Source organism: Dipteris shenzhenensis, chromosome 29 (genome assembly GCF_047967505.1).
Source record: "Dipteris shenzhenensis isolate YYH24624 ecotype China chromosome 29, Dip_SZ_1.0, whole genome shotgun sequence".
Taxonomy (NCBI): domain Eukaryota; kingdom Viridiplantae; phylum Streptophyta; class Polypodiopsida; order Gleicheniales; family Dipteridaceae; genus Dipteris; species Dipteris shenzhenensis.
The window spans coordinates 22,592,697-22,736,875 of NC_141624.1; the positions used below are offsets into that span (position 1 = coordinate 22,592,697).

Below are 144,179 nucleotides of genomic sequence, written 5' to 3' on the forward strand. Positions count from 1 at the left end.
CGGTTCCACTGACTACATTGATCTAACTACTACCCTCATAGCTATAAAGAGGAGACCTCCCAGTCCATTGTACTAGATCAGATCTTCCAGCTAGTAGCTTTTCACCTAGTATCTGTCTAGATCACCATCTAAGCTCCACACGGCCCACAAAATTGAGTTGTTACTACTATTATAAGGATAATGTAGTGACGATTGATAATGAAGTGATGCATGACAATGTGACGACTGACTCAATCAGCTACTATATGGCTAACGCAATGACACCACCCGCTATGCTAAAATTAACATGAGTCGCTGCTATATTAACTCCCCCCACTGCATTTTAATGCCCCTAATTCTAATGCAGCGACATACTATCTTGCCAATGCCAACCGTTGCTATAATAATGCTAACCCATTGATTTATTAACATTGAGTAGGTGCTTTATTCCACTGCTAATGCCATTCACTGCTTTATTAACACCAGTCATTGTGCTAATGCTAAAGTTGACCTACTACTTTACCTGGTCCCCTATATAAATAGCCAGCCTCATTCTATAGGATCTCACTTGGCATTGTATTGAAACTTTGTCAAAATTTCTAACTAATTTTCATGCCTTCAAATTCTCTCAAATCATCCTAGTTCCCGATCCCTGTACATATCCACCACCTCCTCGCACTCCATCAATGCCACCCATGACCTCTTCTCCATAAAAGAACTCACAAACAAAGCATCTTTTGCATTCCCCCACTTTGCCATGCCCTCTCCTTCACACACCATCTCCATTCCACTCCCTGGCCAAATGGAATAGGAACCTTCTACATAACAAGCCACCCACAAGCTAGAATCTTTGGCTCAATAGTCTACCACCCGCACACTCTACAAAAGATGTATTCTGGATATCACAGACGTGAAAACTTCTCAGAACATGTGGTGCAGGTTACAAGATTCTCACCACTCAAATAGGAGTAGATCGAGGGGGTGGCCATCCATACCCATGTTTATGTGGACGTAGAGGATTTTTAGAGAGCCATGGTCAAATTCTATGCAATGAGAGAAGAAGGAAAGAGAAATTCCCTCTTTGCATTCAACTTTAGTTCTTCTATCCTTATTTTATTTCTTTTTCATTATATAGATGCCAAGCTAGTATTTGTTATAAAAATGGATGAAGCTCAGTTGGTAAAATAGCACAAGCTAGAGAGGGTGAGCATTTGTATTATGAAAGATGCCTTGTGTTTGCTCAAGGGAATGAGAAGCTGAGTAGGGTTTCTTGTGAAGATTGTGGGAGAGAGGGAAGGAGTCTCACTTGCGGCTTTCTCACATGCACAATGGGGGAATACACACAAAGGTGGAGGCTAAAAACAGTTTTCCTCTTCTTAGTTGTGAAAGCCAAAAGAACTCAAGTACAAAGAAATAGAAGAACCCTATATGTGGGTCTCAAAACCAAACTCAACTAACTAAGGTGGCATACTAACTGAGCCACGAACTAGTGTAGATAAGGATAGCTGTCATCCAGCTATTATTCATGGGCGGTGTACCAACCGCATCTCCAGCTAACAGGTCGGTGACATAAATGCACAACAGTCACCCTGGCATATTGCGAGTGGAGCTCGATATCTCAACACTCCCCCTCGAGCTCAATCCCAATTCCTGCACACCAAGCAGGTCTCTGAACTTGCGCAGCTTCTCTGCGCCCAATGCTTTCGTGAAGATGTCAGCTACCTGATCCTCTGTGCTGACATAAACTAGATCAATGAGACCTAGTAAAACCTTCTCCCGCACATAGTGATAATGCACCTCAATGTGCTTTGTTCTGGCATGAAAGACTGGGTTCTTTGCCAAATGTATACTACTCATGTTGTCACAATAAATGACAACTGGCCCATTTGTAGACTGATGCATATCATAGAGTAGCTTATGCAACCAAGCTACCTCACATGCAGCCATTGCTGCACCCCTGTACTCAGCCTCTGTGCTCGACAAGGCAACTGTAGGCTGTTTATTGCTACTCCAAGTGACTGCAGCACTCCCAAAAGAGAACACATATCCACTGGTAGATCGTCTATAAAAAAAGCTACCAGCCCAATTAGCATCAGTGTATCCATGCAACTGTATCTGAACCCCAGCCTCATAAAATAGTCCATACTACAATGTGGACTTCACATACCTGAGTATGCGTCTAGCCGCATCCAAATGCGGTTTCCTTGGAGCCTGCATAAACTGACTTACCAACCCAACAGCATAGCTCAAATCTGGCCTGGTAATAGTCATGTAAATCAAACTTCCTACTATGCGTCTGTACATAGTATGGTCTTCCAGAAGCTCACCTGCATCTGTGCTCAGCTTCACATTCTGCTCCAAAGGAACTGAAATAGGCTTACAGCCTGTCATCCCATATTTGGACAGCATGTCCAATCCATACTGCCTCTGCAAGAGCTGTATCCCACTTGGTGATCTAATCACCTCAATGCCCAAGAAATAACGCAGCTCTCCCAAATCCTTCATCTCAAACTTCTGCCTCAATAGCATTTTCACATGAAGGATATCTTCATCACTATCACCTGTGATGATCAAATCATCAACATAAATGACCAGCAGCATAATCCCTTTCTCTGTTTTTCTCACATAGAGTGAGAAATCTGCCTTGGAAATCTGAAAGCTAATAGTGACAAGATACTGTCCTATCTTGTCAGACCATGCTCTAGGTGCTTGCTTCAAGCCATACAAGGCTTTCTTCAACCTACTCAGGATGAGTAGCATGAACATAACCTGCTGGCTGCTCCATAAAGACCTCTTCTTGCAAATCACCATGCAAGAAGGCATTCTTTACATCCATCTGATGTAAAGACCATCCCTTTGATGCAGCCATAGCAATGGCTGCTCTTACGGTTGCCATCCTTGCAACCGGGCTGAAAGTTTCTTCATAATCAATGCCATATGTCTGTGCATACCCCTTGACAACTAATCTTGCCTTGTATCTATTCACAGAACCATTTGCATTGTGCTTGATCTTATAAACCCACTTACAGCCAATTGCATTCTTGTCTTTAGGCAAAGGCACCAATTCCCATGTAGCATATGCATCCAAGGCATCCATTTCTTCATCCATGGCTTTCTCCCATTTTTCATTTCCCATGGCTTGCTCAAAAGAAGTGGGTTTTGGTTCCTGTATCACTTTGACCATGTAGGCATAGTGAATGGCTGTAAATCCATCATATTTCAGCCTATCCACAGGATACCTTACCCTGGTAGACCTGCGCAAAATAGGCTCACTTGCAGGTGCTCTCAAAACATCCCTGGTCTTCCTTACTCCAGGTGTAACAACAGAAGGAATACCCAACTCATCATCAATGCTCTGTTTTGAGCCACTGGATTCACCATCCACACAAGAGTGACCTACATTCACATCAAACATGGGCTGATCTACCTTCTCTTTTCCTTTTCGTGATACCTGCGTACCACTCTCTGCATTGCTTTGAGGGGATTCTCCTGATCTCAATCTGCCTGTCCATGGCGAAGTATGTGAACCACTAGTAGAGGACACTCCAGGTCCACTGATATTTTGTGATTGCTGCTGTGCAATCTGTGCAGCATTACCATTTTGTGCATCTACATCAATCATCACATTTACTGGTTTATACCAGCTGCTCATCTCATCAAAAACAACATCTCTGCTCACTGTGAACTTGCGTGTAGAAGGGTTATAGCATCTATACCCTTTCTGCTGCAGAGAATAACCAATAAAGATGCACTTCTCAGCTTTTGGATCCAACTTGGACCTCAACTCATCTGGCACATGGACATAGGCAATGCAACCAAAAATCTTCAAATGAGAAATATCTGGTTTCCTACCAGTATACATCTCCTCTGGCGTCATGCCATGTATTGCTGTAGTGGGAGTCCTGTTCATTATATAGACTGCTGTAGCAACTGCTTCAGCCCAATAATAATCTGGTAGATCTTTTTCATTTAGCATAGCCTGAGATACCTCTCTAATATGCCTATTTTTTCTTTCTGCAATTCCATTTTGCTGTGGGGTATGACTGCATGAATATTGCTGCTTTATACCATGCTCCTACAAGAACCTTGCAAACTCATTTGAGAGGTACTCTCCCCCTCCATCTGACCTTAGGCATTTTATTTGCACGCCTGTTTCTTTTTCAACCATAGCTTTGAAAGCTTTGAAGTGTCCAAACACTTCACTTTTCTTTTTCATAAAATACACCCACAGTTTTCTACTGAAATCATCAATAAATGTGACAAAATAGTGACAGCCTCCAATAGATGCAGCTTTTGTAGTCCACACATCAAAGTGGATTAATTCCAATGGTTTTTTACTCTCTCGAACAAGCCTAGGAAAAGGTTTCCTTGCCTGTTTCCCAAATTGACAGGCTTCACAAACCTTGTGCATTTCTGCAACCTTGAATTTAGGCAATCCTGCAACAATATTTTGGGCTTGCATCGATTTAAGTCGCTGTATATTAACGTGACCAATGCGTTTGTGCCAGATATCAATATCTGCAACTACACCGGTCCCATGTGCAAACATTGCTGCACTCAATTCAGGCATGTCTACATCCAACGTAAACATCCTGCCCTTCTTCTTTCCTTTTGCTATCAAGCGACCATTATTTTTCATATCCTCAACAAAGCATCCATGAGGATTAAATCTGACCTGCAAGCCCTGCTCAACCATCTGACCAACAGAAACTAGGTTCTTGGTGATGTTCGGGACATGAAATACATCAGACAAGTATTTCTTTTTCCCATCCTGCATAGACAAAGGAATTTTGCCAATCTGCACAATAGGATGTGCAGTATCATCACCAGTCTCCACAAATCCTGGCTTTTCCATCTTCCTTGCATCTTGCATCCATTCTGCATGAGCTGTCATGTGGTTTGACGCACCTGAGTCAACATACTACACATCATTTTGTTCTTCTGCACTTGTCACAGAATTAGTCATATGCTGCACCATAAATAGATGCTCATTTCTGTCATCACCCTGCCTGCTAGAAGATGCATAATTGCCTTGCTGCAATTTTCCACTCATAATGTCATTCTGCTTTTTATAGCAGTCCTTAGCCATATGACCCATTTTGCCACAATAGTAGCATTCAACATTGCTGTTTGCATTTTGGCTTCTCTGCCATCCACCACGGCCTCTTTGGCTCCCCCTGCCTCTAGAGTTACCACGTCCTCCTGCATAGGACTGGTTTTCTTGCGTTTGCTACATATTCTGATTTCTACCACGGCCTGCAGATTGGCCTCCTCTACCTCTGCCTCTACCTCTGCCAGCATTTGAGTAGAAGATAGTTTCTTTTGAAGTTCCTGCTGAAGAAGATGCACCACCATTTCTCTGCTCTTCAGAAATTAGAAGAGCAGTCAGCTCCTCAAAATTAGGAATTTTTTCACGGACGGCAATGGATGTCCGGAACTGTGCATAATCCTTTCCTAGACCATTCAAGGTCACAGAAACCAAATCGTCATCATCCATTGGCGACCCAATGGAAGCAAGTGCATCCGCAATTTTCTTCACCTTCATGTGGTAGTCATTGATGTTCATGTTTTCTCTCTGCACATTATGCAACTCCTGTTTGAGTTGCATTTTCCTGGCTTGCGTATTTGTGCTATACATTTTTGCCAAAGTATCCCATGCCTCCTTTGGCGTATTTGCATCCTGAATATGCACAATCATGGAGTCCAAAATACTGATAGATAGCCAGTACATAACTTTCCTAGCTCTCTCATGCCATCCTTTGAATGCCTGCATTTCCTGTTGATTGGGAACATTAGGAAGAATAGGTTCTTCTTCATTTCCTGTAATGAATTCCCAATAGCCTTTTCCCATCAAGAAATTCGTCATTCTAAACTTCCATGCCTGGAAGTTGTTCTTGTTAAGCTTTTCAGTGACAATCTATGAAAGAGAATCAGATGCCATTACAGAACACTGCAAAATATTCTGTCACTGCAAAAAACATAGCTTTTGCCTCACACGGGTAGATCTGCAAAACTGACGAAAGTGGTATTTTACCACACAGTCACTTCCTAGTGACGATTTTGCATCAACAGGCAACAGGCATGAATTTGCAACTCCCAATATCTCTGCACACAGGCATACGATGCAATTTCTGTGGCACCTTTCCACCGACTAGCCGCGCAGTGGTCGCACAGCAAAAAACAGGGCCTTTTTCTGAGTGCCTGCGAAGAACTTCCGCCTTCAAAACAGGCCCCGAAACGGCCTCAAATCAGAAAAATAAAGTCACTGAGGGCTTCGCCTTCACCCGCAGCATATACTACGCTCTCGCCACACCACGAAGGGCGTCTCAATCTGAAACAGTGCACTCCTGCACTTCTGGCTGTGCTACCTGCAGAGATTTGCTCCCAAACTCGAAATAGGAAAGCAACACTGGTCCTCTTACCAGGACACCACGAACTTGGCTTGCTTTCTTGAGCTCCTTACCATGAACAAGGCTCTGATACCATGTGAAGATTGTGGGAGAGAGGGAAGGAGTCTCACTTGCGGCTTTCTCACATCCACAATGGGGGAATACACACAAAGGTGGAGGCTGAAAACAGTTTTCCTCTTCTTAGTTGTGAAAGCCAAAAGAACTCAAGTACAAAGAAATAGAAGAACCCTATATGTGGGTCTCAAAACCAAACTCAACTAACTAAGGTGGCATACTAACTGAGCCACGAACTAGTGTAGATAAGGATAGCTGTCATCCAGCTATTATTCGTGGGCGGTGTACCAACCGCATCTCCAGCTAACAGGTTGGTGACATAAATGCACAACAGTCACCCTGGCATATCGCGAGTGGAGCTCGATATCTCAACATTTCTTAGTCCAATTTGAGGACATATGGTGGCTTGCAGCATTTGAGACCCCAAACCACGAGACATTGAAGTGGGTTTTGGAGAGAACCAGCATCCCATAGATTATTCAAAGACAAGAAGTAAGGCAAACATTGATAGTGGATGGGCATGGAATGTTTCAAGCTGAATGGCATCTAGCTAATGATTTGAAGACCCTCAAGTGCTTGTATGTTGTGATACAGGTGCAGATGCAAAATGGACATGCTTGTATTGCACCCACTTTCAAAATGCAAAAGGAAAGCCTACAATGGGGAAATGGCATCCTGTCTTGCAACCAAAGTGCAGTCCCTGATTGTCACAAAAATAACCCTAAGTGGAATCCCATTTCGCTAATTCCATTAGAGCGGGTACACGTGTGTACTTTGCATGCTGAATTGCATATACTTGACAAGTTACTCTACCTCCATCTAGTTTTTTCTTGGAATTTGAGGCCATGGCAGGTCTCTACACAATGCATTGTAAAAGTTGAAGAACTACTCTCACTGATGGGACTTCACAAAGGCAATGTGAAGCTTAAGTAGGATGAGAAATAGTCAGAAAAGACACAAAATCTTCCTGCTAAAGTGTCCATGGATGGAGGAAAGTTAAGGAGGCTCTTGTCCAACCATAATGTTGATAAAGAAAAACATACATTGGTTCAAAGCACCCTAGGTTGGGAGTACTAGAAAGCTTTGTGTGAGTGTGTTATGAATCAAGCTTCACATTCGCGAATTGCTATGTTGAGAGTAAAAGTCTTGATATCAATGCATACCCTGTATGCTCAATCTCATAAATGAACCCTGCGTCAATTTGATTTTGTATCTCCTCTCAGACAATCATCACATACTTTGGTTTCATCGGATAGGGTCACTACCGGGTCTAATGTCATTTGTCATAGGGATGGTATGATGTACAACTTCGAGCAATATGCCCTTCATGTCCGTATATTTCCAGGCAAAACACTCTTGAAACTCATGCAACAAAGAAGCAAGGCCTATTCTTAAGATCATTGACTATGTAAACCGGTTTTGTGGCCTCGCCTTCATTAGCAAGGTCCTCCTCCTTGACCTTAGGAGGGCTGCTATACCCATATTGGTCTCCTTGCTTGGCTGTTGGCTCTTTCCTACTGCTTCCGTAGGAAGAGCTGGGTTCTCTATGTTGCAGTGTTCCGAGGCTTTTTGTCACCTACAGATATATTGGGATTGTCGTTGTAGTATATGTGTAGCTTAGGACCTCGAGTCGTGTTCCGGTGAGAGACGTAGGCTTAAGTGTGGTGAGTAAACATAATGCAAGCATGTGTAAAAGGCACGTAAACCATTGTTGTTGGGGTAATGAAGGCTTTCGCCTTCATTGGGGGTTGTAGGGTTTAGGAGGAGTTTAAGGGTTCAGAAGGAGGTTCCAGGGTTTAGAAAGAGTTCAGGGTTAGAAAGAGTTCCAGGGTTCAGAAGGAGGTTCCAAGGTTTAGAAGGAGTTCAGGGTTAGGAGGAGGATCCAAGGTTCAGAGTAAAATACATGGTGGAGAACTCGTCTCCCTCATAGATCATTAAGTTTAAGGGTTTAGGAAAGCATAGGAGTGGGAGAGGAAGAAGGTGTAAGAGCATGGGTGAAGTAAGAGAGAGAGGAGGAAGGAGGAGGATTAGATAACTGTAGTACTAACCTAACTGTAGTTAGATACTAACTGTAGTTAGATACTAACTGTAGTTAGTACTAACCTAACTGTGGTTAAACTAACCCTAACTAAGATTAAACGACTAACCTAACCTAACCTAACCTAACCGTAGTTAGGACTAACTGGAGGTTAGTTTAGGTTAGGTGTAGTTAATTTTTTTTTTTGCTGGTGCCTGTGGGGGGGGGGGGCGTTTCGACGGCGGCGCTGGGGGGGGGGGGGGGGGTTTCGCAGGGGGGAAGGTTCGCGCGGGGGGGTGAAGGGCGGGGGAAAACGGGGGTGAGGGGCGAGGGGGAACGGGGGGTGAGGGGCAGGGGGTGATGGTAGAGGGTGAGGGGAGAGAGGGGGCGGGGTTGGGCAGCGAGGGGGAGAGGGGCGGGGTTTGGCGGCGGGGAGCGGGGCGGGGTTGGGCGGCGGGGAGCGGCGGGGTAGGCGGGGAGCGGCGGGGTAGGCGGGGGCGCGGGCGGGGGGCGGTTCGCCGCCGCGGGGCGGCGCTGCGCGGGGCGGCGGCGCTGCGTGCGCCGCCGCGGGGCGGGGGGGAGCGGGGTGACGTGGGCGGGGGGGAGCGGGTGACGTGGGCGGGCAGGAAGACCACCCGCGTGACAGGCGGGAATACTTACCGCATGCTTTTGGACGTGCAGTGCAAGGAAGCATGGACACTTGAGACAAATGCTTGGAATACCAATGTAGACTCAACACAATGCCCCAAGAGTGTGGGCTTCATTCCATTATGGGGTATTTATACAAGTTGGAGAGCTTCCCTCTCTGCATGTAACACAAAGTCGTATCACAAAGTTGTAACACAAAGTTGTGTCACAAAGTCGTAACACATTCTCTCTCTTCATGTAGAAGATGTAACACAAAGTTGTTACACAAAGTTGTTACACAAAGTTGTTACACAAAGTCGTAACATAAACTTGTAACACAAACTTGCAACACAAAGTTGTTACACAAAGTCGTAACATAAAGTTGTGTCTAGAAGTTGTAACACAAAGTTGTAACACCTTCTCTTTCTTCATAAGTTCATGTTGGCACAGAGTCAACATTGGCTGACCTTTTAGCCTACTCTAGGACTATCTTGTGGTCTTGTACCGTGTAAGCCTTGAAATGCTTCGTGAGATTCATAGTGGGTTTGAAGGCTCCTTGCTCCATGAGCAATCAACCTTTTACAATACCCTAACAAACCATTCTCACCCTTACAAAGAAAATTTATTAAGTTGGTTAGCCCATGGAATTGAGGAGCTTGACAAGTTTGTGGATCTAATTTGATATATCTTCCCATCTAACCACAAATCCATATGGTTTTTTCCTTGATTTAAAGAGCTACCAAATCACTTTCACTTGCTAAGGAGGATTTGTTTCTCTTTAAAAATGGTGCATTTTTTGCATCAATTTGAAAATGGATGTCCACCTTTTTCTTTTTGTTAAGGGCCTCAATGGTTTCATACACTTTACACCTAGCATAATAAAATATTGACATTAGCAAACAACATATATATTGAACACACAAAACTAATACCACATACACAGATCACATAAATAATAAAGAAAACATAGCAAGACACTTAAATTAGTAGATTACATAAAACAACACATAGTATAATTCAATATCACAAACATAGTTAAATAACTCAATAAATCAGAATTTAAAACAAATTATATCAAACATGCTTTAAAAATAATGAATAGCGATAACATCAGCACATATACATGGTAAAATCATAGAAAACAAAACTAATATCACATACAAAGATATCACACAAACAATAAATAAATTTACTTGCATTTAGCAAATTTAGAGGCATACTTGACTTCACAAATCATAAATAAACAACATAAACCACATCTAAAATACTACAAACATTGTTAACTATCAAATAAATAAATTTATTTTTTTGAATGAATAGTGCCTGATTCTTGAAACAAGGACTTTGGAGAAAAAATGTGATCAAAATTGTTCTTCTCAGTGGCCCCTCTTGTATTCCAGGAGGCTAAAGTTGATGGATCTTGTTTCAAAGCAAAGCAGATGCTCCCAAACATCTCCAAATCTATTTCAAACAATCTTTTGTAGAAAACTATACATAGTAAGAGTGTAGTGACTGCTCTTTTACTATTGCACTATTTTTTCTTTTAAGAAAGCCTTCACGAGCTCACTTTTCATGAAGTGTCTTTCAAAACAAACAAACCTTTCAACATTTTCAAACAATGAAACAACACAACTACACAAAACAAAATACAAAGTAATAGTTTCATCAAAGTTGCATCATTAAATTTAAAATCTTGTCATTTCCACTATCTTGCATTGTTCCAAGGGATATCTCACCTCATCCTCCATGAAATTTTTTTGGATAGATCCCAAAACTTTATAGGCTCTTCAAAATCATGCTGCTCAAACCTAAAAGCCACTTGGATAGATCCCACAACTTTACAAGCTCTTTAAAATTTAAAATCTCATCATTTCCACTGTCTAGCATTATTCCAAAGGATATCTCACCTCAACCTCCATGAAAGCTCCTTGGATAGATTCCAAAACTTCACTAGATCTTCAAAATCATGCCCCCTTACAGACGTGTTGAGACATGGGAAAAATAAAGATTGATTTTCATGCATAAGCAAGTCTAATGCCTGAAATCCAATCTTCTTTCATCCTTTCTCAAAGGATCTTGTCTAGCAGCTCCTTCTAAGCTTGAAACACCTTGCATCATTCATGGTTCATCCAAAACATTGATTGCCTCGAGTTTTTGCATGAAAAGGATTTGAGTTCGCAAGAGAATCTTAGATGAGAGAAGAAGTGGTAGGATTTGAACAAAAGCAAGAAGGCAGGGTCAATCTCGTTTGAAAATCTTAAAGGTTAATGGGAGGGAAATGCAAGTAAAGAAGGAAAATGATGAGATTTTGGTGTGGGATTCCATCCCTTGATAGAAAGATACAGAGAAAGAAGCTTCCCACTTAAAAGAAAGGCAAAGATTTGAAAATAGGTTTGGAGCAAGAAAAATTCAAAATGGAGCAATTGGATGGGAGGATTTGGTTTGAGAACAAATGGTGCAAGTTTGGTTGAGAAACTAGGTTTTCTAGTTTGGTTACAATTCAAAAACGTGATGCGAGAGTTGGAGTAGCAAGTGGGAGGTCTACATCAATCTTTGGTCCATTAAATAAAGAAATAGAAAAGTCAGGCCATTTTCAATATTCTATTGCCCTACACTAGCCAGTATTTTACTCAGTTTTATTCACCCCATCCTTCCATGTCACTAGCCCAAGGGCTCTCTTACAGGGCCCTATTTGAGTCCAATTTTTTTGTAATGAATTCAAATCGTCCTGAACTTTTATTTTTTAAGTTCAAATTTGAATCCCTTATGCAAATCTTCTCCCACTCACTTTTTAAATTTGAATCTACTCTTTTCTCTTTTCCTTTTCTTTCCTTTCCAGTCTTGTTGGTAAGCCTCCGACTCTCCCATTTTCTTTTACTAATCTACATCTTTCTATATTCTATAAGAAAACAATACAACGTCTATGCTCAACAGATAACAAGATTTTGTACGCAAAAGAGAAAAGTAGATAGTATGGAGAATCAAAAAATTTGATTACTATAGAACTGATACAATAGATGGCATTGCCTCCCAACCGTGCGCTCCTGTGAAAGAAGATGGTGTGCTGGAAATAGTAGAGGATGGAGGCTGGATGCTAAGGAATCAGGGTTGCTGTAGCCCGGATGATGAAATGGGCTTCACTTGCTGTCGTAGTCAGTTAGACCCAATTGGGTGACCAACCTAGTCCACCCAAAACGATCGAGTGGGGGTCGGTCTCGAAATAGGCCACTGACCACATGATAGAACCAGTGCATAAAATAGAGCAACTGACCTATGGTTGCCATTTGGCCCACCATCCGAGATCATCTGGGGCTCCAAACAGGCCCTGCAACCCAAGAGTGGGCTGCCCCAGGAAATGCTCCATCTACCCTCAGTGCGGTCAATCATGGGATGCCTTCCCACACTTGCATGTAGCCTCGCTGGCAGTGTGCCAACTCTATCCAGCCATCAAGCCACACATGGCCCCCATCTCGTGTCCAAACCAGGACCTACTGGATAATCAAGCTACTCAAATGCCTTCTCCTCATATGGGGGGGCTTACAAGTAGAGTTAGCTAGTTCCCGCATAGTTACATGAGAGTGGAGCATTGATATCTAGCACCCCCCCCTCAATGTCCACCCGCAAGTGAACTTACTTTTTTGGCCCAATGCCAAGTTGATGAAGATGCCTCTCCAGCATGTCTCTTCCAAGAGCCTTTGTGAAGATGTCCGCAGCATTCTCTGTAGTTGGATAGTACACTAAGTCGGCCTCTCCATCCATGATGAGCTCGCGTACAAAGTGATATTGAATCTCAATGTGTTTTGTGCGAGCATGGAACACAGGGTTCTTTGCAATCGCCATGCAACTCTGATTGTGACATGATAACTGTGTAGGCTTGTTCTGCACTACACCCATGTCCCCTAAAATCCTCCTCAACCACACACAAGAAGCAAAGCATGCTGATTTGTACTCAGCCTCGGTAGAAGAAATAGCAACTGTGGGTTGCTTCTTGCTGACCCATGACACAGCTCCAGATTTAAGTGAGAAACAGTAACCTGTCACTGATCTCCTACTGTCCACGTCTCCTGCCCAATCCGAGTCACAGAATCCAATCAAGATGTTGCCCTTGGTATAGGTGATGCCATAATCTTTGATGTATTTCAGCACCTACATCCCTGCCCTCCAATGGTTCTCCCGGGGCTTATTGAAAAACCTGCTTAGTACACCAGTCGCAAAGCTGATGTTCGACCACGTGTTGCACAAATAAATCAAGCTACCCACAAGCCTTCTGTTCTTCGCTTCATCCACTAGTGATGATGAATCCTCGTTTGAGAGCTTCACATCAACCTCCATAGGGGTACCAACTATCTTGCACTCAGCCATGCCAAATGCCTTTAGTATCTCTCCAGCATACTTTAGCTATGAAATGAAGATCTGTTTTGGCTCTTGCCAAACTTCAATCCCCAAATAGAAATGCATTAGTCTAAGGTCTGTCATTTCAAACTCTCTTCCTAGCAAATGCTTTGTCTGTGAGATCTTCTCTTCATGGTTCCCTGTTATGACAAGGTCGTCTACATAAAGGACCACGATCATACACTTGCCTCCTTCTCTGAAGATATAAAAATTTGCTTCAGATGGGCTCCTTTTGAACCCGGTTTGCAGAAAGTAGGCATCAATTCGCTAGTACCACACTCGTGGGGCCTGTTTCATCCCCTAAAGTGCCTTCTTCAATTTACAGACTTTACCTTCTGAATCGGGGATCAAAAAACCTAGTGGTTGTTCCACGTATACCTCCTCCTTGAGATCTCCATTCAAAAAGGCAGATTTTACATCCATCTAAAACACGGGCCAACTTCCTTGGGCAGCTAAAGCCAAAACACTGTGAATTGTGGTTAGTTGAGCTATGGGAGCAAAAGTATCTTGATAATCAAAACCATGTACCTGTGCGATTCCTTTTGCCATGAGCCGAGCCTTGTACTTATCTAACGTGCCGTCGGCGGACTTGTACTTGGTCTTGTACACCCACTTGGTGCCGATTACCTTGCATTTTGGTGGTCGATTCACAAGGTCCCAAGTGTTGTTCTTCATTATGGAGCCATGCTCCGACTGCATAGCCTCCATCCACCTATCATCACCCGGTGCCTCCTCAAGACACTTGGGTTCATCAGCATGGATCACCTCTGTCATCAACATGTAGTTGACCAAGTGTTCCTGCGCCCTTCTTTGCTCCTCTAATCTCTTGGACCGGCAGTGTTCGGATGGTTCCTCCTCAATGGCTGGAGGTCCTCTACCATCCAAAAGCTACTTTACCCACTTCGGGAATGGCCGTTGTCATTGTGGTTCTACAGGATCTTCTTCCTCTTCTTTATCTTGAATCCTCCCAAGCACCGTTGGGGGAGTTCGGTCTGCTATTGGTGGTTGTACTGGATGGATATCTTGGTCCTGATTGTCTGGGAAGGAAGCATCCTCCTCCAATTGATGCGGCTATTCTGAGAAGACCACATTGCGACTTACTATTACCTTCTTGGTAACAGGGTTATAGAGACAGTAACCCTTCGCGTCTTCACTGTAGCCTAACGGTGCTTCGGTTCCCATTTGGTCCTGTTAGCATCAAGGACATGCATAAAACAGTCACATCCAAAAACTCTGAAATGTGCAGCTAAAGATTTCTTACTAGAAAAAGCTTGCAGTGGAGTCATCCCGTTCACAGCCTTTGTGTAGCTACGATTCAAAATGTAAACTGCCGTGTTACATGCTTCAGCCCAAAAAGCCTTTGGCAAATCTTTCCCTTTCATCATACTCCTGCCCATTCCGCAGATGACGTGCATCTTGCATTCTGCTACTCCATTTTGCTATGATGTATGTGGCAGGGGTTTTTGCCTCTTGACCCCGTGACTTTTGCAGTAACTTTCGAATTCATTTGATGTGAACTCTCCACCTCTGTCTGATCTCAACTTCTTCCCCTTCCTCCCTGATTCTTTCTCGACCATTACATGCCATTCCTTGAACTTACTAAAAGCCTCGTCTTTAGTCTTCAGGAAGTATATCCATATCCTTCTATTGTAGTCATCGATCAACATCATGAAGTAGTAGGAACCACCCAAACCTTTCGTGTCCATCTTTCTGCAGAGGTCCATGTGAACGAGCTCTAGAGGAGCCTTTGCCCTGCTGGCCTCTTTAGGAAAGGGATGCCGATGCTGCTTGCCCATCATGCAAGCTTCACATACATCGGGCATGTCTGTAATTTCTTGTAGGTCTGCAATCATTCCACTTTTATGCATCTCCTTTAAAGAACTAAGGTTTAGATGACCAAACCTCTCATGCCACAGCTTAGTATTCTTCACATCAGCTCGAGCATTGAAAGCTGAGAGTTCATAGATGTTGTTGCACCATGTAACTTTACCAATGACCTTCCCTTGAAGATCCAAAATCTGTGCACCATTCTTATTAAATTGAACTTTGATGTCCCGATCCGTGATCACAGAAATGGACAACAAGTTTCTCTTGATATCTGGCACATAAAGAACATCGGACAACTATTTTACAACTCCATTTGACTAGAGCAATCGTACCTTTTCCTTTTGCTGGACATTTTGCATCATTGCTGACTGCTACAAGGATGTCATTCCCTACCGGCTATAGAGAGGTATACCAATCCTTCCGACTGGTCATATGGCGTGATGCACCACTGTCAATAATCCATAGTTCATCCGCAGGTACATGGACTGCCTTCGTGCAAATCTCCTCAATTGCTACGAACAGCTCTACTAGTACTACCTGCGCGCTGTTGCTGGACTCTTTCTTTACTCCGTTCTTCGCATCTGCAATCTTCTTCCGGCACTCATTCTGCTTGTGCTCTACCTTGTTGCAATAGAAGCACTTGATCTTCTTCTTTCTCTTTTTATCATCAAAAGAAGATGGGTTACCAGAGTCCTTACCCTTACCTTTCTTTGATCCAGCGTAGAAAGCCGAATCTTCTCCAGTCCTCGTCTTTTGATGCATCTCCTCCTCCAGAAGCATTGCGCTGAAATCCTCAAAGTTGAGGGACGGATTTCTGTTCTACGTATTCAGCACCGTAACAAGACCATCGTACTTTGGTGGGAGAATCCGTATGCACCTCCGTGCTAGATTCTCGTTTGGTGATGCCAATCGCAGTCATCTGATCACGCAGATTCTTCACCCTGGTGATGGACTTCTCTACCATTTCAGACTCAGACAGTTTCTCGTTCGTGAGTTAAGTCTCTAGATTCTGAATCTATGTCTGATTCATGGTCTCGTACTGATTTTTTAAGACCGTCCATGCCTCCTCGTCCATGCCTCCTCTGCTGTGGTGACATGTTGAATTAATGCCATGACAGAGTCACTTACACTGCAGATAATAGAACACAGCGCATCTGCATTTCTTCTTGTCCACGCGAGAATCTCATCCGCAGTTGGTACTATCTGTTGTGCTACATTGGTTGGATTCGATCTCGAGACCCGGCTTCATGTCCACCCCAGTAGCAGTATCCCAAAGCTCGTATGCACTTAGGATGGTCTTCATCTTGAACTTCCAAAGTGGATAGTTAGCACCGTCCAACTTTTTGCTTTCGTCGAACGGTGGGATTCGCAGTCTTGCGGGCTAGGCCATCTCTCACAATCTGCTCGCAAATAGAAACACACTACCAAATCTTCTTGCTAGAGTCTAGGCTCTGATACCATGTAAGAAAACAATACAATGTCTATGCTCAATAGATAACAGGATCTCGTATGCAAGAGAGAAAAGCAGATAATATGGAGAATCAAAAAATTTGATTACTATAGAACTGATACAATAGATGGCGCTCCCTCCCAACCGTGTGCTCCTGTGAAAGAAGCTTTGATGGCGTGCTGGAAACAGTAGAGGACGGAGGCTGGATGCTAAGGAATCAGGGTTGCTGTAGCCAGATGATGAAATGGGCTTCATGGGCTTGCTCTTATATAGCCACCAGTCATAGTCGGTTAGACCCAATCGGGTGACCAACCCAGTCCACCCAAAACGGTCGACTAGGGGTCAGTCCCGAAATAGGCCACCGACCACACGATAGAATCGATGCGCAAAATAGAGCAACTGGCCTATGGTCACCGTTCGGCCTAGAGCCATCCGGGATCATCTGGGGCTCCAAATGGGCCCCGCAACCCGAGAGTGGGCTGCCCTGGGAAATGCTCCGTCTACCCTCAGTGCGGTCAGTCATCGGATGCCTTCCCGCACTTGCATGTAGCCTCGTCGGCAGTGTGCCAACTCTGTCCAGCCATCAAGCCACACATGGTCCCCATTTGGTGTCCAAACCAGGACCTACCGGATAACCGAGCTACTCAAATGCCTTCTCCTCATATGGGGGGGCTTACAAGTAGAGTTAGCTGGTTCCTGCATAGTTACACGAGAGTGGAGCATTGATATCTAACATATTCTACCTCACAAATCCATCTCTTCCTTCTCATCTAGTTTCTCTTTTGACTCTTCCTTCCATGTGAAACCCACTCCTTCACACGAAATTGACGAAAGGAGATCCTCATTTCTCTTTTGACTCTTCTTTCCATATGGAATGACATGATGTGAACTGGTCATTCACATGGATCAAAAAGTCCTCCTACCTTATACTTAGTGACCACCAAGAGACTAGTGAGTGTTCCACTAGAACCTTCATTTTTAGGAAAACCCCCTTATGGGGGTTCTCACCCCTCCCCTTACACCCCTATAGCCGCGAGGGGTGTAAGGGGAGGGGGGAGAACCCCCTTTCCCTTACCCTCTAGCAGCCACGATCGTCAGGGGGTAAGGGGAGGAGGGGGAACCCCCTCCCCTTACCCCTCGGTGGCCACAGCCACCAGGGGGTATGGGGAGAACCCCCTCCCCTTACCCCTTGGTGGTCACGGCCACCAGGGGGTAAGGGGACGCGGGAGAACCCCTTTTCCCTTACCCTCAGGCAACTGTGGCTGCCAAGCTCCCCCTCCCTCATCTCTCTCCACCTCCCACCCTTGTCCCCCTCCTCCTCCCTCCCTCCCTCTCCCTCGCCGTCTCCCTCTCCCTCTCCCTCTCCCTTGCCCTCTCCCTCTCCCTTGCCCTCTCCCTCTCCATCCCTCCCCCTCCTCCTCCCTCTCCTTCCCTCCTCCTTTCCCCTCCTCCTTCTTGATCCTCCTCATCCCCTCCTCCCCCCTCTTCTTGGTCCTTCTGGCTCCTCTTCCTCCCTCCTTCTCCAACTGCCCTACTCCCTCTTCCCTCCTCCAGATACCCTACTCCCCCTCCCTCCTTCCTCTCCTCTCCTCCTCCCTCTTGTAGCAGCTCTCCCCTCCTCCCTCGTGGAATAGCTCCTTCTCTCCCTTCTGTAGCAGCCGCCCTACTCTCCTCCCCCTCTTCCTCTTGTCGTGACCTACTTCTCCTCCTCCCTCTTCCTTGCTAGTCCATCCCTCTCACTGCTCCCTCTTTGCCAACTTCTCCTTTTCCTACTCTCAAGTGGATGCTATGAAATAGGAAGGAAAAATGCGCAACAGACATTGACATCCGTATATCCCACCGTTGGATCAGTACCAAACTTTGCAAGGGTCTTCAAACAAGTTGTTTTAATGTCCTTGCAAAGTGTTAGGCACATCAGATGCTGGATGCAACGCTGGATGCAACACCGGAAAGCAAGAATGCTCATGTTTGTATGTGGATGCTATGTATATGAAAGAAACATGCGCAACAGACATCGACATCTGTATGCCACCCCATCAGATCAGCACCAAACTTTGCAAGGGTCTTATAATAAGTTTTTTTAATGTCCTTGCAACCTACATTTCAGCCTACAGCAGTGATACCTATCTTTGAGTACTCATGGCAACATTCAAGGACATATTCATCAAGTACCATGTGAACTTACAACTGGAGGCTGAATATGCACGCACATGCCATTTGGAGTTTAGGAGAGCTATTGAAAGTGTGCTACACAGTCTTTGATTACAAGTGAAGAAGCATCTTGACCTTTAGGTGGATGGAAACTTGTATCCTTTAGACCCTACCACCCAAAAGAGTTTTCCTTTTCATACAGTACATGATGTTGTTCGGTTTGTTGGTGATAGACATGGTGGATTGCTTGATTATTGCAATCGATTGAACCATGGTCAGACATTGGCTATGCAAGCAAGCGAGGTGCAGAGAGCCCAAGTAAAAGAACTAGCACATTTGGGAAATATTACTATTGTGACAATGCATAGTAGTATGTAGGTTCTCCAATTGCAAAACAATGAACTCGGTGACAAAGCCCATGAACTAGACTTGGAGCGACAAGAATTGGAAGAATCAATCCATAAGATTGGTGAAAGAAAACAAGATTTGAAAAGGTCTATCTATGGCCAAGTTCAACGTGCTATGGAGAACGAATGGGAGAAGTCGATAGAAGGAGTACGAAAGTTGAAGGGAACACCTTTGGGACTGAAGGAGAGGAAAAGACAATTGCAATCTGTGGATGCATTGTCGGCCAATAATGGTGCCTAAAAGAGGAGAGTACGGGCTGCAAGATTAGTTCCCCAATGTTTCAATGAAATTTCTTACTCCAAAATATTCATGGTGTTGCATTTTTTCCACTAAGACTCATTTGTACTCTACGTTAGGAAATTCATGGAGGATGTGATGGGAACAATGGAAGTGGATGATATTAACCCTTCATATGTTCTAAGAAGTTTAATAAAACCAAGTGATGTCATTGAATTGTTGAAGGACCCTAGACAAAACGGGCTGCATGAACAAGCTACTAGAGAGGTGATGAAGGACTTCAAGGGCCTCGTGCAAGCAAAGGAGGTGCTTGGAGCTTGTGATGCTACTGGTGTAAGTCATGAAGTTTACAACTCTATTTTTAAAAATTTCAAGTCTGCTATGGAGGAAAAGTATAAGATATCTACAATGTCATTGCCAACACCCTGGTCTGTAAGGCTTGCATGTCAAGAAACAAACCAATGTGCTAGAGAAAATCTTGGAGAAAACAATTTTGTAAGTGGCACATTGACTTGGAAGAGTAAAAATAAATCTGGCATCCAAACGTTTGAGATGAATGCTCTCAATAAACATAGATGCAACACAAAAGACTATAAGTTGTACAACCACAACGCCTCCTCCTATCAGCCCCTCTAGCATCTCGAAGTAGTACCATTCCTCTAGGTAGTTAGGCTACAAATGGTCGCCAGAAGATTTCCCTACCACCTTAATCTCCACCGGGCTTTTGAGATTCACAGTTACTTTTTTTAAAAGTAAATATTATTAATTTTAGTAAAAAACAACCTTGGACTTCAAAGGGTTATTTATGTTGACATGACTATCTTAGTCTATTAAAACCTAAAAGCTTTGCCCTATTCCTCAGTTTTTACGATGCCGCAGGTCTGACATCTTCCCCTTCTACCACCCAAACTCTCGCATCCATCCAAGACTTCTGTGTAGGGTATCTAGATTGCAAGGTTGGTCCTCTAAGGCGGATGGCTTAATAACTTCTAGTAGGAGAGTAGCCATCGTGGACTCTAAGGAATCCTACAACACTCTAGTCCATGCCATAAAATTTTTAAGCATAAGGTATGTGAAGCCTACCAATTTGGAAAACAGGCAAGGAAACCATTTCCTAGACATCCAAGGCATTCTCTCCTCCTGGACAAGGCATGTTGCTCTTGATCTAGAGTCTATTGCCGTGCTATAAGGCCTTGTAGTCTGTCTAAGGGTGTCATCTCTAGAGCGCTTATTGGCCAGGGCGTCTTGGGTTTCTTTCTGGCGAGCTGCTTCTGTTTGTTGGAACTTGTTGGTTTGGAATAGTGCCATATTCTCTCCATGAAAATTTCATGCCACCTTTGAAGAATGTTCTGTGCAATGACTATTAATGCCGTGATGGACTCTGAGAAGGCCACCTCCTTCTGACCAGCCTAGGTGTCTTCAATCAATAAATTTTGGTACCTGTGATATAGATTGGGGAAGAACGGGGGTTGGAGAGGCTATTCGACCCATCTAGTTGTTGTTGTCAAGGTGGGTTGGGCTCCTGTGGCTCTTGGGTCATGTTGATTATTTCTTCCCCTAGATCGATGGCCGTTTCAGCTGATGCTCGCATCGGAGGCGTTCAGCACTGTCGGTTGCTTTCTTTGTGCTTCCTCTACCCGGAGCCGTTCCAATTCTTATTGTTACTAGAGGAGGTCTTGGTGTTTTTTTGGGCCGTTGCTTCTCCCCTATGTTGTCGTGCCTTTGCCTCTTCCTGTAGTTTTTGTGCGGCTTCTCAATCTTGCTGCCTCTTAGTAGCTGCTTCCTCTTGGGCCTATTGGCTCTACTCCTCTCTTCTACATTTAGGTGAGGGCTTCGTTGGCATAGACTTTGTGGAGAGGTATGTGGGTAAATCGACTTCCCTCACCTCATCACCATAACCTTTCGGAATAGGGTCGTTGGATAGGTGATGGATGATGGCATTAGGAGCATGGGGTTACCAATTTTCTCGCCATGTGTGTAGATGCCAATGATTTCTTGGTAAAAGAATTCTGCCCAGTTCGTCTCTTTGGGTTTGTGGAGGCGGGCTAGGAAGTTGGGCAGCACTTGGTCACACTATGATGCTCTATGAGTTGTATTTGAGCGAACAAGGTGACAACCTCAGCTACTTTGGCCAGTGCCACATTCTGGATGCAGTCTCTTCTCCATGGTATGCAGCTTAGTACATGGTTGGGAGATGGTAGGGAGATTGAATGCCCGTTGAACTGTATCTATTGTGAATTGTACTCCGTGTCTGCGTGTATCTAGCTGGTCATGCCTGTAGCTTGATTGAACTTGTCAATGAACTCCATCAAAAGCCCATTCTTTGCTTAGTTTAGTGCTTTTTGGATTCCATTTTTAGAGTTGGGTGAGGATGCACATTTTCTACCCTCTATTTGTCATGCCTCTATGAACCCAAGACTTCTTTATGTGCACTTCATTCTTGTGGGTGTACCTAGTTCCTCTTTGTGTATGCATTGATATTTAGGATGTCGGTCTTAGTCTCAACTTGTGAATGGCATTTCTTGCTCGATGACAACTCCTAGTGTAAGCCTCACCTCCCTCCAATCACAAGAGATCAAGCTCCACATATGACACCCCTTGAATGAATTTGAAGCATCCCACAAATATGATCTCTCTTGGGGTCTGCTCCTTTGTTTAGATTTAGCTATTTTCTCCCCCCACTTTTTGAATTAAGGGTTGTAGGCCCTCCTACTCTTTTCCCTCTTGCGCTTTTCCCCTCCTACACTTTTCAAATCAAGGGTTGCAAGCCCTTTTGCTCTTTCCCCTCTTGCTCTTCCCCCTCTTGCTCAAACTCCTTTGCCTTTGTTTATCGCTCATAGCCTGTGCTGAGGAGAGCTTGAGCTAGAAGATAGCACGTCTCGTGAGTGCAACCCTTCAATATCATAGTATAATCCAAAGAATAGTTGTGAGGATGTATCTGTCTCTTTAAATATTAGCATGCTAGGGGATCTTTTGATGTCCTCATATGAACCTAAATCTTTCTTAAGAATTCACTTAGAAAGGCTACCAATGACACATGAATTTGAAGCTAAAAGGGCAGGTCTAATGTGCAATCTACTTTCAATTGGGCTATGAATGGAGCATTGTTGCATGATTGCTTTGATTGCACAAGTGCCTTCACCTCCTAGGATCATAGAGGTAATAGCAAATGAATTGAGTAAATGTATCAAAGTTGTATACAATGTCTATACTTAGTCCAAGAACCTAAAAAAGTAAAGGTTACATATTGATAAAAGATTCATGAGTTATGGGAGGAGGATGATGCAAATCTTGATATTAGAGGCTTAGCTAAGAGGAAGATGCACTACCATGTATTGTGTGTGATTGTTTAGGTATACTATGGGTGAGAAAGTTGAGAGCGATGAGGAGATACTATCCTGGTTTGAATAAGAATATTACTTGAATGTAGCAATCACACCTGTGAAGAATGAGCAAGAAGAGTATCGTTTGGGGAGTATGCAGATTTTTAGGTTTTAAAAATGCTCATAGCTTGTGGAACACAAGCTAGCACATGTGTAAATTCAGACAAGGTGTTTTAGAAATCCACGTCTTATAGTGCATATGGTCATATCATGGATGGAAAGCTACTTTGCTATGAATGCAGAAGTGATGCCATGGTAGGAAAACTACATTTAATGGATAATTACACAAGATTTGAGATTTACTCGTTATATAAGGAGGAGTTGTCCAAATTTATATGATGATCCAAGTCTATCAATTTCACATTAACTCGGTAGAAATTCAAAAGTCTGTGCAACGGCAAATGACTAATTCAGGAACATATTTCCCTTTCAATGGATTAGCATGTGTAGTCCTAAACCATTGCACAAGCATGCCCAAAAAAGAAAAGGGCATGAAGGAGTATAAAAAACCAACCACAATTGAGGGTTCTTGATCTTGAAGGAGTAGACATACTTCTTTATTATTTTAGCTTACAAATGATGGACGCCTAAGGAAGAAGGCAATAGACATTCTCTTTGAGAAAGTTCCATCTTATGCTACATAACTTGTTGTCTCCTCTAGGCTCATGTAGTTGAAAATGGAAGGAGCACTAGGTCTTCACAATAGATGAAGAGAATGTTCATGCTGATAGTATCAAGGAGGATGCATCATCCACTTTGTTATCCAATGATGGCAATGATCTTGGTCATTCATGAAACTATTGGTGTTGATACCAAAGAGGATGCACTCGTACAGTGACAGAAAGTATGAAAGCTTTTTGGTTGTGTAGCAATACCACAAGGTGAACCATAAGGACTATATATTGTGTTTACAATTTTCAAAATTGCTATGAAAAGCACTCTTAAATCTAGGCCTCTTTTTGTTGGCATGCTTTTCCACAACGATATTGTGCAATGGTGTTTTTAATTATAATAAAAATAATCTCAAATCTTTACTTAAAAAAAAGAATATTCTAATAAGTTATCATTTGTGTGCAAGGTTACCGGTTGTATATGTAATTGCGTGCGTGTGCGCACGCGTGTGTGTGTGTGTGTGTGTGTGTGTGTGTGTGTGTGTGTGTAGAGAAAATTCTAGAACTACACTAGCACTTAAAGAAAGACATGTTTGGAAGTGTGGCCATATGTATTGTCTTATATGGAGTGGAGGAAGAAAAACGATTGACTAGAATGTTGAGAAGATACAAAAACATTATATCACTAGTTTCTTGGGACTGAAAAGGATCACCCCCTACTCCATTCTATTCATCAAAACAATATCCTTCCTTTGGAAATTTTAGGCATGGCATGACTAGCACAAGACTAGATAGAAGAGAGCATGGTGTAAGAAAACAAGATGAATAAAATATTGTCTAAACCAAAAGAGAAATTGCCATATATTTTGAAGGACTTTTCACCCTGGTTATTCATGGAGAACAAAACAAGCTCGATAATGAAATAAATCTGGATAGATCACTTCATTCCATTTCATCTCTCTCTCTCTCTCTCTCTCTAACTCACTCATTCACTAATGCGTTACAAATTTCCTATGTTCTATCCACAATTTGTGTTTCAAGGTTGAAGCAGTTTGTGGGCACCTTCCACTCTTCCACATATAGTTGTGTATATCATATATGCATTCAAAGGAGGTCAACGCAATACAACTAAAGCATATATATATGTTTTTGGGATGCAATTTTCTTGGTGAAGATGCCACCACACATGACCCGAGAAGGCACGTAATGCTTTTTGCATTGGCCTCCTTCGAATATATATATATATATATATTCGAAGGAGGCCAATGCAATAAGCATTATATATATGCCACATATGACTATATATATTCGAAGGAGGCCAATGCAATAAGCATTATATATATGCCACATATGACCCGAGAAGGAGGCCAATGCAATAAGCATTACATATATGCCACATATGACCCGAGAAGGAGGCCAATGGAATAAGCATCATATATATGCCACAATAAGCATTACGTGCTTATTGCATTGGCCTCCTTCGAATATATATACTCGGAGAAGAGGAAGTTATGGGTTTTGGGAGGGAGTAAGGGCACTTAGCAATGACATGTTACCAACTCCACCAAATTGAGTTCTACTACTCACGAATTGTCAATACTGAGAAATATTTTATCAAGATAAGAAGCCCCAAATTTTAGTTGACTTGGTCAACCCTCAAAACCACAAGACTCCAAAATTTAAATCCAGAAACAAGCAAAGATTGGCAGCTGAAATTCACCTGCAGAGAATAAACTTTGAGAGGGATTTTTGCAACAGAAATTAAGCTCTTGTACCAAAAAACTTCCACCGGAGAGGAATTGCGCCAATTTGCATCAGGTCGTCTGAGAGAATTGCACCTTTTTCAACTGGTTTTTTCATGTCTTCTCCTCAAGTACTAGAGCATTGGTGCTTACTTCAATAGCAGACTCCTAATAGGGTTGCCTAACTATAGCTAAGAGAAATTAGAGAGATTCGACGTGCTGAGGGAGAACTCGTAGAAACTTCGTCGAGCAATCATCTTGTCGGCACGGGACGTGTCCATAATTTTTAAAATTCCTCCTAGCCAGAGGTTTGCCCTAGCATGAAGATGCTTGGGCTCAAAGGGAATCAACAATGGTTCAAAGAGGGAAGAGAACAAGCTTAAGCAAATTCTAATACATTCGAAGGAGGCCAATGCAATAAGCATCACGTGCCTTCTCGGGTCATATGTGGTGGCATCTTCACCAAAAAAATTGCATCCCAAAAACTTTCCATCGAAAATCAAGAATCCGACAACTTTGCAATTCAAGGTCTCAAAACACGCACTCCGTCAACAGCGCCAGTCGCAGGAGGGAGAGTAAACCTCGACCGTTGGATCGGCAACCTTTTGTAATGATAATAGCCTAACCACATTTGAGCACCTACCAGCTATACAGAGACCACGCGCGCGCAATCACCCGAAAAAGTGCCATGAGTCACACGGGCTACAAAAAAAAAAAGCACACTGCTTCTCAAAAAATTGCCACGCGTCATGTCATGTCTAGCTGCTGCCGTTTCGCCACTCCGGGATCCATTTACGGTTGGGAATCGGCACCACGTAGCCGTTAAGGGTCCTAGCGGCAGTGAAGGCCACCCGGCGCCAATGCCCGACTCCTCAAGAAGTTCAGGATGCAACCAAGAAAACTGTGTTCTGCCGTTCTATGACAACTGTGTACGTCCACTTTCTAAAAAGAGTAAGAAAACAAGCAAATAACGGGTGGTATGACAGCATTTGTAAGAAAAAATGTAAAAGACAGTAGACTGTATTTTTACGTTGGTGATACAGAGGATTGCCGAGAGGCTAAGTCAGAGACTTTTAGACAGGAAACTGAGGGGTACATTCTGCAGATGATAGCGAATATCATCATGTATGGAGCACCTTTTATTGGGCTGCAGCAATGCATTGAAATGCCCAACATACATTGGCTACAGCTACACATTCACATCTGGCCTTCTTCAGACTTCTGCTCAGACACGACCCAACAAAAATGAACCCACTTACAAGCTGCATGCATGCAGGAAATCTGAAGACATGATCAATATGCATCTGGGTTTCACGCCAGACTAGAGTTAACCGTTCTGCTTGCTATGGCAGAGGAAAAATTTCCAGCAGGAACAGCAGCAGCTGTGGGAGTAGATGTATCATCCCCATTGCTTGAACATTTTTTGTTAAGCCCATTCGCTTGGCTCTTTGAACTTAAACTAAGGAGCTCGGATCTTGCATCTACAAAAGACAGTGGAGGTCGGGGCAAAATTGTCCATGAAACTTCATCAGTTTTGGGGATCCACGACGCTGAATCTTCTGGTTTTGAGGTGGAGTCTGTCTTCTCAAGGCCTGATGCTACCTCACCAGGAGCACTAGCCCCGCTCATATTTTCACTGGACATGGTCTTCGGTATTAGATGTGTAGCTGGCTTCTGTACTACCTTCACCGTCCCAGAGCCCAGGCGCAAAGGTAGTGTGATATTGCCGGCTGGCCTTGTCGCTGATTTGGAGATCAATGTTGAAATATTACCATTGCTTGTACTGCTACCTGTTGACTTGGAATGAATAGACTGCCCAAAGGGAGAGCTTGATCGCAGCATGCTTTTGTATGTCGTACAAGACAGGGCTCCATTCAAGCTGCCTGATCCTGAAATGGATGGTCCAACATAATTCGAGGTTCCTTTGCCAGCAGAATCTGAGCCTGACAGAAAAGATAGGCTTGGCCTGAACATATAGCGAGAGGAAACACTGGCACTTCCAAATCTGCCCAATTGAGCTTCGGTCAACTGCTGATTTAACCACCTGCAATTATGCACATTCAGTTAAATCTTAACCATAAACCTACACCACAAATTTGCAGTTCAAAAAAAGCATTCATCAAAGTTGTTGCGCTCACTGGATCATCTGTTGATTAGACTTCTGAAGCTCCTGGGCCTCATCTAGCTTTGTTTTGAACTCTTCGGCCTGAAGAAAACATCCATTAGCCTTGTCTGCTACTTTTTATTTTAGTCTTTTTTCACATCGAAAGGAACTTAACAATTTCCACAAGCGTGTGATTAGTTGTTGGAGTTTCTATGGAACAAGCGTCATAGTAGGAAAGTGAAAATCATAAATGATGTACATCAAGTACATCCAAAAATTCAGAGTTTACCTTCTTCTTCAGCAAATCGTTATCATCCTTCACCACTGTGATCTCATGTTTCAATGCGTTGTTCTCTTGCAATGTTCTGTCAATGACTGTCTGCCGCTCAAGAAGAAGATTGTCTTGCTGAGATGCCACTTGCCCTTTCAATTTCACTTTGGCCTTGCAAGTCCGAAGCTCAGCCTGCATTACAGTGTCTACCTACTTTGATGTGTGCGGGAATCTAGATTCTAGTTCTCAAGGTAAAGAGAAGGAATTAACAGTAATGTTAACAGAGAAAAAATCTTTTTATCGCCATAAAGGATGTGCCTGGAGCTTGTCCATCGATTGTTGGCATTTGCTAAGTTCAGTTTGAGAAGCTTTATGTTTTTCTTCAGCACGATCTGCAGCAGCTCGTGCATCTTTCAAAGACGATTCCAAGGCAGCTCTGCAATTGAAGCAGCACAGAAATGGCGAAGCAACAACGTTCAGCAAGCGAAGGCTTCCACAGACAGCTATGTGATAGGATTTGGATGCTCATGTTATTGTACCTTTGAGAAGTGTGGGTCTCCAGTTGCTTTGTTAAGCTTGAGATCAACTCATTTTTCTCTTGAATCTGGTAATAGAAATTCAAGGATGAATCAATCCATGATTGGAACGGTACTTGTATAATATCAAGGGGCCAAGCAATTTTGATGATGGATGGTGCATGCTAATCAATCGCTTACTTCTTGATCCAATGCACCAAGACGAACAAGATGCTGATTTAACATCTTCGTAGAATCATGTTTATTAATGTCCAACTTCTGGTTCTCCATTCGGAATCTCTCACATTCCTGTGATTTAGCTGCAAAGATCAGAGACAAATTACTTCCTACTACGTAATAGTGCTCCAAAATGAACTGCCAATATACCTGATTTTTTTCATCTAGATCCTTTTCAGCAGTTGCCAGACGAGTTCCAACTTCTGCAATCTTCACCTCTAAAGCATGATTGCTATCCCGCAATGCCTGTACCTGCATATGACCGACCAAAAACCTTGTAGTCGCTATGTCTGCATGAAAGTCACCGCAACACGTAAGGGTTGAAAGAGCACAAAACCTTGCAAGGAAATTAACAGTACTACATCCCCTCATCACCATTAGATAGAGTCCGATACAGTCCTGGTCATGGAAATGGATCAATCGTGACAAAGGACCGAGAAGCCAGTCCCCTCTAGGTAGAGACAGTGGTAGTGTCCTCAAATCTCGTAGTAGGCTGGGCAAACACAAAGAAAGTGCTCCTCTGTCTCAACCGCCCCCAGCGTACATAGCGTGCAGATCTGCTGCTCTCTAGGTATACCCGCTGCTCTCCCTGCCTCAATCCTCAGCTGATGGGATGAAACCCGCATCTAACCAATGGCAATCCTCAGTGCATGAGATACTCCTCTATCCTTTGATATTGGGGTTTGATGATGAATCCCTCCTCTAGGAAGTGGTGGTGATAGAACTGGGTATTGGTAGGGAGTTCTTGGTCCTCCCCCCAAGTCCGGGATGTGTGAAGATGGAGGAGGTCTAACTGTATAATACGGTGCATCCATGATGTATTGAAAGGTGGGAAGCCTATCCATCTGGATACCGTGCTTGGCAAGCCATGTAGATATGCGTGCATACCATGTGTCTACCCCGCTCTCTGCGAGTCGTCTGGATGACTCTAGGGCCAACCTCGGAAGTGTCCAATGGGGTAAGTCCCACACCCAGTGGATGAAAGTCACTGTCTGAAAGATGGCATCAACCTGGAGAGGTGTCATGGCGAACTCTCCCTGTACTATCTCATGTGGAACTGAGAGCTTACATCGGATCATCCTAGATCCCATCGTCACCTGTAGCCGCTCAAAGCTCCTCCAATCTGTCCTTGAAAGATCGCACCCCCAAAAAGGTGCTGCATACATGACAGTCGGCCGCACTAGTGTGTCGAAAAGCCAGCCTTTCGTTGGTGGATCCTGGAAGTGCGCCTGGAAGCACTGCCGCTCTAGTCTAGCCAAAGCACTACGCCCTCGTGTGAGTCGTGCTTGGGCTGCATGTTTCATCATGAAGATGGGTCTTGTGAAGACTGCTCCCAAATATGTGTATGACTGCACACTCTCCACTGGTTCACCACGATAGGTGAAAGTGAGTCGGTTAGTCACTGCTCGTGAGGTGTTGAAGATCCTAACCTTAGTTTTCCCAAGGTTGACCGTCAGATCTCTCTCTCTGCAAAACACCTCTAAAGACTCCAGATCTCTCTGTAGTCCCTCCATTGAAGAGGATATAAGTACTATATCATCAGCATATAGCAGTATATGTATGAGGAGATCCCCTAGTAATGAGCCCTCGCCACCTAGGCGATTTATGAAAGATGTGATCTCATAAATGTAGAGTCCAAAAAGAGTCGGTGAGAGAGGGCAGCCCTGCTTCACCCTAATGGTGCTCTCGACCCAATCCGATAGGCCGCCTGGGGCACGGACCCTGCCTCTGACTGACTCATATAAGCTCATCACACCCCAAATCAGCATCTTTGGGATTTGCATCTCCTGTAGTCTCCTGATCATGCGGGATCGTGGAACAGTGTCGAAGGCCTTTCGAAAGTCTACGAAGCATGTGTAGACTTTCTGATGGCTAGACCTCGCCTCCTCAATGATAGCCCTCAAAGTAAAAATGTGGTCTAGAGTAGAGTGCTACCTCCTGAATCCTGCCTGCCCTAGTGCTCGTTGCCCCCGTGCCTCTGTATGACTGTTGATCTCTCTCTCTAGTACCGATCCATAGATCTTGGCTAGTGTGTGGCCAATCATGAGGGTACGATAGTTCCCGGTGTCCATGGGGTCTCCTGCTTTGTGTATCGGTACGATAGTAGTGGTGCTCCACGCTAGTGGGAAGCCGTGGCAAACTCCAAGGTTAAACATATGTGTAAGGATCGGTGCTAGGACCTCCTGCCCATGTGCGAAGTGCTCTGTCCGAAGGCCTTTGTGATCCTATGCTTTCTGGTTGTGGAGCAGGCGAAGTGCCACATTCTGCGTAGTGAATAGATGACAAGTAGTGGGCCTGGGCATAGTGGACATGTCTAGCAGTGTCTGCCTCGGGACATCATATAAGGAGCATGCATAAGTGTGCCACACGTCCGGATCGGTGATGGGGATGGGTGGCTTTCCCTCCACGAGGAATCCCCACGCAGTGGTTGGGTCTCCTCCGTGAAATGATCTAATGATCTCATCCATCCTATGTGTGAGGAAGGCTCGTCTCTTGCGGCGTGTTAGCCGCTGAAAGATCTTGTGTGCCTCGTGTGGCATCAACCGACCCAAGGATCACTCCCGTGTGAGGATCGCATTTCTCTGCACTCATCATCAAACCAGGGGTTTTGAGGCATCTTCCCATCTCGTACCCGTGAAGATTGGGTTGTAGGAAAGGATCTAGTGGCAGCATTATGTATCACTGTGACAAGGGTAGCTAAGGCGTGGGCGAGGTCTAGATCAGCCTCCAATAAGGCCGGAAGCTCTCTGGCTAAGTGACACACATACACTGGATCCAGGGTACGGTCAAAGTGGATCTCGGTACGAGTAGCGATAGGGACTCTCCCTGTGCCTCGTGTAGTAGCAAGAACATCGAAGGCCAGATATGAGTGGTCGGCTCCAAGTGGGAGGGGGTATGGTGAGGTCATGTATCCGTGAGACAAAAGCCACTGGGCCCAATAGGTAGTCCACTGTGCTAGTCCCGCCTCCATGTGGGAAGCATGTGAATCCCTCAGATGATGGCCATCTCTGAAGGCCATTGTAGATGATGAGGTCTTTCCTAGACGTAGAACTCATGAAAACTAGTAACTATGCTCTCCTCTACTGGATGTTAGTAGTCTTCGTTGAATAACTCCTTAGATGAGAGGTGGAGGAACTAAGTGAAGGATGCACAACCCCTTGGACACTCTTGCTCTCTTCAAGTAATGAAGAGGGATGAAAATGATATGATGGAGAGTGCAAATGGAACTCCCACTTATATAGCCCATGAGATGGGCAGGGCACAAGTAGCTCAACCGACCAAATGGCCCACTTGTAGCTGACCCACCATGTGGCAGGCCGACTTGCCATGACTGCCATATCTCCAAGTATCCCAAGCTTTCTTGAAAGTCTTGGAGGAATGGATATGAGGTATACTTAACCTCTTAACATGCAAGGAAATACAAGGCACAACATTTTGGCATACATCTCTTGGATCTTGAGTAGGAGCAATAAGTGCAGCTGGCCTCTTACACCAGCAAGGAGGTAATACACGTGAGAGACAGCAAACTCTGATAACTGCATTTGCTAGGTGGACCTCGTCACCTCTGACAAAGCTCCAAAGACTCTTTCCAACAAGCAGATTCTTCATCATAAGACTATATAAGGAATAATAGGTGCTATCCAATTTATCCTCCTAGGTCAAAATGCCAAACACATCTCCCTGATTCTAATTCTGAGTCATCTTAGATGTATGCACAAGCTGCCTACTAATTCAGGTGTTATGAATGGTATTGCACCAACAAAATCACACTACCATTTTGTCATCTCGAAAGAACTAAAACTGGCTAGTTTGCTAAGAGAAATTATACTTAGTACATATATATATTTCCAAAGCAGATCTTCTTTTAATAGACAACCTATGCTAGGTTGACCCAAAAGGAAATGACAAGTATTGCTGCTAAGTTGGCAAAGAAAATTGAGATTAATATTTATAAGACTTAGTAAATATCAGAATGCCTTGTATTTTAGGTACTTCCCTTAAAAGGGTAGGAACAAGGGTGACAATTGTATACCTTGTGGACAGCTCTGTCTACGGCAAAGGTTATAGAGTCTATAGCTAGTCATCGATGAATAGATGAATGCATGAATAGTACAACATGGGCTCTTGCATTTCGGTAAACCAAGAATATGGAAGCCATAACATAATTTAAAAGAAAGGAGAGATGAAAAGTCAAAAGATTGAATGGGCTAAATTAGATTTGACTACGAGATCTCATAATAAGAGAGTCTAAGAAAAATAGCAAATTCGTAAAGACTAAATATATGGGGTGAAATAGTAAAGCTTTAACCAAAATTTATTCTTCTTAGATCCACGTTGAAGCTCTCCTTCCTAGCTAAAATTTTCGTATTCAAGCATCTTCTTGGTATACATGATAATGTGCTTCTTCGAAGAGGGAGTGATAATGCATGATGATGTAATCTTTAAGAATCAAGTCAAACTTGTCATACTAATGGAGGGGTATGCTCATCATGGATAGGATGATGGAATCAAATTGCAAAATCTAACTAGTATCATGGGGATGAGATAGTATGCTTTTCAAATCCCAAATAACATACACATCAATAACCACCCCTTTATATCCCAATTTCTGAAGACCCATCCGAAGATGTCAATATGATAGTTTGTCTTGCTCTACCTTGAGCACTTTCTTAAGTTATGCAAGAATAACTGGTTTGCATACTATTTTATTTATGCTTATAGTCTAAGCATTTCCAAGCTATGGCCAATAGCGGTACCTGCTTAGTATAATCATGTGCGTCATTGTTGGGATGCACCTATCCTAATTTCTGAAGACCCATCCGAAGATGTCAATATGATAGTTTGTCTTGCCCTACCTTGAGCACTTTCTTAAGCTATGCAAGAATAACTGGTTTGCATACTATTTTATTTATGCTTACAGTCTAAGCATTTCCAAGCTATGGCCAATAGCGGTACCTGCTTAGTATAATCATGTGCATGATTGTTGTAATGCACCTATTTTAATCTAGTGATAATCTTGAGACATATGCCCTCAACATATTCTCCAACATGTTCGAGGATGCGCATTTCGTTTCCTTCCTAAGAAACTGCTTGTCAGAGGTGTTCCGTCAACTTCGGGCTTTAGTCACCAACTATGTCACTCGTCAATCTTTAATATTAATAAAGTAAGGCCTATGAATCTCATCCAAATTGTCTCCTATCTTCTCTTTATCTTGTCTTGGATAACCTTGCTACAATTACCTTGGAGAGACTCCTCACCTTCCCTAAGAAAATCATTAGAGGATATAGCAAGTCAAATTAGTCCCCGAGTATTCCACTAAAAAATAATTGACTTGATAAACACTTAATGACATAGTACTAGACATATCCTATTCATTTTATATTTCAATCAAACAGTAGGATTGTAGATACCAAGATGATTTGTGCGATGGCTAGCATTCATTGTAATAGAAGATCTTCATTTTTCAAATCCATCTTGACCTACTAAACAAATCCTATGTTTACAAAACACCAATCCTTATTGGATTGGACATTATCTTATCATACTTAAAAGTCATATTCTTTATGATCTTGCATGGCCCTCTAGGATCTAACCCTAAACATAATCAACACAACATAAGGATAATCAGTAGGCGACTCACCTCGCAGGTTATTTGGGATTTGAAAAGTATATACTGTCATCCCTCTTATACTACTTAGGTTTTGCTATTTGATCCCATCATCCTATCCATGATGAACTAAGCCCCCATATCACAAAATAGTAGTACGAGTCTGACTTGATTCTAAAAGATTACATCATCATGCATTATCACTCCCTCTTTGAAACACATTATCGTGTATACCAAGGAGATGCTTGCATAGGAAAAATTTAGCCAAGAAGGAGAGCTTCAATGTGGAAAGTATTACATCACCTCTAGTATCTAACCCTAAACATAGTCCAAACACAATCAGCAAAACATAAGGATGATCAGTAGGCGACTCACTTTGCAGCCACCCTTGAGCATGTGGGCTAGTGATCAAACTCCACAAACCCATGCCTATAGGTCTGGCGTCCCATATCACTAGAAACAGTTCCCAAGGAAACATCGGCACAACATCTCGTGATCCAACATGTAGAAGGCAGGACTCTAGGCTCAAGATCTAGATTAGACCATCCCGTGGTGTGTACACACTGAATACCCACACAATATCCTTGGCCACTCTTATATAGAAGAGCATACGCTTATAGAAAGTCAAGCTTATGTGAAAAAGAGGTCAAATCCTCAACTTGGAGTTCTTGGGGCAAAAAGAGACTATCTCCAACCCCCAGCACCTCTTTCATTCTGTTAACATGAAAGACCGGATGAACTTTTACATGTGGAGGCCATTCTATTTTATATACGCTCTCATTAATCGTTTTCAAGATTAAGAAGGGTCGACAGTACCTAGGGGATAACTTTTCTACCAACCCCATCCGTAACGTCTTTGAATCCTTTGGTATTTGCAAGTATCCACACATTACCTTAGAAAACTCTCTCGGCAAATGCCATCTGTCAGCATACAACCGTGCTTTATCTTGAGCACTCATGATAGATTCTTGTGTAGTCACTAACATCTCTTGCATGTCCTGCAAGAAATCTTTAGCTGCATCCAATTGAATACCCTTCAATCCAACCACACAAGCACCCTGGGTTGATTTTCGTATAAGCATAAACGGATTGTAGCCGGTTGCCATATGCTCAGCACTATTATTTCACCATTGTGATGTAATTCTCCCAATCAGATGGCCTCTTGGAGACATTCTCAAAGCATATCTTTCAAGATCTGATTCACCCATTCTTTTTTCCCATCAGACTCAAAATGATCAATGGAACTCATATTCAAAGTGGTTTCTAACTTCTTAAATACTTCCTAAGAATATCAGCAATGACTATGTCACAAGGCAACCCATATAATCTAAATAATTGCTACCCAAATAGTATCATGCCCTTGTTGGGTTTGTGGTAATCCCACAATGAACTCTATGGAAATACTCTCCCATTTACTTCCAGGGATGTCTGAAGATGCAACAACCCTCTAGTTCTAAGGTGTTATGAATTATTCACTTGAAACTGATGGCACTTTACAACATTGTTAGTAACCTTGGCCTTCATCTTAGACCAATTAAAAGTCCATTTTACTAAGTCATAGGTTCACTGAATTTTTGGATTACCTACACAGGTTGGAGCGTCAAGACATTCATATAAAGTTTTCATACTAGCCTCTACATCATTAGGAATGCAAGCCTTTCCATTTCAAAACACTAAGCCATTCCAAATGTAGAACTGACCACCTGCCACTTGAACAGATCGTATTATCCCCAAGTCTTGGTCTATTTGTGTAGAACTCCCTGTCTAGAGCTGCTGCCAATATTGACGGAAATGACCGTCGGTCCTAAATAGACCTCTCAGCGAATCATAAAGGTCAACTCCTATCTCGGTAAAACTCAAAGAGTTCACCTCAATAATGCCCTCAAAGCATTGGCAATCTTATTCAAGCTACCCTATCAATATCTAATATCCATATTAAAATCTTGCAGCAATTCAGCCCAGCACGTCTTCTTTCCCCTCAACTCAGGCCTATCACATATATTTGATAGACTCGGAATCTGTCAGTAAGGAAACTTGGCTCCATATAGATAGTGTCTCCAAGTTTTCTGATGGCTTTTGAAGCAATACACAATTCAGCCAAAGAACCTCTCACATAAAATATAAGATACACACATAAATGGAGACTAACTCTCTTTCCTCTCTCTGCGCAATAAAATCTGTTAATCACAATTATTCTGGAATGAAATCCGATTCAGAACATCCTATAAATCCTTGACTGAAATGAGCCTCAACCCTATGGGGTTTGTGGGCTATTACAAATCCTCTAAACTACTTCTATGCCTAAGCCTAAGAGCAGCGCGACTCCTACAGGCTTGAGAGCCTCGACAAAAAGAAGGAACTAATCGGCTTCATAGCCCATATACTGCAGCACCTGAGAAGAAAGTCGGTTGCCACCTCAAACTTACGTAAACCTCCAGAACTTGCTCGCTGCTGCCAACCAATGAACAGACATGCGCGTCGCGTACACCATGCATTGGCTGGTCTCCAAATACTTGCATGGTCCAATAAGCTCTTAGCAACCAAAGCTATAGGATAAATCTCCTGAAATAAGGTTGTGCCTACCACGAAATCAATAGAACCTTGACCACAAATGGTTGGCTGGAATTCAACAAGTGGTTCTTTGACCTTAACTCATTAAGCTTATCATTGCAGGAGATAGGACTACTGGACGAAAGTCCACATCCCTTTAAAAAGGTTCATCAAAGGAATGGCTAGCTTTGAATAATCCCTCATTGAATTCCTGAGAAAGGTAGTGAATCCTAGGAATGCACAAAGTTGCCTTATTGTATGAGCAACACGTCAATCTAACACCTTTTTTACCTTCTCATGATCAATGCTCATGACCTCTCGGAAAGTCTCATGTCCAAGATACAAGAGTACTTTATGAAAGAACTCTCTCTCATAAGTTTACGCATATAGCTTCTCATGCCTTAGTGTCACTAACACAATGCAAAAGTGCTCAACTTGGTCATCAAGACACCATAATATCATCTAAGAGTACGACTACGAATTCTCCCAGATATTCAAGAAAGATATCGTTCACCATGCAAGAAGATAGCAGGAGCATTCGTGAGTCCAAAAGAGAGTACTAAGAACTCATAATGCCCATAACTAGTTCGAAAACACATCTCATAGAGATCTTTCTCAGCTATGTGTATCTGGTGATAACCAGTACACCATATTTCTACTGACAAAGAACCTTTGTGTCAAAGAATTGTAGAGGCGGTAACCTTTACTTTCATTGGTAAAGCCAACAAAAATGCACTGGGCAACTTTATCGTCCAGAACATGTGCATCTATTCAGAACATGTGCAGCACACATGATTGTTTGCATCCAGAACTTGTGTAGCAACCCCTTTGCTTTGATCATGCATCTCGCCATCTCCATCAAAGACATGTTCCTTCTCTCAGCAATACCATTTTGTGCAAGTATCTGAAAATGTACTAAGCTGCATACCGGTGTGTGGTCCTAGGGCTGTGCATATACATGCTCAGCTGTGACATCCCAAACTGAATGTCAAGATGTGTGTTACATAGGTAAACGGCCACCCAACAGCCTGGCTGTATAGAGTGGCATCAAAAAGACTCACCGCCATCATACATTGACAGCATATGCCCAGGTTTGACTGGAGTTGCAGTTGGCTTACAGTTCTGCATTTTCAACTTATGTAGCAGCCCTTACATACATGAATTGTTTCATGACAATCTCCTCTTCTGAATGTAAAAACCAAGTAAAAAAGCAACAGTCTCAAATCTGAAATTTCAAATGAGGCTTCAAGATCTCTCTTGAATTCTGTAATTCTGTCCTCATTGGTGGCTGTGAGCAGCATATCATCCACTAAAAGGATGATTATAATCTAATTCCCTTTTTCTCTCTTGACATAGAGGGTGCTTTCAATTGGACCGTTCTTAAACCGTGATTTTCTCATACCAAGCCTGTGGAGCTTGTTTGAGACCATACAATGCTTTACTGAACTTACACACTTTCACCTTCTTGTCCAAGTATCACAAATCAATGGGCTGACTCTCATAGACTTCCTTATGCAAGCCCCCATTAAGGAAGGCACTATTAATGCCCAACTGATACTGAAATGAGTGGCTACTGCTATGCAATGCTATAACACACTCGATGGATGTCATCCTAGAAGTGGAGGCAAGCTTTCCCTATCAATGGTAGCATCACATTAGGTTTCCCTATCAATGGCACCATCTGCTTTCCCTATCAAAGGTATCATTTCCTTTCCCTATCAATGGTACTATCACATTTTCTTTTCACCTTATAAACCTAATTTGTCCCAATAGCTATTTTGATTGTGGGCAACTCCATCTGATCCCATGTGTTGTTTTTATGGATTGAAAGTGATTCAGCCCGCACAGATTTCATCCAATGCTCACTCTCTTGAGGATCCTCAAAGCTGTCAGGTTCATCCTCATCACAGAGGTTGCTCATCCAAGTAGCATCCAAAAAATGTGGATCACCAGGAACCATCCCTTCTCTTGCTAGTGAGAGGAGCTGTAAGCTAATCTCCAAAAGAGTTTCTAGGGACTGATCTAGTCTTGAGTTGCTGTTCTCTCTTCCATGATGATTTGTTCCACATCATCCTGACCTGATCTGGTGCATCCACGTGCTGCTGTTCAAGCTGCATTTGCTGATTTCCCACTGGCTGTTCTGAACTTCTGCCCACTGTTAGAGGGAGCAACTCGTCAAACACACCATGTGAACCTGTCTGCAACTGTGTTTTCAAAATCAGGCATGGACAGAACTGAGTTTTCAGCAAACACCACATCTCTACTGACAAAAAAAAAATTGTGTCAAAGGATTGTAGAGGTAGTAGCCTTTACTCTCATTGCTATAGCCAAAAAAAATGCACTTTATCATCCAATTTTCCTCTCATCTGCCGAAGCAGTGTGCATAGGCTAAGCAACCAAACACCCTAAAGTAGTCCAATTTGGGTTTCCTGTCATACCATGCCTCAAAAGGCTTTATGTTATTTAAAGCTTTTGTGGGGCATCTATTCAGAACATATGCAGCACACACGGTTGCTTGCATCCAACCTATGTGGCAACCCCTTTGATTTGATCATGTATCTGGCATCTCCATCAAAGAACTCTGCTTTCTCTCAGTAATACCAACTTCTGGAGGTATGAACGGCATTGTACACCGTTAATGCCTTCCTCATCCAAGTATGCCTCCAAAAAAGTAAACATATACCCCCCCCCTTCCAAGTATGCCTTAAAAAAAGCAGACATATATTCCCCCCCCCTCTATCTGTATGGAGGGTTTGCCCTTTGCAAACTATATCATTTTCAACCCTTGCGACAAATAGCTGAAAACACATATTTTGTTTTTGAAGGTTACACCCAAGCAAATCGAGAGTAGCAGACCTCACCGTTGGCTATAGAGAGTGTATGGCATCATCCGGTTTCTATATTGACACTTAGATAAAATACCCAGCTAAATCTTTTTTTTCCCCTTATTATGTATTTCGGCATTACATGGCCCCCTGAAGTACTCTTCTAAAATGAAACCTGACCATCCTATTCCCTACACAAATTCAGCCCCATATGTATATGGCCTGCCGAAGGGTTACAACCTTTAGCCAATGGAACGGGTCCTTCCAACTTTTTCCTGGAACCACAAGCTAGCAATATCAGGAATGAGCCTAAAACCACATGCGTGCTTTCAGGGAGGTTGAAAAATAAGTCTAATAAAGGTAAAAGCCAGTTGTTCTTTCAGAATCTTACCATCAGAGGGGATAAGCATTTGTGTCATTAAGCATGGTCAAGAGTTATATGTCACCTGCTTATCGAGTTCCAGAAGGCGGTCTTGGTGTGCTTCAGCCTGCAACCGCAGACGACTCTCTAGATCTGCCCGCTCCTTTTCAATTCTATCTCTAGCCTGATTGTATTCCAGAATAGCCTGTAAACACACGACTACCTGTATCAGCACATTAGGACTCAAGGTCAACATAAGAGAAAGCCCAAACATGTCCACTCTGGCAATTACTGTGATGAAGTTTATTATCAGGAGCTGTCACTCTGCAACTTAAGATTAGTGTTAATGAGGTGTATTTTTATGAGCTAATAATATCAGACAGTCACGTTTATATTATCTCTTGAGCTATGCTTTTTTGCCAATACAGCAAACCTTCTCTTTTTCATGTGCAATCTCCAAAGTGTATTCTGTTTTTATTTGGCTGATGGTCTGAGAGTTCTTCTCCCTGAGCTCAGCAAGTTCACTGCGATTTGAACCAAGAAGTCAACATCTTAACTTAGGACCTGCGTATTGTGAGACAAAACATCTCAAGGGTATGGACTCTGTGAATGCAGTATGAACAAAACCAACAATAATGCTAAACCTTGTCTATTTCCTTCGTATTTATGCATGAAAATCCTGAAAGCTGTATTACAATCACAAATTCTGAAAGCAGTATCAATGCACATCCGTACATTAATCAGTCATCAAAGTAGGAAGAATCCTCATGGTTCTGATTGAACTGATACACTTCATGAGCATCGTTGCGGGTAGCATTCAGTGCACGTGGTTTGAACTATATTAAACAATTACCTGCTCAGGTTACCATTATCTCGTAGAGCCATTTCTAATGATGTTAATGTCCTCTTCAGCTTGTCATGTAAATCAGCATTGACAGTCTGTCATTGTTCATGTGCAAAGTCAAGATGTCTTCTAAATGGACGGAATTCCCCAAAAGTAACCCTTGAAACAATTCAAAATTGCACCTAAGCTCCACATCATGCAGGAATCCTCCTCCCCCCCCCCCCCCCCCCCAAAAAAAGGGGGAAAATAGAGGAGAAAACTTGGTCAGGTTTGATAAAATCCACTATTTAATTTCCAATTCCGATGAAGCTGGAATCTTCCATCTAAAAAAGTGTCTGTCTTGATCAATCTTTTTTATGTTATCAAATCAGCATTTGGAATATGCAACACTATCATGATATAAAATGGTAATTCCACCATGTCCATTTGATCAAAACACAGTTACAGCAATTCGATGAAGGAAACTAACCTTAAATTCTGCCAAGTGGGCGGCGAGATAGGTTTTGATAGTGGAATCATTCCCCTGTCTGAAGCACAGGGAAAGATGACTCAGGTGCTTGAACTGATTGGCTTCAACAACACTAAATGTTGAGTCACCTGTCCGCACATGTAAGATTGCCTGAAACCTGTACCTCAGTCAAAATATAAAACAATTTCAAAATAAGCCCTGTTTCAAAAGCAAGTGAAGTCAGGTCTTTAAATTAAGTATGTTGACATAGTTAACCATAACCCGAGAAAAGGAAAGCAACCAACTCGAGAAAACTAACAAGGATTGATCTTATTGGAAAGGTCTCAGAAATTTGAGCCTATTGCCAACAACTAACAAAAAAAATCATGTGCATGTGAAAACTTGTGGATCAGAGTCATTGAAGATGGGAACAAGAGTATTGATATATAAGACATGCATACTTTGCATAGACTATCCATTGAACCGACCTTCCATATCCAAGGTTTTAATATAACCAATTTCCCTAGCCAACCAGCCTAATCTCAGAGAACAACCTGTCTTCCAGCTACAACAATCCCAATAGCAGCCTGTATCACTAGAAACATTGGGGTTATAGCTTTGATGATATATACTGTTCTCATTGCCTTTGAGCTAGAGGCCATTCACTGGATTGGGAGGCCGAAGCCTCCTCTTTGTCCAATGCTCTCTACAGAACAGGCCTTCTCTCATTCTAACGGAACACAGTCAGCTTTGTCCCCTGCAGAGCAAGGGTCATATATAAAGAGGGTGGCAAATAGTCCTGGTGTCAAATGACGAACTCTTGCACTAGTTTACCTGATGGAGCTGCAAAGGCCAGGAAGGAATACAGGAGGACACTGAAGGGGGCAAACAGTTTTATTCCATGACTATCCAAAAAAGTTATAGCAGAAACTGCTAGTGAGGAAGGAAAAGGAAAATACACGCTGAGAAAGTCTTTTCCTCACCTTAAGGAAAATAATGTGACCTTGTCGACTTGCCTCAGGGTACTTGTTGACTTGCCTCACCCTGAGGTAAGTCAACAAGCACTGTGACCTTGAACAAAAGGACCCATCCCGATTCCCTACTTGGGCAGGGCATTGAGCAATTGTGACTGTATTAGACAATCTGATTTCTGAGCCATCCTTATGCACCGCTAGCATCCTCAAGCCTGCTTGCAACCTTGTATGACCGATTGTATTGCTAAAAACGGGTATTTCTGAATGTCCAAATGTTGGAGAAAGTAGATGCTCTGACTACGCCTGACTATGCCCAGATTAACAATAAGTTGGATGAAACAGAGATACAACGTGACAAGCCCACCTGCTGCAGCCATTGATTCACTCTCCCCCATAACTGAACAACTCAGTCTCATCCTCCATGTGAATTTTACACAAATTACATTTCATACCAACCCATCCGCTTACTTTAGACTTAACTGCATTCAATTGGTGCAAGTTTTCCAACCAACACACTGCAGTCTTGGGAGGGACAAGACAGTTCTACAACTCCCTACAACCTGAAATCCGCACATAGGGGTGGCCTATTCTACAGACTACAACACACCCTATTCGTCCTGACCATCATAACTACATTTTCTATAAAAATATCAGAACTAGCATCAACCCTCCCAGGGCTAATAGGGATTCCATTCTTCCACCGGACTGTCGACAAGATGCCGTTTCTGGGCCACAAATCAGCACTCTCTCCGGTCATTCCTCAGTGTAAATATGACCTCCCATGTAACCCTACTAGAAGCACCCAGTTTTAGGCCCTTGCAAAGTTCCATGCCCATCAAATATTATTTGCATGGTCAGGGATGCATTTTTCCTTGTTTCTCATCATGCATCATGCACAAAGGATAAAAGACATGCATCTCGATGCTTGATTCAATTGTGCTTATCTTTGATGGGTATGGTATTTTTCTTGGGCATGATACTTTGCACAAGACTTAATGGAAGTAAGGTTGAGGCATGTACAAAGTATCATACTCATTGGATATCTTTTGTATGGTTGTATATGCATATGTCCTTCTTTCTTACCATGAATCATGATATTTGTTTAAAAAATTGCATCGGTGTACTTGTATGTATGTATCTTTTGTGGACATGATAATCTGCAAAAGCCTTAACCTTTGTAAGATTGAGGCCTAAGGAAAGTATCATTCCCATTGGATATCATTTGCATGATTGGGGGTATGCACATTTTCCTCATTTCTAACCATACATCATGCATGAGTATTAAAAACATATGCATCAAGCATGCTTCTAGCCGATGTATGTGTCTTGGATGGGCTTAATACTTTGCATAAGACTCAATGTAAGAAATATTAAGGGTTGTGCAAAGTATCATACCCTTCTAATATCATTTGCATGGCTGGACATGTAGACATTTCCTTATTTTCTCACCTAAATCCTAAACACTAAACCATAAACCGTAAACCCTACATCTTAAACGCTAAATCATAAATCCTAAAAGCTAAAACCTAAACCGTAAATTCTAAAATAGATTACTTCGTTATCATTAAACCCTAACTTTATGGTATAAAATTAGAAAAAAGTTCAAACTGTAAAGTATTTTTTTAAAAACCTTTTGTTTTTTGTATCGATTTCATAAAAAAATCAAACTGTGAAGAAATAGTTTAGAAAACCAACATTTTAAGGTATAAAACAAGAAAAAATTTCCAAATGTGAAATCACATTTTTAGGGAAAAAATTCAATATCTAGAAACATTTTTTGCTATTAATTTGGAAAAAATCAAATAAAATGTTAAGACATCCCTTTGAAAACTCTAATTTTTGGTATAGATTTGATAAAAAATGGAAGTGAGCTACAAAACCATTACGATTGGCCATCATGAGCTAAGTCTGGAGGACAACAAATGAAATTCCTCCCTTTATTGTCTACGATATGTTAAACACCATGAGTTTGGGTACATTCAAAATACCCCTAAACCTAACCCTAAGGGGTAAAGTTGTAGGTGTTAAGAAGTGGATGATCATAGCACCCATACTTAGTGATTGTATGTGGTGATTCTATGTGGCTGGTACGTTCGAGTGAGTGTCTAAGGTTCTAGTCATATGCTACACATGTGAGTGCTATGGGCAAGTAATTGTAAGTACTTCCTTGCATGTGAGACACTTGGAGGTGGTATGCTTAGTGACGGACAAGTGGACTTCTCTAGTTGCCTATTTAAGGTCTTGTACATGAGTGCGTAAGACAACTACGTGACTTGTATTCTCATCGTGAACAATAGAAACTTAGTGTTGCTTTCTGACATCTTGCCTCCATCTTTCATTCCACGTTGCTCTTCATCTCTCGTCCTAAATGCTTTGACATGGTATCAGAGCTTGCTTCCATTTAGATGAGAGCTTGAGAGAGAAAGATGTATTAACATTTGCGAGAGGCCTCGTGGGCCTATGGGACAAATTCAAAGCCAAAAGGTAACTCATACAAGCCACTAAGGGCTGAAGCAAAGGGCTCACTAAGGCCCTTGCTGAAAGCTAAAGTGCTAAGCTAGTGAACAAAGTAGTAGAAGTAGCAAAATATCACGAGAGTATCAGGTGCCCACAGCTAATGCTCCTAGTACATGCCCAGGTTCCATATATCTAGGTAACCCAGTGGCTCTCTGATGAGATGTGAGAAGCTCTCATATCTGTGTCTATCGAGCTGTCTCTCGATGTGGTGGAGGGTGTGGTCTCCTCGATCTCTATATCCAAAGGGCTACATCAAGGGTGACTCCTCGTCTCTGGCGGTCACCTCTGAGGAGGGTTGAGATGGACCCGACCTCGATCGTGTTAGGCGATCGACAAAAGAATTGATCTCGTCAATATAGAGCCCGAAAAGAGTCAGTGAGAGGGGGCAGCCTTGTTTCACTCCGATAGCGCTCTCAACCCAATCTGATAGGCCTCTTGGGGCACGTACCTTCCCTCTGGTGGACTCATATAGACTCATGACCCCCCAAATCATGATCTCTGGGAGCTACAGCTCCTGTAACCTCCTGATCAGGAAAGAACATGGGACAGTATCAAAAATACCTTTGTAAGACTAGAATATATCCAATCATACAAATGCCTTATCAAAGTCTACGAAACAAGTATAGACTTTCTGATGCCTCGACTTCGCCTCCTCAATAATAGCCCTTGAGGTGAAAATGTGGTCCAAGGTGGAGTGCAATCTCCAAAAACTTGCCTACCCAAGAGCTGCTGCCCGTGACCCTCTGTGTGGCTGATCTCTGGGAGCTACAGATCCTGTAACCTCCTGATCAAGCGAGAGCATGGGACAGTATCAAATATACCTTTGTAAGTACAAAAGTCTACTAAGTAGGTGTAGACTTTCTCGCCTCCTCAATAATAGCCCTCAAGGTGAAAATGTGGTTTAGGGTGGAGTGCTGTCTCCCCCTGCGAAAAGTGTGGGTTATGTGGGCTAGAAGTCAGGAGCCCCCTAATTTTCTTTGTGTGGCCTTCCCAGGAGGTGGAGTCTTCCATCAACGAGTTTGCTTTGGGCCCTATCCAGACGCTTGCTACATTTGCAAGGAGACGAGCATTTTGCAAGAGAATGCCCCAGGAAGGAAGACAATACAAAACTAGCCAAAGGCCCAGTGGACGGGAAAGCAAGAGATGCTGCTGGATCCCAACATTTTAAGAGTGGAAAGCCTTCCTCTGAGTTTTTGATGGAATAGTCACTGGAAGAGGCTCAAAGAAAGGTGGGAGGTCAATGGGGATAGTTTGGGGAAACTCCTCGGAGGAGTTTGGGGTGCTAGGGACACTTTTCCCAAGAGCCCGATGCCCGTGACCCTCTGTATGGCTGTTGATCTCATATATCTTAGTTCCCATATATCTTAGCCAAAGTGTGGCCAATCATAAGAGTGTAGTAGTTCCCAATGTCCATGGGATCACCTCCCTTGTGTATCGGTACTACTATGGTGGTTGTGCTCCAGGTAGGCACGAAGCCATCGCATACGGCATGGTTAAACAGCTGTGCTAGGATCAGGGTCAAGATCTCCTGTCCATGTGCAAATTGCTCAGTACGTAGTCCCTCATGATCTCGTGATCTCCGGTTATGAAGACGAAGAAGGGCAGCCCGTACGTTATGCGCAATAAACATATGACACATAGTGGGTCTGGGCATAAAGGACATATCAGGTGGTGCCTAGCCTGGGACATTATATAGAGAGCACGCATATATATGCCAGATTGCTGGATCTGTGATGGGGATGGGCAACTTCCCCTCCGACAAGAGCCCCCATCCCGTAGTAGGATCTCCTCCGCGAAAGGAACTGATCACCTCATCCATTCTATGTACGAGGAAAGCTCGCTTCTTACGCCATGTCACTCAACGTGAGATCCGTTGTGCCTCCGGTCACTGAGACAAGGGTATCTGATGCATGTGCGAGGTCCATCCCCTCTCCAAGTAATACTGGAAGCTTAGAAGCCAGGTGGCTCACGTACACCGGGTCAAGAACACAGACTGAACGCGAATGGGTGGCCCTCCTCATGGTTGGCATGGCAACCGATATACAAAAGGCAAGGTATGAGTGGTCGGCTCTAAGTGGAGGCTCTAAGTGGAGGAGGAGGCACAATAAAATCATGTATCTGTGGGACAAAGGCTAGTAGACCGATGATGGCCAATAGACCGAGTGGAGGAGGCATAGTAGACCGAGTGGAGGAGGCATAGTAAAATCATGTATCCGTGGGTGAAGCTAGTAGTCCACAATACTTCTCCCCCCACCATGTGGGAAACAAGTGAGCCCACCAAATGATGGCCATCTCTGGAGACCGCTATACATGATCAAGTCATGGATAGTCCCCAACTCGAGTAGATGCCTCCCATATGCTGTCATTGCTGCATCTGCATCTGCCGACATCCTCATGATCCCCAGCTCTGCTGCATTCATCTCCGGTACTATGAGGGAATCCTCATCGAAATCTAATAGGCCAACCTGTCTGTTCCCAGTACGTGCATTGAAGTCACCATGGAGGAGAGTTTTCCCTTGTCTAGAGAACTCTATGATGTCATCATGGATAGTCTCATATGGGTTGTGTCCATCAGTGGTGACCTCCCGTGCATAAGATGATGTGTCTGAGGAAAGTAATACACTGCAATGAAGATCGGCCGTGCCTCTGATAGCTGAACTCAAATCCACATGTGTTGTACATGCTCCTCCCCTTACCCTTATATCATAGAGAGGAGTGGCTCAGATGTGATTTGAAGAGAACAGCCACAACTCTAGAGCCTCGTACCCCACTATCCCTCCTCAATTCCCTCCTACGAGCGGACTCCCATGTGTATCCTATCACTGTGGGTAGCCCTCTCTCTGGACTCTCATGTGTCTCGGTGTAGAAGATCATGTCTTTGTTAGTGTATGTCTTCAAGAAACCCCCCGGATCAGACCACCAAAGGATGCCATTACAATTCCACATTGCCATCTTCATTTTGTTTTGCATTCTTCTCCCACTGTTCAGACACCATCATGTGCTGTCCCCTTCTCCTTCATCTCGTACTTCTCTTTTTGCCCTCTCTCAGATGATCACCTTGCCATCTTTGTAAACTGTCCGTTTTCCCTCTTCTCTTGTAGCCATCACCTGCACCATCCCTTCCCTTCTATGCTCTTGCTGTAGGAGTGTGAGATCTTTCATAAAGATTCTAGTTCCCTTCAGTGTTGCCCACGTACTCATGAGGGTGGATCTATCTGTGGCTGTTCGTAGCTTTACTACCAAGGGCCTCGTCGGTGCATCTGCTTTACCAACTCTCCAAGTTGATTCACATGTAAGGTTGATTCCCATCTTGTCAAAATGGGTTTTGGCATCTGACATGGGGCGATCACCTACCGTTAGGCCTCTAACCAGCACATTTAGAGCCTTGCTGCCCCACCGTTTTTCTTCTTCAAGTGTTTCAGAGATGAGCTCCTTTTCTTTAGTGTTGTCGTGTCCTTCTTTAGTACATCTTTCCATGCAAGCATATCTGCCTTCCCCTTCGTGATTTGATGTATGAACTCAGCATGTTTCCCTTGTACCGTTGTTTGCAAAGCTGCCTTTTCCTTTTTGAGCTGTTCATTCTTTGATTTCAGCACATCAATGATCTTGCATCCTTCCTCTAACGTCCCCTTTGCATCTTTGATCTGTTTCATTTGTTCTGTAATGGCGTTCAGCTCCTCGTTTTTAAACATGGCTGAAGCTCCCCTTCCTCCCAATGTGCACTTGCCTTCAATTTCTCATTCTCATCTTTAAGGGTAGCAAATGGACTTTCAATATCTCAATGTGAGAGGCCATGTTAGAAACATGGTGAAGAGAGAGAGAGAGAGAGAGAGAGAGAGAGAGAGAGAGAGAGAGAGAAGGTTAGGGTGTGAGGAAATAATGCTCAAATAAAGACATGAAGAAGGCTTTCATTCATTCATCAAGTATGACAAGACAAGTGAAGTACAAGCCTTATATAGGCTACTCACGCACACACTAGCACCTAGTGCATATGGGATAAGTCCCATGATAAAACGTGGCACTCACATAAGACTCACACACATAGACTAGTACTAGATCACCTGGTACTACACACCAACACTTCACACCAACCCACTCTTTGACTATGATATCTCCAACACCCCCCTTCAGAGCAAAGAGTGTGAGACCCAACACGCAAAGAGTAGACCGATCCCCCCTCCACCACAATACTGCAAAGAGAAAGTCTAACTATTCAACACCTCCCATGTGATAGTGACTTCTCAGTCAGCTTGCAATCGGCAAGAGCAAACCATCACTCGTCATCCCCCCTTACTCTGAACTGGGTGGTCAATACCATCAACCAAAGTAAAAGACAATACAGTCAATTTACCAATACGAAGCAAGATTACACCTCGAAATGAAGTAGGACAGTTCCAAAAATACTTCGAAGTGCAACAACAGCCTTCAAATAACCAAGGCGGCTGGAATATGGTCCAAACAACAACAAAGATACTCTGAAATAGTGAGGCGGTTGCAGCAGATGCTCCTGAATGCAGTGAAACTCCCACGTGTGAAAGCGGCTGCAACAAATGAACGATAACAATTTCGAACTAGCTTGTGAAGGCTGTATGAAGCCAAAAAAACAATAGAAGCAGATGGTCTCTAAGGAGTCACCAATGGAGAAGGAGCCCAAGAGAACGAATATCTGGCGAGGGGATGGTTTCGAAATGCCTCAGGTACCTGCAACTCGGGCTGGAGCCTTGGGATGTGAGCCGACCAACAAGCAGGGAGGTTGCCAAGAGCCTAGTTACAGCTCCAAGAGGGCTTAGATGAAGGTGGCTTATGAAGACAGCAAGGAATGAAGAGGCGGTTGGCTATGGAAGAGGTAAAAACAGAAGCTAATGGTTGCAAGAGGAGGCGGAAATGAGGCGGCTGTAGGAAGGAGGAAGCTGAGTAGAGTTAGGGTTAGGTTAGGGCAGGGAGATGATGATGTGGCAGGGCGCCTAGGGCAAGATTGGCCTGCTCTAATACCATGTTAAAAACATGGTGAAGAGAGAGAGAGAGAGAGAGAGAGAGAGAGAGAGAGAGACTCACACACTAGCACCTAGTGCATATGGGATAAGTCCCATGATGACACGTGGCACTCACACAAGACTCACACACATAGACTAGTACTAGATCACCTAGTACTACACACCAACACACTCTTTGACTATGATATCTCCAACAAGCCGAATGACCGGTATTCTCATCTAGAACACGAGTCATGTCTTGCAGCATTTTACTTTTTTCACATGTCCATTTGATTTGCATCTCCCCTTGCCATTCCTTCATTTCGTCTTGAATTTGAGCACAAAGGTTTGAGAGCTCGTCTTCTCTAGTCTCTCTCAGCTTCTTGTATAGGCATTCAATTCCAGTTTTGTATCTTACATACTTCCTTGAGTGTTGATATGCAAACCTTGACATTCAGGTCTTCTATCTTCTTCGCCTTTGTCCAAATGAGGCTATACTTACGGCCCCTTGTTTTCTTGTCTAGTGAGCTCTCTCGTCCCCATATTGGTAGCGCGGGACATTGAGGAGGTCTAGAGGGTGCCGGGGCTAGTAACAACCCCCCTATGTCGGTTCTTGTAGGTCTATGCGGGGGCTAGCAGGCCCCCCGGTGCCTGTTCTTGTAGGCGCTTGTGCGCCAAGAGAGGTCATGTGCCTCATAGGCCTTTTTTATGGCAGCAGTAGCAACCAGAGCAGGGCCAAGCAGGAGGTCACGACAAAGGCCAAGGTGACCAAGAGGGCCCGCGACGGGGTTGGCGGCAGAGGAGGTTGGCGAAGAGGCTACGTGAGGCTGGTGGAGAGGCTATGAGCGGCTTACGTGAGGTTGATGGCACATCAGCAGCTCGGTGGCTCGGTGACAGGTGACAGGTGAGAGAGAGAGAGAGAGAGAGAGAGAGAGAGAGAGAGAGAGAGAGAGAGAGAGAGAGAGAGAGAGCATCCTTTGCTGGGCTCTTTTGGGTGGGAGACTTATTCACAACAGTCCGTGGCGGCTCATCTTTGTGTGAACTTGCGAGGGTTGGTCAACAATTGGATCTATTTTTGCGTGGAAGCAGCATCCGTGAAGCGTTTTGCCTCCATACTGAGCTTACTTAAGCACGGTCCAAAATAGTGAGTGGCGGCATGTTTGCTCAATTCCACAATATTTCTTCATCACTCTATGGCACTCCTTCAACAATCAAATTATGCTGAGCGGCTTACTTTGTGGCTATTCATGTTATTCCTCTATATCTCTATGGTGATTGGAACAACATTCTCAATTCATGCGAGATACGTGGTGCCTATGTCTCTAGAAACCAGTTTCCAGGCATTTGTTACAATACAACGTGGAAGATTCACTGTGTGATTACAATATAAGAGAGCTTTTCTTCGAGATATTTATGTACGAGTCTACAACTACACAATTGTCTGCTGAGGGCGCAACCTTCTATGTATTCAAATACTTGACATTGCTTTCTTTGTGATATTGCTGAATGGAGACCCACTTGCTCAGAATTGAGCTATTTACTCATGCTGTTATTCCCGTTCAGAGTTTGGGTGAACCTGATCCAGTCTTTGTGAAAGATGCAACAAGATTCCTGTGCAGAATGACTTTGCTCGTCTTCTCCTCTGCAATATTTTGTTGTCTTAGTGAGAACATACACGATCGGTGGCGAATCAGAATTTGCAGGGGTGTTCAGTGGCATATTACATATTTGATTGATATATTGTTTTCGCTGTGTGACAACGGGAGTCCGACAGGAGACAGTCAGCGAATATTTGTGATCACTTTGTGGTTAATACTAATGAGAAACATGATTGGTTCAATACATGAAGGCTGGAATCTGGAAGAGTCTTTCTCATTTTCCAAGTGATCCTGAAAGTTATTCTAAATCAAGTTCAGAGGCAGTTTGTGTAGGCCATTCTACGGGCTGTCCATAGATGCCACTTATTCCTTGGTATGTGCCTTGTAGGCCTAGCTAAAGTCAATTAGGACTATTCGTATAGTTAGTACATGTACCACCTAGGTTAGTTAAGACACTTAGTCCAGTTAGGGCAGTTAGCCCTAGGGTTTTGTTATGTTGGCTCACCCTTAGCCTCCACAGTAGTGATTGCAACATTTTCAAAACAACATCTCGTTTTTCCCCTTCCATCACTCTTTTTTGAGCTTCCATTGCTTGCCATAGCCATCAATGGTATCAGAGCAGGTCAGGGATCTACCCTCTAGCCATTTCCAACCACCCGGAGTCCTCCTAAAGCCATTTGGAGCTGTTTGGCAGCCCGTTTTCCTGTTGGTTGGATTTTTTCTCAGGTTCCTTCCACACGTGTGAGCATTCAGTGCTTCTCCAAGCTTTTCTGTCGCCAAAAACATCTTCCAGGATCTCCCGGTGTGTAGATAACTTGATTTTGGAGCATCCAAGCCCTGCTACAAATTTGTACGGATTTTTTCTTTGCAAGCGGCTCCACACGTGTGAGCCGTACAGTCCGTACAGACTGTACGGACATTGACAAAAGCACATTAAATGTTGTATGGAATTCTGCAGGTGGATTTAGGGCTGTTTTGAGCTTGTACGGTATCTTTACGGACTATCGGCAACATTTACTGCAGTACGAACTTGACAGTGCATTTACTGCGGTACGACATTTGTACAGAGCTGTCAGAGTTGTACGAAATTATGCAAGTGGATTTAGGGCTGTTCGAGCTTGTACGGAATCCGTACGGACTGTCAGCAGCATTTACTGCAGTACGGCCGCCATACGTACCTGACAATGCATTTACTACAGTACGTCATCCATACAAAGCTGTCAAAGCTGTACGGATTGCATTTACTGCATCTCGCTTCTCAGGTCTGTGGTCCATACGGACCTGTACGGAAATTGCAGCACGTTTTTCAAGCGTTTCAGTCTGCCTCGTGAAGCATGCCAGCTTTTGGAGAAGTTTGGAGCTTGCTACAGCATTTTGGGTGATTATTTCCACTGATTTTGGAGATTGGGCCTTGCTGCTACACTTTGGAGCATTGAAGGTCACCATTCTTTGCATTTGGGACTGGTTCTTGCACTCTTGAAGCCACATACTTGCTGTTCATTCAGATTCTTTGTTGGGACAGCAAGTTATTTTTGCAGTTGAAAGCCTTGAGGCTTGTGCAGTTGAGAGTAGTATCTCTCCTTCTTGCCTTTGTCCATTGTGCTATTGCTTCTCTATTTGCATCAATGGCTAGCAACAAAGATGATCTTTTTGGAATGCTTGGGGCTGATGACAAGCTTGATGCCACCAATTGTTAGAAATTAACCCAACAGAGGGTACACACAGCGGAAGACTTATAGTAATGCCCAGGAGCTCACACAGTGTGTGTGTGGGGTGTGGAATCACAAAATTCTTTACTTAATGTTTATACAATAGATGTGCAAACTCATCAATAGACAATGAACCAGCCAGATAGAGAAACTACCAAAATATATATTTCCGTCCTAAACTATGGACACAATACAAAAGAGATAGATCCACAGTCCCACCAATGGTGTGGTCCTCTGATCTTACCACAAGGTCCTTCTCCTATCTGCTGGCTATCTCTAGACTCGAGCCCGCGTGCTCCACCTCGAGCTTATGTGGACTCTCCATCCTTTGACCTCAGCTCCTTGCTGCCCTAGAAGACAGCCAAAGTCTCAGCCTCACACTTGAGCTAAGTCTGCAGCAACACTAGCACTCCTTCAGCTTCTGGATGTAGGCCCCAAGGGTTGTGTTCTACTCCTCCTTTCTGCTCTGCTGGAAGCTGCACTGCTGGATGCTGAAACGAGGCAAGTGCCTCTCCTTTTATAGGCCTAGGGGGCCTGTCAAAAAACCGACCAGCCTGCCCTAATCTGGCCGACCAGACTGTGGCTGGTCCAGCCCTTTAAGGGCTCACAACCCAGGGCCCTTTTGGCCCACACTTCTAGGGCCTTTGGCCCTCCAATCTAGGCAAGGGCCCAGCCTATATAAAGCATGCCACTGCCCACTAGCAGCCTCATTTTCTGCTCCACCAGACCCCAGCCATGTCAACGCCTGTTCACCCTGCTGCTGCTGGTTCGGCCCTCTACCAGGCTCTTCTCCAGCCACGTGTGCAGCGCCGTACTGAACCGTACTGCTGCTGATGTCATCACGCCCTGCCAGGTCAGATCTAGGGCTTGCTGTCCCCGCCTTCTGCCCCTTCCACAGGTTCCGTCCTTTGCAGCCATGCTTGTCTCTGTGAGGTGCTCCATGTGGCAGCCCCCTCTCTTCTCTCTTGGGCACATCCTGCCCTAGGTCTCCCTCCCCCACGCTCTCCTCATTTGAGGACAGCCTTGCTGTCCCCGCCTTCTGCCCCTTCCACAAGTTCCGTCCTTTGCAGCCATGCTTGTCTCTGTGAGGTGCACCATGTGGCAGCCCCCTCTCTTCTCTCTTGGGCACATCCTGCCCTAGGTCTCCCTCCCCCACGCTCTCCTCATTTGAGGACAGATGGGGAGGTGACCTTTCCAACACCAACTACCCCATGTGGTCATACATGATGGGACATGTTTTGGTTGCCAAGAGTTTATGGCATATTGTTTCAAGTTCTGAGACCAGGCCTACAAGTAATGTCACTTCTGGTGCTACACCTACTGCATTTGGTTCTACTTCTGGTGATGGGTCTTCCGGTGATGATTCTAATGCTACTTCTAGAACACCCGCAGCTACTGTTACAGGTACTTTTCCTCCTACACAAGAGCAGATTCAGTGGGATGGTCGTGATGCCAAAGCACATGCCTTCTTCACGGGATAATAAAAAGAAGAAGAGATGTAACTATTGCAAGAAACCTGGGCATGATATTTCTGAATGCAGGAAACGCATGGCATCTGAAAAGGAGGAGTTTGGTCTTGCAGTATCTGGTTCTTCTAGTGTAGAAGATCGACATGAGTCCGCTAATTTTGCACAAGACCAGCATTGGGCTTTCTTGGTTACATGTACGTATAATCCTGATGTTCATGATGCTTGCATGGCGGTTTCAAATGTTCATGATGCATTAAAGGTGCTAACAAGCACATCAATTCTTGCCGAAAGTTATCCAGCTCATTAGAGCATACATTTCAGGGGGGTAGTGTCACATGTGCCAATAATGCATCATATACCGTGAAAGGTATTGGGCAAGTTGCTCTTACTTTTGTCTCTACTAGTGGTATTGTTACTCTAGAGAATGTGCTTTATGTTCCAGGCATTCGTAAGAACCCCATTTCTATTTCAGCCATAGCTACATGTGGCTTTCAGGTTCTCTTTTATGGTGTTAGGTGTGCACTGTAGGATGCTACACATGCCTTTACCATGGTCTTGACTAGCACATTGACTAGAGGTCTTTATAGACTTGATGCTTATGACAGATGTTTGGATGATGATGCTGCATTTGCAAATGCAGATGCACATGCCTTTGCTCTTGAATCTACCATGGCAGATACCCATTTATGGCATAAGAGGTTTGGATACACCCACGAGGGTTGCATCTCTTGGGGGCTTCTATTATTTTGTCACTTTTATTGATGACTTTACCAGGTACACTTGGATTTTCGCCTTGAAATCCAAATCTGAAGTTTCTTCATGCTTCAAGCACTTTATTGCCTTGGCTGAGAATGAGAGTGGGTTGTACATTGCTCACCTTAATACAGACAGGGGGGTTGAATACATGTCAAAGGAGTTTGCTGTTTTTTTAGCTTCCCGTGGAATACATCATCGATGCACGGTGTCTTATACTCCTCAATAGAATCCCGTGGCTGAGCGAAAAAATAGGTCAATGATGGAGATGGCCAAGTGCATGTTGAAAGGCAAACATTTGCCTAACAAGTTGTGGTTGGATGCGGTCATGTGTGCTAATTACATCTTGAACAGATGTCCCACCAAGGCATTGCAGACTATCACACCTTATGAGGCTTGGACGGGTCGTAAGCCTTGCATTTCTCACATGAGGACTTTTGGATTCTTAGTGTGACTGCACAGACACGCACTAAGTTGGATGATAAAGCTGTCAAGTGCATTTTTATTGGGAATAGCTCAGAGAGCAAGGGCTATAAGCTCTACCAGCCCTGCACGGACAAGTGTTTTGTCAGTCGGGATATTGTGTTTGATGAATCTACATCTATGCCTTTGCTGGACTGTCAAAAACAGCCCGTTGTTGATGCCCCATCAACAATGATCGATGCCAACGTGAGGTCGAACTAAACTGATCATTGGGCTGTTTTTGATGCCCCATATATTTTTGACAGCTTGATGCCTTTGTTTCCATCCGATGCTCAAGATGATGTTCCATCTGAGGTTGTACCTCCTATATTTGTTGTTTTTGATATTTTTGATAGCTTGATGCCTTTGTTTCCATCCAATGCTCAGGATGATGTTCCATTTGAGGTTACACCTCCTCCATCTGTTGGTCATTTGCAGCCACATGTGCATCCAAATATTCAGCCTGATATGCCTCTCATGTGCAGCCAAATATTCAGCCTCATTGATTAGGACCATTGCACAGGGCTCTTGACTAGAAAAGAGCTGAAATCCAAGAGCCTAAAAAGGTCCCCATTGGCTCCTTGACACATTAAAAGACAGAAAACAAGATACTCCTCTACCAACCCGTACTAGAGCAGCTGTCCGGAAAGAACATGCTAGTTTTGTTGCTTATGCTTTGGTTGCTACCGCATGCAATGAAGAGCCTTTATGTCATTAAGATGCCTTTCAGAATGATTGTCCGTTGAAGGCTATGCAAGCTGAATTGGATTCTATCCATTAGAATAACACTTGGGAGTCGTGTGATTTGCCTCTTGGCAAGAATGCCATTGGAACTAAGTGGGTTTATAAAATCAAACAGAAAGCTGATGGTTCAGTGGACCGTTACAAAGCCCGTCTTGTTGCTAAGGGCTATGCTTAGCAGCATGGCATTGATTTTGAGGAGACTTTTGCTCCCACTTCCAGGATCACTACTATTCACAATGTTATTGCCTTTGCTGCCCACTTTCATTGGGAGGTACATCAGCTTGATATCAAGACAGCTTTCCTTCATGGGCATTTGCAGGAAGAGGTCTATGTTTCCCAACCTCTTGGCTTTGAGGTTGAAGGTTTTGAAAGCAAGGTATGCCGCTTGAAAAAAGGCCTCTATGGATTGAAGCAGGCACCTCGGGCTTGGTATTCCTGGATTCATACTCATTTGCTCACACTTGGCTTTCTAAACAGCCCTACAGAGGCTACCCTTTACATCCGCAAGCGTGGGACAGATTTGCTGATTTTATTCCTTTATGTGGATGACATGCTTGTGACTGGGACACATGCTCAGCAAATTGCAGATTTTAAGCTTGATTTGCAGAAGACATTTGCTATGTTTGATCTTGGTCTTTTGCACTACTATTTGGGCATCCAATTTGCTAGCATGAGGGGGGCATTTTGATGCCACAATCCAAGTATATTGAACAACTTTTGCAGCGTTTTCAGTTTGAGGATTGCTGTCTCACAGTTGAGCACATATATGCACATCCCATCTATGCACCATTGGCATGCCATGAAGCGTGTTTTCAAGTATTTCACAGGCACTCAGCATTTAGGTCTTCTTTATGGGGATGATAGTTCACTTGTCATGCATGGATTCACTGATAGTGATTGGGCTGGTTGTTCGGACACTCGTGTGTCACATAGTGGCAACTGTTTTATGCTTGGTACTTCATGTGTTTCTTGGTTCAGCAAGAAGCAAAGTACAGTGTTTGGCTTCGGAAGCTACTTGCAGATCTTTATGCATGTCAGACTGCTCCTACCGTCATCTTCACTGATAGTCAGAGTGCTTTGGCTGTTGCACGGAATCATGTTTTCCATGCTCGCACAAAGCATATTGAGGTTCACTATCACTATGTTAGAGAGCGATTATCAGCAAGTGATATTCAGTTTTCCTATGTTCCCACTGAAGGCAACTTTGGGAGATCTTTTTACAAAGGCTCTACCTAGACCTAAGTTTGAGGCTTTTCGACAAGCTTTAAACTTAGTATCTTTTGTAACTTGATCTGTTGTACTCTGTACAATCATAAGTTGCTATATCCCTACAGGATGAGCAGTGCAACCATGACATTAGATATTCAAGTATCCTGAGCCATGTCCAAGATACTTCAGCCCATACCATGCAGGGGGGTTTGTAGGCCATTTTATGGGGCTATCCATAGGTGCCACTTATTCCTTGGTATGTGCCTTGTAGGCCTAGTTATAGTCAGTTAGAACTATTGGTACAGTTACTACATGTACCACCTAGGTCAGTTAGGACACTTAGTCCAGTTAGGGCAATTAGCCCTAGGGTTTTGTTATGTTGGCTCACCCTTGAGCCTCCATGCTAGTGATTGCAGCATTTTCAATACAACATCTCGTTTTTGCTCTTCCATCACTCTTTTTTGAGCTTCCATTGCTTGCCATAGCCATTAGTTTACGAATCTTCAACTACTGTCTCGAATGTATATCCTAGATTTTCAGCTCTGTGAACATGATAACAGAGACATCTTTATATTTTCTTTGAAATACTCTAGTGTCATACGGTATTTTTTGAGTGAATAATTTCAAATTGAATTTCTGAATCTGGGTGGAGGACCAGCTGTGTTTAGAGAATCCTTTGTGGGTAACTCTCTTAAGGAGTTTCTTAGTAACTGCAATCACAAAAGATCTGAAACACATTCCAGCATTCTTGCAAACATGTCTATGAGGATGAGACCAAGGCCATTATATTTGCATGCCATAACATCAGTTTGAGTATCCCTATCAACAATACGTTGCTTCAGAGCTACAACACTCTCGTTAGTGCTTTCAACAAATGCTATTGTACAGCAAGTTCCAAGCATGAAAAGCTTGGAGTAAGTTCTCATATTGGAGTTCCACCAAAATCTCAATTACAAGCAGAGTATTAACCACTCTCCTTGGTGTTTAACCAGTGTTCGGCCATAGTCATGTACATTAGATCATGCTAGTGCTTTCACCAAGGATGGAACAACTCGGACGCTAGGAGAAAACTTTCTTCATGCAATATTAGATATAACACACCACTGGCCTTCAAAGATCTTCTCCTCGCTAACCAAGTGTTTGGCCACGTATCAATTCACTACATTATGCTAACTTTCGGACAACTTAGACGATTGGTCAATAATTTCCTCCGAGCAGGATCAAATAACACATGCATGCTAGTACTTTCACAAAGCGTGCATGAGACACTGAAATGATTGGTGGATAGTTGTATCTTTAAACTCGTTCTTTCACAAAGGGTGCATGAAACAACTCTAATGACTTGTGAGTAACTTCCTTTGGGAAGATCAAATAACACAAGCTAGTGCTTTCAGAAGTCAGTACTCCCAACAAGCGCATCCAAATAACAAATTTGTTATGGCTGGTCATCATGAACAACCTGTGGAGGACAATAGATGAATTGCCTCCATGTACTTATACCTAGATGAATCCGGGAACATTCCCAAACTCATCCTCTAAAAGGACAACATAGTGCAGTTTCAATCTCACGATAATCACTCATAAGATTGAAAACCATAAACTCCATCACGCATAGCAGGGACTAGCTACTGTAACATCCCCATTGACGTCATCAACGCCCAACAGTGGGTGTAGACCATAGTATAAAACTATGCTCTCACACATACAAATCCACACACCCACACATACTTGAGCATCCATTTATACTAAGTCTTCGTACTGAGTTTCTGTCGGCACTCCGGAGGTGAAGGGCCGACTTAGGCATGACGAAGGCTAGCACTAAAGGAGAAGGCTAATCAAAAAGTAGTCCAAAATCTCTTCATTAAAGCTACAACTGCTTGTAAAGTCTAAATGATTTCATTTTAGTCTCTCCCAAACGAGCATCTAAATCTAGCTGATAGGACAAATTGCAATGCACCATGTACTAACTATGATACATCGAATACCATGACTTTGGTGTTTTGTAGACTCACTGAGGGTTTCCTGCAATCAAAAAGATCTTAAATGCATTCAAGCATTCTTCACGTCTTCTCATTTTGCATTACTTGAGTATTTATATGATGCTTGGCCTTTGGGAAGATCAAAATAAATATGTGAAACAACAAAAACAAACAATGAACCTCACAGTAGCAACCCACAAGGTTGGAAACTATAAACTCCATCATATCTAGCAAAGGCCTAGCTAAAATGATAGTAAGTCGTGACTCATGTAGCATGCATTAACATCTATGATTCTATGATATATCATTCATGAAAAATGATTCAACTGTCAACTAGCAACAGTCTGAAACAGATTATAATTTACAATAGCACAAGTTACAAGCACCCATAGTATCTACTATTATCCTGATTCATGAACCATGTGAGATATTAGAAGATAAAAGCACCCATAGTAGTATCCATGATCATGAATCATGTCAATATAAAAGCAACTAGCTGCCAAAGTATACTCAATACTGTATCATCAAAAAAGAAATAACACAGTCTAGGACACATCTGAAGTCTCCCAAGAGCCTAATCTGGTAGAGTACTAGGCTAGCATTGTCCAACTCAAGGTACAGTACTAGTACCATTTGCATCACCCGTTGACTCGTCATCCTTTGGCTCCTCATTGGGTGTCACTGTTTGAAGAGGAATCAGTGGCATCCGATGCAACTCAAGTACTAGCACCATCTCTAGATGGATGCGATCATGTGTGGTACGCTGGCACTGACAGCTCCTCGCATAACATAGAGTATATGCCCAGCTCCTCATCTTCTCCACGTTCACCTTATCTACGTTCACTTGGCAAGGTTTGGGGAAGCTGGCGGAGTATTCAAGGAGACGGAGGTTGCAATGACAAAACACCAACCGCTCTAATTAAACCATGGTCAATCTATTCCTCTGCTTTCCGTGGAAGAGGGTCCAATTGCTCCAAGTTCCTCTCACAAGGACCCGAACTATAGTTCTGTGAGAGAACTCCTATAGCAAGGTGTTTCTGCCATAATCCATTCAAGCAAAGATAGGTATCAATAACTTATTATTAATACAACTTCAAATTGCTTAACTAGTGAGGTTGTCTCTTACCAAAGTAGGAGCACAATTGCCATACAAGATTATCCTCAAATCTTCGTTGCATCTCCACATCACCACTTATCCAATTTTGTATGTATTATTGCATCTCCTCCTAAAACTCCTCATTTTCATTCCACCACTATGCAAGCCATGCGGCTAGCGGTTTCAATAGCTCGAGGTCACTGTAGCCTTGATAGATGCTTAGGATTTTAGGTCTCTTCGTCACAAATCCAAGCTACTCCCTAGGTTCTCAATCAAAATATCAAGGCAATGTGAGACGGAGGTTGCAATGACAGAATACCAACTGCTCTAATTGAGCCATGGTCAATCTATTCCTCTTCTTTCCGTGAAAGAGGGTCCAATTGCTCACTATACCTATGGTGGAAGCATCTATGGCTCTCAAGAACATGGTCCCCTTGCAACAAGAAGACACCAAAATAACGTACACACTCCTCCTGTGTACATCCGACCATCCATTGCAAAAGAGTGTTGCACCCATACTTTGCCCAAGTCTCTTCCAAAGGTTCAATTTGTGCTTCCACACATGCCCTCTCTCTTATTAGGTCTCTTGGCCAAAAGGCTTCATATGTAGTCCCTTCCCATTTATAGCCAATGTGGCTAATAGCTCTCATGTCTTCTATCGCGCAGTCTTCTACACATTAGAGGGTATCACATATTGCATGAAGAGCTTCATGAGCTCAGTAGTGGCGTCCTTAACTGCTTGCTTTTGCATGTGAGCTTGAATGCTAGACCTTTGCAATGAGCCTCTTTCTCCCACACTAGCATCCACACTACATGATCCATGTGGCAAGGGCAGCCTCGTAGCACTTGGACCCAATGTTGTTGATGCCCATCTACTTCTATTTGAACTCAATGTGCTAGCATCATTCAATGGCTCTATGGCCTCAGCCTCTTCTTCCCCTTCATTTGTCAGGGCCATAAATAGCATGCTATCTTTCACATCCGCAGGCACAAACTCCCAAGGTCCTATATCCTTGTTGGGAACACCCGCTGGATGGTCTTTCACCCATGTGATAGACCCTATTTTGACTATGCTGCAATCGTTGCATCTCTTTTTCTTGGATCCACCACTGCCCCAATAACTATCCATGGGGAGGAGGAGTAGGTAATAGATTATAGAAGGAAAAGGAGGAGGAGGCCGAGGGAGATTATGAGGAGGAGGAGGGAGAGTAGGAGGAGTTACGAGTGGGAGGAGGAGAGTATGGGGAGGAGGAGGAGAAAAAGTAAGAGAATGAGGAGAGGAGTAGGAGGATGATGGGAAGGCTGGAATAGGAGCGGAGTAGGAGGATGGAGAGGCTAGAGAGAGGAACAACAAACAGGTTGCGGTGGCCAAAAAACCTATTCGGGTTTTTTGAGAAAAGTGCATGCTTTTGAAACGCCATTTTGCCGTTTTGAACGAGTGCCATTTCAGTGATTCCATTTCTGTGAGAAGTGCAGCAGCGCAGAGCAACAACGCAGAGCAACAACGGAGAGAAAACAGCAAACTCACAAGAAAAATAAGAGAGACTTGCATAGGATCTCAAGAAAACCTCCTCAACTGCAGGAGAAAACCTTCAACTGATGTGTGTATAACTGTGAGCTGAGATGCTCAAATGGGGGGAGAGGAGCTCTATATATAGGGGGGGCACCATGCCCTGAACTGGCCGACCAGATGGGCCGACCCATGGAGGGCCAGATCGACTGGCTGGTCGGTGGGAATGCGTGGGGTTGGGGACCCAACTGACCGCGCCACCTAGGCACCATGTAGGCCGGAATCTGCGGAAGTGCTTGCAAACAAAGAACTCATCAATCTTCTGATTCCATGCTCGAGGAGCCTGCTTATGCTCATACAAGGCTTTCTGTAATCTGTAAACCATACCAGCTAACTTGGTAAATCCACGCGGTTGCTCCACATAGATTTCTTGCTTCAAATCACCATTGAGAATTACAGATTTAACATCCATATGATAAATGGGCCACTGCTCATGAGCTGCAACTATTAGTACTGTCCAAAGAGTGGCCATCCTGGCGGTAGAAGAGAACGCATCATGATAATCAATTCCAAGGCATTGAGAGTAGCCTTTGGCCACAAGTCGGGCTTTGTACTTATCCACAGTCCCATTGGAGGAATACTTGGTCTTGTAAACCCATTTGATACCAATGACGGAACGACGCTTGGGGCGCGGTACTAACTCCCAGGTCCCATTCCACTCAATAGAATCCAACTCCAGCTTCATGGTCTGCTTCCAATGTGTCTGAGAGAGGGCTTCCCGAACATTTGAAGGCTCCTTGTCTTTGAGGATGCGGGACATCAAGAAGTAGTTGACCTCAAGTGGAACTACCTCCAGAACCTTTTCCTTATTGTGATGGGATTGCCGGGGTCCATCCTCCTCCCAAAGCCATGAGGAAGGAATGTCGGTGACACCAGAGTCGCAAAGAGTCTCAATCAAACAACGAGGTACCTTCTGAGAGCCTGACTCGAAAATTTCCGTATAGCGTCCTAGAGAGGTGAGGAATCATCTGGATCATTGTCGTTCTCACCCTCTGAAGAAGAAAGGGTGAGGTAGCACAAACTCGTCAATACTATCATCATCAACGGGCTCTGAAAGAAAGGGTGAGATAGCATCAATGACGAAAGACGGAAGCTGCTCATCAAAGATAACACCCCTGCTGAGGATAATCTCCTTCTTGGAAGGGTCACACAGTTGATAACCTATAGATTGGGAATCGTATCCAACAAAGATCGTCTGGGTGGACTTCACACCTAACTTCCCCCTCTGCTTCTTGGGAATGTGTACAAAGGTGTCACATCCAAACATGTGGAAATACGAAACATCAAGCTTCTTGCCAAAATAGGCTTCAAAAGGAGTTGCCTTGGGGACAGTAGATGTCAGAGAGCGATTCAGGATATGAATTGCCATGGCAGTGCCTTCCGTCCAAAGGAACCGAGGAACTTCCCAGTGAGTGAGCATGGTCCGAGACATCTCAACCACGGTACAATTCTTGCGCTCAACAACTCCTGCTTCAGAGGCATTCCTGTGTTGGCAAACTCCCGTCAAATGCCTTTTGTCACACAAAACTCCTCAAATGGATAAGAATAGAGTTCACCACCTTTGTCACACCGAAGAGCTTTTACATGATTCATTCTCAACTAAGGCACACCACACCATAGATTCTTGAGCCAAAAAGTATATCCACATAAACCTGCTGAAGTCATCAACCAGTAGCATGAAGTAGAGAGTCCTGCCAAGACTGGCAACAGTCACTGGTCCACAGAGATCAACATGGACCAACTCTAACGGAAAGGAAGCCCGCCGTGAAGCCTGCTTTGGGAACACATCTCGGTGTTGCTTGCCTTGAAAACATGACCGGCACTGACCGTGCTTGTTGCCCACATCCTTGAAGAGATGATGTGATTGTGGAAAGTGCTGACAAAGTGTAAATGCCATGACTAACTGTACCAGTCTATACCACCTGACCAGTAACCTTATCTCAAACTTCCACAAAGTTTTCATCAAACAATATTGGGGTTCCAAGTCGGCAAGTCTCATAAACAGACAATAGATAGAGAGGGAACGAACAGAACTCGAGAGGAGTGCATCCCTCCTTTTCCATTGGGAATGATGTCAAGGCTGCCTTCACCACGAACTTTGATAGTTGTGCTATCGCCGATACAGACATCACCACCGGAGATCACAAAATCCTTCAACTCAGCTGAAGAAGGACTCATATTTAGGGATGCCCCACTATCAATGATCCAGGTTTGGACCTTTGTTGTTAACTCGATAGGGGCACTTCCTCCACTAATGACCTTTCTCGCCGTAGTGATTACATGACCGTTCCACCTTCAATGCCTCCAATTCCTCCCAAGTGAGACTACTCATCCTGCCAGTGGTAAAAAGCATAGTACTAGGAAGTGAGATGAGACAATAAAAAGCACAAAGTGAGATGAGACAACAAAGTAATGGTCATATCTTCAGATGAGATCTCCTTTCCTGCCTGAAGTATCTCTTGTTGAAATTCCTAAAGCTTATTGATATATTCCCTTGTAGAAGATGACTTAGCAGGATCTAATATCCGCATATGAACCTCAACAGAGACCCTCTTCATTGGAGTACTCCGGTTATAGAGGGAAGCCAAATGCTCCAAGATACTCTTTGCGGCCGACATGTGCTTTATATGGTTAATAATCTGAGGAGTACAGTTCAAGAAAATGAACGAACGGAGCCTTGCATTGACATGGTCCCAGATTTGGGCCAGATTCTTGGCCACCTTCTGGTCCAGAATGCCCAAACTTTCATCAAGGGGATCTGTCCTTGTGACACCTACAAGGATGAAGTTTTCTAGGTCGTAAGACTGCAATACTGACTCCATCATAACAAGCCACACACCGTAATTGTTCCTATCCAATTGTCGGTCGACAGTGAACGTGGGTAAGACAGGGATCTTCACCTTGTTTTCTGCCATAACCCCGGTTAGGAAGACCTGGGTTAGGCCAAGATGGTTAACTACAATTAACCAAAGAACCAAAGGGCTGACTTTGGTCAGAGAGTGTTGACTTGCGTAAAGGAGAATTGGCTTACGCCAAGAGGGTTAACTTCGGTTAACCAAGATGTGCCAACTTTGGTTGGAGAGACTTTAAGGCGCTTCAACTGTCGGTCAAGCCCTTTAATTATGATCAAGAGGGTTGACTTCGGTCGACCAAAGAAATTGTTTTATGATATGTGCACATGTTTGTTTGGTGGGGACACCCCCAGAGACCAACATCAGTCTAGAATTTATTTGCATGTAAAAGCGCTAATGATTAATGGGTGCCATGGCTATGTGCGCTTTAATTAATTGTTGCAGGTACTAAGAGGGGTTGAACGCCCGAGCCATATGGAGCTTAGCAAGCGACCAGGAGTGGTTCACGTGACCCAATGCTACGAAGACCCTAGAGTTTTGCCCTTTGTGGCATGTAACTAAAATTTAGTTAGTTGGTTGACAAGTGGCATGTTGCCAAAGAATGAGCCTGAGAGCTCTTTGTAATTTGCGATTTCACGTACGTTTGGTATCTCAGCTTGGAGCTGAAGCTTGTAATCTTTTTCTCTGATCAATAAAGATCCTCCAGGGGGTTCCAGCCCGACATGTTGTCCTAGGCCCTAGTGGTGCTTGCACACGCACACACACACACACACACACAGAGCTGTGAGTAAAGAATATGCACAGAAACCCAGGTAGCCTAAAAGAATTCAGGCAACAAAGTAGCTGATTGGGTGATGTCTCTCATTAGCCCATTATGGTTCATGATGGACAGCTGCAGGTGGTGTTCACGATAGGGACTTCTGGTTTCTAATATAGATATTACTATTACTTCTGTTACAAACTGCCTTTCACAAATCTAAGCAGCGTGCATACAATGAAACATGCGCAGGTGTATCTTATCATAGGACTAATTTTCTCACATTTCTACCAAAGGGAAGTACTGTGTAATGATTGTCCTTAGTATGAATTTGGGGACTAGGAAAACTTGTTGGTTTTCAGTGGAGGCATGCCTATAGAATCCAGAATACCTTTAGCTTGGCTCTTCAAAGAAACTTTGCAGCTAGTTTCTTAAAACAGCTACATACAATCGTACAACCATAGCAAAGAGAGATGAGAAAAACTACACTATATCCTTGGAAGACTCACTATTACGGAAGCTGGAAGTTGCAGGACATTGATCAGGAATATGTCAATCGCATGTGTATTCACAAAAGGAAGGGTAACATTTGAAATTATATTTCCAACAAACACCTTGGAGTATCATGGCTGCCAGCATCAACGCAGTGCTCCAAAAGCTCAATAAATTTGTAGGGGAACGTTGAAAAATCCACGAGTATGCACTGTTCCACTTTCAAAGTCTGAAAATCATCCTCACTGACTTCCAAGAAATAAAGGAAGAAGGGATCTGCTTCATTTGTGAGCTGCATTCTTAGAAGCTGCACATGCCAAAGACAAATCATTTGGTCTTTTCCACAACATTTCTCTCATGCAATGTACAAACCTGTACGGACAGGAGATAGACATACTGAAAGCCTACAACAATATTATCATACCACCTACCTTAGTAGACCTGTGAAGCTTGCTAATGCCCATCATTATTCTTACAGTGAGCTCCATGAGCCGATCTTCAGACCCTGGCAGTTTGGTTACTCTGACCGGAATTGGTTTTTCAAAAAGTATGGAACTGCTCTCCATGTAATTCACCTTCACTATATCATCCATTACAGAGATACGTCTCACCAGATTATGTGTAATTGCCCAAATTCTTTATAGGCCTCTTTTTTAATCAGATTGAAAATGTCCATGTGACCATGGAATCCAGCTAGAAAAAGCTACATTTCTCATCACCATCGCTTGGAAATACATTGGCCCATTTAAAGAGTTGCTATTGTTGGAGTAAAGCAGAAGATGAAAACCATCCCCTGCATTTAAAAACAGAAGAGAAAAACTCAGTTTCTTGAACTGCAGAGGCTGGAGCTAACAAATTATGTTCTTCACAAAGGAAAAAACAAATAACACCTTAGACATGGCAAGTTCTTCATGACTAGTGCAGAAAATCGTGCCTAGTATTTATTGGCTTTGCTGAAATGTTGCAGGCTAAAAGATCGAGATACTAAACAACTGTCTGAGTATCAACCGTATAACAAGTTCAAAGTGCTGCTCACTCTTACATGGACTTTCTGCCAATCATATCAATGCTAAACAATCTGAACAGTCAACAGGAAGTTTAGGGGAAAATTATATGCAAATGCCAATAGCAAGGATCAAACATCATCCATTAGACTTGTTACTCTAACAATTGGAACAGTCAACAAGGTCCCTAAGCCTTACAAAAATGCAAAGTCCTTAACACAATTATAAGCAAATAAGAAGAACAATTGAGGATGAGACGTCTTCAGGTTGAAGGTTTACTATGTGTGGATAAACCCCTTCCATTCATGAAAACTGAAGACACGTGACACAAAGGTAATCCTACTTTAGAATGAAGACACAATAGGCATTTCCCTGCCCTACCCTGTTTTGTAATCTCTGCTTCTTATCTTAAGGTGTTGTGAGAGATGTCACCATGCATGCACATCAGCAAGAGCAATCTTTAACCAAGAACAGTGAGAGAGAGAAAGAAAGAAAGATGTATTAACGCCTGCGGGAGGCATCACGGGCCTATAGGACAAACTGCGCAAAAAAGTAGACTCACACAAGCCTTAGTGGGCTGGAGCAAAGGGCGCTCTAGGGCCCTTGCTGAGTACTAATTTACGCTAGCAAAATCATAATCAGTCAAGCACAGGCAGAATCAAGTCAATCTCGGAGCTGGGACTCAGAAATCGAAACCTGGCACAGAGATGGCTCTCTGGTGAGCTGTCAAAATATCTCGTATCTGCATCTATTGAGCTGTCTCGTGCTGTGGCGGGGGACGTGGTCTCACAGAGAGAGAGAGAGAGAGAGAGAGGTCTTTGGAAGACTGATGGGTCTATGAGACTGATACAAATCCAGCTAGAGGGGTGGAGCTACTAACCGAGCATCCACACCCATACAAAAGCAGAAAAACAGTATCCTACATAATCAAACAACATAATCAAACAGTAATAATAATCATCTACAGCATAATCATCCTCCACTGCCACCATAATACAGAATGAATGCTCCAGGACAATGTGGCCCCTCCCCTCGTCAAGTGTGAGGGATCGATAGCATGAAATAAGATATGGAGTGCTGTCAGCAGTGGGTGCAGTCCTATGCTATCTCCTGGTCATGACTCTGCATCTGACGAGGGCGACCGTCACACCTATCGGTCTAGCCAGCAGATGCACATGACATCTACAGCAAGAGCATGAATGAGCATGTTGAGTATCTAGGAAAGATCATGGAAGTTCTAAGGATACATAAGATTTTTGCAAAGATGGCCAAGTCAAATTTGCTCAAGAGGTAAGTACCTAGGATATGTGGTCACAAAGGATGGCATTATGGTGGACCAAAAGAAGATTGGAGTGGCGAAGGGTTGGAAAGTACCTACGAATATAGGGCAGCTAAGGAGTTTTTTAGGGTTTGCTCCTTATTACCAAAGGTTTGTCTACCACTTTTCTGAGAATCTCCTCAATAAAGACAAGTTTCAATGGAATGCAGAAGCTCAAAGCAGGTTTGAGAAACTGCCCGTTCCAATTACATTCCTAAGATTATATATTACACTCATCTCCTATGTCAGGACATTGCCGTATTTGGAACACTTACCAAAAAGTGAGAAATTTGCTCAAGTGGGAGGGTTTGAAAAAGGACCTTTACTCCTATGTGCAACGTTGTGATTCATGAAAAAGACACAAGAATATGAGAAACAGATTGGTTTGCTACCTCCCTATCCATTCCTTCTCAAAAGTGGGAGACCATTCGTATGGATTTTATACCTTTATTACCAATAGCTAGGGGGGGATATGAGATGGAATCTGCTTTTAGTAGTATAGGACACCTATTTCAAAAATTACAAATTATTGCAATGACCCTGCGTCAATCATGTGCCAGTGTCACTCCCGTCAGTCTTGCTTCCGATCTGATGAGGATGGAGGGAAGGTCTTCTAGTCTGATCTATGTCTCAACCCAGCCTCAACCCGCTAGCGAGCCTTCCGGGTCTCTCACTCTAGTCCTGGGATCCTCGTCTCCCTGAGCCCTACTGGAAAGTGCAGCTTGGCTGAAAAAACTCGGGGATCATACTCTGAGTGGAGTTTGGCTATATACTTTTTTGTTTCCCTAGAAAAAGGAAACTTCTATTAATGCTTGAAAAGCACCATACAAATCAGCTTCCAAAGGGAACAAAGGATGGTAAGTACAAAGAGAAAAACGTAAAGACCAGCCTCTACCAGAGAACAAGCTCACTGCCTAAGGAATCTTTGGAACAGGGGCTAACAAGCAAGGTGGGGGTCTATACATCCAATGGATATCTCTTGTGGAAAGGGTGTAAAAGATTCTTTTAGGCCAAGCCTTGTAGAACGCTCCCACCTCTCGACAGTCGCTCTCAATCCTAGAGTACCGTGCTCCCAAATGGCATGCAGAGTAAAGATTATCACTTGCCAAATAGTGAATAGGTAGCCGTCGGAGGGACCTGCTAGCATCACATGACTGTACCGTGTCACCCAGATGTTCTAGGCTGTAATGCTTGACATCGTCTCCCAAACAATGTACTCTAGCAAGGATTCCGGCTGTACACGGGAAGGCGATGCGTCATATACATCTATCTGTGACCTGTTGACCATGAACCCTGTATGCTGGCGAAATTGGATCAATCGAGAAGGCATGCCCCCCCTCTGTGAGCCATGCAACCATCCCCTGAGTGAAGCCCCTCTACATCCACTACATGTGTGCCACAATCTTGAAGCTCGCTAGCCATATCCTCTAAGCCACATGACAGCCCACAAGCAGTGAGGGATCGTCTCCAAAACTCCCTCTGTGCAATAGAAGCACCTGCCATCTATCGGCATCTGCTCTAACTAGGGGCCGATAGGCAATCTCCCATGAGCCAATAACCATAAGAAACAAGAAATCTCACTGGTCTCATGCTGGTCTCAAGACGAGGCCAAAAATGTGAGAGGACCTCTCGAGGAACATCCTGCTCAACCCAATGGCACTCTCTTGAGGGTGTCCAAGCGAGTACCTCTAGCTGAGGCATCCCCGAGGCGAGTCGTGTACGAGAAACCGTCTCTACCCTGTCCGAGTGTCCTATCCGAACATGCCATAACAACTCTCTAGGGTCCCACTGAACGTCACAGAGAGGCATTTGGCTAGATACTTTGATCAAGCCTCTGTGTCTTGAGCAAATGCTCCCTGTGCCGGACAGCCTCATGAATGAAGGTTGCCACACATCTCTGATTTAGGTAGGACAAGAAGCTAGATAGGGGCCCAATACCATCCCTGAAAAGACAGTGATAGTGACCTTGAATCTCATAGTGTATGGGGCATCTAAAAGCAAAGTGCTCCTCCGTCTTGATCTCCTACTAATCACATAAAGTGTAGATGCAACCCATCCCCGAAACCATCCTAGAAGAGACAGTGATAGCAACCTCGAATCTCATAGTAGATGGGGCATCTAAAAGCTAAGTGCTCCTTCGACTCGATCTCCTACTGATCACATAAAGTGCAGATGTGACTCTCTCTGGGGATGCCCGTTTGCTCTCAATGCTAAGGCGATGTGATGAAACGCAAAACTACCTAATCGATATCCTCAAGGAGTAGGGGAGATGGATGTGTGTATCATGATGGGTGAATGAAGCCCTCAGCTGAAATCCACAAGCAGTGGTCTCTGTAGAAGTTGAGCTTCACAGGAAGCTCACTAGGTGCCAACTAGGTCCTAAAGGTGTTTAGCTGTAAGATATCCTCCAAGATAACCTAGCGCAACCTCATGATGTGTGAGCAAGACACAAATAGCCTCAATGCTGTATTGAAAGAGGGACAATCTGCCTATGTAAGCCCTAGAATTTCAAACCATTTGCATGTATGTGCATACCAACACCATTGAACACTATGCTACCAAGGCCATGGATGAAGATAGGACCAACCATGATAGCCTGCATCCCCCTAGAGAACAAGAGCCATACTCCCTAACGTGGTAGAGGTGCGTCAAGCTATAGTGGAGATGCCCAAACTCACCAAGACTATCTTATGTGGGATTGAAGGCTTATTGCGGATCATCCAAAAAAGCAATAGAGCTTGAAGCCTCTCCACTTGAGCACAATCTACCTCCGATAGGTCTAGCCCCCAACAAGGGCTGCCATACATACCCACAAGGCGGACCAAAGAGTCCACGAGAAGAGACTTGGTCCAAGGATCCTGGAAGTGAGAGTGAAAGCATTTTCGCTCAAGCTCTAGCAAGCACTTTGTATCCCCTCCTCAGTCAAGCTACAACGCTGGTCACACTGCAAAAGTCGAGCCTGCAATGCTGGTCACATCATGAAAATCCGGCCAAAGAAAAGAAACGCAAGTATGTATAGGATGCAGCAATCTCCACTAGCAAACCAATCCAGTGTGAAGTGCTCTCTGTGCATGGCTGCCCAGGATATATTGAAGATCAATTACCTTGGTTTTACCAAGGTTTTGACACTCGAGTCATGTGTCCCATTGAAAGTATGAAGTGCATCCAAGTGTCGTTGGAGGCCTTCTACTGAGGATGAGAGTAGAACCATGTCATCTACATATAAGAGGATTTGGAGCAAGGATCCAGTTGGGGAGTAGCCAGCCCCCCCTAGAGTCCCAATGAAATTCTTAAGCTCGTCTATATAGAAGCTAAAAAAGGTTGGCGATAATGGACAATCTTGTTTGACCCCATAATGCTCATAATCTCCTCCGTCCACCCTGCATCTATCCGAACCTTGCCTAAGACGCTCTCTTTAAGTTCCAGGATTGCCTCGATGATCTCCTGATCAGATACCCAAACTCCTACAAACAATTGAAGAGGCGAGCTCTCGACACTGTGTCAAAAGCTTTGCAAAAGTCCCCAAAGCATCAATAAACCCTCTACCTCCATGCCTTGGCCTCCTCAATGACTCCTTTGAGTGTGAGTATGTGAACTAGGGTCTCGTGATCTCTCCGAAAGCCTCCTTGTCCAATGGCTCTAAGTCCCTGAAGCTCTGCAAACCAGCTAGCCTTTGTGTCGAGCACTAATGCATAGATCTTGGACAGGACATATCCAATCATAATGGTTTTGTAGTTTTCCGAGCTCATGGGATCCCCTGCCTTGTGAATGGGAGTGATGGAGTTAAGGGTCCAGGTGTGAGGGAAACCGGTGCAAACCGCTTCATTAAAAAGCTTTGCTAAGACCGAGGCCAAAGTATCTATCCCATATTGAATAAAATCAGCGCGTAGGCCCTCGTGATATTGTGCTCAGCCATTGTGAAGTTTCAGGCTACGTGTTTGACCCCACTAGCAGTGAAAAGTATGTAGGACGCAGGGTGTGGTAAGTGCGGGAGATTGGGTGCTAGCTGGTTTGGTACATCATATAGTGTGCGTGCATAAAAGTGCCAAATTGTGGCATCCGTAGCAGATGGAGCTCATCGCTCAAGAAACTTTCACCAAAAGTGTTGTGACTAAACAAAATGTTTAATAACTCCTCCTCGTTTGGCAAATGAAAGCATGCTTTTTCTGACGTAACAGACGACGATACTCGCATATCGTCTCGGCCTCACTCGGAAGAAGAAACTTAGTCTCGAATCTGAGTTTCCGGTGTAAAGCCTTACACCGGAAACTCAGAGTTGCTACTCAGAGGTGTGATGTCCTTAGAGTTGTTACTAAACAAAATTTTATTAACTCCTCGTTTTGGAAAATGAAAGCATGCTTCTTCTGGCATACCAGACAACGATATTGCATATCATCTCAGCCTCACTCAAAAGATGATACTCAGTCTTGAATCTGAGTTTCCTGTGTAAAGCCTTCAATTATCATTGTACCAGCTATTTGCAGGGTACCGAGCCAAGAGACGATGGGTGAATGGAGTAGGTGGTGCGTACGAAAGTGTGTAGGGCAGCTTCATGAGAGAGCGGGTGATCCAAGCGGCTCGATTGTCCGAAGTCTTAACAGCTCTAAGCTTTCCATTTCAGCTTTAAGCTTTCAAAAACACACAAAAAACCATAGATATGTACATTGATGAAGACGTTTGCACTGTGCATGATGCCAAAGAGGTGCATAATCTAGATGCTCAAATACTCTAGGTTAGAGAGCATAGAAATATGCAAAATACAAGAAAAGGAGGCTCACACTAGCAGCCTTGGTACTAAAGCTCTCAATGCGAATAGGGAAAATTGACTCAATAGTCAAGTAAGAGAGAGTCAGGCAATCGGTCCTAAATGTCTAAAGGTGGCACAGTGATAGAGGCCTTCCTTCCTCCTAAGCCTCATCATCATGGTGCTGGGCCTGGTCTTGGGCCTCATCATCATCCTCCACTGCATCACTGTCATCATCCTCATAAGGTCAAAATCCAATATATGGTCCAAGAGTGCACTCTACCCTAAACTTGTTAAGGAAACGCAAGTTTGCATTAACAAATACACGATCATTTGCCTTCTGAAACCCAAGCCTATTCCTCTTTGTAGATGCAATGTTTCCAAAATAGCTTCACGAGCGCTCAACAAGCAAAGAGGTAGCACACTAGCTCAGTATGCAAATGGCCAAACTCTGCAACAATGGAGCATCTGTCCCATGGTCCTCCCACCAACAAATGGAGGAAATCTTAAACTTGTCATTTGTGCATCCTCCAAAACCAAACAAGCCTTTTCTTTGCCTTAATATGACAGCTTCTCCCGCACTTTCCTTTTTATCATTTGCATTTGAGACGAGTCATCTCAATACTATCACCCATCCTTGCATCACCTCTGCAGTATCCGTTTCTTGCCCTCCCTTGAAATTCTAGATCCAAAACAAAGGCTGCAGTGCTTGCTGCCTTGTTGGTATTCTCACAATCATTAAGAAACTGAATGACATTGTTTGTCCCCATATACTCAGTGGCCTCTGTCCAAATGCCTGCTAACCTCTTGGCTGACTTTCCCTCCTCTAAATTGTCAAGATCTTTAATGAAAAAGATGGCTCCTCTAGAGTACGCAATGATGCCCTCAATAAAGCGGTTCCTAGTGTCACTCCCGTCACTATGACACCTCATTGATAGGACTCAAAGCCTGCTCTATGGCAGATTTCTCTCCAAAACTGTGGTACGAAGGGTCTCACATAAAAGAGAAGTGTGACGGTCCAGGGCTGCAATCTCCTCACCATGTCAATGAAGTAAGGATTGCGAGCTTTTACTGTGGGCGCATCTGCTCCCTAAAAGAAACTTATAACTTTGTAAGACTAGAATATATCTTATCGTACAAATTTAGATTTTTGTTGTTCTAAACTCCAAAATTCACATAAAAGAGAAAACGAAAGAGAAGAAAAATCAGCCAACAAAAATAATTTGAAAAAAAAAAGGTAGACATACCTAGCAAGCAAAGCAATGCTTATGTTGTCATCAATCCCTAAAAGAAACGGGCCCACTGTTGCATCTACCTATGCCGTCCTCCCTGGATGCCATGAGGCTGTTGGAAAGGTCACCTCCCCATCTGTAAGCCCCCAAATGAGGAGAGCGTGGGGGAGGGAGACCTAGGGCAGAAGATGCCCAGAGAAGAGAAAGGGAGGGGGACTGCCACATGGGCAGCACCTCACACAAAGCAAGAAGGGTACCTGGCAAGTCGTGGAGCTCCTGATGTACAGGGCAAACACGTGGACATCAGGGACCTGCAGCAGCCTGATTGCATAGGGATTTCCAGCAAGGACAGACGGCGCTTCAGTACGGAGAAGGTATGGGATGCATACGTGACTGTACGGAGCTGGTATAGACCTGGCAGGAGGCAGGGATGCTGCAGCAGAGAGGCGCAACCATGGCGCTGCAAACAGGGCAGGCTGGAGCCTGCAGGAAGGCCCGCAATAGGGCGCATAGGGCCTGGACCAGTGGCGCAATGCCACGTGGCAAGGCGTGTACAGATGGGCCTGCAAGTAGGCAGATCAGAGTGGCGCAGCAGAGGCGGGACAGACCAGCACATGGGTCGGCCAGGAGAGAGGCTGGTTGGGCTGCTTTGAGGCAGCCAACCAGGCCTTATATAGGGCTGACCTAGGGGCTGGGCCCTTGCCTAGGTTGGAGGGCCAAAAGCCCTAAAAGTGTGGGCCATAAAGGCCTAGCTTTGTGAGCCCTTAAAGGGCTGGACCAGCAGCAGACTGGTCGGCCGGTGTGGTCGGCCAGTATGAAGCTGGCTGGTCGGTTTTCTACAGCAGGCCTTAGGGCCTATAAAAGGAGAGGCTAGCCTCATTTTATCATCCAGCCTAGCAGCACTTCAGGGAGCAGGAAGGAGCAGCAGAGCAGCAGCAGTTGGGCCTATGACCAGGAGGTGAACTGTGCTGAGGTGCTGCAGACTTAGCTCAGGGAGAGGCTGAACCTAGACTGTCTTCTAGGGCAGAAGGTTGCTGAGATCATCATCTTTTGGAGCAGCCATTCACAAGCAGGTTGGAGCAGTGGAACAGGGATCTGTGTGCTGCAGACAAAGCTTGGCAGGGGCTGCCCACCTAGGCTGATTCACAGACAGCAAGGTGGAGAAGATCATTCTAGACGGAAAGTCTACTCACGCTCGAGGTGGAGCACGTGGACTCTAGTCTAGAGATAGCCAGCAGATAGGAGAAGGACTTTTGTGGTAAGATCAGAGGACCACACCATTGGTGGGACTCTGGATCTGTCTCTTTTGTATTGTGTCCATAGTTGTGGACGGAAATATATTATTTGGTGCTTTCTCTATCTGATTGGTTCATTGTCTATTGATGAGGCTGCACACCTATTGAATGCACATAAGTAAAGAAGTTTGTGATTCCACACCCACACCGCACACTGTGTGAGCTCCTGGGCATTACTATAAGTCTTCCGCTGCGTGTACCCTCTGTTGGGTATTTTCTAACATGGTATCAGAGCCCAAGTAGGAGGCTCACAGGTGTGGGAGCCTGAAGGCAGGGACCTTGCTGAAGGACGACCCTGATTCAGAAGCTCTAGGGAATCGACTTCCACGACTGGAGGATTGTGCCCTTGCGAGAAGGAGGGTGACTCAGGTTCAGTCAGGTGCGTTTAAAGTTCGCAGTCCAGGTTATCTGGAGATGTACTTTTGTTGCAGACCTTGCCAGAGGAAGGACGGGTTGAAACAGACCCTCAGAGCATGGTGCCTGGAAGACTCCAGGTTGTTCACTCATTATGAGGGGGACGACTGGAAGATCGTGACGGATGGATTGCTCGAGTTCAAAGGCAGAAATGTGACGGAAGATGGTGGTGCCAGGAGGTGCTACCAGAGTTGGACCTGTGTACCAGGATGGTGTGCGGAAGCGGAACCGGACCTGGTGGAGCAGGAGCCACTGGATGAAAAGCCAAGAAAAGATTTCGACACCGAAAGGTTCCAGAGGACTACGACCAGGGAGTTACTGGAGCATCTTCATCGACGTGTTGGCATTGGGCCGAGATGTGTCGGTGAGAGGGGGTGTTGGAAAGGTCACCTCCCCATCTGTAAGCCCCCAAATGAGGAGAGCGTGGGGGAGGGAGACCTAGGGCAGAAGATGCCCAGAGAAGAGAAAGGGAGGGGGACTGCCACATGGGCAGCACCTCACACAAAGCAAGAAGGGTACCTGGCAAGTCGTGGAGCTCCTGATGTACGGGGCAGACACGTGGACATCAGGGACCTGTAGCAGCCTGATTGCATAGGGATTTCCAGCAAGGACAGACGGCGCTTCAGTACGGAGAAGGTATGGGATGCATACGTGACTGTACGGAGCTGGTATAGACCTGGCAGGAGGCAGGGATGCTGCAGCAGAGAGGCGCAACCATGGCGCTGCAAACAGGGCAGGCTGGAGCCTGCAGGAAGGCCCGCAATAGGGCGCATAGGGCCTGGACCAGTGGCGCAATGCCACGTGGCAAGGCGTGTACAGATGGGCCTGCAAGTAGGCAGATCAGAGTGGCGCAGCAGAGGCGGGACAGACCAGCACATGGGCCGGCCAGGAGAGAGGCTGGTTGGGCTGCTTTGAGGCAGCCAACCAGGCCTTATATAGGGCTGACCTAGGGGCTGGGCCCTTGCCTAGGTTGGAGGGCCAAAAGCCCTAAAAGTGTGGGCCATAAATGCCTAGTTTTGTGAGCCCTTAAAGGGCTGGACCAGCAGCAGACTGGTCGGCCAGTGTGGTCGGCCAGTATGAAGCTGGCAGGTCGGTTTTCTACAGCAGGCCTTAGGGCCTATAAAAGGAGAGGCTCAGGCCTCATTTTATCATCCAGCCTAGCAGCACTTCAGGGAGCAGGAAGGAGCAGCAGAGCAGCAGCAGTTGGGCCTATGACCAGGAGGTGAACTGTGCTGAGGTGCTGCAGACTTAGCTCAGGGAGAGGCTGAACCTAGACTGTCTTCTAGGGCAGAAGGTTGCTGAGATCATCATCTTCTGGAGCAGCCATTCACAAGCAGGTTGGAGCAGTGGAACAGGGATCTGTGTGCTGCAGACAAAGCTTGGCAGGGGCTGCCCACCTAGGCTGATTCACAGACAGCAAGGTGGAGAAGATCATTCTAGACGGAAAGTCTACTCACGCTCGAGGTGGAGCACGTGGACTCTAGTCTAGAGATAGCCAGCAAATAGGAGAAGGACTTTTGTGGTAAGATCAGAGGACCACACCATTGGTGGGACTCTGGATCTGTCTCTTTTGTATTGTGTCCATAGTTGTGGACGGAAATATATTATTTGGTGGTTTCTCTATCTGATTGGTTCATTGTCTATTGATGAGTCTGCACACCTATTGAATGCACATAAGTAAAGAAGTTTGTGATTCCACACCCACACCGCACACTGTGTGAGCTCCTGGGCATTACTATAAGTCTTCCGCTGCGTGTACCCTCTGTTGGGTATTTTCTAACATGGTATCAGAGCCCAAGTAGGAGGCTCACAGGTGTGGGACCCTGAAGGCAGGGACCTTGCTGAAGGACGACCCTGATTCAGAAGCTCTAGGGAATCAACTTCCACGACTGGAGGATTGTGCCCTTGCGAGAAGGAGGGTGACTCAGGTTCAGTCAGGTGCGTTTAAAGTTCGCAGTCCAGGTTATCTGGAGATGTACTTTTGTTGCAGACCTTGCCAGAGGAAGGACGGGTTGAAACAGACCCTCAGAGCATGGTGCCTGGAAGACTCCAGGTTGTTCACTCATTATGAGGGGGACGACTGGAAGATCGTGACGGATGGATTGCTCGAGTTCAAAGGCAGGAATGTGACGGAAGATGGTGGTGCCAGGAGGTGCTACCAGAGTTGGACCTGTGTACCAGGATGGTGTGCGGAAGCGGAACCGGACCTGGTGGAGCAGGAGCCACTGGATGAAAAGCCAAGAAAAGATTTCGACACCGAAAGGTTCCAGAGGACTACGACCAGGGAGTTACTGGAGCATCTTCATCGACGTGTTGGCATTGGGCCGAGATGTGTCGGTGAGAGGGGGTGTTGGAAAGGTCACCTCCCCATCTGTAAGCCCCCAAATGAGGAGAGCGTGGGGGAGGGAGACCTAGGGCAGAAGATGCCCAGAGAAGAGAAAGGGAGGGGGACTGCCACATGGGCAGCACCTCACACAAAGCAAGAAGGGTACCTGGCAAGTCGTGGAGCTCCTGATGTACGGGGCAGACACGTGGACATCAGGGACCTGTACCAGCCTGATTGCATAGGGATTTCCAGCAAGGACAGACGGCGCTTCAGTACGGAGAAGGTATGGGATGCATACGTGACTGTACGGAGCTGGTATAGACCTGGCAGGAGGCAGGGATGCTGCAGCAGAGAGGCGCAACCATGGCGCTGCAAACAGGGCAGGCTGGAGCCTGCAGGAAGGCCCGCAATAGGGCGCATAGGGCCTGGACCAGTGGCGCAATGCCACGTGGCAAGGCGTGTACAGATGGGCCTGCAAGTAGGCAGATCAGAGTGGCGCAGCAGAGGCGGGACAGACCAGCACATGGGTCGGCCAGGAGAGAGGCTGGTTGGGCTGCTTTGAGGCAGCCAACCAGGCCTTATATAGGGCTGACCTAGGGGCTGGGCCCTTGCCTAGGTTGGAGGGCCAAAAGCCCTAAAAGTGTGGGCCATAAAGGCCTAGTTTTGTGAGCCCTTAAAGGGCTGGACCAGCAGCAGACTGGTCGGCCAGTGTGGTCGGCCAGTATGAAGCTGGCAGGTCGGTTTTCTACAGCAGGCCTTAGGGCCTATAAAAGGAGAGGCTCAGGCCTCATTTTATCATCCAGCCTAGCAGCACTTCAGGGAGCAGGAAGGAGCAGCAGAGCAGCAGCAGTTGGGCCTATGACCAGGAGGTGAACTGTGCTGAGGTGCTGCAGACTTAGCTCAGGGAGAGGCTGAACCTAGGCTGTCTTCTAGGGCAGAAGGTTGCTGAGATCATCATCTTCTGGAGCAGCCATTCACAAGCAGGTTGGAGCAGTGGAACAGGGATCTGTGTGCTGCAGACAAAGCTTGGCAGGGGCTGCCCACCTAGGCTGATTCACAGACAGCAAGGTGGAGAAGATCGTTCTAGACGGAAAGTCTACTCACGCTCGAGGTGGAGCACGCGGACTCTAGTCTAAAGATAGCCAGCAGATAGGAGAAGGACTTTTGTGGTAAGATCAGAGGACCACACCATTGGTGGGACTCTCGATCTGTCTCTTTTGTATTGTGTCCATAGTTGTGGACGGAAATATATTATTTGGTGCTTTCTCTATCTGATTGGTTCATTGTCTATTGATGAGTCTGCACACCTATTGAATGCACATAAGTAAAGAAGTTTGTGATTCCACACCCACACCGCACACTGTGTGAGCTCCTGGGCATTACTATAAGTCTTCCGCTGCGTGTACCCTCTGTTGGGTATTTTCTAACATGGTATCAGAGCCCAAGTAGGAGGCTCACAGGTGTGGGAGCCTGAAGGCAGGGACCTTGCTGAAGGACGACCCTGATTCAGAAGCTCTAGGGAATCGACTTCCACGACTGGAGGATTGTGCCCTTGCGAGAAGGAGGGTGAGTCAGGTTCAGTCAGGTGCGTTTAAAGTTCGCAGTCCAGGTTATCTGGAGATGTACTTTTGTTGCAGACCTTGCCAGAGGAAGGACGGGTTGAAACAGACCCTCAGAGCATGGTGCCTGGAAGACTCCAGGTTGTTCACTCATTATGAGGGGGACGACTGGAAGATCGTGACGGATGGATTGCTCGAGTTCAAAGGCAGGAATGTGACGGAAGATGGTGGTGCCAGGAGGTGCTACCAGAGTTGGACCTGTGTACCAGGATGGTGTGCGGAAGCGGAACCGGACCTGGTGGAGCAGGAGCCACTGGATGAAAAGCCAAGAAAAGATTTCGACACCGAAAGGTTCCAGAGGACTACGACCAGGGAGTTACTGGAGCATCTTCATCGACGTGTTGGCATTGCGCCAAGATGTGTCGGTGAGAGGGGGTGTTGGAAAGGTCACCTCCCCATCTGTAAGCCCCCAAATGAGGAGAGTGTGGGGGAGGGAGACCTAGGGCAGAAGATGCCCAGAGAAGAGAAAGGGAGGGGGACTGCCACATGGGCAGCACCTCACACAAAGCAAGAAGGGTACCTGGCAAGTCGTGGAGCTCCTGATGTACGGGGCAGACACGTGGACATCAGGGACCTGCAGCAGCCTGATTGCATAGGGATTTCCAGCAAGGACAGACGGCGCTTCAGTACGGAGAAGGTATGGGATGCATACGTGACTGTACGGAGCTGGTATAGACCTGGCAGGAGGCAGGGATGCTGCAGCAGAGAGGCGCAACCATGGCGCTGCAAACAGGGCAGGCTGGAGCCTGCAGGAAGGCCCGCAATAGGGCGCATAGGGCCTAGACCAGTGGCGCAATGCCACGTGGCAAGGCGTGTACAGATGGGCCTGCAAGTAGGCAGATCAGAGTGGCGCAGCAGAGGCGGGACAGACCAGCACATGGGTCGGCCAGGAGAGAGGCTGGTTGGGCTGCTTTGAGGCAGCCAACCAGGCCTTATATAGGGCTGACCTAGGGGCTGCTGGGCCCTTGCCTAGGTTGGAGGGCCAAAAGCCCTAAAAGTGTGGGCCATAAAGGCCTAGTTTTGTGAGCCCTTAAAGGGCTGGACCAGCAGCAGACTGATCGGCCAGTGTGGTCGGCCAGTATGAAGCTGGCAGGTCGGTTTTCTAGAGCAGGCCTTAGGACCTATAAAAGGAGAGGCTCAGGCCTCATTTTATCATCCAGCCTAGCAGCACTTCAGGGAGCAGGAAGGAGCAGCAGAGCAGCAGCAGTTGGGCCTATGACCAGGAGGTGAACTGTGCTGAGGTGCTGCAGACTTAGCTCAGGGAGAGGCTGAACCTAGACTGTCTTCTAGGGCAGAAGGTTGCTGAGATCATCATCTTCTGGAGCAGCCATTCACAAGCAGGTTGGAGCAGTGGAACAGGGATCTGTGTGCTGCAGACAAAGCTTGGCAGGGGCTGCCCACCTAGGCTGATTCACAGACAGCAAGGTGGAGAAGATCATTCTAGACGGAAAGTCTACTCACGCTCGAGGTGGAGCACGTGGACTCTAGTCTAGAGATAGCCAGCAAATAGGAGAAGGACTTTTGTGGTAAGATCAGAGGACCACACCATTGGTGGGACTCTGGATCTGTCTCTTTTGTATTGTGTCCATAGTTGTGGACGGAAATATATTATTTGGTGGTTTCTCTATCTGATTGGTTCATTGTCTATTGATGAGTCTGCACACCTATTGAATGCACATAAGTAAAGAAGTTTGTGATTCCACACCCACACCGCACACTGTGTGAGCTCCTGGGCATTACTATAAGTCTTCCGCTGCGTGTACCCTCTGTTGGGTATTTTCTAACATGGTATCAGAGCCCAAGTAGGAGGCTCACAGGTGTGGGACCCTGAAGGCAGGGACCTTGCTGAAGGACGACCCTGATTCAGAAGCTCTAGGGAATCAACTTCCACGACTGGAGGATTGTGCCCTTGCGAGAAGGAGGGTGACTCAGGTTCAGTCAGGTGCGTTTAAAGTTCGCAGTCCAGGTTATCTGGAGATGTACTTTTGTTGCAGACCTTGCCAGAGGAAGGACGGGTTGAAACAGACCCTCAGAGCATGGTGCCTGGAAGACTCCAGGTTGTTCACTCATTATGAGGGGGACGACTGGAAGATCGTGACGGATGGATTGCTCGAGTTCAAAGGCAGGAATGTGACGGAAGATGGTGGTGCCAGGAGGTGCTACCAGAGTTGGACCTGTGTACCAGGATGGTGTGCGGAAGCGGAACCGGACCTGGTGGAGCAAGAGCCACTGGATGAAAAGCCAAGAAAAGATTTCGACACCGAAAGGTTCCAGAGGACTACGACCAGGGAGTTACTGGAGCATCTTCATCGACGTGTTGGCATTGGGCCGAGATGTGTCGGTGAGAGGGGGTGTTGGAAAGGTCACCTCCCCATCTGTAAGCCCCCAAATGAGGAGAGCGTGGGGGAGGGAGACCTAGGGCAGAAGATGCCCAGAGAAGAGAAAGGGAGGGGGACTGCCACATGGGCAGCACCTCACACAAAGCAAGAAGGGTACCTGGCAAGTCGTGGAGCTCCTGATGTACGGGGCAGACACGTGGACATCAGGGAACTGCAGCAGCCTGATTGCATAGGGATTTCCAGCAAGGACAGACGGCGCTTCAGTACGGAGAAGGTATGGGATGCATACGTGACTGTACGGAGCTGGTATAGACCTGGCAGGAGGCAGGGATGCTGCAGCAGAGAGGCGCAACCATGGCGCTGCAAACAGGGCAGGCTGGAGCCTGCAGGAAGGCCCGCAATAGGGCGCATAGAGGTTGGGCTGCTTTGAGGCAGCCAACCAGGCCTTATATAGGGCTGACCTAGGGGCTGGGCCCTTGCCTAGGTTGGAGGGCCAAAAGCCCTAAAAGTGTGGGCCATAAAGGCCTAGTTTTGTGAGCCCTTAAAGGGCTGGACCTGCAGCAGACTGGTCGGCCAGTGTGGTCGGCCAGTATGAAGCTGGCTGGTCGGTTTTCTACAGCAGGCCTTAGGGCCTATAAAAGGAGAGGCTCAGGCCTCATTTTATCATCCAGCCTAGCAGCACTTCAGGGAGCAGGAAGGAGCAGCAGAGCAGCAGCAGTTGGGCCTATGACCAGGAGGTGAACTGTGCTGAGGTGCTGCAGACTTAGCTCAGGGAGAGGCTGAACCTAGACTGTCTTCTAGGGCAGAAGGTTGCTGAGATCATCATCTTCTGGAGCAGCCATTCACAAGCAGGTTGGAGCAGTGGAACAGGGATCTGTGTGCTGCAGACAAAGCTTGGCAGGGGCTGCCCACCTAGGCTGATTCACAGACAGCAAGGTGGAGAAGATCATTCTAGACGGAAAATCTACTCACGCTCGAGGTGGAGCACGCGGACTCTAGTCTAGAGATAGCCAGCAGATAGGAGAAGGACTTTTGTGGTAAGATCAGAGGACCACACCATTGGTGGGACTCTGGATCTGTCTCTTTTGTATTGTGTCCATAGTTGTGGACGGAAATATATTATTTGGTGGTTTCTCTATCTGATTGGTTCATTGTCTATTGATGAGTCTGCACACCTACTGAATGCACATAAGTAAAGAAGTTTGTGATTCCACACCCACACCGCACACTGTGTGAGCTCCTGGGCATTACTATAAGTCTTCCGCTGCGTGTACCCTCTGTTGGGTATTTTCTAACAGAGGCCACAAGGCTAGCCTGTACAGCTCTTAGGACAAAGTGGTAGCCCGACCTGTATTTATGGATGAAGCTCTACTCCCAAACAAGGAGGCAGAAATAGAAGCAGCAGCAGCAGGTGTGCTAGCACACATGGAAGAACCTACTGCACCATGGGTTGGCGATGCTGAACCTCCATAGGTCATGATCCAATATCATCCGTCTCTCCCAATAGTCCGCACTAGGTTTTTGCCTTCACTTTTTGTTGCTTTACAAAAGCAAAAATTCCAATTGTATGCTGCTCCTTTCACTTCATCGTACTTGGCAAGGGGATCCACATCCAACCACGAAGGAGACTTATTGTCTGTCTCAACACCTGGAGGAGCCATTGAAAGATAGGATGAGATTTGAAAGAGAGGGAGAGAAGAGGGATAGGGACTCCTGCGAAAGCCATCTGGCATTTCATGTCAAGTTAAGCGTGCTGCTGATGATGAAGAAGCTTCTGTTCCAGCTACTCGAAAAAGAGTGTATGCTCGTTGCTATGTACCAGCCTGGAAATTGCTTTATCCTTGGTCGTATTCTATATTTGATGAGGAAGGCAAAGAGAGGATAAAGTGTTTAGTTTGCATGGAGCTGAAAATGTCCAATCCATTTGGAGGACTTGGGAGCACAACCATACAGAGCAAAAGAGCTGCAAATTTGCAGCAAAGGGGAGGTGAGCACTTGGAAGAAAAGGGCCTGTGCTTTTGAAGGTTGATAGTAGAGGGCCAGGGCTGTGAGTTGAGGCTGATAAAAGGATGGGGCTGAAGGGGGACTAAGAGACGTAAGGGTGGGTGGAGAGCCTGAGAGGAAGGGGCTGAGAGGAGGGGAGGGGACTGAACAGCGAGAAGAGGAGGGGGCTGAGAGAAAGAGTCAGCTGCGCTGTGAAATGTGATTGCTAGTAGGACTGTAGGATGGTTAGATAAGAGAGAGTGGAGGACTGAGCAGCGAGGCAACATGACGCCGCGAAAACAGTTTAGTTTTTGCACTGTTTTCATGATTTTACTATGTCTGTATGGCACTAGACGGGGAAGGGCGAATACGTTTTGGGAACAGGGGAATGGGTTTCCTGGCGTTTTGGACCCTGTAAACGTTTCGGGAACATGAAATCCGTGTTTTGCTACAATTATGAACGGTATTCCCCCTGTTCCAGAAGCGGGAACAGCGTTCCCTGGTAGCTATGATGTGGCCCTAACAATGTTCATAAATGGAGTCACATGAGAGTCTCAAGCATGACGATTAATTTGTTCTTGCTCACGCTATAAATGGAGTCACATGAAAGTCTCAAGCATGACGATTAATTTGTTTTTGCTCACGTTATAAGGATTGCATATCTTCTATCTTGTATTCAGCTGAATACCTGTACTGCATGTCGCATTTTTGGCTGTGCTATCATTGGAGGATGCAAGTACAAGCATCCTGAATTACTGCATGCAACTGATAGTAACTCATCACAACTAAAGAGCTGAGAAGACTATCCTAACTAGACTGAGAAAGGATCTCAAAATCTCAGTTCTGACCTATGCTATTCTGCCGTATCATAAGAACAGATATGTCTTACAAATAAGATATCCCTCATCAGAATCTCAGATCTGTCATACCCATGTTCTGTTAGCACTAATTTAAAAGCATAAACTGAAACATCATACGTTTGCCTAGCTGGCAATTCACAGCTTCCCCTATCCCGCATGTGGAACAGCTGAGATTGTTTTCAGATGCACTCTGATCCAGTAGTACCGTCATGATGTTTTACTTAAGCATGTTAAAGGCATCAAATCCAGGAGTGATAAATTCACACCTACAGCCGATTTCATATTCGTACAAAAGCTTGCTTCTATTTTACCACTAACCAAAACAGGTTTGCATTCCATCAACAGAATAATCCACCTGTACACTGTCATCATCATTCAAATAACCATCAAGATATCAAACGTCTTCTGCAATAGAAAATCATGAAATTAATACTTCATTAATTTTCTATGTCAATGCATATAGGCACAGCAACGGTTTTGGATACAGGAGGTGGAAATCGGTTTGGGGAGGAACTCCCTCCTACAACACCCTGACTGGCCTCTAGCTCTTCTTGCTTGCTGTAACGACACGACCTGGGTAGGGGGGAACGAACAAGACCTTGCAGATGACATTGACAAAATGCTGATGAAGCTTCTGCAGTCCACCCAATGTTTCAAACCTCTGCACAACAGACTAACGTTGCACAGCGGAAACCCAAATTTAAAATTCAGCACTGCCACCACAGCCCATGTTCTAGCATTTGTGCTTTTTGAATATTAACGAAAGACATCGTATCGCAAAAGAGTAAGTCTGTGAAGCGCTAATTATCATATTTACTTCCAAGGGATTGTTGCAAAGCTCCCCGACGCTTACAAGCCTCTTCTTTGAGAGGGGATCCAGAAGTGGACCCGGGCAATGAGGAGGAGCTCCGAGAAGGAGAGGGAGAGGATTTCAAGCACAAGGCAAAGCTCTACTGAAGGCCGACATTTGAAAACGGCCAGCACAGTGAGCAAGAGTTTCCCCTTAGTGCTGGAAACGACATTGTTGCATATTAATCAGGCCAAACGCGCAATGGAAAATCCCAGTCGCCCACAGAAGACGCGCAACGCGTTGGAAAACACATCACCATATTCAAAGAAAAGCAAGAAAGTTTCAGAACACGGAGGCGCGAATTACTTGAATACGTCGCTTTTTCTCCACGACAGATACTGCTGTCGATACGTCGCTTAGAGATACTGCTGGCTATACGTTGCTTTTTCTCTACTACAGATACTGCTGTCTACATTCCTCTTCAAGCCCGCCCTCAAACCAGTTTCCATACAGATACTGCTGTGTCTATATTCCTCTTCAAGCCCTCCCTCAAACCAGTTTCCACTGATGGGTAATGGATTCCTCACAGGTTCTCGAAATCTGGCGATGGTAGAAGTTACCTGAAGAGTGAAGTGCTCGAAGTGAAGGTGGGCGAGACGATCCACATTTGAATGAAGTTGGTCTCGTTGGAAAAATCTGGTCGCCAAGAGCCACATTTGAGGTCAAAGGTGAAAGATTACAATGAAGCCACACGAAATCAGAAGAGGAAGAGTGAGACGCAGAGACGGGGAGAAGAAGAACGGTCAGCTTCGTGTGAAATGGAAGTGCTTTTCAAGAAATGCAAGATCCACAAACTAACAATACTTTCCCACAAAAGAAAATAAAAAGAAAAAAGAAAAACACCTCCTTTTGTCACATTGTCATTTTATGCTTTGAAAAATCTTTAACCTATTCACCATGGACACATTGAAAAAAAAAAGGCAAGGACACGTGGCAGCTTGGAAGAGAAGAGCTTGCCACATGTCACAAAGAAGAAGCTCTTGGAAGGAGGTTGGGAGAGGCGAAGAGGTGGAAAGACAAGAGGCAAGCTTTGAGTCAAGAGGAGGTGGAAAGACAAGAGGCAACTTTGGGAGGAAGGAGGAGATTGAAGTTCACCTTTGGGAGGAAGGAGGACATGGAAGGTCAATGGAATTAAAGGAGGAGATAGATAAAGCCATGGGTTAAGACTTGCCAAAATTTCAAAAGCCAATCCAAGTATGTAAGGTTAATTGATTAGCAATTTAAGAACCGATCAATGCATGTGCCAAAAGGAGCTCTCTCTCTCTCTCTCTCTCTCTCTCTCTCTCTCTCTCTCTCTCGCAGCAACACGCGGGTTCCACACTAGTTACAAGTATACATCTACTCTCATGGCCGTTGTTGGGTTGAGCTTACAAGGTAGCCTCTCCTCATCTTCCTCACTCAGCTCATAGGCTCAGAGTCCACCACTGGTCTCAGGATCCCAGAAAGGGAAAAAAAGAAAACAAGTTGAATGACTTTTGTCATTCATAAGGCCTGCCCAAAAAGAGTTGGAGCAAGGGTGCAGCTTCTTGGTTACATCACGATAATGTGGGCTTGGAGATCGAGAGTGGGGGGGAAACTTGAGAGAGAGAGAGAGAGAGAGAGAGAGAGAGAGAGAGAGAGAGAGAGAGAGAGTTGAAATAGAAATCAGAAGATGTGGGAGAAAATGGTGGAGCTGCCAACTATTCGCGAAAAAAATAAAAGAAATACAAAAATAAGCAATTTCGCTTTGGTGTGCGTTGCCTCAACTTAGGCCTCCCCATGGCAAGCCAAAAAAAATCACCACCAATGTTTACCTCGCAAATTGTCATTTATGTACTTGGGTCCACAAAAATTAGAAGTATTGGCCTCTACTACAAGGACTATCTTCCACAGGGAGTGGAGAGGCTCCCCTTTTTTCTTGGAGTCCACCACAAGTTTAAGGAGGCATTCTCAGCCTCAACCTGGGAGGTTTAGTGGCTCTTCCTTATGAGCGGGCTTTTGACCCACTCATGATACTTTGTTTTTCATGCTATGCATGATTTACTCTTGCCATGAGCATTTGCTCTTGGGGCTTTTTCCCTACTTAATAGAAGTCTTTTCATTGAAAAAACAAAGTTTTTTATAATGTTATTTACGTGGTTTGAGGGGCAAGCTCACAATAAGTAATTGATACTTTGGTGCTATTCAATATCAACCTTAGCAACTCTAACTGTATTGGCTCACAATGAAAATACTTGGGTAGTTAATGGCATAGATTCGCACACAACTCTCTCAAAAGTGTATGAACAAGAAGGGCCTCGGGCTTTGATAGCAAACGTGATGAGAGGATATATGGGTTGTCTATAGCCTTGATTCATGAAATTTGCTACTAATAAAAGTGAGCTAGAGAAGGCGTGTGCACAAGTGAGTTTAGTCAAATATATCTATAAACAATAGTGTCAGCCTGTCTCAATTGTTGATAAGAGTTGAACCACTCATGACAAAGAGATGAAACTCTTTTTCTTGTGGACATGCTTAGGGCATGACATTCCTCATAGAGCCATAAATTATATTGTAAGAACCTTTCACGATGCAATCCAAATCACCCAATGCATCAAATCAAATGTTGCATTAGGAAATGGATAATCAATCCAATTTTCGATCCCAAACAAGAGCTACTGATTTGTGATGCTCATAGATGGCCACAATATTTCAATTGTGACTGATATGGGCACACACCTAAATACTATTTTGACACCAAACCTAGAATGTTAAATTGATAGCCACTAATTCATCTTCATCATCCTTGGCCCAGCTTCTAAAAACAATGAAGTGCATGCATTTTGAGAGGCTGTCATCTGCAATGTCAAGCCTCTTTCTCTCTAACCGTGATCAATTTGTCATGATTGTCACAATCCAAATCCTAGTAATCTCACAATGGTAGATTCTTCTGTCAACTTTCATCTAGCCCTTAAACACAATTTTAGGCCTCATATAGCAAAACCAATTGAAGTCATTTCTAGAGATCACATGCCAAAAAGCACATCAAACCATTCCTTTTGTATAAAATTCACTCACAATTTCTACATTCTTCCTAAATGATTGTTCCTAGTGACCATAGGTTGTGACTAGTTAGGATACCACAAGTACTTTTCAGTCTACACTTGAAAAATCGAGGAAATTTTTCAAGTATACAGTTTTGTGCACATGCGTTTATTGTACACTTTAATGCTTGTTTGAGCATCCCTAAATCTTTGAAGTCTTGTGGGAAACTTGCTCAACACTTTGGAGCACTCTTGCAAGTTTGGAGAAGGCTCAAATTGTTAAGTTGAAAATTCTTGCACTGAGTTTTACAAAAGTGTATTTTATCATCATTGGGAGGTCGATTTTGGGTGTTGTTTGTCTCTAAAGATTATTTGGAGTGTATGCTACCTTTTTATAGAGTCAAAACATAGGTTTGAAGGTATACATTAACTCTAGGAAGTCAAACAAAGTGGCTATTGTAACAGTATTAGAATTTATTGCAATTTAATTTGGGATACCATCTACTTCATTGAAAGAACCATACAGCTTTGGTGTGAGTGAAAGTGCTCTCAACGGAAGCAGAACAAAAGAGGGTGAGAGAGAGAGAGCCAGAAGACAGCCACACACAAGTTTTTGGTGGGTGCAAAACCTTCTTTGTCATTCATTTATATATGTGTTTGAGTATTGTACATAACCGAGGTTAAGGCATAGTGGCCTTTAACCCCCACAACCTCCCACTTAAAGGCCAATGTGCCTTTAAGGGAGAACAACTAGTGAGCATACTATCCAATGCCCATCAATACATGAGAATACTCAAACCGCTGACTAGGTAGTCTCTTCATCAGCATATCTATAGGGTTATCGTTTGTATGAACCTTGACAAGCTCTATGCGCTTCTCCTCAAGTACCCCCTGATAAAATGGTACCTAACCTCAATGTGTTTGATCTTGGCATGAAAGACTGGATTTCGTGCTAGCTGAATAGCACTCACGGAATCACTATGCAATGTCAGTACACCTGTATGGATCCCCAAATCTCCCACTAGCCGATCAAGCCATATAGCCTCCTTGAAACCCTTTGTGGCTGCAACATACTCGGCCTCTTTGGTGGACAAAGCAATGCACTTCTGGGCACAAGACATCACTGCAACACCTGCAAAGGTGAACACATAACCAGAAGTGGATCTCCTACTATCCACATGCCCTGCATAGTCTAAATCTATGTACCCAAGTATACGCATCTCTCCTCTACCAAAGTAGATACACATCTCCTTGGTACCCTTCATATACCTCATGATGCACTTAACTGCCTCCTTATGCCTCTTTCCTGGATTAGCCATATACCGGCTAACAACTACCACCGCAAATGCAATGTCCGGTCTAGTAGCTATCATAGCATACATAAGACTCCCAACTGCTAATACATAAGGAACCTTGGCCATCATGGCCCTCTCCTCATCTGATTTGGGACTATCTGCTTGGCTTAGTTTCACTTATGGAGTCAATGGAGTACTTATTGCCTTGCCCCCCTCCATATTGCAACGTTGTAATGTTTTGTAACATAGTCGTTTTGTGAAAGCCAAAAGGAGTTTGCTACTTCAGTCACGTGTGATATGCATACCAAGAATATGACCTGCAGGTCCCAAATCATTCATGTGAAAGGCCTCATGCAACTTGGCCTTCAATGCATCCAACTCATAAGCGCTTTTGCTACCCAATAGCATATCATCCACATAAAGTGCCTGGAGTATTAGGCTATTATCCTTAGCCATTTTAGTGTAGAGGCAGTGATCAATCTCACTTCTTTTGAAAACCTGGGACTGGATGAAAGCATCAAACTTCTGATACCATTCTCTAGGCACTTGGTTAAGGCCATAGAGACTCTTTTTCATCTTGCAAACCAAATGTTCTTTGGCCTTTTCTTCAAAGCCTTCCGACTGTACCATGTAAATGTCCTCATGCAGCAGATCCCCATTCAAGAAAGCTGTCTTAACATCCATCTGCATAAGCTCCATATCCTCTATTGCCACAAGTCCAAGTACGCATCTAAATGTGGTCATCTTCACAATCGGAGAGAAGATCTCATCAAAGTCCACACCCTTCTCTTGCTTGAATTCTTTAGCAACCAAACGAGCCTTGTACTTCGGAACATCATCACTTGTGACCTTCATCTTGTAGACCCATTTACATGGCAATGCTTTCTTTCCATGTGGCAAAGAAACCAGGTCCCAAGTCTTGTTCTTCATGAGTGAGCTCATCTCTGATTGCATAGCATACTCCCACTTACACTGATCCTCGCGCATCATAGCGTCCCTGCAGCAAGAAGGCTCCCCACAATCAGTAAGCATCACATAGTCTACCCTTGGAACAAATCTCTCAAGTGGTCTAGACACTCTAGCTGATCTTCTCAAGGGAATTTCAGCTTGCTGTCCCATTTGCATATCAGCCACATTTGGATCATCATTTCCACTAACAAATGATCTATCATCTGCCCTTGATTGTGTACCTGTGGGAGTACCTGGTGGCAGCATTTCCTACATATTTGGTGCATGGATAGCTTGATGTCTATCAACACATGTTGGTGGATTCACATCTTGGAAAGTGATTCTCGTCATTTCCATATCCCTCATGGGTGTCTTATACATCTTCTTCTCATTGAAGGCCATATCATGGCTTCGTATGATCTTCTTTGCTTTTGGATCTTAGAGACGATAGCCCATCTCTCCACTTTCACCATAACCTAGAAAGATGCATTTTCTAGACTTAGAATCTAGCTTCTTCTCAAGCTCTTTTGGCACATGTGCATATGCCTCACACCCAAATATACGCAAATGGAAAAAACGGCTTCCTCTAGTGATGGCTACCCTAGCGATGGCAGCCCTAGCAATGGCGGCTCAGATAAGGTTTCTCTGTCTTCTTCTCCTGAAGCCCTCATGGCCAATCCCCCCAATCCCCATCCCATCAGTCTTGTTCTTGTCAATTTGGAGTCTAATCAAATAGACATCAGCAGTGCTTCAGATACCGTCATGCAAGATCTAGCTCATGATAAGCACGATACCCCTCTTCCCCCCTTCACCCTTCACCTGGATGAAAGCGACATTCTACAACTCAAACAAGGTGGCAGAGAGATGGACGCTCTTCGTAAGCTGCTCTCCAAGTTCAAAACCTCTCCGAACAGTAACTTTTTCAGTAATAGCCAGAGCAAAGACAAGCCTCTCTTCGCCTCCTTCGTTGTGCAAAGGATCCTCATCCCAATGGAGCCCCCAAGTCCGCAGTGCATCAGGTCCTGAAAGGGAACCCCATGCCAGAGCTATTGAAGAGCACCTATGTTGCTGTCAGTTGAGGAGGCACAAGTCTTTTCAAGGCTCCGTTGATGCCGAGATAGGTCTGCTTGGGAGAATCGCCTCTCCACTAGCTCTTATTGTCGCTCCAACAGTTCCTAATGCCTCTCTGTCAGATCCCGTCAAAGTCAAAGAAGAACTGGCCTAGATGTTTATCTTATGAGGAAATATTTCCAGATTAGATCATGTTCTATTACCTTCCTGAGGTCTACATGTGCGCAGTCACGTTTCCTTGCACTGATAGTGTGTATGATGCCTATCAAAGAAAGTTTTTCTACTGATAATGCACAGTTGTATATAATCTTTTTGATATTATAATATAACCCTCGTTTTTGAAAAAAAAATGCAAATGAGAGTAAGAGGGCTTCTTGCCACTCCATGCCTCTTCAAGAATACCACCATCCAAACTCTTACTAGGTGATCTATTGATCACATGCATTGCAGTCTTCATTGCCTCTGCCCAAAAACCACCAGCAAGACTTGCATTGGAAAGCATACATTGCAACCTTTCTTGAATGGTGTGGTTCATCTATTCTGCAACTGGATTTCTCTTTGGAATATGAGGGGACGTGACCTTCCTCTTGATCCCACGTGTATCACAGAAATGCTAAAATTCATGAGAGAGATACTCTCCACCATTGTCAGTCCGTAGGCATTTAAGCATTCTACCTGACTGATTTTCAACCAAAGCCATCCATTTCTGAAATACCTCAAACACATTGCTCTTTTGAGCTATAATATGAGCCCATACTTTCCTAGTTGTATCATCAATGAATGTCACATAGTTTTCAGCCCCGCCTAATGACCGTGTAGGCATGGGACCACATACATTCGAATGCACCATATCAAGCTTTCCAAGCTCTTTCTTTCCCCTTCTTTTATGGGCTGATTTAGTCTGCTCCCCATAGAGACAATGTTCACAAAATTCACAGTTAGAAAAACTCAATTGCGGTACATAATGCAAACATCATAAGAGTTTCAGGCCCATGTGCCCCAACTGATAATGCCACAAAGAAGTACTTGGCTACTTGGTTATTGCAACAACATGATTAAGACACCCCTGATACATGTAAGGCATACAATGTCCCACACTTGGCACCCCTTGCCAAAACCATAGAGCCCTTCTGAATTTTCAACTCCCAAAACCAAAGGTGGTTTGATAACCAGCATCATCTAGCTAACCCGCGCTGAAATGAGACTCTAGGTCAGCTAAGGAACATGTCTCACCATTTTCAAAACAAAAGTAGACCCATTTGCAAAAGAAAACTTTATGTCACCTGCTCCCACTATGTCACATGCATAGTTATTTCCAAGATGTACACAAGCTATCTTTCCACTGTCATAAGTGGACAACCATTCCCTATGAGGAGTAACATGGAATGAAGCACCAAAATCCAAAATACAATCCTGGGAATATGCATCATCTAAAATGGTAAGCAACTCTGCAGCAGTAGGTAGACCACATGAAGAGAATGTCATTGTCACTATCATCAGTGATGCATTGATCTCCTCGATCTTCACTTTTCATTTGTCCTCCCTTGGACTCTATTCCTTCTTATTTGCACCTGAATTTGCATTCTTTTTCTTATCCTTTTTCTCCCTTTTTAGCTTGTAGCAATCCTTTTTCATGTGGCCTTTCTTGCCATAGTGGTAACACTCAATGTTCCGAGCCCTGGATTTGTTATAAGATTTCCCTCTTTCTTGGGACTTCCCCGTGAACTGTGATCTGCCCCTTTGCACATTTAAGGCTACATCATACTTGTTGCCATCCATAGAATCCCGTCTAATCTCATCGGCCAACAAGCTACCCCCCAAACTTCAGTACTCCACCAGGTGCAGAGTTACTGATAGTTGTACAAAAGGTATCCCAAGAGGATAACAATGATCATAAGAGGAATATCGCCTTTGTCTCCATATCAAAATTCAACTTTTGAGCCTGAAGTTGGCTGAAAATAATTTTGAATTCATTCAAGTGAGAAGCATTGGAAACCCCTTCAACTGCAGCTCAAACAACCTCTTCATGAGGTAAACTTAATTAGAGACAATTTCCTTCTCATAAGTGGCACATAATTTCTTCCACAAGTCTTCTATAGTCTTCTCATCTACTACTGTGAAATAAACTGACTCTGCAAGATGAATTCTAACAGTAGACTTTTCTAATGCATCCAACTCATTCCAATCATTTGTAGACATAGCTTTGCAAGCTTAGTTGAAATCCCTTCCAAGGGTTTAATTTGCTTCTTTTGAATCAGCACATCCCTTACTGTTCTTTCCACAAAGAAAAGTTTGTCCCATCAAAATTTTTAATGTTAAAAAACTTTTTTTCAGACATGGAAGAGGATGCCATGATGCAAACAAAGAAAAATCACAAATGCTAGTGCTTGCAAGAAAGAATCACACCAAATACTAGGTGCACCCAAATATGTATGCCACAATGGAAGGCAATATCACCAAACCTCAAAGGATCAAAGCATCAAAGTGCAACTAACTCATGTGCATATACTATGCATCCATATAAGTAAATAGGGCCAAAAGAATGATAAAACAATGGCAAACCCAATGCTAATAAGGGCCAAATGCCTCAATTATAAACACCATCCATGGGCATAAGCATCAATAAAGTCTCTCTAAGAGAGCATAGCACACCATCCCACAAGGCAATCTGGGCCTATCAACGCATCCAACAAGGACTGCAATGCATCCAAATGGCCTGTAAGGTATCCACTACAACTCAATGCAAATCACGAATGAGCTCACACAACTTAGGCTGCAACCAAAATGATCTGCTTCTTAAGGTATATCCCAAAAATCATGGCCCCACCGCAATGACCACTAGTGAAAATAGAACCTGGGATGCCTCAAAACATGGGCGTCACTACATAATTGGACTCAGTGGGACAATCTACAAATATCTCTCTTTTGCTAGAACTCTGAAATCCCAACTGATGGATGTGAAACCGAGAGTCAACCCTTGTAGTTGACCAATAAACAAAACCTTAGGAAACTTAGACCTTAGCCAAAATGCCACGTGGCACTTGTGTGAAAACCATTAAGAAATCTCAAACAGAGAGACAAAATGGCAACATAGAGTTTTAGATCTCCATGAATTCTCCACCATATTGTGTAAGACTTTGCATATAGCAGTTTTGGCCCATCCTCGACCCACTGGAATAGATAGATTAAAAAATGGTAGACCGAGCGAGTGGGTCCAAACCACAGATGTCCGACAGTATCAAGAGCTCACAAAAGATCAAAACGAGTTCTTCACCGAGTTTTTCTTACTCCTACTTCTCCCGGGCCGCCTAGAGATGTTTAGATGGCTTTGCAGCCTAGTATGGATGGCTTTGTAGCCAAGTATGAGTAGGTTGAAGTATTATGTTTTTTTTGCAAGGATGATTTCTCAAGCAAGACATGGTGTATTTTATGTGTGAGAAGTCAGGGGTGTTTGGAAACTTTCAGCAATTTTATGTGTAAAAAGAGAGGCTAGCATGCAAATTGTGACCAGTCAAAGGGAGGGGGAGAATACACGTCAAGTAAGTCTATTGCATATCTAGAAGCTCATGGCATTAAAAGGTAGATGTCATGTGCATATACATAGTAGCGACAAAATGGTGTAGCTGAGAGGAAAAAAAAGACTATTGTAGAGGCTACAAGAGCATTTATCTATAAGAAACACATTCCTAGACATTATTGAGTAGAGGCAGTGCAATGTGAAGTTCATATTATACGGATGGCTACAACTACTACGCTACACAACAAGATGCCTAAGGAGGCTTTATAGAGGCAATAAACCATGTGTTAATCTTCGATGAGTTGAGTAGTATTATAGTTTGGGGAGAGTTTGTTGGCATGAAACAATTAACTGTATGCAACATATTGTAACACGAATATCAATACCGAACAACAAATGCACCTTTAAGATTTTCACACTTATAAACTACTTGAATGCTCATAGATTATCACAATCCAAGGCATTATCAAATCAACATAAATAATGAAACAGAATACTTTATTGACATTGACTTAGAACCTTATAACTAGGATAGACTATAGCACACCTCTACAGAGTTTGTTGCTTCTTATTACAAGTAAGGACTCTATAGACTTGACACTAGCTCTAGAGACCACAAATAGTTGCTCTACTATGAAGACACCATTCAAGCTGACACAAATCTCATTAGAACTGTGTAGACACCTCAGGATCAAGACCTAAACAAAAGGAGGGAGCTACTTGTGTGGCCGTGCTCCTAAAAAGTTACCTCTGCTCACCGCTAATGCATACTTATGACTTGCTCACGGCCATGCATAGAACACAACACTTGGGACCGATGCTGAAGTCTACCAATCATAAGCACATATGTGCATGGACCAACCATGCACAAACGAACTTGTAGCACTAACCAACATGAAGCCTCCATGAACCTTAGTATAGATTAGCACCCTCCCTTGAGGATGTGCTACAACAACCTATAATTCCAATAGTTCCCCCCCATGAGTCTGATGGATGACTAACCAAGCAACCAAACACTGCCAAGAACTTAGACATACTCTTCACAGACAATTAAAACATGATCAACCCATAATGTTGATCATTGAACACAGCTGTCAACACATAGCAACCCTAAAACATGTCCAGAATCTAGAAGGCCCAATCCTCCTCTAGAGTGTCATCAACAACCAAGCCATTGACCTCATTTATAGAGGTGGTCTCATCAATTACACAAACATCCATTATTCCCTTCTTTGTAGCTTCGTTTTTTTGTTTCTTTATATAGAATCTCTCCACATGGCTTGGCTTCCCACAGTAATAGAAATCATAGTTTCATCCTTTGAGACCTTCCTCTTTCTAGCCACTGCATAGGCCACTTTCCCAGTCGGTTGTAAAGGTTCTTATTTTTTCTCTTCACTAAATAATAGCGCCACACAATATTGAACAACTCCTACATATTTGGGGGGCAAGCTCTTCAAGAGAATAGCCTTCTTATTACTGTCTTCTACCTTGGACTAGAGCTCATGGAGCTGTGTCACAATAGAGCTTGAACTCGATTAAGATAAGCACATAACCCTTAAAATTCACCTAACTCGCAATAGAGCATGAACTCGATTAAGATAAGCACCTAACCCTTCAATTTCACTTATCTCAATATCAAAAAGTTCTAATTTCAATAGTGCCTTAGCATGTTTAATTTTGACTACAAATATTGTCTTCAATGTTACCCAATTTTCTGCACAGCTGATAGTGCCACACAATATTGAACAACTCCTACATATTTGGGAGGCAAGCTCTTCAAGAGAATAACCTTCTTATTACTGTCTTCTACCTTGGACTAGAGCTCATGGAGCTGTCGCAATAGAGCTTGAACTCAATTAAGATAAGCACCTAACCCTTAAAATTCACCTAACTCACAATAGAGCGTGAACTCGATTAAGATAAGTACCTAACCCTTCAATTTCACCTATCTCCATATCAAAAAGTTCTAATTTCAATAGTGCCTGAGCATGTTTAATTTTGACTCCAAATATTGTATTCAATGTTACCCAATTTTCTACACAACTGACTTTGCAATGTTTAGATGATGAAAGAACTCAGGTCCCAGTGCTCGCCCAATCATGTCGATGACCCATTCATTCTTTTGTTCCTAGACTAGAATCTTATCAACTCGTGGCCACTACTCTTTTGCTTTTTCTTGGTCCTGAACACCACACTCCAAGGATTCTTGTGCATACACCAAATTTGGGTAGACAATTGCCAACTGGGAGAAATTCTACCCATTGATATGTACAACTGAACCTACACCAAACCTCTCCATCTTTTGAAAATCCATTCTGTCTTCCCAATGCTTGAGCAACTACTCACTAGTCCTTTAATCTCTAAATCTTTGATACCAATTTTTAGAATTTTCTAGCATGAAACAATGAATTGCATGCAATGTATATACAACTGGAATATCAATCTCAAACATACACATGCACCTTTAAGCTTTTCACACTTATAAACTACTTGAATACTCATAAATTATCATGACCCAAGGTGTTATCAGATCAACATAGAGATGAACCAAATATTTTATTGACATCAACTCAGAACCTTATGACTAGGATAGATGGCACCACACCTCTACAAAGTTTGTTGGTGCTTGCAACAAGTAAGAACTCTGTAGGCTTGACACTGATTCTAGAGTTTGGTGTTGTTAACAAGTAAGGACTCTATTGACTTGACATTGAAACTAATAAGGTCATGTCACCTTTTGTGATGTCTTGATAGTAGAGCAGATGTTGGTGGTCTCTAAGATTAGTGTCACGTCTATAGAGTCCTTACTTGTAAGTAGCATTGCTGTCTATCCTAGTCATAAGGCTCTAAGTCGATGTTAGTAAAGTATTTTGGTTCATTCTTTGTGTTGATCTGATAAAGCCTTGGGTCATGATAGTCTATGAGTATTTAAGCAGTTTCTAAGCATGAAAAGCTTAAAGGTGCATGCGTATGTTCGAGATTGATATTCACTTGACACGGATTCTAGAGACCACAAACAATTGCTCTACTATCAAGGCATCACAAAAGATGACACGACTATCATTAGAACTATGTAGATGCCTCAGGTTTGAGATCTTGAAAAAATGAGGGAGTAAGTATCGAAAGGAAAGCAAGCACGCTAAAAGTAGGTTTAAAAACTAGGTTCCAATCTACACGCCTATCACTGCATCTGCCAATGCATTTGAAGAGGCCCAAAACCCCCAAAAATTTTGATGCACAATTTGGAGATTTCGACATAATCACCAAAATTAGACTTCAGATGAGGGAGAAATGATATGTTTAGGCAAATTGTTGTGCCTAGATCAGGCTGCCCGTTGATCTAGGCAAAAAAATCTGCCTAAAAATGTCATTTCTACCTCATCTGAAGTCCAATTTTGGTGATTCGAAATATCCAAAATTTGCAACAATTTTAGGGCACTCGAACACATTGGTGATGTCAAAATATCCAAAATTTGCAACAATCTTTTGCTCCATATTAGGGAAAATTGTTCCAATAACAAATCATGCTAGTGAAACATGTTCAAGCCTACAAAAAACTTTCCCATAAGTGCTATGAAATGCTATATGTTTTAGTGATGTTTAGGAGGAATTGAATGTATTTGCATATAAATGGTATGAGAAGGGAAAATTCTCAAGGAAACACTATGACGAAGTTAATGTTAATGCAATTTTGAGCAAAGTTTTTTGCGTAAATCAGGCCACACCAATGCATCCAGAGTGGCCCCAAACCGTCAAAAGTATTGATGCAGAATCTGCATATTTTGACATCATCAATGCATCTAGAGTGCCCCAAAACCCCCAAAACAACTTTTGAATCACCAAAATTAGACATTAGGCTGAGGGAGAAATGACATTTTTTGAAGTTCAATTTTGGTCTGCATTCGCGTGGCTTGATCAAGGCAAAAAAAATTGCTTAAAAATGTCATTTCTCCCTCATTTGAAGTTTGATATTGGTGATTCGAAAGTCATTTTTGGGGTTTTTGGGGCACTTTAGAGGCATTGGCAATGTCAAAATACCCAAATTTTGCACCATTGTTTTGCTCCATGTTAGGAAAAAAATTTGAATAACAAGTCATGCTAGTGCAACATGTTCTAGCCTACAAAAAAACTTTCCCAGAAATGCTACATATTCTGGTAATGTTTAGGGGGAATTGAATGTAGTTGTTTATAAATGGTAACATGAGAAGGGCAAAGTGATCTCTTATCTATGTCATCATCACTACACTAGATATCAATTATGCAGTTAGAGTGGTCAATCAATTTATGCATACACTCAACGTAAGCTTTATGCATACACAGATGTCGATTGGGTAGGTAGCGTAGATGGCAAGAGGTCCAAATCAAGATATGTACTCAATCTCATAGGGGCAACAGTGTCATCACCTTCAAAGATGCAGTAGACCATTCATTGTCTTCTATAGAGGCTATGTATAGAGAGGGGTAGCAGTTGGACTTCAGGGATAGCCACCTGTATGCCTTCATCTACATTTAGCAGGTCCTTAGATTGATTTCCAACATTGCAGCTATTGGAGGACTGAGTAAAAAGATCCAATCAAGGAAAAAAGAACACGACCCTTATTCATAATTAGTTGCAGAGACTCCTCGAGCCATGCTGAAAGAATTCAGAGCCTTTGCTATTCACTATCTACTAATGAATAAGCTCTTGTAGAGATGATTTCCATCCTCTCAATAGATTTTTGGTGCTCACAAAGTTAAAAGCAAGTGCAATGTGAGAAAGGCAAGTGCAACATGATATTGGTCCAGCACCAAGGACCAAAGTCACAAATTCACCTGGTAGCCAAAGTAAGAAAAAGCTGAAGAAGAACTATGAAAGAGAAATGCGACTAGATAAGGAGAGGATCTAAGCATGTTCCATACGCTTGTAGATGCAAGACATGACAAGCCAGCAACTCAAGCTAGTATGGGAACCTTGTGGTTGTAAAGGGGATGGCCAAAGAAGAATAAGGAGCAACATAGAATAGCTGTAAGAAGCTTTGCCAAGCGAGACGAATGAAGAGAGACAAAGCAAGGGGGTAGGGTCAAGAAACGAATGCAAAGTACTAAGGACAATAGCCAAGGGGGAGGGGATCACCTTGGAGGCATCATACAAATGTGATCAAAATGGAGAAACAAAAAAAAGAGCAACAAGTGACAAAGGCCAGGACCAAAACAAAAAATGCCAACAAAAGGTTAAAATAGGTCCTACTCAAATATAAGAGTCTAGTGATAGGCTTGGTATAGAAAATGTGTGATTCAAGTGTGGGTGTAAGGAGGTGTGTGTGTGTGTGTGTGTGTGTAGGGTAGAGGAATGCGTGTTGTGTGTGTGCTTCTTGAAAAGGTGTGCAACGTAAATCATCACTAAGAAAATGGTTATGCTACGTGAGTCAACACCATGCAAACATCTCAAAAATCAAAAAGATATGTAGCCGAGAAGGGGGACCAAAGATTGCCAGAAGGCCTAGTCAAACAAGCAAGAAATAGAGGGAGTGAAAAGTGTAGAGCTGTGAGAGGGTCACACAACCATGGTGAAGAGAGCTAGGCAGCTCAAGACCTAAAAGTACTAGAGAAAGAAGCTTGAGAAGATAGGGAGAATCACAAGAGATAGTAGGAAGTAAAGGACCCAAGGGTTGCCCAAGGGAGCAATGCTAAAGATGAGGACCAAAGAAAGTGAAACTCAAGGAAAAAAGAAAGGTAAGGTGTAGCAAGCTGTGAGCCTACATAAAGGAAGTGAAGAGGTAAAAAATGTATAAGCAAGGTAGAATGTGGGTGGTGGCTCCATGCAACAAAGGGAAAACTATCAAGTTATACATTGTGCCCCAACTGATAATGCCACAAAGAAGTACTTGGCTACTTGGTTATTGCAACAACATGATTAAGACACCCCTGATACATGTAAGGCATACAATGTCCCACACTTGGCACCCCTTGCCAAAACCATAGAGCCCTTCTGAATTTTCAACTCCCAAAACCAAAGGTGGTTTGATAACCAGCATCATCTAGCTAACCCGCGCTGAAATGAGACTCTAGGTCAGCTAAGGAACATGTCTCACCATTTTCAAAACAAAAGCAGACCCATTTGCAAAAGAAAACTTTATGTCACCTGCTCCCACTATGTCACATGCATAGTTATTTCCAAGATGTACACAAGCTATCTTTCCACTGTCATAAGTGGACAACCATTCCCTATGAGGAGTAACATGGAATGAAGCACCAAAATCCAAAATACAATCCTGGGAATATGCATCATCTAAAATGGTAAGCAACTCTGCAGCAGTAGGTAGACCACATGAAGAGAATGTCATTGTCACTATCATCAGTGATGCATTGATCTCCTCGATCTTCACTTTTCATTTGTCCTCCCTTGGACTCTATTCCTTCTTATTTGCACCTGAATTTGCATTCTTTTTCTTATCCTTTTTCTCCCTTTTTAGCTTGTAGCAATCCTTTTTCATGTGGCCTTTCTTGCCATAGTGGTAACACTCAATGTTCCGAGCCCTGGATTTGTTATAAGATTTCCCTCTTTCTTGGGACTTCCCCGTGAACTGTGATCTGCCCCTTTGCACATTTAAGGCTACATCATACTTGTTGCCATCCATAGAATCCCGTCTAATCTCATCGGCCAACAAGCTACCCCCCAAACTTCAGTACTCCACCAGGTGCAGAGTTACTGATAGTTGTACAAAAGGTATCCCAAGAGGATAACAATGATCATAAGAGGAATATCGCCTTTGTCTCCATATCAAAATTCAACTTTTGAGCCTGAAGTTGGCTGAAAATAATTTTGAATTCATTCAAGTGAGAAGCATTGGAAACCCCTTCAACTGCAGCTCAAACAACCTCTTCATGAGGTAAACTTAATTAGAGACAATTTCCTTCTCATAAGTGGCACATAATTTCTTCCACAAGTCTTCTATAGTCTTCTCATCTACTACTGTGAAATAAACTGACTCTGCAAGATGAATTCTAACAGTAGACTTTTCTAATGCATCCAACTCATTCCAATCATTTGTAGACATAGCTTTGCAAGCTTAGTTGAAATCCCTTCCAAGGGTTTAATTTGCTTCTTTTGAATCAGCACATCCCTTACTGTTCTTTCCACAAAGAAAAGTTTGTCCCATCAAAATTTTTAATGTTAAAAAACTTTTTTTCAGACATGGAAGAGGATGCCATGATGCAAACAAAGAAAAATCACAAATGCTAGTGCTTGCAAGAAAGAATCACACCAAATACTAGGTGCACCCAAATATGTATGCCACAATGGAAGGCAATATCACCAAACCTCAAAGGATCAAAGCATCAAAGTGCAACTAACTCATGTGCATATACTATGCATCCATATAAGTAAATAGGGCCAAAAGAATGATAAAACAATGGCAAACCCAATGCTAATAAGGGCCAAATGCCTCAATTATAAACACCATCCATGGGCATAAGCATCAATAAAGTCTCTCTAAGAGAGCATAGCACACCATCCCACAAGGCAATCTGGGCCTATCAACGCATCCAACAAGGACTGCAATGCATCCAAATGGCCTGTAAGGTATCCACTACAACTCAATGCAAATCACGAATGAGCTCACACAACTTAGGCTGCAACCAAAATGATCTGCTTCTTAAGGTATATCCCAAAAATCATGGCCCCACCGCAATGACCACTAGTGAAAATAGAACCTGGGATGCCTCAAAACATGGGCGTCACTACATAATTGGACTCAGTGGGACAATCTACAAATATCTCTCTTTTGCTAGAACTCTGAAATCCCAACTGATGGATGTGAAACCGAGAGTCAACCCTTGTAGTTGACCAATAAACAAAACCTTAGGAAACTTAGACCTTAGCCAAAATGCCACGTGGCACTTGTGTGAAAACCATTAAGAAATCTCAAACAGAGAGACAAAATGGCAACATAGAGTTTTAGATCTCCATGAATTCTCCACCATATTGTGTAAGACTTTGCATATAGCAGTTTTGGCCCATCCTCGACCCACTGGAATAGATAGATTAAAAAATGGTAGACCGAGCGAGTGGGTCCAAACCACAGATGTCCGACAGTATCAAGAGCTCACAAAAGATCAAAACGAGTTCTTCACCGAGTTTTTCTTACTCCTACTTCTCCCGGGCCGCCTAGAGATGTTTAGATGGCTTTGCAGCCTAGTATGGATGGCTTTGTAGCCAAGTATGAGTAGGTTGAAGTATTATGTTTTTTTTGCAAGGATGATTTCTCAAGCAAGACATGGTGTATTTTATGTGTGAGAAGTCAGGGGTGTTTGGAAACTTTCAGCAATTTTATGTGTAAAAAGAGAGGCTAGCATGCAAATTGTGACCAGTCAAAGGGAGGGGGAGAATACACGTCAAGTAAGTCTATTGCATATCTAGAAGCTCATGGCATTAAAAGGTAGATGTCATGTGCATATACATAGTAGCGACAAAATGGTGTAGCTGAGAGGAAAAAAAAGACTATTGTAGAGGCTACAAGAGCATTTATCTATAAGAAACACATTCCTAGACATTATTGAGTAGAGGCAGTGCAATGTGAAGTTCATATTATACGGATGGCTACAACTACTACGCTACACAACAAGATGCCTAAGGAGGCTTTATAGAGGCAATAAACCATGTGTTAATCTTCGATGAGTTGAGTAGTATTATAGTTTGGGGAGAGTTTGTTGGCATGAAACAATTAACTGTATGCAACATATTGTAACACGAATATCAATACCGAACAACAAATGCACCTTTAAGATTTTCACACTTATAAACTACTTGAATGCTCATAGATTATCACAATCCAAGGCATTATCAAATCAACATAAATAATGAAACAGAATACTTTATTGACATTGACTTAGAACCTTATAACTAGGATAGACTATAGCACACCTCTACAGAGTTTGTTGCTTCTTATTACAAGTAAGGACTCTATAGACTTGACACTAGCTCTAGAGACCACAAATAGTTGCTCTACTATGAAGACACCATTCAAGCTGACACAAATCTCATTAGAACTGTGTAGACACCTCAGGATCAAGACCTAAACAAAAGGAGGGAGCTACTTGTGTGGCCGTGCTCCTAAAAAGTTACCTCTGCTCACCGCTAATGCATACTTATGACTTGCTCACGGCCATGCATAGAACACAACACTTGGGACCGATGCTGAAGTCTACCAATCATAAGCACATATGTGCATGGACCAACCATGCACAAACGAACTTGTAGCACTAACCAACATGAAGCCTCCATGAACCTTAGTATAGATTAGCACCCTCCCTTGAGGATGTGCTACAACAACCTATAATTCCAATAGTTCCCCCCCATGAGTCTGATGGATGACTAACCAAGCAACCAAACACTGCCAAGAACTTAGACATACTCTTCACAGACAATTAAAACATGATCAACCCATAATGTTGATCATTGAACACAGCTGTCAACACATAGCAACCCTAAAACATGTCCAGAATCTAGAAGGCCCAATCCTCCTCTAGAGTGTCATCAACAACCAAGCCATTGACCTCATTTATAGAGGTGGTCTCATCAATTACACAAACATCCATTATTCCCTTCTTTGTAGCTTCGTTTTTTTGTTTCTTTATATAGAATCTCTCCACATGGCTTGGCTTCCCACAGTAATAGAAATCATAGTTTCATCCTTTGAGACCTTCCTCTTTCTAGCCACTGCATAGGCCACTTTCCCAGTCGGTTGTAAAGGTTCTTATTTTTTCTCTTCACTAAATAATAGCGCCACACAATATTGAACAACTCCTACATATTTGGGGGGCAAGCTCTTCAAGAGAATAGCCTTCTTATTACTGTCTTCTACCTTGGACTAGAGCTCATGGAGCTGTGTCACAATAGAGCTTGAACTCGATTAAGATAAGCACATAACCCTTAAAATTCACCTAACTCGCAATAGAGCATGAACTCGATTAAGATAAGCACCTAACCCTTCAATTTCACTTATCTCAATATCAAAAAGTTCTAATTTCAATAGTGCCTTAGCATGTTTAATTTTGACTACAAATATTGTCTTCAATGTTACCCAATTTTCTGCACAGCTGATAGTGCCACACAATATTGAACAACTCCTACATATTTGGGAGGCAAGCTCTTCAAGAGAATAACCTTCTTATTACTGTCTTCTACCTTGGACTAGAGCTCATGGAGCTGTCGCAATAGAGCTTGAACTCAATTAAGATAAGCACCTAACCCTTAAAATTCACCTAACTCACAATAGAGCGTGAACTCGATTAAGATAAGTACCTAACCCTTCAATTTCACCTATCTCCATATCAAAAAGTTCTAATTTCAATAGTGCCTGAGCATGTTTAATTTTGACTCCAAATATTGTATTCAATGTTACCCAATTTTCTACACAACTGACTTTGCAATGTTTAGATGATGAAAGAACTCAGGTCCCAGTGCTCGCCCAATCATGTCGATGACCCATTCATTCTTTTGTTCCTAGACTAGAATCTTATCAACTCGTGGCCACTACTCTTTTGCTTTTTCTTGGTCCTGAACACCACACTCCAAGGATTCTTGTGCATACACCAAATTTGGGTAGACAATTGCCAACTGGGAGAAATTCTACCCATTGATATGTACAACTGAACCTACACCAAACCTCTCCATCTTTTGAAAATCCATTCTGTCTTCCCAATGCTTGAGCAACTACTCACTAGTCCTTTAATCTCTAAATCTTTGATACCAATTTTTAGAATTTTCTAGCATGAAACAATGAATTGCATGCAATGTATATACAACTGGAATATCAATCTCAAACATACACATGCACCTTTAAGCTTTTCACACTTATAAACTACTTGAATACTCATAAATTATCATGACCCAAGGTGTTATCAGATCAACATAGAGATGAACCAAATATTTTATTGACATCAACTCAGAACCTTATGACTAGGATAGATGGCACCACACCTCTACAAAGTTTGTTGGTGCTTGCAACAAGTAAGAACTCTGTAGGCTTGACACTGATTCTAGAGTTTGGTGTTGTTAACAAGTAAGGACTCTATTGACTTGACATTGAAACTAATAAGGTCATGTCACCTTTTGTGATGTCTTGATAGTAGAGCAGATGTTGGTGGTCTCTAAGATTAGTGTCACGTCTATAGAGTCCTTACTTGTAAGTAGCATTGCTGTCTATCCTAGTCATAAGGCTCTAAGTCGATGTTAGTAAAGTATTTTGGTTCATTCTTTGTGTTGATCTGATAAAGCCTTGGGTCATGATAGTCTATGAGTATTTAAGCAGTTTCTAAGCATGAAAAGCTTAAAGGTGCATGCGTATGTTCGAGATTGATATTCACTTGACACGGATTCTAGAGACCACAAACAATTGCTCTACTATCAAGGCATCACAAAAGATGACACGACTATCATTAGAACTATGTAGATGCCTCAGGTTTGAGATCTTGAAAAAATGAGGGAGTAAGTATCGAAAGGAAAGCAAGCACGCTAAAAGTAGGTTTAAAAACTAGGTTCCAATCTACACGCCTATCACTGCATCTGCCAATGCATTTGAAGAGGCCCAAAACCCCCAAAAATTTTGATGCACAATTTGGAGATTTCGACATAATCACCAAAATTAGACTTCAGATGAGGGAGAAATGATATGTTTAGGCAAATTGTTGTGCCTAGATCAGGCTGCCCGTTGATCTAGGCAAAAAAATCTGCCTAAAAATGTCATTTCTACCTCATCTGAAGTCCAATTTTGGTGATTCGAAATATCCAAAATTTGCAACAATTTTAGGGCACTCGAACACATTGGTGATGTCAAAATATCCAAAATTTGCAACAATCTTTTGCTCCATATTAGGGAAAATTGTTCCAATAACAAATCATGCTAGTGAAACATGTTCAAGCCTACAAAAAACTTTCCCATAAGTGCTATGAAATGCTATATGTTTTAGTGATGTTTAGGAGGAATTGAATGTATTTGCATATAAATGGTATGAGAAGGGAAAATTCTCAAGGAAACACTATGACGAAGTTAATGTTAATGCAATTTTGAGCAAAGTTTTTTGCGTAAATCAGGCCACACCAATGCATCCAGAGTGGCCCCAAACCGTCAAAAGTATTGATGCAGAATCTGCATATTTTGACATCATCAATGCATCTAGAGTGCCCCAAAACCCCCAAAACAACTTTTGAATCACCAAAATTAGACATTAGGCTGAGGGAGAAATGACATTTTTTGAAGTTCAATTTTGGTCTGCATTCGCGTGGCTTGATCAAGGCAAAAAAAATTGCTTAAAAATGTCATTTCTCCCTCATTTGAAGTTTGATATTGGTGATTCAAAAGTCATTTTTGGGGTTTTTGGGGCACTTTAGAGGCATTGGCAATGTCAAAATACCCAAATTTTGCACCATTGTTTTGCTCCATGTTAGGAAAAAAATTTGAATAACAAGTCATGCTAGTGCAACATGTTCTAGCCTACAAAAAAACTTTCCCAGAAATGCTACATATTCTGGTAATGTTTAGGGGGAATTGAATGTAGTTGTTTATAAATGGTAACATGAGAAGGGCAAAGTGATCTCTTATCTATGTCATCATCACTACACTAGATATCAATTATGCAGTTAGAGTGGTCAATCAATTTATGCATACACTCAACGTAAGCTTTATGCATACACAGATGTCGATTGGGTAGGTAGCGTAGATGGCAAGAGGTCCAAATCAAGATATGTACTCAATCTCATAGGGGCAACAGTGTCATCACCTTCAAAGATGCAGTAGACCATTCATTGTCTTCTATAGAGGCTATGTATAGAGAGGGGTAGCAGTTGGACTTCAGGGATAGCCACCTGTATGCCTTCATCTACATTTAGCAGGTCCTTAGATTGATTTCCAACATTGCAGCTATTGGAGGACTGAGTAAAAAGATCCAATCAAGGAAAAAAGAACACGACCCTTATTCATAATTAGTTGCAGAGACTCCCCGAGCCATGCTGAAAGAATTCAGAGCCTTTGCTATTCACTATCTACTAATGAATAAGCTCTTGTAGAGATGATTTCCATCCTCTCAATAGATTTTTGGTGCTCACAAAGTTAAAAGCAAGTGCAATGTGAGAAAGGCAAGTGCAACATGATATTGGTCCAGCACCAAGGACCAAAGTCACAAATTCACCTGGTAGCCAAAGTAAGAAAAAGCTGAAGAAGAACTATGAAAGAGAAATGCGACTAGATAAGGAGAGGATCTAAGCATGTTCCATACGCTTGTAGATGCAAGACATGACAAGCCAGCAACTCAAGCTAGTATGGGAACCTTGTGGTTGTAAAGGGGATGGCCAAAGAAGAATAAGGAGCAACATAGAATAGCTGTAAGAAGCTTTGCCAAGCGAGACGAATGAAGAGAGACAAAGCAAGGGGGTAGGGTCAAGAAACGAATGCAAAGTACTAAGGACAATAGCCAAGGGGGAGGGGATCACCTTGGAGGCATCATACAAATGTGATCAAAATGGAGAAACAAAAAAAAGAGCAACAGGTGACAAAGGCCAGGACCAAAACAAAAAATGCCAACAAAAGGTTAAAATAGGTCCTACTCAAATATAAGAGTCTAGTGATAGGCTTGGTATAGAAAATGTGTGATTCAAGTGTGGGTGTAAGGAGGTGTGTGTGTGTGTGTGTGTGTGTAGGGTAGAGGAATGCGTGTTGTGTGTGTGCTTCTTGAAAAGGTGTGCAACGTAAATCATCACTAAGAAAATGGTTATGCTACGTGAGTCAACACCATGCAAACATCTCAAAAATCAAAAAGATATGTAGCCGAGAAGGGGGACCAAAGATTGCCAGAAGGCCTAGTCAAACAAGCAAGAAATAGAGGGAGTGAAAAGTGTAGAGCTGTGAGAGGGTCACACAACCATGGTGAAGAGAGCTAGGCAGCTCAAGACCTAAAAGTACTAGAGAAAGAAGCTTGAGAAGATAGGGAGAATCACAAGAGATAGTAGGAAGTAAAGGACCCAAGGGTTGCCCAAGGGAGCAATGCTAAAGATGAGGACCAAAGAAAGTGAAACTCAAGGAAAAAGAAAGGTAAGGTGTAGCAAGCTGTGAGCCTACATAAAGGAAGTGAAGAGGTAAAAAATGTATAAGCAAGGTAGAATGTGGGTGGTGGCTCCATGCAACAAAGGGTGGCGGTGAATACAGTCGTGGGGGAGGGGGGTTTTGGGTTTTCTTGGTTGGGCTAGGGGTTGGGGGATGTTAAGGTTTAGGGGAGTATAAGTTGATGCATTTAAATAGGGGTTAGGGAATGAATAAAATTAGATAAGATTAAGGGGGTGGTTAGGTTAGGGGGAAAATATTAAAAAGCATAAGGCGCCAAGGAAGGAAAAAGAAGGTAGAGATAAAAGGAAACTCACGTAGTGAGCAAGAAGGAAACTATCACAAGAGAAAATACAAAGGTGTAATGTGAGAAAATAACCAAAGTAGTAGTTGCTATGAGGAGAACTAGGGAATTATCAAGGGAGAAAGACGAGCCAAAGGGTTTGCAATAAGGAAGGGGACAAGCACCTGAATGCAAGGAGAGGTGACAAAGAAGAAGTTCATTCGTCTACAACATTACTGTGGGTGTGTGTGTGTGCACGCATGCACACACGCACGCACATGTGTGCACGTGTGTGCATGCATTCATGTGTGTAACAAATTCTGCCAGAGAAAGGGGCTTTGTGTTTGTGTGTGTGTGTGTGTGTGCATGCATGCCCTCTTTAACACTGGGAGGACACCACATGATGGGGGTAAGATAGCCATCACGTGGTATTCTATCCTACAGCAAGTAGCGATAAGAGAATAGAAGAGTTAATTCAACACCAAGGAAAGGTGCAAGGGATTGCATTGCATGGAAAAAGTGTTTGGAGAGGTGTTGGAAGATTCAAATTGATGATAGAGCCATTTGGAAATACTAGCTACTTGAGTAATCTCACAAATGATCAGATATAAATACATCTATATGAATATACATATAATTAACCTTTTAAAAGAATATCTAGAAATCTAGACTTAAATACATGTGTATGTGTGTCCAACTTACTGAATTTAAAAGAAACACCCCCACCAACACTTAAGGAAATTTGGAGACAACACTTTAGGCCTATTAGGAAGAAGCTTTTCAAAAGAGAATAAAGTTGAAAGAGAAAATCAAGAATCAATTCAACAAATCAAAGATAGTTCATCATTACTAAAAAACTTAGGCCGGAAAACCACCTTATGTAAACATACATACATACATGCATGCATGCATGCATACATACATATATATACATATACATACATATATATATATATATATATATATATATATATATATATTTTATATATATATATATATATATATATATATATGAAAACCAAAAAAGCTAGGGAGCAAGCTAAAAGAAAGATTAATGAAATAAACATACACCTAGATCAATGCAAAGGATGGATGACTCTATATGAAATTACTTTATAACACACACACACACACACACAATCCTTTTCTTCCTTTTTTCCATGCAACTTACATTCTTTCCATTGTTACCCCCTTTGGTGAAACTTTTTAAACTCTCTCTCCCCTCTCTCTCTCTCTTCAAATGAAACTTCCTACTACACTCTCTACCCTTCCCCTCTCTTCCTTCTAATTCCCCTCACACCCTTTCTCAACCTCCCCCCCCCCCCCTTCTTTTTCCTAAACTAAAACTTGTTTTTAAATAAAAATATTTTTCTATTTTTCTAAAATTTTCTAAAATCTTCCTATTTTTTCTAAACTATCCTAAATTTTCCCTATTATTTTTTCTCCTTATTTTGTCTAATTTCCTTTTTAATATATTTCTCTATGTTTCCTCTCCCTAACCTCTTTCTCTGTCTCTCTCTCTTAATTTCCCCTAAGTTCTTCCAATTTCCCTATTTTCTCCTCTCACTAATCGCTCCTCTCTTTTTTCTAAATTCCCTAATTTCAACTCTCTTAAACTTCTCCTCTCCCTATTTTTCCTCTCTCTCCCTACTTTTTCCTAAGTTTTTCTTTTCCTCCTTTTTCCCCCTTTTTTTCCTAATTTTTTTACTTTATCCTAATTTCCTATTTTTCCTTAATTGTTCCCTATTTCTTCCTTTTTTTCTCTAATTTCTTCTAGATTTTCCTTGTTTTTTTGGCTATTCTTCCAATTTCTCTTTTTAATTCTTATCGTAATTTCCTATTTCCCCCTAATTTCTCTCTATTTCTCCATATTGCTTCGTATTTCCTAATTTATTCAAATCCTTTGTATTTTCCCTAATTCTTCCCAAGTTTTCTAAATTTTCCTTCTCTGAAATTTCTTCTTTAAAATTCTTTCTTTGAATTTCTTCTTTTTTAAAATTCTTATTTTTTTTCTTTAAATACATTTGAAATTTCTTGAAGCTCCTCTTTCTTATAAATTCTCCTTCCCTTATGCTCTAAAGCTTGAAATTACATTTAGTGCTCTAATCCTCAATTTCTTCCCTCTTCCTTCTCCTTTACGTTCACACACCTAAATAAACTAAGTTTTTTTTACCTTACATAACCATTTATTTACATTTCCTTAAACTCACCCCAATTATTTCTTCATTTAAAGCATGATATGAGAAATTAGCTTCATAACTCTTACTCACCCTTTCACTCACTCTGCTCTGCTGTTGCAGGCGATATTGCAGCGCCTGGAGAGCCTACAAATGTTACCTATGTGGTTAATGATGAGGGCTAGACTGTGCACTTCTAGCTCAACATTGATGCCATTCAATATGTATTCGGTCTTCTCATGATGACCGAGCCCTTTGTCAAATAACACGGCCTAGAAGTTTTCCTATACTATTGCCCATGATATTATTTGACAGGTAAAAATAGTGAGCTACTTATGGTTGTATTAACAAATGAATTGTCATATCGAAAGCACATATCATATGGTAAAGAATGAAAAGAACTATCAAAGATAAATCAATAATGAGGAAGTATTCACATCATGACCAAAGACTCTATCTCTACTTCTCTCCATAGTTAGCCTTTGACTTTTAGATCTATACTAGCTAAAACCTGATCTTGTCATAGTGATAATTACATTTGATGCATCATGTGGAAGTATTGGCATCTTTGTATCTAACTCTCTATATTAAAAAATGAATTTACTTGGGCAACAACTTGGACCACATACCACCATCTTGAATTAGTAGGATTGTGATGAAAGACCACCAATGTTTGACAAACAAGATGCCATTATGAAATATGAAAGTTATACATATACAAACAAATCTTGAACAATGGTCATGAGCTTAATTTAATGGTAATATATTGTATCATATCACAATAATCTAGTTGTGAGGAAAGAATGCTGGCATCTGATGTGCTCACTCAACTATCTTCTACGAAGTTAGCCATGGTCCCATAATCAAGTGTGATCCTCTATGAATCAAGGCATTCCACACAAAAGTGTCACTAATGTGAGCACTAGACATTATACTTTTTGTCCTAGAATGAAAAATTGTTGATGCAATACATCATAGTGATTGTGGCCATGGCCCTTAAGCGAGTTACAAAGCCAGAATGAAATAGTAAGAAACCTACACGTACATCACATCTTCTTACAAAATCCCATGCTTGCTCACTTAACTTCCCCCTATTTCCTTCTTGATGTAGCCAAGAATATGATATGTCTTTTAGAAGAGGAGCAAGGTTTTATATATATGGTTGTGTCTTGTGTCAAAGGCTAAATTGATACCTAGAAATTGCTCTCTCTATTGGGTCATTGTTTGCTTGGGTGTAGCCATAATTTGTGAAGTTCACGTTATTTTCTGTATATAGGTATCTTGCATGACCCCACACACACTCATGAATTCTCTCTCTCTCTCTCTCTCTCTCTCTCTCTTTGTGCTCTCTCTCTCTCTCTCTCTCGCCTTGCCCCCTCGCTCTGTCTCTCGTTAACTCTCTCTCTCTCTCTCTTACCTCTCTCTATCTCTCTCTCCCTCTCTCTCTCTTTAAGTCTCTCTCTCTCTCTCTCTCTCTCTCTCTCTCTCTCTCTATCTTTCTATCTATCTCTCTATCTCTCTATCTCTACTTCCTCTCTCTCTCTCTCTCTCTCTCTCTCTATATATATATATATATATATATATATCTATATATATATATACCCCTCTCTCTACTCTCTCTCTCTCTCTCTTCTCTTTGCTCTCCTCCTCTCTCTCTCTCTCTCTCTCTCTCTCTCTCTCTCTCTCCGCTTGCCCCCTTGCTCTGTCTCTCTATTTTCTCTCTCTTACCCCCCCCTCTCTCTCTCTCTCTCTCTCTCTCTCTCTCTCTCTCTCTCTCTCTCTCTCTCTCTCCTGGTGTATAAGCCATCCTTCCCCATCAAGTTTTGTACAACCCGCATGGGTCTTGGTGGTTAAGGCTCTGGCTCATGTCGTTGGGTGTGTGTGTTCGATCCCCCGGGATCGACGTCGGATGAGTCAGAACTGGCTCCTTGGGATTGTTCCTATGACGTTAAAAAACTATCTATCCTGGTGTATAAGCCATCCTTCCCCATCAAGTTTTGTAAAACCCACGTGGGTCTTGGTGGTTAAGGCTCTGGCTCATGTCGTTGGGTGTGTGTGTTCGATCCCCCGGGATCGACGTCGGATGAGTCAGAACTGGCTCCTTGGGATTGTTCCTACGACATTAAAAAACTATCTATCCTGGTGTATAAGCCATCCTTCCCCATCAAGTTTTGTAAAACCCACGTGGGTCTTGGTGGTTAAGGCTCTGGCTCATGTGGTTGGGTGTGTGTGTTCGATCCCCCGGGATCGACGTCGGATGAGTCAGAACTGGCTCCTTGGGATTGTTCCTACGACGTTAAAAAACTATCTATCCTGGTGTATAAGCCATCCTTCCCCATCAAGTTTTGTAAAACCCATGTGGGTCTTGGTGGTTAAGGCTCTGGCTCATGTCGTTGGGTGTGTGTGTTCGATCCCCCGGGATCGACGTCGGATGAGTCAGAATTGGCTCCTTGAGATTGTTCCTACGACGTTAAAAAACTATCTATCCTGGTGTGTAAGCCATCCTTCCCCATCAAGTTTTGTGAAACCCGCGTGGGTCTTGGTGGTTAAGGCTCTAGCTCATGTCGTTGGGTGTGTGTGTTCGATCCCCCGGGATCGACGTCGGATGAGTCAGAACTGGCTCCTTGGGATTGTTCCTACGACATTAAAAAACTATCTATCCTGGTGTATAAGCCATCCTTCCCCATCAAGTTTTGTAAAACCCGCGTGGGTCTTGGTGGTTAAGGCTCTGGCTCATGTCGTTGGGTGTGTGTGTTCGATCCCCCGGGATCGACGTTGGATGAGTCAGAACTGCCTCCTTGGGATTGTTCCTACGACCTTAAAAAAACTATCTATCTTGGTGTATAAGCCATCCTTCCCCATCAAGTTTTGTAAAACCTGCGTGGGTCTTGGTGGTTAAGGCTCTGGCTCATGTCATTGGGTGTGTGTGTTCGATCCCCCGGGATCGACATCGAATGAGTCAGAACTGGCTCCTTGGGATTGTTCGTACGACGTTAAGAAACTATCTATCCTGGTGTATAAGCCATCCTTCCCCATCAAGTTTTGTAAAACCCGCGTGGGTCTTGGTGGTTAAGGCTCTGGCTCATGTCATTGGGTGTGTGTGTTCGATCCCCCGGGATCGACATCGGATGAGTCAGAAGTGGCTCCTTGGGATTGTTCCTACGACGTTAAAAAACTATCTATCCTGGTGTATAAGCCATCCTTCCCCATCAAGTTTTGTAAAACCCGCGTGGGTCTTGGTGGTTAAGGCTCTAGCTCATGTCGTTGGGTGTGTGTGTTCGATCCCTCGGGATCGACGTTGGATGAGTCAGAACTGCCTCCTTGGGATTGTTCCTACGACGTTAAAAAACTATCTATCCTGGTGTATAAGCCATCCTTCCCCATCAAGTTTTGTAAAACCCGCGTGGGTCTTGGCGGTTAAGGCTCTGGCTCATGTCATTGGGTGTGTGTGTTCAATCCCCCGGGATCGAGTCATAACTGGCTCCTTGGGATTGTTCCTACGACGTTAAAAAACTATCTATCCTGGTGTATAAGCCATCCTTCCCCATCAAGTTTTGTAAAACCCACGTGGGTTTTGGTGGTTAAGGCTCTGGCTCATGTCGTTGGGTGTGTGTGTTCGATCCCCCAGGATCGATGTCAGATGAGTCAGAATTGGCTTGGGATTGTTCCTACGACGTTAAAAAACTATCTATCCTAGTGTATAAGCCATCCTTCCCCATCAAGTTTTGTAAAACCCGCGTGGGTCTTGGTGGTTAAGGCTCTGGCTCATGTCGTTGGGTGTGTGTGTTTGATCTCTCAGGATCGACGTCGGATGAGTTAGAACTGGCTCCTTGGGATTGTTCCTACGACGTTAAAAAACTATCTATCCTGGTGTATAAGCCATCCTTCCCCATCAAGTTTTGTAAAACCCGTGTGGGTCTTGGTGGTTAAGGCTCTAGCTCATGTCGTTGGGTGTGTGTGTTCGATGCCCTGGGATCGACGTCGGATGAGTCAGAATTGGCTCCTTGGGATTGTTCCTACGACGTTAAAAAACTATCTATCCTGGTGTATAAGCCATCCTTCCCCATCAAGTTTTGTAAAACCCGTGTGGGTCTTGGTGGTTAAGGCTCTGGCTCATGTCGTTGGGTGTGTGTGTTCGATCCCCCGGGATCGACATTGGATGAGTCAGAATTGGCTCCTTGGGATTATTCCTACGACGTTAAAAAACTATCTATCCTGGTGTATAAGCCATCCTTCCCCATCAAGTTTTGTAAAACCCGCGTGGGTCTTGGTGGTTAAGGCTCTGGCTCATGTCGTTGGGTGTGTGTGTTCGATCCCCCGGGATCGACATTGGATGAGTCAGAACTGGCTCCTTGGGATTGTTCCTACGACGTTAAAAAACTATCTATCCTGGTGTATAAGCCATCCTTCCCCATCAAGTTTTGTAAAACCCACGTGGGTCTTGGTGGTTAAGGCTCTGGCTCATGTCGTTGGGTGTGTGTGTTCGATCCCCCGGGATCGATGTCGGATGAGTCAGAACTGGCTCCTTGGGATTGTTTCTACGACATTAAAAAACTATCTATCCTGGTGTATAAGCCATCCTTCCCCATCAAGTTTTGTAAAACCTATGTGGGTCTTGGTGGTTAAGGCTCTGGCTCATGTCGTTGGGTGTGTGTCTTCGATCCCTTGGGATCGACGTCGGATGAGTCAGAACTTGCTCCTTGGGATTGTTCCTACGACGTTAAAAAACTATCTATCCTGGTGTATAAGCCATCCTTCCCCATCAAGTTTTGTAGAACCCGTGTGGGTCTTGGTGGTTAAGGCTCTGGCTCATGTCGTTGGGTGTGTGTGTTCGATCCCCGGGGATCGACGTCGGATGAGTTAGAACTGGCTCCTTGGGATTGTTCCTACGATGTTAAAAGCTATCTATCTATCTCTCTCTCTCTCTCCCTGTCTCTATCTCTACGTCCTCTCTCTCTCCCTCTCTCTCTTTCTCTCTCTCTTCCTCTCTCTCTCTATGTCCTCTATCTCTCTCTCTCTCTCTCTCTTGCTACCTCTCCTTTCTCTCTACCTCTCTCTCCCCTGTCTTTTCTCTACCCTCTCTCCCTCTCTCTCTTCTCTTCTCTTTGCTCTCTCTCTCTCTCTCTCTCTCACCTTGCCCCCTCGCTCTGTCTCTATGTTTCTTTCCCTCTCTTACTTCTCTCTCTCTCTCTTTCTCTCTCATTTTGTACTCTCTGTCTCTCTCTATCTCTACTTCCTCTCTCTCTCTCTCTCTCTCTCTCTCTCTCTCTCTCTCTCTCGTTCTCCTTTCTCTCTACCTACCTACCTCTCTCTCTCTACCTATCTTCTCACTCTCTCTCTCTACTGCCTGTCTGTGGTCGCCACTCTACGTGACTGCGTGCTGGGCCCTGGCTTTAAGCCAAGTCATCTATCCTCCTTCCCTTACATAAGTAATCTTGTGCCTCCCGATGTCCCTACATGTCCTCTGTCTGTGTCACCACGTGTTGACGTCGCCATGTTAGATATGCTTCGTCGCCTTTACTCCTCCTCTCTCCCTACATTTAATTTTCCATGTCATCTTTACTGGGGTCGCATCTCGGGGGCTGCATTGACATGCCATAACTTATGCATTTTTCAACGGAATTCGGAAAACTTTGTCTTCAAGTTGTATTGCCTATCCAAACTTGAACATGAGACCAAAAAATTATAAAATAAGGATTTGGAATGAGACCGTTAAAGCATTACAAGTGCTATGTTGCATGTGAAGCATGCATCCTGATGAAGACTATAGGTTTTGCAATTTATTCAAAAACTTAAAAATTTTGTTATGTACATACATGCACCCAAGTAATCTTTCAAAAGTACCTATGTGAGCTTCTCCTCACCCAAGGATGCACCTAAATGAGAACATTAGGCATGGTTAACGAGCCTTTAATGTTTTGCTAAAGTGATGCACACCCATTTGACAGCACGATCCACATCTTTTTTATGATTTGTTGAAAATCAAAATGGATTGAAAATTTGGAATCCAAATGTCTAGGACTACTACATGGTGGTCTTAAAACATTGATAGTTGTTGATATTGGTATCTAGATTCACCCTAAAATGGAAGAAGTTGAAAATGTGTAATTTGTCCATGGGCAAATATCTTTTAATAAATCCAACACTGTTTACAATTTTGAATTGTTTCATTTTCCTTGCTATATGGCTTATAAGCATGCCAAAGGTTATTGCATTTGATAATACATGGCATCAAACTCATTAGCGTGTCCTTTGGCCTATTTGTGTTTTTATGCATTTTAGGCCACATTGCACTTGTTTGGGATATCCAATTCTACTGACGTATATCGTCGGAGGGGGGAAACCCGACGACGGCTGTAAATTTCACTACTCCCACAAATTTTAAAATTTCACACCTCCCACACATCAAATCTTGGAATATTAAGTACTTGCAAACAACCTACAACCTGCATGCACCTCGACGTGATCTTATGCATACTTTGGTTTGGCATTGTCTTCTTTTGGGTAAGTTGTCTTCTATTCTTGGCACACCTCATAACCTAGCTTTTGTGGCTCTATTCTAGACTCTGATCATGGCCATGGCACATCAATGGAAACATGCAACTCACCATGGCTTGCAAGAGAGGAAGACAGAGGCTGCGAGATAGGAAAGCTAAAAAGTCTAGTCAAGGCACAAGGAACAGATTCTGGATCGAGAAAAGCAATGGCACAGTATTGAAACGGCAACTGAAGACACTTTTGCAACATTTGTGAAGGGAGAAACAACAAGAACCACGGCTAATTCAGCTCAATCACCAATTATGTGATTGTCTTGAACTAGCGTGGTTGAACAGACATTAGTTATTGACCAGCACAGTGGCGTGGTTGAGCAAAAATTAACATCAATATATTTTGCAAACAACAGAAAAAATATATATTAATATTTTACTAAACCAATCGGGTGGTTGGAACATCATGCAACCATGGCTACTTTGGCTCAATCACCAGCTATGAGATTGTCCTGAACTAGCATGGTTGAACAGACATTACTTGTTGATGGTCTTGGTGGTTGAAATTATTGTGTTTCTTAGTACTTAAATTAGTTAAATTTAATTTCCTACTATTCGGGTCATATACCACTTAATTTCCCACTATTCGAGTCATGTACCACTTAATTTCTAGACCGATTAGTTGTTGATGGTCTTGGTGGTTGAAATTACTGTGTTTCTTAGTACTTAAATTAGTTAAATTTAATTTCCTGCTATTCAGGTCATATACCACTTAATTTCCCACTATTCGGGTCATGTACCACTTAATTTCTAGACTGGGATGGCTTGGACTTAATGTGATTGTCCTAAACTAGCCTGGTGAGATGGTTCAAGACAAACATTAGTTTATTGATTGAAATTGTGAAATTAAGAAATGAAAAGCAATATATTGCTATTTTCTAATTGTGAAATGTGTAGAAGAGACAACATGTGATTCGCCACACTAAGCCTAGTGTGACAAGATGAGCATAAGAACTATGGAGGCTCAAAGCACACTGAATAAGACATGAGAGGGAGATAGAAAATCTATATCTCTTGCAAATGTGTAATCAACAATACATGATAGGCTTCTTATATAGAGAGAGCCTTTAGAATAGTCAACACATGTGGGATCCTCTGATCCACATCTCTCCTTGTGGATATCCTTGATCCACATCTCCACATCATGTAGTCCACATCCTAGGGTGGCTACTTTAATACTTTCCTATACCATACCTTAGCCTCCAATTATGTGCACATGGCACCATATCTCAATACCTCCCCTTGTTGCCATGATCCATTGGCTACCGTAAGGTGATCAGATGTGAGTTTACATTCCATCACCTCCCATTACTGTATGCATTGCTACTTAAGGTGGTCAAGTGTGGTTTTTACATGTCAATACCTCCCCTGGGTGCTTCCATAGCTACTCTTAGGTGGTCAAGTTGATTTACAAACATGTCGGCTAAAGGTGGCAAGGCTTTTACTTCTCAATGCTTGATATAGATGGTGTTCTCTTCTTTGCCTGATGTAGCTTGATGCATGATGCTTTGTTCTTCTATGTGCCTTAATGCTTTATGTGTGGATGCCATGTTCTGTGCTATGGTCATCTCATACACTTGTGCTTCTGGCATGCTTTTTGCGTTTATGCGTTGCTTTTCCATATGTTGCAAAGGTCTTACCATGAGAAATGGTAGTGTCTAATTGCATACAATGATTCTAACTTGACAGGTGCATAGAGCTCAAAAAGATGATCACTTTTCATTTTTGGAGGATGTGCAAATTCTTCATGGATTGGAAGTTACGGCTTGTTGAAGTTTCTGTGAAGAAGAGGCCTTTAATGATGATGTGGCACAGGGGTTCATATGTTGCATGCAAGCCTATGCTTACAAAGGGATTGTGCTTGGGTGGCACTACTGACTGTGCATGCTTATGTGGCATTTAGCTAACCTTAACCCTAACCATGGTGGATTGAGTTGACTAGACTTGGGTCCTATGTGCCACATGTCACTTTGCAGACCACAATGACTAACCCATCTTTGGTAACCCAAGTTTGAGCTTGGCTTAGAAAGCTTTGTGGATGAGGAATTTTGAGATGGACACTGGCTGAAGGTTGTGGATGGTGCATCGTTGATGGCATTTGAAGTTGCGTGAGTCTCAGTGGTGGTCCAGCCTTGAGGCAGTTCGTTGTTGCAATCGAGTTGTGCAAGTCATTGTGGCCTTCGGAGCTACGAGGCTTGCTGGAGTTTGCAGAGGCGGAGCTTTTATAGAGGAGTTGTGGTTAACGTGAGAGATACCAAAGGTAGAAAGCCTCGTTACTCCACTCTTAAAGGAAACTGGAGCTATGAGAAGCGATGCCAGAGGCTCCAAAGATTTCTCCAGAGAGAACAGCTTCGCCTGGAAACCCACTTTGGAGAGCATACCCAAGCCACAACAATGATATGTAGATGGCCCCATTTGACACCGTACATAATCTAATGTATTGATGATGCATCTTCTTCTTTTGGAATGTTTAGCCGACCGTTTGCAAGCTCATAAGGGAGTTGGCGATGGAGGCGACCCATTGGCCCCTTATAGCAGGAGACTTTGGAGCTTTGGGAGCATCAGCCTTATTGTTGGAGGATCTGGACTCACAGTCGGTGGAGCAGCCACTATGATAAGAGAGGTGCTTCTTGTGGAGGTGCCATAGAGACAATGATTGCTGGAGTAGGAGCCATTAACGGAGTGGTTGAGGCTTGAAGCCCATAGGTTGGAAGCTATCCTTGCATGCTGCATGTTGGAGCCATTTTCTTTGAGGTAGAGTGTACTATAGAGATCAACCGTGGAGGCTTGAGTTAGAGTTAATGCATTTGCAGCTAGAGCCTTAAAGCTGTAGCTTTGTCAATAGGTGCTTGTAGGTCTGGGACTACATCTATTATAGAAGACCAATGTTGAAGGTTAGAGAGCTTGTCACAAAGCACCCTTCCAAACCAACCTTACGGAGAAATCTCTCATTCACTAAGGAAATATTTCTCTCCAAATGGGAAGATAAAAATCTCACAAACTGAACTCTCTCTCAAAATCTCTCAAATGGAGAACACTCTCTCCCAGAGTAGGTAGAAGAGAGATCTATCTCTTTCTCTCAAGAATCTCTCTTTCAATCAAATGGATGGAATTTTTCTATCAAAAGAATGGATGAATCTCAATCACTCTCTCTCACTCTCACAAGGATCGCAATGCCCAAAAAGTCAAGGGAGCTTTGATACTATGTAAAAGAGACAACATGTGATCGCCACTAAGCCTAGTGTGACTAGATGAGCATAAGAACTATGGAGTCTCAAAGCACACTGAATAAGATATGAGAGGGAGATATCAAATCTATATCTCTTGCAAATGTGTAATCAACAATACATGATAGGCTTCCCATATAGAGAGAGCCTTTAGAATAGTCAACACATGTGGGATCCTTTGATCCACATCTCTCCTTGTGGATATCCTTGATCCACATCTCCACATCATGTACATCCTAGGGTGGCTACTTTAATACTTTCCTATACCATACCTTAGCCTCTAATTATGTGCACATGGCACCATATCTCAACAAAATGTTCTTTTCTAATTGTGAAATTCAAAAATGAAAAGCAATATACTTCTTATTGTCTAATATATGAAGTTGATATGGTCAGGCTAAACTAGCTCAGTGGTTGAAATTGTGACTGTCCTAAAGTTGGGTCAGCCAAATGGAGTTGTAACTTGTATTTCAAGTTTATAAAAAAAGAATCATGACATTTCAATTGGGTAGAGGAGATTTGATAATTGTAAGCCCTGGTACGTCAGGAAACTCTAAGATAGGAATGTATGTTGTTGCAAAAACACACATAGACTTTGACCTAGCCTGTCAAGCTATGCATGATTTGAGATCTGGTCATGTTGGAGCACTGCTCCATATGGATTGATGCCCATGTCTCCACGATGAATGTGCAATTTGTAGGCGACCTATATCCTCATCATGTGTTGCAAGGAAGAGCAATTTTTGTAGTGTAAGACCTCTATGGGAGCTAGTGATTTGTCCGAAGGGAGACCGTGAATGGCACCGCATTGAATACATTTGTGGCACATGCAAGCATTGTAGTCTAAAGCCGAAGAAGAAGACATTTCATGTCTGTCCAAATGAAATGAGGGAATACAACCATGTTGCTCTAAAAGGGAGGAGAATTGAAAATGTCACTGTTGAAGGATCCAATAAAAAGAGATGGCTACTATATAAGAGCACTCAGCTGAGGGAGCTTATAGGTCATGTGGTTCAATCCATCCCAAAATATGTGCTTCATAATTTCACGGCCAGCCGGTAGAAGAAGCAGTTCAAGATGTGCCTTGCCAATGTTCCCCATGACACTATTGTATCTATCATGGATTTTACTGAAAATTGTTCATTTCAAGAACAAGATGAGATACAAAGTGCTCACTGGTACAACAAGTAGATAACAATTCTTGTGCATATCACGTACAATCATTTGCTTGACTGATGCCAATCTTCTTGTTGACTCATAGAAGTCCAAGTTAGTGCAACACATATACCATTTCTACATTTCAGATGATAGGGAACATGAGACCTTATTTGTGCAGCATGCTTTTCTACTACATTAGGAATGAATGAAAAAGGAAAATCCCCATGAAGAAAATATAAAACAACATTGGGTGTCATTAAATAGTGCTGCCTCTCAATTTAAATGAGCCCATGGATTCTACTTTGTCTCAAGGTTCAAATCCCTCCCGTTCTAGACATGATGTGGAATTTCTTTGGGTCTAGCCATGGCAAGGTTGAACATGATGGATGTGTTGCTGTTATTAAGCAAGATGCATTTAAACACCAATTAACATGCCCTCAAGAAAGGCTCAATGATGCCCATGATGCTGTAACATTGCTTACAATCAACCTCTCCACAAGCAAAGGAGAAGCTAGCATGATTGTGAGAAACTTAAAGGAGTTCATGGTTTGCACAACATATGGGGCTTTTCAAACAACCACCTAATTAAAACAAGAAAACTTTCTTGTTTCTGTAGTGCATCCACCATAGGGGATCATGACAACTGTGAAGACATGAGAGCGAGTTCAAGGTTTCCCTCTATGTTCATATGGAGTGACAACAATGACTCACCACAGTTTGGGGAGAGTTTTAATGACCCCACTGACTGTCTGGAAGAGGGGGATAACTTTGTAGTTATTGTTGCCTCTGGGAAGAATGAGAAAGATGACCCATACTTTGTGTTGTAGTGCAAAAAACCAAAGCACAAGGTTGAGGAAGCATTTAAGGATAATTGGGAATTTTTTTGGTTAACTCACAATGCAAAATACTTGACTAACTTTAACTAGAAATAATACAATTTTGAAGAACAATACATAGTTAGTGGATAACTAAAATAAAGACTGCAAGTAGATTTCCAACATTCAAAGGTATAGGAGAGATGAACACAAAAGTATCTACTCTTGATATTTTCTTGAACAACAACTGAGCTTAGCTTGAACCAAAAACAGACTAATACCTCAGTTAGACTGCAGTCCAATAAGTGTCGACTGCATACATCATTGTAGAGTCAAAATCCAAGAGAGTTCTCGGAGACAGTTATAACTGCTTTTTAGTTACAAATCGTAGAGGTAGTGGCCTAGTGGGATGGTGGAGCTACCCCTAAACACCTGGCACTCCCTAGTGGCTAATCTTTTTGGAACAAAAAGATGGACTCGAACCCTTACCCTACTGGAAATATTCTTTACTATACTAAAAATTGATAGTCTATCAAAGAGAGGTTTATCCCAAGTGGTACCATGTCTTGACTTGCAAGTTTGCCCCACAATAGGCTCATCTGCCATATTGGATTCACTGGTGTCATTGACAGTTGGTTCCTTGCCACTACTGTGCTCCTCCCTAGGTTCCAAACTTGGATCTGTGCATTCTTCTACAAGCATGGGTTATACTGTTGGTTCCACCTCTAGTGTAGCCTCAGTTAAAATATTGACCTTAGAGTTGAGGAACTATGTTTGGGGAGTGTGTAAAAATTCAGCTTCATCCATCAGGGTGTCCTGTAGTGGCATCTTTCTCAGCTTGGCTTGCATGTCCTCCATCTCTTGGGCCATGGCTTCATAAGCATAAGTTGCTAAAGAAAAGGCCTCATATGGCCTTCTGGCAATCACATGCAACCAGTCCTTTACATTAGCCCATAGGGCCTGAGACGTTTCAATCAGTTGTAGCTTCCAAGTAGTGAGCTCCATAGAAGACACGAAAATACCATCCACCTCTTCAACCATTTCTTTGAGCTCTCTCTTTGAGCAAAGTGTTTTCAATTTGCTAGTTGGTGTTGTCTACTAAAAGTTGCTCTAGAAGTTATAACTCCTCCTCCATTTCATCTAACCGCTTTGTAATGGTTGGTAGACATTCCTTTTGAATTTTCACTTGAGCACGTAGCTTGGATACCTACTGTTCCTGCTGAGATTCTTTGTATTCTAAATATTCCTCCTTGACTCTCTCCAACTCCTCTTGGATTTCCTCCAATTGCTTCTATTGTTCCTGCTACATGTTGAGCTGATGCATCTCTCTCCTTTTGCAGGTCTTAAATTTGTCTTGTTAAGGTGAGATGAACACTGGGATGCTCGTCATGGAATGACTTGAGAATGGTCATTTTATGTTCAACATCTGAATGGGAAACTTAGCCCAATGTACCACCTGAGGTTCTTTGCTTCATATTGGTCAGAGTAACCAGACTATCTACTATATGTTTCGGAGGTGTCAGCATGATTGTTCCAATGTCCTCTTCAGTGTCATTGATTTGCATTATGAGCTTGGGGGACTAGCATCTTTCGTGATGTAAGCTTTGTCTTCTTGGCCTTCTTTGCATCGGAGGGTCCAACCAACAATTCTTCTCCTTCGATAGAAGTATCCCAGACAGTGTCAGCGAGAGCCTTCCCATATATCATTTGATTTTCTTCTTCTGTACTCTAGTTTTCCTTGATTAGCTACTGCACTGCTCTTGCCTTTTCGCTTTGGGGTCTTCGTGTGGATTATGAGTGGCCTTGGTTATTTCTTCCCTGTATTGCACAACGACCTCCCAAGGACAGGGTGCATATTTGCTTGCAAAGTTGAATAGAGCAGTAATGAAAGGGAATACCTTCGAGTGCTTGTTAGTGTTGCTTAGGTCCTTCCTGGACACTTTAGCCACCATCAGTCGGGAGTGGAGCACATTTGTCCAAGAAATTTTCATGCCTTTCTCTGTTGCTCGGACGATTGCATAGCTCTTGCGACTCATAGTGTTTTTCTTGACAAGCAATTAAACCCGTTCTAAGTACCATTTGAGTTGCTATCTCATCAAGTAGGTCTTGGACTTTGTTGACAAAGAAACAGTTCTTTGCCATTTCTGGGGTCCGAATTCTTTTTGCATGTTGGCCTCCACATTCTTGTCATACGTGTCTTCCTGTGTGAGGGGAAGATTGAAGACATGCGAGATGACAATTAGTGTCACCAGTAGCATAGGTCCGATCATGCCTCCAGTATGTTGGAAGTGTTCATACAACTGCATAGCATCCGGCTAGGATTTCCATATGTTCCAGGGCAAATTTGTGTAATCCAAGAGGTCGACTCACTCTGCTGCTGCTGCTGCTACAGCCACTTGCTATGTTGTGTTGGGTCGAGTGATACACAAATTGCCTTGAAATTGGTATGCATCATTTGCTTCTTTGCTAGGCATATGATCTATTCTTCATCCGACTCATCTTCGTTCGAAAGAACCATAGCAATCGGCTTAGTGTCCTCCATGTCTTTCTTTTGAGGGCTTTTTTGAATGGGCATTTGGCCTTTCTTCTTCCCCATCATGTCTTCTTGGATAGCAGTGTCACTGAGTAATTCCAATTGCAAGTTGGTTGCTCCATTTGCTGATGGATTGGCCAGAATGAGTGAACGTTTCAGGGCCATATAGATGGGGAAGGTATCTTTGGAGTGCAAGTAGGGTGTTGGTAAGGACTTGAGATCACAGAATGTGATTTGTGCTGAAGTGCGCGTGCTACTTGTAATTGATGATTGGCACTTGTGAACATTGGAAGCAACCGATGAATGCCAATTTAATTGGACGATTACTATGTGTGATGAGTCCAGATGCAACGGACTGTTGGATTTTTCTGCCCGAAATGTGTGAGAGAACTTATCAATGATGGTAAGTCTGATGGGATCCTGTATGTTCGGCTTATGGCATGGTAGATATTGCTGGGTGCTCGCAGTTAGAGATGTGGGAGGTATGTGGGTGTAGGAATGGCAGAATGGAGTCGGATCTTGGCTTATCAGTATTGGTCAAAGCGGTGTTGGATGTGCTTTGTTGGGCTCCTAATAGTGTTGGTGTAGGTCGACAGGCCAGCTTCAAAAAGCCACAATTTTTTAGTTCCTTGCAGAGTTAGATCCTAGTTGGAGCAAAATTGGGTGGCATGTAATCGAGACCCATGTTTTCGAGTGTACCTATTGGCGAAAGCTGCTTGTGAGAAATCTGTCAGCAGTCAGACTACGGTTGGACTCCCTATTATTATGGGATGCTGTATTGCAATCAGATTGTGATCTATTGGGCTTTCAAGTCTTTTGTCATGTTGATGGGGTTGTACCTTTGTCCAGATGAATGTGCATGGTCACGGATGTCTTTTTGTGTTGCTTCTGGAGTGTGCCTGCCAATCCGACTTTGTGTGTGGGCCGATCACTGTTGCAGCATGTAAAGCACGTGAGACTGCGCTCTTGTTTGCTTTGGCTAGGCCTTGGATTTGTTGGGGTCCCTAGCAAAGTTAAGTTGCCTTTGCGGGTGATTTGGGAATTGGTCGAAAAAAATGTGTTCTTCCTACCTATCGAGTCTAATTAGGATTTGGAGAGTAGTTGCATGGTTGTTTGTGAGAGGCAGCTATCGTTGTCTTTTCCAAATTTTCACTATTCTCACTTGTGTTGCCATGTCTTTATGAGCTTTTGTTGCTAGAGCTGCTTCTCTGAAGTCTATTATCATTCTCTCTTTTTGCTCCTTATACTTTGGGTCTATCAGGGAATTACCCTTATAATCTGCCATTGCATTGATTGGTATCAACTGGCTTGTGATAGTTGGCATCACAAAGCTAGTGATATATTGAAATTCAGCAATTGGATGGTATTCAAGTGGTGTACACTATGAACTTTGTGCATCTGCCTACTCTTTCAGCATCTTGGATTGCTGTCGGATGTAGTTGCAGTGTTTGAACAGGCTTGGATACATACCAGATTAGTCTTGGTTTCTGATGGATCAGGATTCACATACAGTTTGAGCCAAAACCCATTGACAGGCTTGTCAAAAACATTGTCATAAAGATCAGCTAGGCTGAATGTGCCTTGATAAAAAACTTCCATGACCTTGGAAGGTCCATCATATCTCAACTTGAACTTTCTTGGTCTCTTCCCTAAACATTAAAATGAGATCACCTCTCCGTAATAATTTGAATTTGATATTTCTATTGATCAAAGCAGCTCTTCTCTTTTGAATGATGTCAGCAATGTAGGAGCTCTAAAGCCCCGTCTTCATCTAATTGCAAGAATTGTTGTAGTCTGAAATTAATTGATTCTTTTGGTGAAAGCCTGTGCTCTACACCCACTCTTAGGATTCTTGCAACAAACTCCATTGGAACTATAGCCTCACAACCATAGACTAGTTTGAATGGTGTCAGACCTGTGGCTACTTTGTAGGCTATTCTTAATGCCCATAGAATTGAATCCAATTTCTGATCCCAATCAGTGGGATTGTCTGCCACCATTGTCCTTCTGAATTCTTCTTCGTGATTTTGTTGGTACTTTTAGCCTGACCATTGACTTGATGGTAGTAAGCTGTTGAATTTTTGTGTAGCATCATGTAAAGCTTTGCCATTTTTTTGATTATTTTGTTGATGGGGTGTGTCGCTCTATCTGATACTATCTCAATAGGCACACCAAATCTGGTAATGATATTATGATTTAAGAAGTAGGCAACAATTCTCGCTTTCTTATCTTTGACGGCTACTGTTTCTATCCATTTTGTGCAATAATCAGTTGCACCAAGTATGTATTGATTGCCTGTATATTTTGTTGCTAGTTTTATAGGGCCGACAAAGTCCAGCCCCCACTTTTGAAAAGGTTCCAATGCTGAGATGGGATGATGTGGCATCCTATCATCATCCAGTGGCCGATAATCTCTTTGGCAGGGTAAGTCAGATTTCGCATAGTTATGAGCATCTTTAGGACTGTGGGCCACCACAAGCCTGCTTGCAATATTTTTCTACCTGTGATTTCCCCTGAAAAGTGCCCTCCTACTGATCCTCCATGTGCCTTTGCTACCAGAACAGCTATTTGCTCATGAGTTTGGACACATCCCATGATGATAGGGTCTATTCCTCTTCTCTTACTCTTCTGTATAGAACTCCAACAATAACTAGGAAGGGCCTACTTTGTAGGACAAGATTCTTTCTTTGATCTCTAGTCAAGGATTCGGGGATGAGACCATTGGTGAGAAAGAATAGCATTTTGTCATACCAATTTAAACGATCGTCTATTTGGATCATAAATATGCCAGTGTTAGGTAGGTCATTAGGAACACCAGTTGGATCTTCTCCAGATGTGAGTCTACTCGAATAATCTACAATAGCATGCTGATTTCTAGGTCTATGCACAATGGTATAGTCAAATTCTTGTAGTAGGAGCATCCACCTAGCAAGTCTGCCTACAGTTATCGTTTATTCACCAAATATATGAGTGCTTGGTTGTCCACATGAAAATAATTTTATTACACAATAGGTAGTGTCTAAATTTATGCAAGGTATATACCATCCCAAGTGCCTCTCTTTCAACATAGTTCCTTTCATGCTTTGTGAGAATTCTTCTTGCATAGTACACTGGTTTGAACCATTTGTTTTTCTTTTACTGCATTAATACTGCATCAACAGCTATGTCTGATGCATCTACAAAGACCTCAAATGGTAAACTCCAATCAAGAGGTTGCAATATGGGTGCTATGACCAACATATTTTTAAGGATAGTGAAAGCCTCATCTTGTTCTATTCCCCATAGATATGGATCTATTTCTCTAGTGAGCTTTGTAAGTGGATAGCATATCTCAGCCAAGTATCTCAAAAATATGCAATGCCATTTGACTTGCCCAACAAACCTTTTGTAATTGTTTTGTATTCTTTGGTGGATTTGCTTTCTGAATATCAGAGAATTTCTTAGGATCAATTGCTATCCCCTCCTATGATATGATATCTCCTAGTAGGACTCCTCTCCTGACAGCAAATGCACATTTTGTAGGGTTGAGCCTAGCCAACATGCATTTTTGAAAGCATAGTCTTAAGCGATGAAGGTGTTCATAGGCTCTTTCAAAACATTGAAAAGTCATCCAAAAATACTCTCATAAGCGATGTTAAGTATTCTGCAAATACATTTTGGATGTACTTTTGGAAAGTAGGTGGTGCATTTTTGAGTCCAAATGTCATCACATTCGATGCAAATACCCCCCATTCAGTTACAAACGTTGTTTTGTCCTTGTCCTCAGGAGCCATTCTTATCTGATTGTAGCCACTAAATACATCAAGGAAACTATAAAGTTCATGGCCTGCGACAACATTTAATAATAAGTCACAAAATGGGAGTGGAAATGGATCGGTGATGGTGGAAGCATTCAACTTCCTATAATCCACACATATTCTGAGTTTCCCATTCTTTTTTGGTACAATCACAATTGGGGATAACCATGTGTCATGTTCAAGGGATATATGAATCCAACTTTGAGTAGCTTGTTTAGTTCCTCCTTCACTTGTTTGGCATAGTTGGGTTCATCCTATATCTATGCTGGATCATTGGTTTGCATCTTTTTTGAGGTTGACTCTATGTTGGCAAAATCTTGGGTCTACACCCTTCATATCTATATAGTGCCATGCAAAGACATCTTTGTATTCAGCTAGCAATTGCTTAAGTTGTTCTTTGAATGAACTATTGAGGCTAGTGCTTATAAGCACTATTTTGGGGTTGTCATAGTCACCAAAGATTCATTTCTTCTAGATCATCTTCTTTGACTCTAGCACTCCTTTTCATATGCTCTTCAAATTGTGCTTCTGCCTCAATGATGGCTTGCATACTTGTTTTTTAGTTCTCCTTTGATGTACCTTCCTCATTGTCTGCTTCTTTTGCCGTGTTGGCATTTTTGTTGTTCGATTGTGCATCCAACTTTTGTCTGATTCTAGCTGACTGTGTTTTCTTTGCAGTTGGATCAGTAGCTTGTGGTTTTCTCTCTTGATTAATGTATTGTTTTAATATCTTTGCCACATCTACCTCTAATATAGGTATTACATATGGGTTTCTTCTTAGGAAGCTTTCTTCCTCATCCTCCTCAAGTTCAGCCACCATGTTTGCACATTCTGCTTCCAATGGCTGCATATGCTGAGGGAAACTTATTTTTGTTGTTAGGCAAATCTTAAACTTTTTCTTACCTTTTTTGATGGTGATTCTCTTAGCTTCCCAATCTTGTTCCAGTCTTGCCACTCTCAGCCAAGGTCTACCTAATAACATGGAGTAGGAACTGTCTTTTTCTTCCATTTTGAGTACAACAAATGTAACAGATAAACTTAATCCCCAAATGCAAATTTCCTGGCCTCTTTGAGGATACCAAGTGGTTGGATTCTTCTTTGATCAACCATTCTCACTTGGAATGGTGCCAGAGCTAACTCATTGCAACAAAATTTCTTGAATAACTCCTCAGATAATATGTTAACTCCTAATCCTCCATCAATCAGGACATCTGGTATTCGTTGCCTTTTGTATTCAACATTAAATGTGGGAATTCTATAATCCGCTTCTTCTATGGTTGATGTATAGATTTATGGGGACTCCTCTTCATCTTCTTCTATCATAGTAGTCACAAATGCCTTGGGTTGGTTGTCTCCTTCCAAACCTTGAAACAAGTGTTCCTTGAATGCTGGTACAAGATTTAATAGTTGATCCAATGTGATTTGGACCTTTGAGTGTAATATCTTTTGGAAGAATTTATCAGCCTGCTCTGTGCCTTTTTCCTTTTGGATGGTCTTCTTGCTCTATTTTAGAGTGTCGCTATGCACATTAGAGATATCTTCTTCCTCATTATGATGTAGTTGCTCTTTGCTACTGCATTCTGGTTGTTGGATTGTATTCAATTGGTTTCCAACTAGAATTTTACTATCTGCCTTAGGAGGATATGTTCTGGTGGTCAGGTGTTGCATTTCTTTCTATGCATCAAATGTGGCTTGTGCTGTCTCCTTATGATTTGTCATTTTTGCGTATCTATCATCATTGCCATCCTTTTGTGTTTCTATAATTCTTTGCCACACATCTTTTTGCTTGCAATTGGAATGCTTTCCTGATGTAGTCGGAATCGATTTGGCTTTGCCTTTTTTGTGTTATTGTGCCTCTTTTGCCCCTTTTGTTGCATTGACTTCTAGGATTTGTTCTAGAGCTTGTCTTGATCATGGTTATCTTTTCCACATAATTCACATGTAATCTTTGCCTGATTTATTAATAATCTTAAATTTTGAAACTGTTCTTTGATCATTTGTTCTAGCTTGGACTTTGCTTTTGAGCTCTTTTCTTCTTTCTTTTTGGTTTTTGCCTTATCCTTGGCTTTTGCCTTCTAGTCCTTTCTCTTCCTCTTTGCTTTGCTAGTTTCTTCCTCTTCAGATTCGTCATCCAAGATGTCAGAGTTTGATGCATCACTATCATCATCCTCTGCATTTGAGTCATCTTCTATGTATGAATCTGTGCTAGAGTCAGATGCTCATTTCTTCTTTCCTTTCTTTGACTTTGATTTACAACCATGCCTTCTCTCTACTCTTTGAGCTACTTCAACCATGTTATTAAAGTCATTTTCTTCTCCCAATTGATCTCTCCCTGCTATTGCAGCTAGCCTCTGATTTAGATTCTTGAATTTTTGTGCATAGTCCACCAATAGGTCTTTTTATTTGATATTTCAAAGCTTCTTTAGAACTTATTTTGGTGTTTTTTCTTTTCTAAATCTACTTAGGAATGAGACCTTCAAGGCATCATAATCTAAAAAATTTGCAAATTCGCTAGCTATCCAACGGGTCCCAAACTATCTGATATGACTATCTGGATCTTGTCCTTTCTTTCCTTCAAATTTTGCTGCTTTGACTAAGGGTTCTACATCCTGATAGCTTGGAGAACAGGTGCCTTCTTTTTTGGCTGAGGTGGCAAGGGAATGTAGTTGATTTGTCTTCGGGCTGCACATCGTGCTTTGGAATTTTTTGCACATCGTGCTTTGGAATCTTCGTAATTGTTGTAGTCAATAAAAAAAGGGATGAAACACTATCCAGCAAGTAATCAATAAACAATCATGTAGTTATCTAAAAAAAGGCATGGACCATTACCTAGCAACAAATCAATAAGTAATCCTATAGTAATCTGTCTTTCTAGAAAGCCCATAAGCATTGGATACAATTGAGGGACTTGGATAAATATTGGCTCATTTTCCCCCTCCTCATATCCCTCTTGAGATCTTTTAGGGGGTATGAGGAGGCTTTTGCGTGGCTAAAGGACAGGGCTTGGGAAACCCCCTGTAAAGAATAAGGGAGAGAGATAGGAGACTCAAGTTCACCTTTCTTCACAACACACAAGCGAGAGAGGACACAAGGTTGGAGGGTGAAGCCTTTCTTCACTTTTGCACACAACAACAATACAATAGAAGAGGGAAATACCCTATATGTCAAAACCTAGAATACGTGGTTCATATGTGAACCCAAACCTCTTCAGCTTCGTGCTTGTTTCTTTTAGTGGCTTGGAGTCTTTGCTCATCTTTTGATAGTGCTAACTACTATCTAATTGCTTGTTGGATCATTGTCAGATTGCTCTTCATCTTCTTTTGCTTGTTGATTATCGGCTCATCTGCTTATTGTGTCATGTTGCTCTTTGGCTTGTTTGCGATTTGGACTTTGAGTTACTGTTGTCATAGTACCAATTGTCTTGTGCTTTTTATGCTTCCCTTGTCTTGTAGTCTGCAGTTGTCATCTTTGTTTCTTTTTCGTGGTGAAGCTATTTGCTCGTCACGTCGCTCTGTGTTGAATTGGAATGTTGTTCAATTGTTTTCCATCACCTTTCTGTACTAGTATTCTCTAGTTCTGAGTTTGAATGTTGAGTAGGATTGCCAAATGTGTTCCTGGTGGTCAACTCACAATGCAAAATACTTGACTAACTTCAACCGAAAACAATAAAATTTTGAAGAACAATACCTAGTTGAAAATAGAGTGGATAATTCAAAAGAAAGACCAGAGATAGATTCCCAAAAATTCAAAAGCTGAATACAAAAGTCTCTGCTCTTGATATTTTCTTGAACAAAAACTGAGCTCAGCTTGAGCCATCAGCTTGAGCCAAAACTAGACTAATACCACAGTCAGACTACAATCCGATAACTGTCGACTGCATACATCATTGTAAAGACATAATCCAAGAGAGTTCTTGGAGATAGTTAAAACTATTTTTTAGTTTACAAACTATATTCTATTCTTGGAGGTAGTGGCTTAGTGCGGTGGTGGAGTTACCTCTCAACAGAAAACAACCAATGAGAAGTGGGATGTAGTAGTTGGAGCTTTTAGTACAAAAAAAATCCAAGAGAGGCTGCAATTATGAACTGCTAGATAAGAGTCCACAAACATTTGTGTACTCTCATCTAGTAAGAGCTATTAAGTTCCAAATGCAACTTGTGCCACAATGAAAGAAGGAAAAGAGTGTCTTCAAATTGGATTTAGACACGCATGAGCACATCTCGGGGTGTCTTGGAGTGGTGGACGAGGATGACTATGATAGTACCAGGAAAATGTAGTCTCATTGGAAAGAAACAATATTCCACTTATCCTAGAAAATGGAGAATGTATTTGATACTATACTTCTTGTAGTAAATCCCAAACTAGCCACTACGATTGTTTTTGTATTTTCTATTATATTAGATATGTATAGACATATAGATATATGTAGATATCCGGTCTGAAATTATGGCTTTTGGCCTCAGCCCTAGCCCTTGGCCTGTCTTGACACTTTTTAGACTAAGAGTGTTCTCCTGCCATACTAAGTGGTACCAACATCATAGTGACATCTCTTCCTCTCTCATTACCATTATCCAACCACTTTATTTTAAATCTTCAACTCAATTTAATCACAGTCTTTCATCTCACATTATGGTCCTTGGCCTATGTCAAAGGACACTACCTAGTCACATAGTTGAAAAAACATCACTTCAATCACTTAAACTCAATGGACATGTCAAGGAGCACATGTTATACTCTAGTCTGCATCATTTGATATAAACACACCATCTTGCATAAGCATAGTCTTCTTATCAAGAACTTAAAGAATATTATCAAAGAGAGAGATCGACAAAGGGACGAGATCATCGCTCTAGTACCTTGATCCTCAATATTATGATCAACACACCTTCTCCTAGAACCAGGTCCAGTTACTACATTGCCATCCCCATGAAAAAAATTTGGAAGTTATATTCTAGTCTGCAACATTTTCATAAACACACCATTTTGCAAAAGCACTTTTGTTCATAAAAAATAGAAAGAATATTATGCAACCTAAAACTTTAACTTTTGAAAACTCAAAGAGAGAGATTGACAAAGAAAATAGTCGCTCTTGTACCTTGCTCCTCGATATTATGATAAACATAGCTTCTCATAGAGCGAGCTCCAGTTACTGGTTTGTCATGCCCACGAAAAACTTGCAAAAGTTACATTCCAAGGAAGCAACTAAGAGAGAGATAGATAGAGAGAGAGAGAGAGAGAGAGGGGGGGGGGGACCAGGAAGAGTACTTTGGGAGCAAAAGCACATTTTAGTTGGTGATATTTTTAAATAAGAAAGTGTCAAATAGTATAATTGTGTCAGTACCTCAAAAAAAAATATATTTATTATTGATAGTTGTACATGCATAAGATATTATTTCTTGCTCTGACATTCCAGAAAATTTTCAACATTTTTAAAATTTCCCCACGTTACGTTGGCCTTATGGCCATTGGTTGAGTCTAGCTATTTTTCATTTTGGCCAAAAGACCCCAAATTGAGCTCCTAATGGGTTATGGCACTTTTACACAAGAGCATGGAGCAGCTTCCATGACTATTTTGCAACTTGTTATGGCCTTAGATAGATGGCACCTAGCCTAGTAGTTTCTTGAAATTTAACAGCTGGCTACCTAAATCAAACTCTAGATTAAGAACTTCTTGCAAGTTTGGAATCTATATGGGATTTCTTGATAAACATACTTTTGGAAATAAATTGATGGAATGACAGTAGTGAGAAAATGATTTTCTATTATATTAGATATGTATAGACATATAGATATATGTAGATATCCGATCTGAAATTATGGCTTTTGGCCTCAGCCCTAGCCCTTGGCCTGTCTTGACACTTTTTAGACTAAGAGTGTTCTCCTGCCATACTAAGTGGTACCAACATCATAGTGACATCTCTTCCTCTCTCATTACCATTATCCAACCACTTTATTTTAAATCTTCAACTCAATTTAATCACAATCTTTCATCTCACATTATGGTCCTTGGCCTATGTCAAAGGACACTACCTAGTCACATAGTTGAAAAAACATCACTTCAATCACTTAAACTCAATGGACATGTCAAGGAGCACATGTTATACTCTAGTCTGCATCATTTGATATAAACACACCATCTTGCATAAGCATAGTCTTCTTATCAAGAACTTAAAGAATATTATCAAAGAGAGAGATCGACAAAGGGACGAGATCATCGCTCTAGTACCTTGATCCTCAATATTATGATCAACACACCTTCTCCTAGAACCAGGTCCAGTTACTACATTGCCATCCCCATGAAAAAAATTTGGAAGTTATATTCTAGTCTGCAACATTTTCATAAACACACCATTTTGCAAAAGCACTCTTGTTCATAAAAAATAGAAAGAATATTATGCAACCTAAAACTTTAACTTTTGAAAACTCAAAGAGAGAGATTGACAAAGAAAATAGTCGCTCTTGTACCTTGCTCCTCGATATTATGATAAACATAGCTTCTCATAGAGCGAGCTCCAGTTATTGGTTTGTCATGCCCACGAAAAACTTGCAAAAGTTACATTCCAAGGAAGCAACTAAGAGAGAGAGAGGGAGAGAGAGAGAGAGAGAGAGAGAGAGGGGGGGGGGACCAGGAAGAGTACTTTGGGAGCGAAAGCACATTTTAGTTAGTGATATTTTTAAATAAGAAAGTGTCAAATAGTATAATTGTGTCAGTACCTCAAAAAAAAATATATTTATTATTGATAGTTGTACATGCATAAGATATTATTTCTTGCTCTGACATTCCAGAAAATTTTCAACATTTTTAAAATTTCCCCACGTTACGTTGGCCTTATGGCCATTGGTTGAGTCTAGCTATTTTTCATTTTGGCCAAAAGACCCCAAATTGAGCTCCTAATGGGTTATGGCACTTTTACACAAGAGCATGGAGCAGCTTCCACGACTATTTTGCAACTTGTTATGGCCTTAGATAGATGGCACCTAGCCTAGTAGTTTCTTGAAATTTAATAGCTGGCTACCTAAATCAAACTCTAGATTAAGAACTTCTTGCAAGTTTGGAATCTATATGGGATTTCTTGATAAACATACTTTTGGAAATAAATTGATGGAATGACAGTAGTGAGAAAATGATTTTGATAGAGTACTTTTCCTAAGAGATTAGCTTCATTGACATACGTTGCATAAGGATGTTGGAACCCAAAGAATTGTTGCATATCTTGCAATTAATTAGCCAAAAAAATATTCAACATACAAGTAATGCTCCAAACAATAAGAACTCCTTTGATATAGAGACTAGAATCTTCCATGACTACAGCTATAGAAAATGGTAGCTTTGATGACGGCCATAGAAATGGAAATGGAAGAGCATAAAGCTTTCTAAAAAATTTCTAGCCTATAATAGCATGGCATCAAAATAGATAGAAGCCAATATAATAGTCACATGAAGAAGATGTGTAAAGAACCTGTGTCACCCAGCAACAAGGATTGGCATCAAAATAGATAGCAGCCAATATAATAGTCACATGAAGAAGATGTGTAAAGAACCTGTGTCGCCCAGCAACAAGGATTGGCTTCTTCAAAACCACAACTTGCAGCTTCAAGGAATTAGACCTAATAAAAAGATAAAAATGGCAACGAGTGAAGACTAAGGTGGAGCCCAAATGAAAGAGTACCATGGGTCTAATACCATGTCACAAAAGTAGGATCTAAGTGCTCGTGGTGGAAGCTCTCAAATGGAGAGAAGACTCAAGAACAAAATGTTGGGGGCATGGGGGGGGGGGAGAGAGAGAGAGAGAGAGAGAGAGAGAGAGAGAGAGAGAGAGAGAGAGAGAGAGACAGAGAGAGATCAACTACAATGTTTGGATTTCATGTACACCACACACTTAACATGTGTATGTACCTGTAACAAAACTTGGATTTGGTCCTTATCCCCTAATCTACATACCCATTGGTCATTCGCTTATCCTTCACATGCTTTATCACACTCACACACCATTAATGCCTTCTTTACCTTAGAAAGAGATTTCAACAAAATGGAATGATGAAGGAGACCTAGCAATACCAAGTCAAATGAGAGTTTGAGGTATGTAAAGACAAGATCCAATAGGAGCATGAAACATGTTTCAATTGTTGCAAACTAAGACATTTTGCAAAGATTATCATAGCAAAAACTGGGTTTAGATCTAATGGCTCAAGAAAAATCAAATTGGATTTGGTGAGGGAAAAGATAGCAAACATGAAGGTCGAGAAAAACAATGTAAAGAAAGAATAGATATCATGAAAAAAGATCTATTCATTGCCCAAGTCATGGAAAGATGTTTCTTCTTGCAATAACTTTGGGTGGTTAATGTGGGTATGTAGACTATGGTGCATCAAAGCATGTGTTATAGATTGAGAGTGGTTTCTAAACATCACCTAAGGGGGTTCCAAATCAAGTGTCATTGTGGGTGACAATCAAAGGACCCATGTCCATAATCATCTTAGCCTTCCATTTTATGAAGGTGATGGCTAATGTTCTCTTTTGATTGGTTCGACCTATTTTTTGGTCCTCCATCTCTCCGACTTGACCACTCTCACATGTTTTCCAACATGGTATGAGAGAACTGGACTCTTCTCCCTCTTTCCTTTTAGCCACTCATAGTTCATATTCTAGTTAGTGTCCTTCTCTTTCCAAGTTTTGTAGGTGTTGCTGGTTAACTTGGGTTCTTATTTCAATTATTTTTGTCATGCAGTTTTACAAGAAGCTAACTCTCTTGTTTAATCTTCATTGCTATAACTATAGAGCATTTGTGATTAATTTTGAAGGCCTCTTATGTAGAGGATATCTAACAAGAGACCTTTATAGGAGTTTGTTTTTACTTGGTTGGGATGTGACTACTCTTCATGCGATCAGGCTTCCTACCCAACCATCTTTTATGAGCCTATGTTTCGTGGGTCAGTGATGATAGCCTCGATGCTTTGTTTCCATAATGGTACATTAGCTATTAGAAGGTGTGTTGTGATAAATTGTTGATTTCTACTTCTTGCCTAGTCATTTTTATGAGCCTATGTTCCATGGACCAGTGATAGCTTCTGATCTATAATGCTTTGTTTCCATATTCGTTCATTAGCTATTAGAAGGTGTGTTGTGATGTTGTTCAATAACATTGGCTCTCAGGAGGACTAAATGTGATGATTTATTCATTTTAGAAGAAAAAAACAACAAAAGCAAGGATAAAAAAGTTAAACTAGTTTTTTGATTGGATTTCAAACAAGGTATTTTGCTACTAAATTTAATAATAGTTAGAGCTAATTACATATAATTGGATAAGCTACATTGCTTACTTCTCATATGGTTTCTTCTTTTTTTTGAAGAACTTAGGATCCTAAGAGTGCATATCATTCAACAGAAGATGAGTTCAAGAGCTCAAGCTCATGTTTTGCTATGTCTTGATAATAGACTCATCCATCCATTTGATGAAAGAGTCCATGGCAAAATGGTTATGGGAATATTTGGGGAGGCCACTATCATGGTGGCATACTCTTTCAACTCTATTTTACCCTTGTACCCTCATTTTATATTGACACTTTGATGTAACATGCATATATATTATTTCCCTTCATTTTTGTAAGGAGTAGACATTGCCCTATCATGATAAATGATATTAGTAAGAACCTCCTTCCTTCTTGTGCAGAGAAACTGTTTGTGTGAAAGCTGATCATATCTATGTGCACATTACTTAGTCATTGTGTGAGGTTGACTAAAGTATAATATGTAGTTTTGAGGAGACCTATCAAGCAAATTTCTATAGTCATCTTAATCAATACATTGTACTCTCCTTATGTAGGGTATTGTTAAGTTAACATCATGTCTTTGGAATGTATCGAACAGCGTGTATGGCATCATGTGGGTCCTTGTAGCTTGGTTAGATCTTGGGAGACACCCAATTTATTCAAAGATATGAAGCCTTGGCAATCTGTTGTGACAATCAAAGTTGCATAGTGATTGCAAAGAACCCAGTGTTTCATGGTAGGACAAAACACCTTGAGGTTTAATGCTAGTGTTTAGTACTAGGACAAAACACATTGAGGTTCATTGCCACTTCATATTAGGGAGCTAATCATGAAGGGCTTCTAGAATTTACTACTTCTTAATGCAAAAAAATCCTACTTGCATCTCATCAAAGCTCTACATAGAGATTAGATGGAGTAAATTCATGCACTGATTGGATGTAGGCCCACATTGAGTCACTAAGAGTGGGCATTGGCTCACATCTGGGTCCCCCAGATGAGGAGGACAAAGAGGCAATTGATGATTCCTATTTTGATCTACAGAGCAAAGCTTCATCCAAAATATGAGTAGGTAATCCAATCTTCATAGCAAAAGTGAATTATAAACATCGAATTGGGTTTGATTTGCAATACTAGCCACATCATCAATCCAATACATTCACTGGACAAGATTCAAACAAACATCAAACTAGGCTTGATCAACAACAATTGCCACGTTTAAAGAATGGTATTTGAATCACTTATGGGTCCATTGATTTTCCATTGATCCAAGGTCAAGTAGATGCATATGATTATGAGAATCTATTTTGGAATGTAGAAGTCCTAAATTGGATTTGAAACACAAGTTGACCTCTATGCATTCGGGGTGACAAGTCAAGGGCCATTGAAGGCACACATTTTTTTTAAAGTTAAGGGAAAATCTCCTTGACCCCTATAGAAAATCATAACACTAATCAAGGAATAATGAAATTTCCACAGTACTTCAAGGATAGCATGGAGTGAAGCTTGCTGAATAATGTAGCTTCACACATTGAGTTGCATCAAAACTGGAAGTCTTGTAAACACTCAAGCATTGGAGAGCCTAGCCTAGACTAAGGTCGTGAAGAGAACATAGGAAACCAATCATAGGAAACTCAAGCATTGGAAAGCCTAGCCTAGACTAAGGTTGTGAAGAGAATATAGGAAACCAATCACAGGCTACATGGTGGTTGAAACTTTGGGAGTTCACACACTCAATCGCATAACAAAGATCTAGCACTTTGGTGTTTAAAGTCATTTAGAGAGTGGGTAGCAAAAGCAAATGCAAGGGGTTGTCAGCTATATGTAAGTCAAAGCAATCACAACTTTGTAGTGCAAGGTAGGGCAATCAGGAGCTATAAGATGAGTGAGCACAAGTATTCCATTGCCCCTCATTCGAGGCATCACAAGATCCATGTGATCTCTTCATCATCACAACAACTAAAGTATTGTAATAGTTTGACATTAGTTGAATAGGATTGAAGCTCCTTGATTACTAAGTGTAATAAAGAAATAGTTTTTGGTGTGATCAGCATTTGAGAGTTGATGTACCCCATGTTGTTCTTTTGATGTATTCAATGTCTAGTTCAAGGACTAAGCTTCAAAAATATTTTGTCTTATGAGTCTTCCCTTGAAAATACCAAGTTTTTGCTATGCATCATTTGGGGTAGGCTAGTTAGTATTGGCGCATATCCCATTTCTCAAACATGGAGGCGGTGGTAGCATCCATGTGAGAGAAGGCTTCAAAATAAATGCCCAACCTATTAGTCTTCCAAAAAATCAAGCAAAAAAAGGAGGATGCAAAAGAAATAAGCAAGAAAAGCACTTTAACAACAAGGCAAACAAGCAAAGGAAAGGAAAGAGGTAAGTTCTAATTCCTTCCTTCTTTCCTTACTTTCCAAATATCCTCCCTTCCCTAGATCTCATTTCCTACGTCCATCTTGCTTTCTTCATTCTTTCTTGTAAAAAAGAGAAATTGAATGGATTTTAGAAAACAAGAGCTTGAGAAATTTGGAATAGAACCTCTCGCAAAATTTGGATAGAACCTTTACTAAAATCTAGATAGAAATCCCCTAAAATACCATATTCCCCATTGAAACTTGCCTAAATCACAAAGATGGAGAAAAGTAACTCAAACATTAACCCAAACAAACCAATACAAGTATTTGTAATAAGAGAAGTAAGAACATAGAGCATACCTAAAATGAGAAAAAGACGGGGGAGAGGAAGAACCTCTTGCTTCAAGAATCAACCTTGCTTCTTTCACAAATGTGAAAAGCTTACAAACTTCAAGCAAGAGATGTAATCTCCTTCTAGCTTCAAAGTAAAAGAGAAGATGATAGGGGGAGAAGGTGGGAAGGTGTTTGAATGTTAGGGAGGGAAGGAGAGAGCAATAAAAAAGAAAGTGATATTATCAGGATTACAAAAATGACCTGCAATGCCTTTGGGTTTAGCTTTTGTAGGCGTGGAGGTATGCAGTGACTTGAAAAGACAATTGTCCCCTACATACTTTCCCCAAAATGTAAATTTCAAAATACCCTGTATTGTTCACCCATTAGCCTCTATTTACATAATTTGGAATGAACTTTGTAACAAAAATTATGCTAACATATATTTATTCATGATTTTTTCATATATTGAATGCTTATATTTTCCAATACCTAAAAGTTTGCATAGTGACAAATGTTACATATATTTGAATCTTATATCATAAAGGCATGAAGCAAATACTTTAAAATGCATCTATCTATATATATGTTATGTAGCCAACATGAAATGTTGGACGCGTCACCTACTTTGCATTTGAGAGGCTTGTTGAAGGACATTGCAATGCTATCTATGGCCCATTGAATAGAATAAAAAAGTAGAGACTACAATAACTTGCAATGTATGTAGAAACTTGATTTTTAGGAAGACTTATCTCTAGCATCTATGAAAAATTTTTGGACTTAATTGAATAAGTATTATGCTTCTCTCTAAAGAAAGAAAAAGGGATGGTTGATTTTACATTTAATATGGAAAGGACATGTTGAGCTAATGCCTTAAAAAATAATCAACGTAGATCATGTGACAATATGCTTGAATTTTATTCCAAGGGTAAACTTGAATCATGAATGATGACGTTGTGAATTGCTAAGTTTTTGATGGAAGCATCATTGGTATTTTGAAAATGTTTCATTGAATATTGTGTAGTTAAAAAGGAGTGTGTAGGACTGTGATTAATGCATGATAGATAAGAGACAATTAGAATATTATTAAAAGGGATATATAATTGTTTGAGTGTGCTTGTAAGTAATATTGGTGTTCTTCCTTTAGTGCCAAAAGACATATTTATAAGTTAGAGAATCAGCTCGTCATAATTTGGGCAATCTTCATTGGCTCACGAAAATGCAAATATATAATTCATCTACCCATTAAGAGAGTATTTAATTCTTAATAAATTTAGGGTGAATCCAACCTATAGGAGCAAAGTGGAGGGCACATAATGGCTTTGACATTTCTAAAGTGAAAAAATGGTTTGTATATACATATTAGATTTGATCCTAGGGGTCACACTTGTATCCTCTAGTAGAGCTTCTTTTTGCATGAATTAAAGAACCATTTGCATTGGAAATGACATGTCTTGACCCTTGAACTTTCTTGTCAAGGAACTTGCAAGCATCAATGAGCCTTCACTGACACCATGACAATTTGAAAGGTGGGAACAACATTGAAATTGGGAAAAGGGACAACTTAAAGCAATCTCTTCTTTTAATAT

General features: G+C 42.8%; 1 protein-coding gene across 1 annotated transcript; it reads right to left on the reverse strand.

The window, feature by feature from the left end:
• Positions 1–26,386: 26,386 nt before the first annotated feature.
• On the reverse strand, positions 26,387–86,914 carry LOC147882596 (uncharacterized). Its single transcript, XM_087400712.1, has 14 exons — positions 86,751–86,914; positions 66,638–66,999; positions 66,329–66,513; positions 41,074–41,230; positions 40,614–40,699; positions 40,194–40,284; positions 39,846–39,965; positions 28,566–28,667; positions 28,380–28,487; positions 28,203–28,267; positions 27,982–28,099; positions 27,682–27,855; positions 27,427–27,494; positions 26,387–27,332 (listed from the first exon to the last, which is right to left on the reverse strand). Exons 2-14 carry the CDS (start codon positions 66,797–66,799, stop codon positions 26,600–26,602), a joined length of 2,169 nt encoding a protein of 722 aa, XP_087256838.1. The 5' UTR covers positions 66,800–66,999; positions 86,751–86,914; the 3' UTR covers positions 26,387–26,599.
• Positions 86,915–144,179: the final 57,265 nt, after the last annotated feature.

What these genes read in the sequence shown, in the direction of transcription:
- LOC147882596 (XM_087400712.1), bottom strand. Translation starts at nt 66,799, where the DNA reads ATGGATGATATAGTGAAGGTGAATTACATGGAGAGCAGTTCCATACTT. An exon ending in AGCTTCACAGGTCTACTAAG is followed by an intron (nt 66,514 to 66,637) that starts GTAGGTGGTATG and finishes TGGCATGTGCAG; the next exon opens with CTTCTAAGAATGCAGCTCAC. An exon ending in TTGCACATGAAAAAGAGAAG is followed by an intron (nt 39,966 to 40,193) that starts GTTTGCTGTATT and finishes GTGTGTTTACAG; the next exon opens with GCTATTCTGGAATACAATCA.